General features: G+C 38.6%; 8 protein-coding genes across 10 annotated transcripts; 5 read left to right on the forward strand and 3 right to left on the reverse strand.

Annotated features, from left to right (window-relative positions):
* Positions 1–7321: 7321 nt before the first annotated feature.
* On the forward strand, positions 7322–8388 carry LOC105059680 (uncharacterized). Its single transcript, XM_010943078.4, has 3 exons — positions 7322–7519; positions 7593–7854; positions 7967–8388. The coding sequence occupies exons 1-3, from the start codon at positions 7426–7428 to the stop codon at positions 8193–8195; spliced, it is 585 nt and encodes a 194-aa protein (XP_010941380.1). The 5' UTR covers positions 7322–7425; the 3' UTR covers positions 8196–8388.
* Positions 8389–19597: 11209 nt separating this feature from the next.
* Positions 19598–23803, reverse strand: LOC105059681 (rop guanine nucleotide exchange factor 1). Of its 2 annotated transcripts, none has more exons than XM_010943080.3 (5): positions 23184–23803; positions 22985–23101; positions 22365–22906; positions 20668–21018; positions 19598–20317 (listed from the first exon to the last, which is right to left on the reverse strand). In XM_010943080.3, the coding sequence occupies exons 1-5, from the start codon at positions 23308–23310 to the stop codon at positions 19883–19885; spliced, it is 1572 nt and encodes a 523-aa protein (XP_010941382.1). In that variant the 5' UTR covers positions 23311–23803; the 3' UTR covers positions 19598–19882. The 2 variants fall into 2 exon arrangements, with proteins under 2 accessions (XP_010941382.1, XP_010941381.1); XM_010943079.4 differs by having other exon boundaries at positions 23260–23802.
* Positions 23804–27960: 4157 nt separating this feature from the next.
* LOC105059682 (choline/ethanolaminephosphotransferase 1) lies at positions 27961–45672 on the reverse strand. 2 transcript variants are annotated; one of them, XM_010943084.3, is made up of 19 exons: positions 45553–45672; positions 45044–45180; positions 43353–43362; positions 43209–43259; positions 40359–40436; positions 40025–40100; positions 39911–39933; positions 39722–39822; positions 36815–36909; positions 36587–36655; positions 33048–33117; positions 31309–31372; positions 31196–31236; positions 31015–31099; positions 30180–30242; positions 29131–29189; positions 28942–28994; positions 28265–28337; positions 27961–28181 (listed from the first exon to the last, which is right to left on the reverse strand). In XM_010943084.3, exons 2-19 carry the CDS (start codon positions 45178–45180, stop codon positions 28160–28162), a joined length of 1170 nt encoding a protein of 389 aa, XP_010941386.1. In that variant the 5' UTR covers positions 45553–45672; the 3' UTR covers positions 27961–28159. The 2 variants fall into 2 exon arrangements, with proteins under 2 accessions (XP_010941386.1, XP_073106050.1); XM_073249949.1 differs by lacking the exons at positions 45044–45180; positions 45553–45672 and having other exon boundaries at positions 43353–43373.
* Positions 45673–50825: 5153 nt separating this feature from the next.
* Positions 50826–64673, forward strand: LOC105059683 (protein S-acyltransferase 10). Its single transcript, XM_010943085.4, has 12 exons — positions 50826–51229; positions 51338–51452; positions 54264–54338; positions 54459–54513; positions 54652–54782; positions 55741–55774; positions 57150–57259; positions 61035–61121; positions 61307–61390; positions 63283–63348; positions 63441–63648; positions 64196–64673. Exons 1-11 carry the CDS (start codon positions 51136–51138, stop codon positions 63613–63615), a joined length of 1026 nt encoding a protein of 341 aa, XP_010941387.1. The 5' UTR covers positions 50826–51135; the 3' UTR covers positions 63616–63648; positions 64196–64673.
* An 8610-nt stretch (positions 64674–73283) lies between these two features.
* On the forward strand, positions 73284–76171 carry LOC105059684 (uncharacterized). Its single transcript, XM_010943089.4, has 2 exons — positions 73284–73713; positions 75568–76171. The coding sequence occupies exons 1-2, from the start codon at positions 73583–73585 to the stop codon at positions 75770–75772; spliced, it is 336 nt and encodes a 111-aa protein (XP_010941391.1). The 5' UTR covers positions 73284–73582; the 3' UTR covers positions 75773–76171.
* A 10813-nt stretch (positions 76172–86984) lies between these two features.
* Positions 86985–90715, reverse strand: LOC105059685 (uncharacterized). Its single transcript, XM_010943090.4, has 7 exons — positions 89604–90715; positions 89329–89461; positions 89041–89144; positions 88795–88966; positions 88205–88345; positions 87963–88054; positions 86985–87859 (listed from the first exon to the last, which is right to left on the reverse strand). Exons 1-7 carry the CDS (start codon positions 89687–89689, stop codon positions 87199–87201), a joined length of 1389 nt encoding a protein of 462 aa, XP_010941392.1. The 5' UTR covers positions 89690–90715; the 3' UTR covers positions 86985–87198.
* A 9190-nt stretch (positions 90716–99905) lies between these two features.
* LOC105059686 (NADH dehydrogenase [ubiquinone] 1 beta subcomplex subunit 2) lies at positions 99906–104839 on the forward strand. Its single transcript, XM_010943091.4, has 4 exons — positions 99906–100133; positions 101989–102034; positions 102119–102181; positions 104582–104839. Exons 1-4 carry the CDS (start codon positions 100024–100026, stop codon positions 104591–104593), a joined length of 231 nt encoding a protein of 76 aa, XP_010941393.1. The 5' UTR covers positions 99906–100023; the 3' UTR covers positions 104594–104839.
* Positions 104840–108614: 3775 nt separating this feature from the next.
* LOC105059687 (uncharacterized) lies at positions 108615–109797 on the forward strand. Its single transcript, XM_073250342.1, has one exon. The coding sequence runs from the start codon at positions 108727–108729 to the stop codon at positions 109618–109620; it is 894 nt and encodes a 297-aa protein (XP_073106443.1). The 5' UTR covers positions 108615–108726; the 3' UTR covers positions 109621–109797.
* Positions 109798–125619: the final 15822 nt, after the last annotated feature.

Raw genomic sequence — 125619 nt, forward strand, 5'->3', positions numbered from 1 at the left:
GGAGCCAGCTTCCCTTGATCCAGGGGCTTCGAGACCTCTGCCTTTCTCAGGACTAAGTCACCAGGCCTGAAAAGCTTTGGTCTGACCTTGGCGTTGTAGTACCGGGCTACCCTCTATCGGTAAGAAGCCATGCGAAGTTGAGCCTCGTTTCGCAGTTCGGAGAGGAGGTCTAGGTCGGCCCTCCGACAGTCAGAGTTGTCCGGCTCTTGATACCGCTCGACCCTCGTAGACGGCCGCCTAATCTCGAGTGGGATCATCGCCTCCGTCCCGTAGGCCAAATCGAAAGGTGACTCCCCTGTCGGTACGCGAGGGGTCGTTTGGTAAGCCCACAGAACGAAGCCCAGCTCGTCGACCCAGAGGCCTTTGGCTTCGTTTAGTCGGATTTTGAGCCCGTGTAATATGATCCGGTTGGTCACCTCGACTTCGCCGTTGGACTGTGGGTGCCCGACCGAAGTCAGTCGGTGCGTGATGTGAAACCTTACGCAAAAATTCCTGAAGTCTTGGTTGTCGAATTACCGCCCATTATCGGTGATGATGGTATGCGGCAATCCGAACCTGAAGATGATGGATTTTTGGATAAAGTCCTCCATCTTTCGTTCGGTAATCTGCGCCAGGGGCTCGGCCTCCACCCACTTGGTGAAGTAGTCGATGGCGACAACTATGAACTTTCTTTGATCCGATGCCGGAGGGAAAGGTCCGAGAATGTCGACCCCCCACTGGGCGAAGGGCCATGGAGCGACGATGGGAGCGATTTGGCTGGCCGGTTGGTGCTGCACGTTGGCGTACTTCTGGCAAGGTTCGCACCTCCGGACCAACTCAGCCGCGTCCTTCCTCATGGTGGGCCAGTAGTAACCCTGTCGCAGGACTTTGTAGGCTAGAGACTTGCCCCCCAAGTGATTCCCGCAGATCCCTTCGTGCACTTCTCGGAGAGCATAGTCTGCGTCGGTCGGTCCCAAGCACCTAAGCAAGGGAAGGGAGAACGACCTTTTGTAGAGTCGGCCATCCATGATCACATATTGGGAGGCTGACCATCGGAGCCGCCTGGCCTCCGTGGGATCCTCGGGGCTGATCCCGTCGGTCAAGTACCGAACGATCGGGTCCATCCAGCTTGATTCGGCCGTCAGTTGTAACACCTCGTCGACCTTGTCGATACTAGGTCGCCCGAGATTCTCCATGAAAGTCCGGCCCAGGGTGCCGTTGTCGGACGTCGCGAGCCGGGATAGCACGTCGGCCCGAGCATTTTCCACCCTGGGGATGTGGGAGATCTTGAAGTGTTTGAAGGGCGTCACGAGATCTTTCACCTTTTGGCGATATTTGGCCATGGTCGGATCCCGTGTTTCGAACTCTTCCTTGGTCTGTCCGACGATCAGTTGGGAGTCGGAGAAGACTTGGAGACGGTCTATCCCGAGTTCTAGTGCTAATTTCAACCCCGCAACGAGCGCCTCATACTCGGCTTGATTGTTGGAGGCCTTGAAGTCGAATCGGAGGGCGTGTTCGGTGACCATGCCTTCCGAGCCGGTGAGCAGGAAACCGCCCCGCTCCCCTGAGCGTTGGAAGCCCCATCGATGTGTAGTACCCAGGCCGGGTCGGGGCAACAGTCGGAGGTCCCGACCTTCACCGGGTCGCCCTCCCCCGATTGTATGTTGGTCGTCGGGCATTCCGCGATGAAGTCAGCAAGAACCTAGGCCTTTAGGGCAGGTCTCGGTCGGTACTGGATGTCGAATTCGTCCAGTCTCACAGTCCATTTCGCCAGCCGTCCCGACGTGTCAGGTCGGTGCAAGATAGCCCTCAGGGGCTGGTCGGTGAGGACCACAATGGCATGTGCTTGGAAGTACGGACGGAGTCGCTGTGCCGAAATGACTAGGGCGAAAATCATCTTTTCTGTCCTTGAGTACCGGGTCTCAGCTTCGTGGAGCACCTTGCTGACATAATATACTGGTTGATGAACCCGGTTCTCGTTCTCCCGGACGAGCACAGAGCTAACCGCCTCCGGGGAGGTGGCCAAGTAGAGGTACAGGACCTCCCCGACCTCCGACCTCACAAGGAGTGGCGGGGAGGCGAGGTACTTCTTCAGTTCCTCGAAGGCCTGCCGGCACTCGTCCGGCCAAGAGAACTGCTTGGCCTGCCGCAAGGTTTTGAAGAACGGGAGGCATCTTTCGGCCGACCGAGAGATAAACCGACTGAGGGCGACGATCTTCCCATTCAGCTGCTGGACTTCCTTTTTGGTGTCTGGGTGCCGCATGTCGATGATGGCCTTAATTTTCTCTGGGTTGGCCTCGATTCCTCGTTGCGAGATGAGAAATCCGAGAAATTTCTCCGAAGTTACTCCGAAGGCGCACTTGGTTGGGTTCAGCTTCATCCGGTGTCGTCGTAGAGTGCGGAAAGCCTCTTCGAGATCCTGGACATGATCCTGAATCTGTGCACTCTTCACTAGCATATCGTCGACGTATACTTCCATGTTGCGCCCGATCTGATCTTTGAAGATCTTGTTGACGAGTCGTTGGTAGGTGGCGCCAGCATTTTTCAGCCCGAAGGGCATTACTCGGTAGCAGTAGAGACCCTTGGGAGTCACGAAGGCAGTGTGCTCCTCGTCTTCAGGCGCCATCCGGATCTGATTGTACCCGACGAAGGCGTCCATGAAGCTGAGTAGTCGAAATTCGAACGTCGCATCTACCAGCTGGTCGATCTTCAGAAGTGGAAAGCTGTCCTTCGGGCAGGCCCGATTTAGGTCGGTGTAGTCGATACAAATCCTCCATTTCCCGTTGGCCTTCTTCACCATGACAACGTTCGCGAGCCAGTCGGGATAGGTGGTTTCTCTGATAAAGCCCGCCTCGAGTAGCTTATCCACTTCTTCGTCGATGGCCTTCTATCTTTCTAAGGTAAAAGTCCTTTTCTTTTGTCGCATCGGCCTCATAGTCGGATCGATGTTGAGTCGGTGCATCATTGTCTCTGGGGGGATGCTCGACATATCCGCTGCCGACCAAGCGAATACGTCGGCATTGGTTCTCAGCAGCTCCACCAGCCGCCGTCGGTCTGGGTCGGGTAGTTGAGAACCGACCCATACCTTTCGGTCGGGATCCCCAGCCATTGGGATGGGGACGAGCTGCTCAACCGGCTCACCCCATTCTCCTTCCTCCCGTGGGTCCAGCTTGTTGATCGCCAGGGTGCCCTTCAACTCGTCGCTTTGGGCGGAGATCTGGAAGCATCGTCGGGCGAGCTGTTGATCCCCGCGCATCTCTCCGACCCCATTTTTGGTCGGAAATCGAACCAAGAGGTGGTAGGTCGAGACAATCGCCTTGAACGCGTTTAGTCCGGGTCTTCCAAGTATGGCGTTGTAGGCCGAAGGCACCTGGACGACCGTGAAAGTCAAATGGACCGTGCTTTGCCGCGGTTCGGTGCCGACCGTTACGGGCAGGGTGACCTCCCCTTCTGTCGTGACAACGTCCCCGACAAAGCCTACCAAGGGTGTAGGGACCCTCTTGAGTCAGTCGTTCGATAATCGCATCCGAGAGAAAGTCAAGTAAAACAAAACGTTCGCGGAACTTCCATTATCTACAAAAATTCTTTTTACATCGTAGTTTGCTATTGTTGCCGAGACAACAACAGCGTCGTCGTGGGGGGTTTGGATGCCCCGAACATCTTCCTCCGAGAAGGCAATTACATCGTCCTGGCGTGGCCTCTTCATCGACTCCCCTCCGGCAGACGTCCCCAGGCCCAGCCGTTTGGAAATCATATTGATGACCTCGGCTGTCGGCTGGTTAGTCGTCGCTTCCTCGGTCGGCTGGGGTCGTCGGTCGGCGACTGGCTGAGTCGGCGGGTTCCTTCGAAATTTGCCGAGATACCCCCGACGGATGAGGGCTTCGATCTCGTCCTTAAGCTGGATGCATTGCTCGGTATTATGGCCGTGGCCCCGGTGGAACCGGCAATACCTCCGTCGGTCGAGGCCCTTTGCCTTCAGAGGCGGAGGCCGTCGCAGGTATTCTTCCCCTTCGATTTCCATCAAAATCTACGCACGAGGGGCAGAGAGGGGAGTGTAAGAATCGTACCTGGGGCGTGTCTGTCTCGGGCTCCACCGACGGGGCGACCTCTGGTCCCGTCGTGGAGGCGAGGCCCGATTGTCGGTCGGGGGCCGGTGGGGCGCAGCGGGTTCCCGACCCTTCCTCCGCTTCTCCTTCGGACCTCTGGGTTCGGCCAAGCGTCTGTCAGAAGCTCCTTCATCCACGCGTATGTACTTGTATGCATGTTCCAGCAGCTCGGCATACATCCGGAGGAGGGTCTTGTCCAGGGAGTAAGTAAAACGGGATGCCCTCAACCCCCGTTTCATGGCCGAAATGGCCATGTCCTCGTTGAGGTCTCGGACCTCAAGCGTGGCCGCGTTGAACCACGTCACGAAGTGTCGGAGTGTCTCGTTTTCTCCTTGTTTGAGGGAGAAAAGACTGTCCGACGTTCGCGGCGGCTTCCGGCTGGTGCTGAAGTGAGCCACGAAAGAATGCTCGAGCTGTCCGAAGGAATGGATGCTCCCCAATCGAAGACCGGAGTACCAGGCCCGGGCAGCTTTGCGGAGTGTGGCGTGGAAGCCGATGCAGAAGAGAGCGTCGGTTGCCCCTTGAATTGTCATGAGAGCTTTGTAGCTCTCCAGGTGGTCGATTGGATCGGTGGAGCCGTCGTAGGGCTCCACGTGCGGCATCTTGAACCGACTGGAGATCGGTTCGTCAAGGATGAGTCGGGAGAGAGGTTGGGCGGTTTGAAAATCAACGTCGTTCGAAGACTTCTGCCCGTCTACCTGTAACTGTGCGAGCCGACGGTCGATTTCCTCGAACCTGCGCTCGTAGTCGTCCGCCCGTCGGTGCTGAGAGACCCCAGGGGTGGGGTCTCCAGAAGAATCCGAGAGAGAGGCGGACGGCGTCCGCGGGCGCTTCTCCTTCCTTGCCCGTTCCAGCCAGGAGGGAGAGTCTCGCCGGGATCGATGGGTGTTGCACCGCGGCCGTTCCCCCTCCTCCCGATAGGAGTGCCGTGGTAGGTGCTCCTGCGAGGGTGATGGAGGTCGACGCGGGCGTCGGCGGCTGCTCCTGGAGGGCATCGGACGTGCCGCGGGCTGTTCGGCCGGTGACGGTGGCAGTCGGACCGGCTGTTGCTGAAGGCTTTTGACTGCGTCCGTCAGCACGGTCATCTGCCATACGATCGCCGCGATCTGCGCCTCCGTGGTGACCGCGGGGTGTGGGGAACTGGGTTCCGCCGCGGAAGGTGGCGGAGAGGTCTCTTCCCGACAGGAAAAGCGCCTCGCCGACCCAGTGATCCTCGAGCGCTGAGCCCTTGTCTTTGTCATTGGAACTGCTGCAAGTACCCCTACCTGGCGCGCCAATCTGTTGCTGAAGGCTTTTGACTGCGTCCGTCAGTACGGTCATCTGTCGTACGATCGCCGCGATCTGCGCCTCCGTGGTGACCAACCCAGTTTCCCACACCCCGCGGTCACCACGGAGGCGCAGATCGCGGCGATCGTACGGCAGATGACCGTGCTGACGGACGCAGTCAAAAGCCTTCAGCAACAGATTGGCGCGCCAGGTAGGGGTACTTGCAGCAGTTCCAATGACAAAGACAAGGGCTCAGCGCTCGAGGATCACTAGGTTGGCGAGGCGCTCTTCCCGCCGGGAAGAGACCTCTCCGCCACCTTCCGTGGCGGAACCCAGTTCTCCACACCCCGCGGTCACTACGGAGGCGCAGATCGTGGCGATCGTACGGCAGATGACCGTGCTGACGGACGCAATCAAAAGCCTTCAGCAACATATTGGCGCGCCAGGTAGGGGTACTTGCAGCAGTTCCAATGACAAAGACAAGGGCTCAGCGCTCGAGGATCACTGGGTCGGCGAGGCGCTCTTCCCGCCGGGAAGAGACCTCTCCGCCACCTTCCGCGGCGGAACCCAGTTCCCCACACCCTGCGGTCACCACGGAGGCGCAGATCGCGGCGATCATACGGCAGATGACCGTGCTGACGGACGCAGTCAAAAGCCTTCAGCAACAATATGAATGACCACAAGACAATCCACAACATGCTAAAATATCAAGAAACTATTTCGAAACCTTTAGCCGCATTTCATGCTCTAAAGAAACACTGCATTTTTAATTTGATTACAAGGCAATCCACAACTTGTTATGGTATCAAAATCAACACAAACTCCATCTATAGGGTTGCCAAATAAAATGTGGTTGTGGCAGACAAGAAATTACAAGCACAAGTGGACGTGGGAGCAAGGTCCTGCTCTACGATATAAATCTTGGTGAGCAAATGGACTTTGGTTATGATCTCGCCGTAAACAGCCAATTGCAGGAAGAGACTATTTGATTCCATCTTATTTGCCTCAAAGGTGGCGATGCAAATTAAGGGACCAACACAGATTAAAAATATCAAAGAAAAAAAAAAAACAAAAAGCAAACAATGCAAGTACTAGCACGTTACACGTACTTCAAATGTTAAAAAGCTTGTACCAAAACTACATCAGGAATCCAATAAAAGAATGAAATAAGAAAGACAAAAGATGAACAATTTTATCTTATTTTATTTACCTGGGGAGCTAATAGAGATAGAACTCATAGGATGCCATTTTATTTATCCAATAATTCAGTGCTTGCCGGAGAGGAATCCAAAGTCCATAAACGAGTCAATTCGGATTGTTAGATGTTTATCTTCTCACAAAATCAAACATGGAATTTAGATTTTCATGCAGTTTTTGTGAGTCATGATAAATAATGGGAAGGATGTCGTACGTAGACTCGAAGTTTGAGCTGATCCGTGGGTGTAAAACAAACCCTGCATTGGATTCTAGTTTTGATATTTACAAACGCGTTTGGATTAATTGCATCTTTTGTGCGAGAGCAAGGATTCATATTCTTTTGTCACTTAAATCATTGGACAGCACAGTGGCCACTGTAAGGTCTACACAGGTTGATGAAAGAAAACTTTATAGTACTTTACGATTTATGCAAGATGTAATCTTATTGTTCATGTTGCGAAAAAATATCAATATTTGTTCGAAAGAAATAACTCGGGGATAAAACTGGTCCATCTTTTTTGACACATGTCAACGTTGCGCAGACAATTTAATGTATATAATTATTGAGAATAATATGTATATATCTAATTTTTTTTAAAAAAATATATTTGATTATTTTTTATATATTTTTTTTATTTTTTTGATAAAATATGTCCTATTTTAAATAGCACTTCATCTTTAATGTCACTATAATTAATTTAAAATTTATATTTTAATAAATTTCGATTTTTGAGTCCAAGTCAAAAGTTTATCCACAAGGTGTGCTATTTATTCTGGATCTTGAATCGATGAGATTGACCTCCGGATAGCATGTGGTTCTATACTTAACCGGCCATTTGTTAGACAATTATCGAACTGTAAGCGGTTTTAGTGGCAGATGGAGCAAGAATCGTTAGTCCAAGTTTTCAAAGTCCAAGGAAGAGACAAGCTTGGCCGGAGGCTTCTCCGCATCATCGGCAAGCTTTTCCCAGGTTTTCTCCCTTCCACTCAGCCAAATTATTTCTACCTTCGTCTTTTTAATTCTGTTTTATAAATTTTTTGCAGCCAAGATAACAGAGCAGGCAGTGAAGAAGTATCTGGAGGAGAGGATATTTCCAGAGTTGGGTAGTAAACCGTTCTGTGTCGTCTATTTCCACACCAACGTCCGGCGATCGGAGAACTTCCCAGGTATCTCCACCATCCGGTCTATATACGAGGCTATCCCCGCCGCTATCCGGGATAACCTCGAGGCCGTCTATTTCGTCCACCCGGGCCTTCGCTCCCGACTCTTCCTCGCCGCCTTCGGCCTGCTTCTCTTCAGTTCCGGGTGAGGAATAGAATAAAACCACAGTTCCTTGGGATTTTCTTTTATTCGCTAGAATAGGGAATAAAGTTCTATTTTTTTTCTTTTTTTTAAAAAAAAAAATGGATGATGATAGGTTATATGGGAAGGTGAGGTACGTGAGTCGGGTGGAGTACCTGTGGGAGCGAATGAGGAGGGGGGAGGTGGAGGTGCCAGAATTCGTGCGGGAGCATGATGAAGAGCTGGAGGACCGTCCGCTGATGGATTACGGGCTGGAGAGAGATCGTCTCTGCAGCCGCTCGTATGATGCTCCCGCCATGGACATATCTGCCCGGTCTATGTACTCGCTCCGGCGTATTTCATAGATCCCACCAGGATACCTGTTCTTCTTTTGGGTTGGCATTTTTTTTTTTTGCTTTCTTCTGCTGCAGTCCAAGTACTGCATAACGTTCAATCGTTCATACATTGTGATGTACACAAATAGCTCAATAGTTTCTGGACTGAAAGATTATTTGGACTCTAACTTGAAATAATAATAAACAATAAATAAATAAATGCTGTTTTGGGTCATTCATCCAAGGGTGAGGTTCTGTCCTTGAATCAAGGGTTATCAGTTGTGCTACAATTTTGGTGTAACAAATGTTAATTTGAGCCTGAGCTGGCTAGCATGTTTCCTCTTCAGTTAGAATTCTAAGTTCAAATCCTGGGGTGGCAAGCCCATTATATATATATATATTTTTTAAAAAAATGATTGTTATAATAGTTAAAACAGGTAATCATGTCAAAATTATTTGAGATTAAAACAATAATTATTATAGAAAAAGTAATTAATTCATGCAATGATTTTTTAAAAAAAAATTGTAAAGAAAAAGGGGTGACATTATCCGTTGAATTTATCATCTAATTAATAAGTAAGTAAAAGTTTGTATTTGTTGGAATGAAGATTAAAATTTTTTTAAATAATATCTAATATAAGCTAAGAATATAATAATAAAAATTGTTATTCTCAGTATATAACTATTGTAATAACAAAATAACAGTTTGATAAGGCTCCTATTTAAATTTTCCTTGTTGATATATTTATTTAATGTAGACTCAATTCAGAACTACTAATATAGGTACAAACCCGCCCCTGGCTTGGAAAAAAGTTACCCCATCAGAATTCTTGGGACAATGGAGATTGGGACATGAAATGACTCCCCAACCATAGCGGTATCCAATTGTTGGGCCATTGCACCTCCACTGATATCTTGAAACAATTTCTAGCTATGTTTCCCTGCGCATGTACAGATTATGACCTGTCTAGATAATGATAATTGTCCTGGCGACAGATTTTGTGAAGAGGTTCTATATTGAACTAAGAATTGCAAAATCCAGTTAGATTGGTAGCTGGAAAATGGAATTAAATTAACTCAATTTGAGGCACCAATTGGTTGGGTTGGTATAGTTGGGGGGTGTTGGATATTGGTGACCTCAGTTGGATGTATCCCACCCTCACCTTAATCATTGTGGATTGTTCAAGGATTGAAACTGATCAAACCCTATCCAAGCTATGATTTAGTCCAATCTAAGTGCAAGCAATAACAACAAGGATTGGGCTTTACAAAGCCTTTTGACCGGCCAGTGAGATGACTCATCATCCTAGACTGTCAAATTTCAATAATCCAAACCTCAATTAACATAGTAATAAGTTTATGTAGACTCCAAACTTTAACAAGAATCTTTATGAAAACAAAATATAGGAATTCATATAAAAATTTTAGATTTTATAAAATTCTAGTTCTAGAGTTCATAAAAAAATATTTTTTTATTTTTTATATTTATCTTCAGAAGATGTCTAGATTTTTTTTATTGGACAGTCCCATGGCACTATTATTACAGTACATGGACGCATGGCACTCGTCACCAAAATCCACACAATGTCCAACTCTTTTCATTCTTTTGTGTGAACCAAGATTGGATTATCGCGACTCAAGGCCAGCTGGAGCATGACTAAATGCAATAATCACCTTCTACCCTTAAAAAAAAAAAAAAAAAAAAGACCGCAATTATCACCCACGCATCAAGCAGTGGGAACCGCATACCGGAGGTTGATGGATAGGTTGAGTACTTTTGCTCCTGTTTGCTGCCACCCCGACCAGTGTTTACCACTGCATGTCTCCAAAAGCGTTGGAAGGAGAAAAGTCAAGGGATAAAGAGAAGGAAAAGCCTTCGAATTTTGTGTTCCACTTCCGTCCCAAAGTCAGAGGCATCTTTTTCTTTTTCTTTTTCTTTTTCTTTTTCTTGGGCTTTTTTCTTTGCTCCCTTGGCTTCCTTTTGTGCAGTTCTCTGGTCTTGGTTCATTGTTTGTTATTAAATCTATGACAAGATTGGCATCCCTGGAGTCGGCGACAGAGGCTTAATTAGGTTGGGGATAAACCTTTTCTTGTACGCTTGTGCCAAACTAAGCTTATTCCCGTATCTTTTCTCTGGCCCTCTCAACATTAAGAAACAGAATCTTCTGCGGTTCTAAAAAATATCTTGCATATTTCAAAACATTCATCAAAAAATAAATAATTATATAATATTTATTTAAATTATTTATATATTTTTAAAATTTATTTATTTTTATTTTTTAATATTTAAAGTGCATGTATAAATATATATGGTCATTTATTTTTTGATGATCGTCTTCGAAACATACACAGCATCTATTTTTTTTAAATTTTTATTAAAACAGCTTAAAAAAATAATTTTATAAAATTAAAGATGCATCTCCAATCTAATCATTCCTATTTACTGATTTGCTCTTTTCAAGTAAATTCTTTTCTTTTTGGATAGACCTTCACTAAATTCAAAATCTATCCAGAAACACTTTATCTTACCTTTTTTTTTTTGTATTAAATATACTTAGTAGATACATTCTTCAACCTAGCAATGTGCATGATTAATAGGATCCAAAAATCTGCCCATATTATCTTCATGTTTATCAGTCTTACTAATGTATATGGCTTGACTTCTACTGGTGGATCCAAACTGTATTTTTTGTAGGACATAATGATAGGTTTTCTTTTACTACACCGATCATTGGATCACTTGTTGCATAAATATCAAAATATTTTAAATTATATTTATATATATATATATATATATATATATATATATATATATATATATATATATATATATATCTCAAAATAACTATTGTGTGATCCAACAATTGACATTATGAAAAAAAGATGAATCAATCTTCCATGCAAAATATACAACCTAAACCGTCAATTATTACAAACCTCATTTAAAGTAACTATTTTATATTTATACGGTCTTACCACTTTTTTTTTTTTTTTTTTTTTGGGGGGGGGGCGGGTAGTTGTTGGTAAATAGTCTTAATTAACACTTCTTTAAAGACCAGCACACATCTTAATATGCCACTAATTACTACAGCTGAGATTTTAATGCTGCATCAATTTCTAGTGTGGTGCCACATTGTGGAGCTAAATGGAGAGGCATGAGTTATTCCGTTCTCCTCTCTATTATTGGATGTCCCACCTTCCCGCAAGGAAACAAAATAAATCCGTGCCCAGGCTAAACCTTCTCTCTACATTTCTCTCCTTCTCATGTTCTACTTCGTTTACTTCCTCCATTCTTCCTCTCATGCTCCACATCTATACCCCTCTTTTCCTATTGCACCTTCTGCCTCCTCTCTCTCTCTCTCTCTCTTTCTCTCTCTAGCACTCACGCACGCAAATTTTTGGTAGCAGTGGGAGGCTGTTTAAGCGTTTAAATTTTATGTGAGTCATATGGGTTTGTCAAAGCGCTTCTTACAGAGCTTATTGGCATTCTGTCCACCTCCATCAGGGCCAATGCGGCATGGCCATGGGTGGAGGCAATAGAAATGGAGGTGGGCAACCTGCCAAGGGAGCTCTGTTGGATTCTCTTTGTGAAACCTATGTGATGATTGGATTCTAACGTTCATGTGCTCCCTAAATGCCAAAGAAAGAAGTAAAGGTGAGTACAACTACTGCCCCATTTGATTTTTACTGCAACATCTCTCATTTCTTTGTTTTTCCCGGGCTGCCATCATGCAGTGTCATGATACCTTGCATTGACTACCCATCTGTATGATAATTATCTGTTCTTATGCTTTCTTGAGGAAATTATCTGTTTCTTATGTTGTGTGCCAAACTCACACAGCTATTTTTTTTCTTGAAGACAGCTATTCACATTACTCTTTTTTTTCACCTTTTGTTTTTCTGGGCGAACAAATATTCTAATCATGCACGAGTGAGAGGAATGGACAAAGCCATAAAAGTTCAGGTGCTTTCTGACTCCATTCAATAGTGAGACAACTATTCTTTCTAGCTACTTGCTTTTTCTCTCATCTGCTCCCACTTTTTCTTTCAAATGAAAAAAAAAAGGATATTATGGGATCGATGGGCTTTGATGACCATCCACATTTTTTTAGGAAAGACTGTACAGTTTTTGTCAAATCTCCCTCTTGCTTCCAAACTCTTCTTTCTTTGTTCATTGATGGATGCCTGACTCGGTTGAGGTATTCATGTCACACTCTATAAGGGGTTTCAGAAAGGGTGAGGAAGAGAATTCGGGCTGCTGAAATGGTTGTTTGAGATAGCTCAGAGAGAGATAATTGGTCTCAGAACATTTAAAGAGTGGAAGGTATACGAGAATTATTAATTGCTTGAGCTTACTGGGGATTTTTTTTTTTAAATTAGAATGCAAATAATTCTAAAAACTATAGAAAAAAATATTTAACTTCAAGTCTAGCTGTGCAGCTAAGCATATTTCTCGTAGCGTCGAAGTCCCCACGCGTCTCTCGATGTATGCAAAGAACTGAGTACATGAATCATGCCACAACCTCACATGAATAGAGCAATGGGATCACTTCAATTGGAAAAGTATCTGTGGCTCAATTTTGTAAGCCTTGCACGCCTTTGAATTTTTGCATCTTTCTTAATTTGTTTAAAATCCATTATGCATCATTGTTCCATTGCAGGGCGAAAGCTAAACTGAGCAAACTCACAAAGTGTGGCAGAGTAAGAGCCAGAGATTGGGCTTTGACTTCGTTATTCGTGGTGCTACTGGTGTCCTTGTTGCAGTTCGAGATATTCAAATTTTTAATACAATAGCTCCATTGGCGAGCTTCACACATTTGGATGGAGGATGATTCTATAATAATTGTCCAATAATTTTTTGATCTACCATTTGATAATCATAAGCAACATCCATTATTATAGGTTTGTTGGACAATGTTGAGATCTTTGTCTGCTGTTGTAGAAGTTTTGTATGTATTTTGAAAGATTAATAGTGTTGCTAGCTGATGATTTTTTTCATAGTTGAGCATTCAAAATCAATATTATAAAATTTTATAATTTATTTATTTATTTAATTTTTAAATATTTTATTTTTTAATTTTTGAAATGTATATATTTATGTTATTTTAATATAATGTATTCATTTTAATAAAAAAAATAGAGATTGCATAGAAATCGAGATGGAGCTACTAAAGAGAAGAGCTGCCATTGTTTGTCCTTAAATTATGGTCAAATCGTACGTCAAAGGAGCGTGCATGGTTCGGTCAAAAGCGCGTGGATCCTTTGTGGCCAAAACCTCATCCATCTCGTTTGTGGACACAAAATCCAGAATTTGATGTGAACGGACCAATGTTTGCAAGAGAGTGCAAGGTGATTCTGATTTAACAAATTTCATTTTTGATGTACAATAAATCGCCGAAATAATCCTGTCAGGATTTGTAACGAAGCCAAATCCAACCCATAAAAATAAAGAATATATTTGCTGAGTAGTACACACATATATTTGCAAAGTTTCAATCCAGCATGCAGCGGAGAGAGATGCCAGTGGGAAGAATCAAACTTTCAAGCTGTTCTACCGTACAGTTACATTGGTGTAATTAAATGTGTTAAACATATATCATCCTTAAAATGCTTATAAAATGTTTATTGTCAGCCTTCTTTACGTGATGCATTTATGTATCATTCTAATTTTAAATATACCCATACAAAAGGCAAGAGCAAAAATCTCAACTTTTTAATTACTTTGCTAATAAACCCAATTTAGGGTTCTTTATAATACTTATACTCCTGATCCACAAAACCCATTGGTAATCGGTAGCTTGCTATTTTTATTAATTATTTTATGCCCAAAAAGTCTGCAAATTATCATGTACGTATCACCCTATCAAGTGCGTTACTTCCTTGGCTAGAATGCTACGCTAACATTTAAAAAATTATAGATGCTCCTTGGAATTCTTTTATGGATATCTCCACCTAAGAATGTCCTCTCTGGGTAACTTTTTCTTTTATCGTCTGAACTTATCCTCCAACCGGACCAAGAGACATAACCTGTCTCTTCTGTGGCTGGCCTAAGATCAGTCTGTTGTCAGTGCAAGTTGGTGGGCCACAAGAGAGAAAAGTTCGTGGCCTCAACTTACGGGAGAAATTCTTTGTAGACCGCCTGCGGTGCAGGAAGCGTGGAATGCATCATTTCGTCTAAATGGATAGTGTGTCATTATTTTTTTAATATATATTAAATATTAATAATTATATTTTTTATTTAAAATTTTAAATAATAAAAATATTTTTTTTATGATAGAAAAATTATAATATCCTATATAGATATTATGACATCTTGTATTGAAATTATAATTTTCTATACATTATGTTATAATTTTTTTATAAGATGTCATAAAAAGAGAAAGATATTTTTATTATTAAAAAATTATCTCACTTACGAAAAGAGTGAAGGATATTTTTTCAAATGCATGTTGAAAAGCGATGGCTATGTAGTCCAATTGAAAGAAGCAATGCGCTCTACGTTGGATTTTTTACACCACAGGCGGCGATGTACAAAAATTTTTTTCAATTTACGGAGGCCGATAGGCCGAGCACGTACATCGAATGGGTGAACATTGTTCTATGATACGACTTGGGCTAGATATGGGTCTATTAGGTCAGATCAAATTTGGGCTTCGAGCCAAGTATGGGCTCGAATTGAGGTCGGGATTTAGGTAATATATCTTGTCGAAGCATGATCGAAAGCCTGTAAAAAATTTTTTGGGCCTCAAACATGTTACTTGACCGAATGCCAATCCTAGATATGATAAAAAGAAATTCTTTGTGCACCATGAGTGGTGCAGAATACGTGCACTGTTCGTGATAGTTGGCTCACATATGAGATCGAAATGTGAAATATAAAAATAATTTTTTTTTTATTTTATGTATGAGTCAATCACCATAGATGATGCATAAGATTCTGCACCATTAGCGGTGCATAAAGAATTTCACCTACGATGAAAGATGGTGGATCCAGTCGAGCTTCTAAGCTTACATTTCGAAATAAAATTCTGATGAGGATGTTTTTGATTGCAGAATAAGTGGGGGCCCCTCCAAATGAGAGGACATTTTGGCCAAATACCAAAAAGGGCCTGGAGTAGTTGCTTAAACCATGTGGGCATTAGTGGGTCCGCACGGCATAAGGCTATTGACTGTATTCCACCTTTTTGACTCTATTTCCACCTTTCACGGCATAAGTCTATTGACTCTATTCTACCTTTTTGACTCTATTTCCACCAAAAAGGTGGAATAGATTTATACAGCGCAGCAGACTTGCTTATATTTTTTTAAATTAAAAATGATAAAATCGATTCGATTCGATGGGCATGCATCTTATCTAAATCCAATCAAATTTAAAAAATAAAATTTGATCGAATTTGATTTGGATTCGGATTCGGATAAAATTCAAAAACCGTAGCATGGACATGGATAGAATATGAGTAGCGTTGTTTTTTATCCAAATTCGAATTCGAATTCGATCCAAACCTATGGGTATGGATAATATTCGAATCCATATCCGAATATATATATATATATTTATAATTCTATTTTGATAATCCTGTCTTGGTTGATAATATGCATAAAATTATTTTGGTTATTTATATGTTCTATGTTGAATTGTAATTCTATTTCTATATTTGATTTTTATAAATCTGATCTTATAAATTATGTTCTATATTGAACTGGTAATTTTGTTTTGATTGATAATATGCATAGAACTATTTTGGTTGTTTATTTTTTTTGGATATGGGATAGACATGGGGCGGGTATGGATTAGATATGAAAAAATGAGTTACCCATGGGTATCCTTGAACCCGTTGAGTATGGAGATGGGTATCTATTTTGTTATCTGATCGGGTATCAGGTAAGATTTGGGTATAGAGTGTTAAATTTGGATTTAAAGATGGATAGTACAATATCCGATCCAAATCCTATCCATTGCCATCCCTACTTTAAATTATCCATAGTCAAAAGAAATGAAAGGATAGGTTGGAGGGACCGAATTGAGCAGTTTGGCTCGTTGTTCTTTTGAGCAGCAGACCATCCACAGTCTAAGTTGTATAAAATTCTTACGGTGGATACATGTAGCATATTTTAATTAAATAAATATCTTGATAATATTTTTCTTTTCTTGTAAAACTACCCATCTGACTAGAGCTATCAACTGGCCGGGACCAAGCCCAAAACCTGCAAGTATGTACCCGATAGATCCAGATCTGGTACTCACATCGGACTCATTTACTGAGACTCGGATCCGAACCCGATAAACCATAATGTAAATGGATAGGATCTGAATATTTAATACCTAGATCCGATAGACCCGGGACCTGAATAATATAATATAATAATATTATACATATATTAAAAATATTTTGAGCCATTAGATCAGAGATCCAACAGTCTAAAATTTTCAAAGGGTAAAGAAACCCTAGATGATCGAGAGTCTGAGATCGTGATCCCAATTCCCATATCTCCATTCTTGGATTCTCCCATCCCTCTCTCGGTCTCTCAGTCTCCTCTCTCTGTCTCTCAATCTCCTCGACGGTGCCTCTCTCCTGTCCTCTCCCACTCCGGATGTCCTGCCTCTTCCTCTCCACCGTAAGATCCACTTGCCGATAGTCGGACCCCGACACCAAAACCGTAGACGGAAGAGATTCGCTCTGGGAGGAGATCTTCTCCCTCTCTTTGTCTCTCAGTCTCCCTCTCTCTGTCTCTCAGTCTCCCACTCTCCCTCTCCACCAAGATCCCTCCGTCGAGATCCGATCTCTCCGACAGCACCGAGCCCTCCCTTCTCTCCTGCGCCTGGCTTCTTCTCCCTCTCCGTTGAGATCTGATCTCCTCTCCGCCTCTCCCCCTCTGCTACTGCCTTCCACGACTCCGCCGCTCCGTTCCTCCTCCCTCTGCCTCGCATCGTCTCCACCGCCATTCGGGCTACCTCTCTCTTTCCACCGCTGCCCTCCATCAAGATCCGATCTCTCCGTCGTTGCCCTTCGCCATCCTAGCTTCCTCTCTCTCTCCACCACTTGTCGGATCCCAACACCATGACCGCCTCAGCTGCTGAGATCCGCCGCGCCCATTAGATATTTTTTTGACACTTTGAATATGTGTTTCGGATCTAGGAATCGGGTCCAAATACCCAGGACCTATTAGGATTCAGGTCTGGTACTTCAAGGCCAGACCCATTGGGTATTCGGGTCTGGATCTAATATCAGTAACTAAGATTGGATCCGATTTTGGATATCCAGATTCCAATCCGATCTCGATCCATTGATAGGTTTACATCCGGCCATGTGAGTGAAGTTACATGATTGACGGGAACATGCCATGTTAGTCAAATTTTCCCTGTCGGGGAGATCCCGCTCTACTCAGATCCACCGCGGGGTGTTTACCAACTTGGCTATGATGAGGTGCATCGTTAGTTTCTCTTATTCCCCTTCATCCCATCCTTTCTTGGAAAATCTTAGACATTTGCGAGGTTAAGTGTGGTCTTTCCCAGCTTTCCACCTCTTTGAAAGGAGAAATAATATCCTACACCACCACATGCAATACATAGCGGTGCATCATACCAATCATAGGTGCTCGTTTATATAGCAGTGCATCAAGATAAATCCTTGATGAACGAGCCCTGTAATTACCATACTGCACGGCATGCTACTCGTTCATCTCTCTGCACCCATGTCATCGCACTTGTCGCACAATCTAATGGTGCATATTGCGAAAGAAAAGATGAATCATTCTTTTGCACGAAGGATGCCACCTGATTTCTAGTTGGGGGCCTTGCCCCTATTGCAACCGGCAGGGGGAAATAAAGATAGGAAAACAAAAATGAAAACACACACACACACAAAAAAAAAAAAAAAAAAAAAGAGAGAGGAAGAAAACAGGTGCATGGAATTAAATTCAAAGTAGCTGCAGAAAGAAACGTGATCCGATCATGAGAATTGCAAGTTAATCCTGTTGCGGTTATAGTTCTGGCACACCTCTTGGTTCGCTACAATTAACAAAAGAAAAAAAAAATCAGATAATATGCTAGAAGAACTCCTCCAAGCATCTTTGCATTATTTATTTTTCTAACTGAATTATTCATTTACCTCACCAGTTAATATTTCTTGCTGATAGAAAGAAGAAAGTGAATCCTATCGTACAAGGTGACCTCCAAAAGTCTCTATGAGAGAATAAAATCACACAAGATCTACATCATCACAGATTAAGCAAGCAACCACCTCCGGAGGGACATCTTTACTGTCTTTGGAAAAGGTGAAAAGCTGGGCTGAAGTGATGCACAACTACACTCCTAGAAGGCAACATACACGTCTATTGCAAGGCCAACAGACATGCTGATTGGTTATCTAGAGATAGATTGCCGAAATCTTTTTCTTTATTGTACTTCCCAATCTACTCCACTTTGTCTTGGAATGGAGTTCTGTAATGCAACTATTGAAGGATTTGATTGCAATCTGTCAAGGCACTGGACCAGCACTCATTTTCAATAAAAATCAATTTTGATTGGAAGCTTATCTGATTTGAATTGAGGGATAAGTTGCTGAGAATGGCAAAACTTCTTCCTTGCTCGGTGCCAGAAACCAAATCGTGGTGTGCTTGGAAGGCATCTGAGTTGCTATTAAAGTACTCATAATCAAAGCTAGTTAGAAAGTGATTCTATGATGCTGATTAACCGGATGAACGGAAGCACTGGTCTCTCTAGAAGCCATCATGTTCTCTGTGACATTTTTGACAGGATAATATGCATCTACAACACACACCCATACCTTGAGAGAGGATAACCAACCAGCTGATTGACTGACTAATGTTGGTCACAGCGACGATCTCTGCTTCGAGGGCAATCACTCCCTCCTTTATTACCATTTTTCATTTTGCTGATCTATGTGGCAGTGCATATTCTGGATATTTTTCTTTTGTCATCTATAGATTTGCTGATGAACATTTTTAATGACCAACTGACAATTATCTCTTTAGGATATGTGATCAAAATTTGCAGCAGCTGCTTGATCACCGGTTGGTCACAAAATAAAACTAATTAAAATACGAAATAAATCTCTTCGATTGATGGAGCATTTACAAAATCATTCAAATATGGTGCCATCTACTTTTATAGAGAGATTAGAAAAACAGCAGAGGAATCACCTCACATTTCCTCGAGGAGTGCCGAATAAAAAGAGCAACAGCTTTTTTACCTGCAGATTGAAGAAATCACCGAGTGATATCACCTGTTAAAATCTGCGATTATACAGATCCAATATGCTATCAGTTCACATCATGACTGGGAAAACCGGAACAAATAAAAGCCATTTCCTATGGCTTGATACACCTCTTGGGTACTTGGGCAGACTTTCTGCCACTGTAGGCTCATACAAACATGATTCTCTTGAGAGGTGCTGTTGATGATTATCAAATAAGCTAAAAAGGCGTACCCTTGAACATTAATTAGAGTCTAAATTCAACAACTCTCTTTGAAGCCGACTGTTCAGTTCCAGTAGTAATAGGTACCATGCACATAAACAAGATCCTATATTGGAGAATAAAGAACAAAACTTGAACTATGTTATTTCTATACAGGAATAAACTGACCAACCTGACAAGTACCAGCTTATGCCTCTTCCTCAGTGCTTTCCATTGATGAGTTTTGCACCGATCCAGCTCTTGCTGACCACATTCTACTCGATTTGTTTGTTCACAAATCAGTCCCTTTCAGGGGCATGTCCCGCATCTCTTCTCGCACTCACATTACCAGTATAAGACCACAGCCTCTCCACCTCACCGGATATGAATTTTCCCACTTTCTCATCATGCTGTCCTCGTTGGCCACTCTTACTTAAAGAAGGATGAGCTCTTCCAGGGCTTCCAATCACTGGAGTTGAAGAACAAAATGTGGGTGTGCCAAATGGTGAGGCATAGGGGGTGTTCTGGGTAGAGACAGAGAAAGGGCTAGGCGAGATCCTTTTTTGAATAGGTAGTCCTCCAAGCCCTCGGTTAAATATGGAAACAGATCCTGCAGCTACACATCTCTTTGTTGCATCATCCACAAAAATGAGATCATCAATCCTTGCCATTATGTTGAATGCCAAACTCTCCATGACCCTCGAGTAACTCTCAAGGATTGACTGCCCCACATCCTGCAAAAGGATTTTAAACAAAAAAAAAAAAAAAAGATCATCATGTGCTGTCAGTTAAAATAATATACAGAGTCAAAATTCATGCTATCAACTAAGGCAGAAATGCCAGTTAGAAGGGATCTCCTAGCTAGAATCCATGTATAAGACCCATCCAAAATCAGCTGATTGTTCAGATGGCTCGGAGCAAGTGCACATGGATTGAGCTGAAGATTGAGAAATATGACTTCCGAAACTCCATGGAAATCTTTTTCCCTTTTCAGTTGATCAGTTATTATACCATGCAGTATGGCAAGATTATCTATGTCAAGGACTAAGTTCAAAATACAAATGGGAGGAAATACGAGGACAACCTTATTGTACTGAATCTTGTTCATATCCAGAACAGTCTGCGGGAGACCAGGGTACCGTATTCTCAAGCTCTGCAATAGACATTCAGCCCGTTGTGCCAGAAATTGACTTCTTTCTGTATCACTAACAAGACCCTTGACCTTTGCACCCCATAATGACTTCTTTGCCTTTGATTGATGATTTCCTTTTTGGCCTTTCAACCTCCACACATGCATGGCTGCTTCAATCCTATTTGCTATTTCCAGGGTATGATGCTCCGATGACAGGTCCAGGCAATCCAGGAGACATTCCGATGAAAATTGATCAGCTGTTATGTAGCGGTAGATGATCTCACCCAAACAAGATTTTCCACTCTGCATGAGATGGAAAAGTCTTAATCTTATCAGTAGTAAACCCACTTGAACTGCTTGCCAGATACAACCCACGTTGAAACTTAAAGCTGATTCATAATGTTACGAAAAATACACTTGACTGACATGTTACCGAATTATGAGGTAGCAGAAAAGGTAGGAAAAAAGAAACCACGTGTGTATCATGGATATCACAAACTTGATCATCAAAAACAGGAGTTTTCCTTGGTGTTCATCCCTGTAAAAGTTATAACATTGCTAGTGCACAATTAATTTATACTTATTTATGTAAGCAATGAAGTCAAGGCAAACTCAAAGGATGACAATAATCTAAACTAACATTTCCTTCTTTCCTTGAGTGGCCCATAAATAACAGAAGGATGTTTTCTAAGTCAATGCAGGAGACTCAATACCCTAGATGTCCAACATACTAATATCTGGACCTCACTACGGCGGAATGCACGAATACAGAAACCACATACAAACATGCATTCATGCCTACATAATCTCTTGTCTGCACATGAAGAAAGAAAAGGTCAACAGTGCCCCACCAAACACCCAAAACAAAGAGAGGGGAGGGGGGTTATTACCTTCCTCGAACCCAGTAGGCATATGGCTTTTCCATTGACTATGTTACTAACCAGCTGACTATTCTCACTTTTATATCCTTGGTTCTGAGCTAAAATAACCCCTGGATATGCATCTCTTTGATCATACATTCAGGAGCATGAAGGATAGTGATGCTATAAGGCTTATATGCAAGAGATAATGGGCTCTTGTATTTTCAGATTCTTTGCACAATCGCCAACAACACCTTTGATGACCCATGTCGTTATTGAATATTATCCCTCTTCTGGGTAGCCTTTCCATTCTCTTGCTCCATCATCCTTCTACTTCTTCAGGTCATCTATATATCATGTTTACATTCAAAGGACCACCAATGGAAAATCTATGATGTTCCTAATGCGGCTATAATTTCCATCATCATTTGTCAGCATAACATTCTTGCCCTTCATCCACTCCTAAGACCACTTCTAACCCCTATATGATTGTCATTTACAGAAAAGAACTATAATCAGGCAAATATGTAAATACAAAGTGCACAATTTACCCAGTTAAGATTCAACATATGGATATACACCCATTAACCAATATGAATTGCAGGCATCACCATCACCTGTGCAACTAAGTAGCAGTGAACTAATAAATTTGATCCAAATGTTGCAAACAGGAAACATGCCTGCGAACAGTTCAACAAAATTTAGATATATCCAATTGCTTTAGCCCATATATTTGCAAATTAAGCAGATTTAAAATTGTATTGGAAGTCATACTGTCCCCGTCCATACCTTTGGCAATGTCTCCAAGTAGGCATCAGGGATTTCCATCTCAGAAAGCACCACACTGTTGATCGCCATGGCTGCCTTGAGTATCTGATTCGCACAATCCCTACACTGCTGTAACTTCTTCCTTGCATTCTCAGACAGACCATTTGGTGGGACTCGCGGGCACGGGAGCCACCATTTCTCCTCCTGCCTCAATGATGGCCTCCCGAAGGAAGAAGAAGGGTATGCCCCACTTCCATCCTCATCAGCTTCGGCAACCAGGATCCCCCGATCGACATACCAGAACTCGGTTTCCCGGAACCCATCCAGCATCCCAAGGAGCATAGCATCAAGCTTCTTGAGCGCTGGGAGATTCATGTAGAGATCGCTGCGGGGGCGGGGGACCATCACCTCGAAGGTCCCACCGCCGGGAAATTCTTGGAGAGAAGGGATAAGCTCCACTATGTGATCACTCACGCATAAAAGCCATTCCATCTCCCGGCGCCACATTGCCTTCTTCTGTGCTGCCAGCGGCTCCAGCCTCCATAGCTCCCCAAATACAGTAGCTGTACCAAAAAACAAAAAATCAACAAGAAAATACAAAAAACTAAAAAAAATCCAGAGAAAATAGCAATTTATCTCACCAGAGAGATTTGTGATGGCATTTGAGATCGCGAGCGCCGTGCAAACACCTTTTCCGCCGCCGGACATGTCTTCGCCAAGAAGTAGCTTCGCGAATCGCTCCTTCATCATCTCCACCTCTGTAGTTAGCAACCAATTAATTAACTCCAAAAATAAGAAAAAACAGCTAAAAAGCAGTAGATCTTCTTCTGTATCTCATACTAGAAGCATTTATTTTCGTTGTTTTATGCCCTCCCCTAAAGGAAGAAAGAAAATTAGGGGAAAATAGGCAAGGAACCAGAAAAATCCGTCTCCCGCTTCTCCAGCTTCGCGTCCCAGAACACCACATCTCCCCCAGGCAGCAGCGCCCGGGCCGCCTCCGCCGCGGCGGCAGCCAGGGGCGACGACGCGAACGAGCAGGACGCCCCGGCGGCGGAGGAGGATGCCCCACCGGCACCGCCGCCGACGCCGTACCTCCGCCCGGAGAAATCGCTCGAGCTTTCCGACTCACTCACATCAGCGCTCGGGCTGTAGCTCCCGCACCGGTCGTCCGATGCCCCCTCCGACGACACGCTCCCCATTTCCCAAGCCAAAAACCCCGACCCTCGCAACCCGATCCAGTTCACCGACGGCGCGGAGATCAGCGATCCTCGCCGCTCGTTTCCTCCATGGACGGCCCGGATCGCATCTGGCCAACCAAATGAGGCAATGGAGAAGAGCTAGAGAGAGAAAGTAGTGTTAGCACGAGCGGTGGAAGGCGCGAACCAACAGCTCTGGTCTTTCTGTTTCTCTCTCTAGAATTCTCTATCCCTCCCTCCCTGAGATTCCCTCCCCATCAGACTTGTTTTCTACTGGAAAAGCAAAAGAGAAGCCGCTTGCAGGCGACTTGTTCCTTTTCCGTACACCAACCCGACACGACTCGCTCTTTCTTTAATGTTACATTTCCTCCTTTCTTCTACTGTTTCACCCTTCGTGCTTCGAGGTGGGTCCCAGTGATAGTGTGCTGGATCATCCGACACGTCAGCGAGCATGTCAGGACGTGGGCGTTGGATCTCGGCCGATCGGATCGCGATGCTTCCAGGGCCCCGACGATACGAGCCTGGTCTTACTCGTGAGAAAGTATTCCCTACACTGCGCGCACCACGTGGCCTTGCGCGCAGCCAGTCACACGACTCACACCCGCTCTTTTTTGCAGACCCATTCATAAAGCGCGTATCTCGGTGCTTCATAATAAAAACGAACGCCATTGATTATCTTTATGTACGGCCACGTGGTGATGCAGTGTAGGAAATAGTTTCACATCATTCTGGGTGTGCTTTTGGGTGACCTCGAGTTGAGGAGTACGCTACTGTGATGTGCCTTGGACTCGTTGTGGTGGGTGTAGGACGCGCCCGAGGGACACCCGACAAGCAGGAAGCGGACGAAAGGGACGGTTATGCTCTGTTTTGCCGCAAGAGAATTTACCAGGCCCAATATTCTCACCAAACGGTCCCTTTGGATAGCAGGAATTCGGTGACTTTCACATCAACCGCATCATTTATTTCCTTTTATTTTTTGATGGGTGGGAGGTCAAAGATTAAAAGTTTAAGATTGTACTGGAGATCCAATTCTCAATCACCATGCATCCATCAGTGATTGTATAAACTTGAGACAAGGTGGAAGATGTGCAAGCTAGCCTGGCATTCGAATATAAACTATCATGTAGTAGTAATATCGATATGGCGATTCAAAATTGAACCTTTCAAGTTCACTGCCAAATCAGGGAGAATCTCCTCCCAGAACCTTTGGTGACATTGTTGGGCCGCGTAGTATGATTGCAGCCTTCTCCGTCGGTGCAATTAATATCCTCGGAACAAGTGAACGAAGATGAATGAGTAAAATGACGATTTTGCCCACGATGTGACGCGCAAGGCTAAACCATGTCCGGTGGTGGAGTGGAAGGCAGGGTACATGCTTCAGCGAACCGTAGGACTAGTACATACTTTTGACAAATCGTAGGGATATTTTCGGAAATGAAAATTAGACCCTGATGGAATCATGGCGATGGACATTTTGACGACCGGCTCGATAGATTGATGAGTTCTACACTGTAGTTCCGATATCGTAGACTCCAAGTATACGATAATATTATATACGAATGGGCAGTGGCACGTACTGGATGAGAGGGTTCTTTCTATGAAAAAATTATTAAGCATAATGTTGCTATTATGTTTAAGTAACGGGTAAACCAATCAAAGTGTGATTGCAGGAGGAGAATAGCTGCTAGTTATCACATGAATGATGCATTAAAGTTAAGTATATGACATAATACTTGTGTGGCTCATCCAAGTTTTTTGTTGGACCATATAAATGCTGGGATTTTGTCACCTTGTGTGGTGCCTTTTGTCACCATCCAATGATGATCAGTGATGCATTTCCTTGCAAGTTTTTGTCACCCTGTGGGGTGTCATTTGTCACCATCGAATGGAGATTAGAGGGTTGGATGAGATAAGAAGGGCTACCTACTTGGTGGTGACCTAATCATTAGCTTAATATTGGAATGAGCAGTACTCATTGTTGTTATTATTATAAATAATGCGATATATAATAGTATATAAAGAAATAAGGATAAGATCATCAGCCTTTGATATAACATGTCATTTTGGTTGCATGCTAATTGCTTATAATGCACAGCATCTATCTCCATAAGCCAATGGCTAACCAGCTTGAACGAATCAACGCAATGATTGTTGCAGTTGAAACAACACATGCATTTCTACATAGATAATTTTGTCAACCATAGTAATGTAGCATTTAAAGACAATAAGAAGCCTTTGAACAAATTGATTTGGATACTTATTACACAATCACAGAGAATCCTTGCTCTGACAAGAAGAGTAGGAAGTAGGCCTGGCTAGATTTTTATGATGGAAGTGTCTCAGACAAGAACGGATCGGAATCAACAGTTAAAATCGGTTCAGCAATAAATTTGGCTTAAGTTGAATCTCAGGAAAGGAGAAAAAGTGTTCATCAATGCATTCGCCAAAGCCACATGGGGCATTAGACTCCTTGAATTGGGGCATTTACTCATGGTTTATTAGCAAAAATATATAAGGACTATTGGCATACATAGGCAGAGGTTGATGTGAAAAGAGTGGTAGTTCGCTCATTGATAACAAGTCTGCTTGACCTCAATGACTTGGCCTTATAATGTTAGGATACTCGTGCAGAGTTTGGAAGCATGTCAATTATCTTACATTTATCATTGGCAGACACTGCAGTTTATTGGTTAGCAGTCAAAGCTATAGACTATATATAGGACATCAAAGAATGAAAGAGAATAAAGTAGGTGGTCACCCAAGTTTTCTATAGGAGGGATGGAGAGGAGAAACAGGAAAAGAAGAGGCAGACACCCAAAAATCCGCATGATAACTTTTCATAGAAATGAAACAGGGTAGATAGAGAGAAAAAGTTGTGGTCCTAGCTAGGGTTCTAATTTAGCTTTCACAATGATACATTCTTTAACAATTATTTCTGTTGTCATGGAATAACACACAGTCACCAACTCATCATGCTTCAGCCTGTCTTCACACTAGCTCGTGACTTGAGCAGGTTTAACTTAATTTAAGCCAAATGTTAACCCATTCACATAGCAACTGGGGAATGTTAGAATATCACAAGCAATCCACTTTTTCTAACATTTTCTTTGATCAGAACTTACAAAGTAGAATCAGCATAACATGGTAAAGTCATCTATGTAAACTCCAGACGAGCAATCGTGCAATTATATTATTTGTCCTTGCATCCAGGTCCTAGTAACCAGTCAGGTCCACTAGGGTGGTCCAACTTGTGCTGGAAGCCTTTGAGAGAGACTTCAAAGACTGAAGTGTAGATCCTATGAAAGTTCCAAGGCCACTGACTTAAAGTCCTGGGACTGCGTCTTTTCATGGGGTCGTCTCATATATGTAGTAGCACTCCCGGGTGCTCAACAGCTCCAAAATCAAAGATACTCGATTCGCTTTCCTTTGCTAATCAAACTAGGCATTTTTAGGCCAAAATAGCTTGTTCTCAACACAATAAACAAACAAATTGTCATGCCCATTACGAAAATATACTTCACCAGGAATAATTAGTCTATCAACAATGACGTTGAGTAACTAACGCCATGATCTTTTCCTCCTAATATATCCCTGTGATCTATCAAAGCCATCGAAATAGCCATCATTTTATTGCCAACAAAATCAAGTCCATTACTTATCCAGGCAAGTACATTACGTACACCATTCACAATAAAATACAGTCTCAACTTTAACGCCTCCGCCTCTTTCGACCACCCCCCAACCCCACCCCGACCCGACAAAAAATTAAAAAGAAAAATTCAGGGTACCTTACTTGGACGTCGCCATTATTAAAATCTTAATGCAACCAAACAGTGTTTGAAGTATGGACCACCGGAAAGTGCGGGGGAAAAAAAACAAATTTTATAAATGACAGCAATAGAATCCAAAGAGAATAAAAGAAACATCAGCAAATGGCAGTCTTTTTTAAATCTCCCATATATTTTAATGGAAGAAAATGAATAAGGTCATGAAGTTGTCAAGTTATCATCCATTAATAATTTCATAGAGCTGCAGATAATACTGAATTTACAGAGCCAAGATCTGACTTAAGCAATAGTGTGCTCAGCCAATATCCCTACAATATCATGTTCGTTTGAAGCATGCTACCTCTAGAAGAAACTTGACCCACTTACTATATTGATAAAGCAAGAAAAAAGGTACAAAAAATGTGTTTAATCAGCACAGAAGACCATCAAACTAATGCCATCTTGATCTGCATTGTCTATCTTTTCTCCTTCTCCTCATCTATTTTGCTTCCATGTTACTTGAAATTATATCACTAAACACAAACGTTCATTTTTTTTGTTAAGAATATATACATCCATTTAGTGAACATACAACAGATGGTAATACAGAGCATAGAATTAACTTCCGCACGCCCCTGCAGATAAACCCAGAAGGAAGGCAACAATGTTTTTCTCATTCCATCTAAACTAATGTTAATATTGCTTTAATTTAATATGAAATCCCTGATTAGCAGAAGAAATATTTATCAGGGAAAATCATCTGATAATATCAAAAAATGGAAATATTCCAGGTTGCTTTTCTGGCTTCAGCAAGACATCAAATGTATTGAGCGTGACCTGGACCGATAGCTTTTTAAGCTTCTTTCCGAGTTATCCTGTTAATCATCGGGAAGATCTGTCATAAGATGCCCCTGATTTGAGGAAAAGATTGCATATTGCCATAGGTGATTTTTCAAACCTGAAGCAGTAGATGCCTAGTGCATTCGTGATCTCATGGATGACCGACGTGGCAAAATGCAGGTAGAGTCCCACTGTAGCAAATAGAAAATCTGTGAGGTATACTATAATCTGGAGAAACACAACCAAGACACTCAACTAGCCAAAGGTAAAAAAAAATGGAACTGAGCACAAATTGAGTACCCGACACAAAGCTCAGATAAATGCAAGACACCTAATGCCGAAAGCATGGCAAACATTGAATTATTTTCACCGGAAAAAAACAGAAATAACAGGAAAAGTAGAAGCATCATTTTATGAGTTTGAGATGTCGCCGATAGGGGAAACCTAATATCAAATGAACAGTCTAGCAGTTTTGCATTGATACTGACTGTATTTGATGTTCATATAACAGGAATCAGTCTTCCTGTTTACTAAAAAAGAAAGAACGTTGACAAAACAAGTTGGTGGCTGCCACAGAGCCCCTACCACAGCAAGAGGGAAGCCTAAATTGTATTTTACACTAAAACTTACATTTGACAGCAAAACATTCAAGAAGAGTAAACTAAGAAAGAGATTAAACTCTTATATAATCTGATGTGACATAGCATGAGAATAAAATATAACAATACCTAATATGTCTTTATAATAAGGAAAGCTAAAATAACTGAAACCCAAGAAAAACAGGATATGTTCTACCTGTGAATACACAATAGAGGAGAACAATTAAATGCTCATCGACTAGAGGAGTTCTGCATTAAAGAAAAGGCAAATAAACACAGTTACAAAGCAAAAAAAAAAAAAAAAAAGGAAAAAAGCATAGAGTAGAATCTAACTTTAAAAAAAAATGTGTAAAAGTAAGTTTTTTTGAAAAAAAAAATCACACACCCGTCATTGAGCTTAGCAGTGAGAGCATTTGCGATGGCTAGAGGAAGAAACAACAAAGACTGTTACAAAGAAACATGTCAGAAGACATTCAATACCATCCATTCAATCAGCACATAGAAATTTGTCAAATATTTAATTTGCAAATAATAACACTTACCCTGTGTTTGGTACGGATGATGGGTGGAAGGTGGACAGATTTTTCATCCATCTTCTCATATGTTTGGTGAAATATGGAAGGATTGGTGGAAATGATTCCCTCCTCTGTTTGGTATAGGAGGAATGAGAGGATAGATAATATTTGTATAACATTTTACTAAATTACACTTTGATAAAAATATTATTATTATCAATTTATAACACCTATATATATTAAAAAAGTAAACAATATATAAACTTATAATCTTTATAATCTACAATTATATAAAAAAATTTTATAAATATTTAATTTAATACATGATTTTATAAATTAATTATTAATAAATTAATTACATAAATAACTAATTAATTTATAATTTAGTTTAGATAATTAATTAATATTATACAAATATTTAATTAAAAATAGTAAATATAAATAGAGAAATAAAAGATAATCTAATTATTTAATTATAATTATGAAAATTATATATTAAAATTAAAATAATGACAAATAAAATTTAATAGTATACAATAAATAATATACATAAAAATATATATAAATAATATGAATGCAAAATTGAAGAAGTATTATATTTTTATCAAAAAAAATTAATAGGAGTAATTTTGTCAATACTAAAGTTCATCCATTAATTTTTTTCATCTTTTTTCATCCATCCTCCTTGTAACTTTTAGAACCAAACAGTGGATAAAAGCCATCCATCCTTCCAATCCAATCGATCCACCCTTTCATGACCTCAACCAAACACAGGGTTAAAGTCTAACAACATATGAAAAAATATAAGTAAACAAAAACTAATGGCCCAGATGCATGATCCATATAGCATAAAATTTGGATGAATATATTAAGAGATAAATAAATATCTAGATTCATTAGTTCAAAAAAAAATAGTTACCATGCACATTCCAGTTTTTAAGCCCTTGGGTTCATCACAAAGGTGAGCTAGAATCATTCTTCCCTGTCAATAAGTTCCATGTTAAGTTAGAAACTGAGACCGGATGAGAAAACTAGTTAGCAGAGCAATATTACGGAACAGTGCAAAAGAAACAAGGAAACTGATAGATGCATCTGTATGGCAAGCTGCTTGGGCACAATTAGCAGTTACGAGATCATTTCTCAATATTCACCAGAAAACTCCCATGGATAAAAGTGCAAGTTCGCATGGTTGTCATGGCTTCTGCAGCATCATACATACCATGCCAGTGGCAGTGCCTTACAGAGACACTGCACAGATATGGCATCGGCTGCACTCTAGTGATTGGCATACGCACAGATAGAGTGGACCACAATGCACCGAAAGAGTCGAAATACAACAAGCTGGTTCCTTTATCTATTCCAAGGAACTGCTTAAATCATTGTCATTATAAAGATTACTGACAAGCCAGAGTGAAATGTTTGATGTCACCCTTGAAAGGAATCCAGGATATGGTGATACATATGGAAACTTTCATAAATTATTGGAGTGAAATTATTATTCAACTTTCTAAAAAGAGGGAATTGAAGGAACCAAAATAAAAACAATTATTTCAAGGTAGCCCTCCAAGATGAGGATGCAACAACTCTAAACATGAGTGATGGAGAATATTGCTGATTAAACCAAAACTTAAAAAAAAAAAATGAACCAGAACTAATTTGTAATGATTACTGTATCTAGTGAACTCCGCGTCCAAAACTTAAGCAGTTACAATCAAATATTTGCTAACAAAGATACAAGCAAGTAGCAATCTTACCACAAGAAATCCAAATGCAAAACCCGTTCCAACTATAATCAAATGTGGGTGATCGTGCATAATATCAGAAGGGGACAAATAAGACCTGCAACATGTTCAAAAATTCTCTTAAGAACAAAAACTAGGGAAAAAAATCTAATTTAAAAAATTAAAAAAATTGTAGCAAGCACTATGTTCAAACCAGATAAGAATTCCTGCCATGAGCACGCCGAAAGGAAAAAGCTGCCAGAAAAAGAAAAAGAGCTTATTAAGGAACATGGAAAGGTAAAGGGTAATTATTACACAGAATATTACCATGGCTAATGCCAACAACATGCTTCCTTTTCTTGCTCGGACAACCATACGGACATTGCTAATGCTGCACAAGAGCATATCAGTTACTAAAACATTATAGCCATAATAGCAACTAACATGCCTCATCAGAGTATTGGAGTAGGCTGGTAAACAAAGGTGCATTGCATACCATTCTATTGATGGCTACATCCATTGTCAGCAACAAAACTCAACTTATAAGCAATTTTAAATAGTGTGACCTTCTTCTACCATAAGGTGTGAACCTGACACTAAACCTTGACGCTGTCCACCAAGCTTAGTACTGCCATTAGTGGAACTCCCTAACCGAAACAAGTTAACACTACTCAAAATTATGGGAGGACTAACTTTTGCAACAAAACCAATTAACAGTTAATTGTTACTGAAGTTTCATTTCATAGTTCACATGGAGATTATTCTCCCAAAACGTTTCACTAGAACAACATGGAAATTTCAACCTTCCACATAAACCCGTAACATGCATCACAAATGAAAACATAGCAGAAGTTAAACTTGGAAATTTGAGCGAAAGATTCAACATTAAGTAGTCACATTGATAAACTCAGGAGACGGAAAAGGAATCAACAAATTGATAAACTCAGGAGAAGTAGTCATGAAATTAACAGTTTCGAAATAAAGGAATCAAGACTTGGAAACATAAGCCCAAATGGCTTTCGACTTTCTATCCTGGTCAGGTATACAAAAATATCAGACTTATTTCACTATTCTCATTAGGAAAGGGCTGCATATGGGTCCAGAGAGAGAAAATGCATGAATATTGTTACCGCCTAAAGCTGTCACCATTTGATTGTTCTGACATAAAAATACCGTTGAATAAAGATTCTGGAAGCACTAAAAGTGGCTGTGGAAGAGATTCAGGGTTCTGAAGTAAATAATAACTTCTCTTTTTCTGAGAATAACAGTGGAGGCACGACCAATCATTTCAAAGAAATGATGTAAAAACTATCCAAGTCAAATGTTTGGTCAAAGACCTCTCAAGATTTGAGCCTCAAACCTCTAAACATCGATTTATTTAAAGAAAACTAGACAGACCTCGAGTACACCTAACTATACATGATAAATCTCCTGAAAAAGAGCATTACTAGTAATAATTTGTGAAATTCAGATAACTAAAATTTACCAGGATGAGACCAACTATGGATGCCAGATACCAGAGCCTTCGGTATTCCAAATCATGGGACCTAAAAAGAATTGCCTTTTAATTTTAAGGTTCCCTAAGAGATCAAAAAAAAGAACCAACTGGAGGCTTCTTTTCAGCCCGTAAAAGCCATCTACCACTGGATATTGTACATCATATTCCATTTCTTTCATGTTCTACGTCAAAAGCTGCAACACCAACCAAGCAGCAAGTGATGGCAGGATCCAGATGAAGTTTTACAAAGATTATGTGTCACCAAAAGCTAGAACAAGTGCTAAACTCTTAGGATAGGTTTTCATGTTTGAGATGCAACTGAAAAAGGATAGATGGTATATGGCACAATGACAGGATTATCAGAAAAATAACAGGATAATTTATTTGAAACAAATGGAGATTGAAGCAACGAAATTCAAAGACATACATATTGCTGACCTAAATAGTTAGGATAACCATTGTTGGTTGTGGCAGCATCGGAAAAAAAAAAAAAAAAAACACATAATAACAAGCAGCAAATACATAGATAAACTGAGAACTTAGTTTGCATAACAATAAAGATACTCACTTAGATCCAATAGTTGGTAGTACACCAAAAACAATCATAAGGAATAGCACCGCACCATATAATGGTATTTCTGAAACAATCAACAACAGGCCAAAAATTTTAAGTCACAAATGGATGTTCCATAAATCATGATATATGTAACTTGCATGCAAAGTCAGCAAAGAATTCAAAGAACAGTTACACCTTATAGAAAGCCATGATATCATTAAGGAAAGACAGCTGCTTATAATAAAGAAGAGCCATAATAAGAAGACAATTAATATATTACATTAAAAAATTCATTTTACTTGGCAAAAATGAAGAAGCTCAACAATGGCTTCTTGGGGTAGAAGCATCTTGTTAAAGAACTTTAATGGCCTAATCACTGCTTACATGTAAATAGCATATCAGTCAACATACATTATTTTAAAGAGTCCATATATGGATTCTATATATGCACGCCTTGCTGCTATATCTAACATGTATATTATGGCCCCAAAAGTTGTTGACACTTTGAGGAAAAAAAAAATGGTAAAAACTTCATTGAACTAAACATAAATCTGATCAAACTTTTTTATACAATTCTAACTAGATTCTAGTCTCATTTGATTACTAAATTCAAAATATCATCAGAACTTCTGCAATATCAAATTATTTGATTTGAATATATCCATCTGTGCCCAGATTCATACCTCATGACATTGCATAGGCACTAGCACCCAAGATTCTGTGCGAAAGTGCCTACAATAAAAACTTCTATGGCATGTAAATTTGCTAATATTGACATAAGCAAGGTTTCTACTACCAACCTGTACCACCTGGTACAGTGTGAACTGTGCTAACCTGGTACAATACTAGTACAGTACAAGGGCTTAGTAGAGGGCTGTAATGACACATGGAATAACTACTATGCCAAGAAAAGCATACCGTGTTTCAATATGGGAGCATACATACTGACCTAACCTGTACTAGTGAGTTACTAAGATAGGGTCTAGTACCTTGGATCTAAGATCATAATCAGTGCAGGATCTTGCACTCATAGCTCGGCCAAGCTTTCAAAATGGAATAGTTACCTAACCTCACCATCAATAATTGCTTGTTCCCCCATTAAGATACAAGGTGTCACACCAACTCCTACCTATCTCAACAAATTTGATGTGATATACCTGTGTGATGATGTTTTTCATCACAATATTTATTGACCATGCATCGTCTTCTGGTAGAGGTCCTCTCTTGCAATTGGATCACTGCTATTACAGGTTGGATGTCTAATTGTCCAAGCACTAATGACAGTATCTTCATCTTGTACCTAAACTGGGACAAACTAGTCTACTCGAACACCAATCAGTTTTTTAACAGTAAAAGGCAGTATTGTAAACCACCATAATATACAAAAATGATGAATTTACAAAGGACATCTACAACTTACCATCTTAGGATACGTTACACCTTTGTCTAATACAATCCATTGTTGATTCACTTAATCTTCTAGTCATGAATGATCACAATAGATAAAATTCCAATTCCTGAGTGGTTAAATAGATTCTCTAACAGTCACCTCTTTAAATTGTTGATGCTTCACGAAAAAAAAAAAAAAGAAAATCCTCTCCATCCAATGAATAGTACATTACTTGTCACTAAAAGCTTTTCAAAACATTTTGTGATTCGCATAAAAGTTTCAGGACTTGTCGCACAAAAATCTTTTCTGGGGGTAACTGTAGCACAAAATCCTTGCCATATAGCTTGGCATCTTTATGCCCACATCAAAAGTGATGGATTATTTTGTGAATTAATTTGATGCACTCTTCATTGCACTTTTTATCTAATACCATAAAATGCAGCTATAATAGATAAAAAGATGTGAGCAGAGCAGATGTCTAACTGAATTATAAGTTAGAAAATTGAGAGGATTCAATTAAAAGCAACACTTCCATTTGGTAAGGTATCATCTTCCCACACACAGGCCATAACAATGAATCCTAGAAAACCTCCACTAAAACCATCATATAAGAAAAAATTGCTAAACCATAAACCAAATGTACAATAAAACAAAATAGACAAGGAACTTCACGTAGACATTTCCTAGATAGTTCCAGCCCTAAAAACTTGGCCAGAAAATGTTTAATGTTCATGCAGGCATAGAAATCTTGTACATACTGTGCAATCAGGGATACTCATTGGACAAACTGGGCCCATAATGCACCATATCAGGGCATACCAATCCCTTCTGTCCAGGACAGTCTTCTTTTATATATTTCATTTGTACTGACGCATACCTCCCCCGTATTTAGGATCATACTCTACCAACTAGCCATTGCTATGGTAGCCATCCTCGAGATCTAAATTCTTGTGCTCGTAGCAATTTCAAAGATAAGCATCAGTGGCACCCTCAATAATGTATTATCAGGTTGAACTGGAAGCTAAAATATCATATTAAGGCCAAAAGTAGTCTTCAATATGATCCATCATTATATTTTTTATGGTTAAATTCGTAAAAGTACCAAGGTCTCTCATATAAATCCTGATAAGAACTTCAATCTTAGACCTCCTAACCAACTCACAGATAAAATTCCAAAACACTTTAATCCAGCTGTGTCAACCACATGCACGATTTTGTAAGCATTGTAATTTCATCTTCATTTATCAAGTTTTCTTGTTTTAAGTGTTTATATCGTGCATTATTCCGTCGATCTTTCATATTCAACATGACCACAAGATTCTCACTAGACAACACTACCCAACATTAATGCCTCCCAATGAGGATGATGTTACCTCTGGAGGTAGAGCTTCTACCATTTATCATTTCATTACAAAAGTCTTTAAGAAAAAAAAAACTAGACAAAATTGTCAATTACATACCACAAAAAAAAAAAAGCCTTATAAATTATAATCGTGAGAACAAAGTCGTAGGCAACAAGCATATATTGCATTATGTAAGCATTATTACTAACTTCTCTTGTTTAAATATTGTTTATCCTATGCATTATTTAATCAATGTCCATTCCGGTTATGGCTCATTTCCAGTTTAGAAAGTCATTACTTTTTCTCATGATCTGATAATATTATTGAATACCTTGCAGTATTCTCTTTTTCCCTCCTTTGTTGTGGGGGGTGGGGGTACAATTACCCAGCATTCATGTCTTCGCACATGATTAGAATAGCACTGCTCAGAAGAAACGCATCATTCTTATGACATCTTTCCTTCTCCTTATTTCTGCATATAATACAAATATACTGACAAATAGGAAAGCAGACAGATTGACTGTTGCGGTAAAGTACCATATACAGTTAACAGTTATGAGAATATCATGGAGAAGTACTATAGTAGATGGTAGACAGCACAAACATATTTATAAAAGGAAACTTGAAGCATACAGACGGAGATGGCTGGCAATCAAAAGTTTAAAAGAGACTCGTGCAGCTAAGAAATAATGATGCCCCTCTCACTCCCTTGGATCTAAACATCACACATGACACACAAAGCAATATGACACATTTTACGTTCTCTGAGTACCAAAATATGATTCGAAGTCTATCAAAATTATGTTAGTATATCATACCAGGAACTAATGGCACCCAACTAAAAATGGGGATGGACTTCCTAAAATCTTGTGCCCACCATTCAGCCCCTGAAAGAAGAAAATGAAATCAGAAAAGCTATAATACATGATAAAGACTAAATATTTGCAATAACCATTAAAGAATTGACAAATATCTCAAACTGGAATATAGAGGAATAACATGTCAGTAATTTGCCCAATATTCTAAAGAAAAACTTGGTCACATACCCAAAAAAAATGTCAGGAAATGGCACACGTAAATCAGCATGAGGCCTTCTGTGGGTCCATTTATTATAGGAAGAATAAGCGTATTTGTAAAGAAGCTGGATCAATAACAACAAGAAGTCAATAAATATGCAAATATAACTACTAACAAAGAAAACAGCATAAAATAAAATCAGACAAAATTTAGATAATTTCAATAAGGACAGCAATGACACATAAATACAAGCTACAGAAAATCACAAAGCAGGTGTAACTTGTGGCATTCAAAGAGTTCCATGAATTTAACATCAAACTATGACCAAAAAAACATAAAATGAAGACTCATAGCACCATCGATATTGTCATTGTAAATTTTCCATTCGTGGTTGCTTGAGGCATAGTAGCAAGCCTCCATGGTATTTCAGTTTTGACCCACATGCAGATTTAGAAATGAAGATCATGATCAGAGGCACAGAATTATAAATTATCAATCTATATGTCCCAACATACCTTTTAGCACCCTAGCTTCATCTCCACCACATTTGCCTCTCGTGGCACTAAAAATAAACCTCCAAAACATTGTGAAATATTTAAGAAAAGAATAAAAGAAAGGCTATGGTAGATAAGAGGTAATTTTTACCCATTTTCCTTCCCTTTCTTTGTTTATTGATGTAACTCATCAAGGACCTATTTACCCAACACAAGTCCATTTCCTAGTTTTAAAAAGCTAGAGAATATCTAATGGGTGGAACTCTTGCTATGGTCAAGGTTCATCAATCTTTGGAAATGAGTAGCCTTAAGCCATTTTACACTGATTAAGATGATCCAACAAAGTACATGCCTCTCCACCACTCAAATTCTTTTGCTCAGGAGGCATATAAAGTAGAAATAACCATGATTAATAGCTTATAAGATTATAGGGTGAAAAGCAATGGGTCGAGCTGACCAATCTTTGGCATGAAGAAATTCAATTGGAGCTTATCAGCAACACATGTTGTAGTGGACAGCTCCATGATCAACTAGGGGACTATATCAAGGTTGTTTTGTCTAACTTTATTTGCATGGCCAAGACCAATTATCCTGTGTTAAATAACTTGTCCAGAATAAGATATTCTTGCATTTCATAATGTCTGCAAATCAAGATTATAAAAGTAAACAATTTTCTTATAGTTACAGTTTGCCCCAGTTTGAGATTATTCTGCAACACTTTCATAACCCAGAGGTTCCAATGAGGTGGATGCCTGCTTGTACATCAAAAGGGGAAGGATTAAGAACAAGTGGATGTCGGCATTCTTCTTGGGAGGCCATTCACCTAGTGCTCAGTAAATCCAATGAGTTTTGACTTCCTCAAGATGAGAAATGGCATGTTACCAGTTCACGTTCAATATCCTCTTCTACCTTCTTTCATTGATCAAGAGGCAAGTCAATTATGCTAGTTCACCTTAAGAATCCTATACTACCCTTCTTTTGCTGATCGTGAGATAGACCATTTGTACCATTATCAACCTTCTGAATGAAACACTACTCAATTAAAATTTACATTAGCAAATTGAAAAGCAAAATTTCAAATTTGTATGACCACAAGCTGAAGATGAGCATAAGAAAAAGCTTCTTAAAATCAAAATTGGCAGATCAAACTTATGTAGACATGGAGGCTACATTAACAATAGTGAAACGTTTCAAAATTGATGATGAAAACATCTCAATGTCCACTTGATCCAAGTGTTATATGGACCCTCAAATTCTGACATGCCACATTATGTTTCCATGTCAACTTTGTGCAGATCCAGCAAATGGGTATAGTCTAGTACTGCATCTAGCATATATTCTATTAAGTTCTATCGTGTAATGTATAGCAGCTGGTCTGATTGATTATACATTATGCAAGCATATTGATATAACAAACAAGTAGAGGCATTCTATTACATAAAAATTGACATGTTAGATTCTTCAAGATACTCTGAAACTCAACAACTGTGTCATTTGCAGTCAATATTGCCTGAAGTACATCGAAATTTGAACTTACACCCTTTTTCAGTCTTTCGAGACAAGGCAATAAATTAGGACTCAATACCAATATTTCAGATAGTGTCTCAGGATTATGAAGAATTATGCCATTAGTTTTGAGAACTAACTCACAATAATCAAACAAATATATGGAAGTGTATCAGCTGCAGACAAACCTAGACAAAATTCAACTATCTGAAAAATGCTAGAAATAGCTTTTGAGATCAAAGGAGAAAAAAAAATAGAACACCTCACTTTCCAATAAGGGTGCAACGAGTCCAGCCGCTGGCGAGCTACTCGAGCTCAATTCGAGCCCAAGCTCGACTCGACTCGGTTATTATCGAGCTTGAATAGCTCGAATAATTTTTCGAGTCAAGCTCAAATAGCAAGATACTCGGCTCGAATGCTCACGAGCCTACTCAAATTTTTATATATATTTAATAATATTATTTTTACTTATAATATATATATATATATATATTATTAATAGACTAAGGCTCGATTTCGAGCTCGAACTCAAGCTTGATTATATCTTAGTTGATATTCAAGTCGAGTCGAGTCAATCTCGAGTTTTGCCTATTTTTCATGAAGCGGAGCTCGAGTTGCGGATATTAAAGCTCGATCGATCGATCTCAAGCCAAGTTTCGAATCCGAGTATTTTGAGTCAAGTCGAGTTGAGCTTCCAGCTACTCAACTCGACTTGGCTTGATTGCACCCCTACTTTTCAACAGCATTGAGGCTGACTTTGTAAGTCATCTTGCTACAATTTCAGTCATATACTGAAATAATGACACTCTAGATAAATGACTATGTACAGAAAAGCTGCTTCCCCAAGAAACCATAGATAAAGCTTCATTTACAGTCAGATCCACACAGTAAAAGTTGCACCACAAAAACAAATATGAGAACCTTAAGAGAACTCACTGTTCCCATGTTGCCAGATAAAACGGAATAGCTGCAATTACCCAGAACCAGAAAGTTGTTCTTCCACACATAGCTGTGCTTCCAAAAGCCAAGGACTCAAACTGATTACAGAATGAGAATAAGCTTGTTAAAGAAATTGAAACATAATGAATGCAAAACAACATCAAAGGACGAGAATGTTGGACATACAGCACATGCAAGTGCATCACATCCTGCAATAGCACAGATTTATAAAGATCAATAAATAAATGTCTATAAGACAGATATAACAATTACAAAGGACTTCAGGGCAAGACAAGTTACCATGATCAAAAAGTTCCCCTAAAGGACTCGATGAATTGGTACGCCTTGCTTGTTTACCATCAACAGCATCAAAGGTCTGGTGCATACATGATTGAAGCTTGTAGTATTAGTAAACATGAATTAATTCCTATCATGAGAAAAAAAGTTGAATAATTGTATTCATTTTTGTTTATTAGATAATCATATGATGTTTGTTTATATTAAGTGTACAAATTTCTTTAAAAGGGATATCGCAATTTTTTGATGGATTTTTTGCCTTATCCCCCATGCAGGGGGCAACAATATGATGAAGATAAACATCCTTTTCAAAGATAGTAAATAAACTTGAACAAACCTGATATAAGAAAAGAAGAATTCCATGAGCAAGGTGGACCCATCTTGGGGGGGCTGTGTCTAGATGAGGTGAATAAATCTGAAAAGCCAACACAAACATATGTACATGCAAACAGAAGGGGAAAATGATTGCTGATATGCACGCAAAACTCCAATTGCTTGCAATTGAAACACAGGGAAATTCACCAATGTGACAACGATGCATCTTTAATCAGTGTATTGGCAAGCTTTAAAAAGCATAATCAGTGTGTACAAGCAGAATAAGTCTAAGGTGATACAAAATAACAATATGCCATCAATGATGAATCAACTCTAAAGAAAAATAATTTGAAGCCCCATAATAAATAAACCTCGACTTGCTATTTAAGCCAATTAACCAATACACATGCAGAAGCAAAACTAATCTGCAACATAAATCACAAAAATAACTCTTGCAAGTGCTCAGTTAGAGTCTCTAATTTTCAAATTACATAAGATATACTGCCTCCAGTATCATACATTTGGAAACAGTAATGTTATTCTGTAAATTTCCCATGTTTCTAGTAATAAAGCTCACCACTCAGAATGTTGTGCAATATAGCAATATAATGTAATATTACACTACATATAATTGGAATGGCAACAGTAACATAATACTTATATAATATGCTTGAACGGTATAGCCCTTGGATATTAAGAGGAGAATTGCAATAAAAATCATCAGAAGGTCAAGCGATAAGGATCAAGAAAAGAAGATGAATATGCTAGAGATTTAACATGTTGAGTTGAAGTTGCAACAAAAAAAGTGAAAAGTAGAGTAAGGAGTTACATCTTGGAGAAGTTCCGCAGCAGAGATCTGATGAGGCTTCATTAAAGATAAAATGATGGACTGAGATGAAGCGGGCATGTGCAAAAAGATCTAAAGAGACCTTGATAAGGAGAGGTGCTTGAATCTAGTATAAAGGTCTAAAATAGATGAGGAAAAGAAGACTTAAGCTAACAGAGAGGAAGTTATGATAAAGGATCTAGAAAAGTTCTATTAAATAAGAACTTAAGAATGACTTGGAAATCGCAACTCCTAAGGACCAACAAGTATGAACATAATTAAGTTATCTTAATAGTGTTTTCTCGTGTTCTAGGTTTGTAAATACAGTGTTTTATGTGCTTCTATGATTTTTTTATCAAAAGAAACCAAGAAAATTCAAGGTTCTATAATAACCAATCATTTATATTTTTCTTCAAGTGGTGCTTATTTATCAAAACAAATGTACCCAAAAATAGTCTGCAACAGAAAATAAAATGATTTAAGCTTATGTTCACATATTCTTAAACATGTCATACCGCCCCGTACCGCCCCATACCACCCGCATCATACCGTACCGATCTTGTACCGGTACGCCATACTGAAGCGTACCAACATTATCGTACCGTACCGAACCGCGTACTGACATTAAACAGAATTTTACCAATACGGGGTCCGGTACCGATACGACGAACCTTGCATTGATCAACATATTCCACTCTAGATGTGTGACAATGGCTGCATTATCCCAGCATGGTACACTAATTGGTTACCATTGGCCAAAAATGTATAGCATGCCTTTGCACCCAATACTAGATCATACCATCTATTTCATTGGAATCACAAACATAACCAACATAATGACAAGGGCACCATTTTCTTTTTCCACCATTGTCCTCATAAAAATCTCCATTAATGGCTTCCAAGGTGCATTACTAAAATTTCGATGATACAATGAAACATTAAGATATCTGCCATTACAAGTTGATCAGGTCTCTCCACCAGAAAATTCTAATTTTTTAGATTGTAAAAACAAAAGAGCCTCAAGGAAATCCTAGATATTTAAAGAAAAGATTCCACCATGCAACTCATAAAATCATTTAGCACAACCTTACCGGGATCACTTCCACTGAAGTTGACCTAAGACCTGTAAGTTTGTGATAAGAACTCACCAATAATTACTAATCTCTACTTCATGAAAAACCTAGGTGTTATATGATGAAAATAAGAAACAGGGCTAACCTCAAAAAGATTAGATTAGCAGTCATGACATGCCATATAATTTACAAAAGGAAAATGAAAAAGAAGATCCTCTAATCCCAGAGCCTTAAAGTGCTTGAGAGAGAAAGCCCTTGGAAAATCAGAGGCACAAACAGAAAAAGAAAGATATAAGAGTAAAAGAAACCAGAGATAAAATCCAGTTCAGCTGAAACATCAAGTTTCTCTAGACTAGATTTGTATGTCAAAATCTTGAGTCGTGTGACAACTCATAAAGTTCCCAAATTTGTCAGAGCCAAATCATCACTTATTAGAAACAAACCTCAAAATTCAGACTGTCATGAAAAACTGAATCACAGGCTCATACACACTAAAATGGTCAATAAAATCAATTAATGGTCTCTTTGGGTACATGAAAATCTGTAACAGATGGATCGGTTAATTTTATCGGATCCCTTGAGATTAACAAGATCAAGAATGCCAGGCTCTCTTTAATGCTACAAGTTGAGCTAGAAACTTAAAAATCTTTGATCCAACTCCTTCATATTGCCCATAACTGTACCGAGAATTTCAAATGTAGGCTTTCGCACATCAAGCTAGAATCACTCATAGCATTATGTAGCCTCAACAAAATCAAGAATATGATAATTTTAATACCCAAAATCCATAAAAAAACCCTGGCACTATGGAAAGTTTGTCAAGAAATGGCACCAGTAATGTGAACATTACATATGACATATTTCAAATTTTAAAACATAGTGTGAGGTAAAACGATCAAGTTAGAAACGAAAAACAGATGCATGAAGAATAAATTACGTCAATGGACCTGCAATAGTTAGCGGAAATACTTACATAGCCAAGAAGTGCCGATAACACTAAAAACATGAAACCTGTAAGTGTGATCTGGAAAGCACATTAACAGTGTTACCGCTCCTATAGTAAAATGATGATATGGAAAAATTTGTAATAAAGGAAGCAATGGAAAAAGGTTCTTACCATGTTCGGACTGGAGCATCCCTCCCCAAAAATAAAAAAAGAAAAAATAAAGTAGACTGATGTCAGAGATATCAAATGAAGAAAACTTATAACAATCTATGATTAGAACTTGTAAAATTCATACACAGTTAGTATCATCCTATCTTGAGTGAAGGGATGGCAATGATAACAACATCAGGACTATTGTATACCCAATTAAAAAAAAAAAAATCATCCCAGAATGACTGACATAAATCAGTGTGATATGACCAGAATCATAAAATTCGACTGACATTTATATAAATTTAGTAATTTCACATCAAATTCTTCAGAAGAAAGCTTCTTTGCTGATGCATATCCAAAGATCAAGTCAAAGCAAAAAAGCATAATTGTCTACAGTGTCTATATTACAAACACACATGCTCATCATCTTGCTATTTGTATGATTTCATTTTCATGAGTCTGTACACGGACTTTATTATATGATTATGTACATGAAGAGTCTAGTTGCAGTTGCATGGCCCTTGTAGAAGTTTGTGTTCAGCCTGAATTCTTGATTGGTACAACATCTGCTCCAACACTGGCTGCCCAAAATGCCAAGGTATAGAGAATAAAACTCTCTCTCTCCCGGTTTAACCTCAAACTTTGGAAAATGCATTCTTTGGATTACTTAATTTAGTCCAATCTCCATCATTAGATTGAACTTTCAATGCCTTATCCACAATCATCAGATATGATTGATGAGCCAATAAAGAGGGGGAATAAAAAAGGCAACTCCCACTTCACACTACATAGTGAACTGTAGTTTCTTCAGTTCAAAATATTACTAAAGATTATGCGTGAAAGATTTTCCTTTAAAAGAAAACAAAAGGAGCAATAGTAATTGATCCTTCCATATATATTCAGCCAAACACTGACCTCATGATATAATACAATCTTTCTAATGGACTTTCTCAAGAATGAAATGTTTTCCTAAATGCAAAAGAGCACACTTCATTGTTTTAATAATAGGCAGAAATATAGCAGGAATCAGCATTAAAGAAAAACATATGGAAAAAAACTCCATTCATAAATGCAAATCTTTATACAGAGAAGACAGGTGAAACTATTAAATCTCTTGATAGAAACGCTAAAATTTACTTTGCTAAACTTTCTATTTCTCTAATCAGTATATATTCAACCAAATATCAATATTTAAGAATAAATTCCTTCGATAAGCAGAGAAGAAGTTCAAATGCTTTTTCCAGGTCAAATTTAGGAAAAAAAAAGGTCAATTATTCTCAGAAATTTTGAATAATCTGCACAAATGAAAACCTAAGACCACAAAGTTCATCAAAATCTCTTTACAAAGACGAAGAAAAACTCAAAAGTAAAATCTGATGAATCTTAAGATGACTCTGTGTAGGACGCTCGTGCTCTAAGACTGCCGAATTCTGAGCAAAAAAAAGAACCCTTCTTGTCTGTGCACTCCATTTATATTTATTATTTTAAGCAACCAGCTACATGCAAATTCCAAATTCACAGTCTATTATGATGCGTCATCATATTGTAAAGGCTAATGCTGTAGCAAAGTGCTCTGAACAAGTTATCAAGCATAGAAAAAATCATAAGCATGATGGATAAATTTTCAGAAGAGAAGAACAAGTGTTCTGGTAAACGGATATGACTTAAACATCTATTTTTCAATTAGCAAGGATCAACAGAAAACTCACGGCATCCAAAGAGGAAAGAGAGTCACGCATCGACTCCAAAAGGGCTGCAAGATATATTTCGCAAGCAGTGAGTTGTCCACGCCACTGTATTTGTACTTGTTCAGCGTCGCAACACCATGGTGCCCTATGTATCCCATCTGCAACCCAACGAAACTCGAATTTCTAGTGTGCAATAAACATTTTATATAACAAGACGGTAGGATAGAATTGAAACTCCCAAACAAAGGGAAAAGAAAAAAACAAAAAAAAAAAAAAAACAACGAGGCAGCGATCTCGTTCACCAAGAACAGGAAAAAGCCATTTCCACCAATTTCATTACTTTAAGAAATAAAACCAGTAACAAATCAAAGCTAATGATCAAAAAACTTCGATAACATAACAAAAATCCAAGAAACTCCTGAAACCACTCATGGCATGCACGGAACGGTGAAAAAGTAGGATGATAGATTAAACGTAAAGAGATCGAAGACCACATCGACAGGGGGAAGCGAGGGATCAAGGTCACGAACGGTGGAGTTTGGGGACCGCGCGATCGAGAAAAAGGCCGACAGGAGAGGAAAAGAGACCGGCGATTCAAGGGGCGCTCTCGTCCTCTCTTCTGGCGCCCTAAAAACGAGGGCGAAGAGTGATGGGACGCGAGCGAGGGAGCGAGTAGGAAATAAAAGAACTTGAAAAGGCATGGCCCCCACAGAAACGGACAAATAATGGACTTTGTTTGATATTTTATATATGTTTGTATCTATTTTTACCTTTGTTTGTGAAACAAATAAAGCGTGGTGAAATCAGCGGGGGGGCTTTGCTTGTGCTGCAGCCACCTGGACTTTTTGAGGCCCACGCTTCTCAGAAATCAAGAGCCGTCCCTATATTTTATTATCAAATGATCTGGCAAGCATCAGTCAAAACCCCTCCATGCAATCTTAATTGAGTAAAAAAGTGCCACTGCCACGTAGCAATTTTATATTAAAAAAACTTATATAGGTGACACGTAACTTTCCTTATTAATGCATTCATTCGCAGTTTGATAAATTGCATGGTTGTGGACTTGCAACTTTTTTGCCAGATGGAACACTTGGTTTAAATGGAAAATTAATTTCATAAAATTCTATTAGACAATCAAGTTCATTATCTAAAATAAGAGAGACTTCATTCGACCTCCATAAACAAAAATGAATATTAATTTATACAGATGCATATACACATCAAGCTTAATTAAGCTTGCTTGAGCTACTAATTGGCCGGGTTCGATTAAAATATAACTCCAAGCATGATACTTAATATCAAAATTGGGTGATTAAAATCTTAGAAAATTCACTCACATGACTCCTCTTTTCATCGATGCATGATACATATTAAAGCTATGCTTTTATGTTTAAAGTTACATCTTTTAATATTTTGACTAAAGCTATCAAGTTGGATCTTGCTGGCCACGCTTTACCATCTAAAAAAGCGTTAGCGTGAGACCTACAAGAAGAATATATGCAGATGCCTGAGAATCCTTCCACCTTGTACATCTTTTGAAAGCCTCGACAACCACTTTCTTCGTTCTTTTTGGGCACTAAATTCCATCTTCTCCTACTTCTTATAAAAAAATAAAAAAAACTGGACCATGAAACTTACACAAGCTTCATATTGTTCATTCTAGGGCTGCAACAACCCCAGGCTACGCAAACCCCCCCACCAAAAAAAAAAAAAAAAAGGGGAGGAAGAAGAAGAGGAGGGAAAACAACAATGCTTGCATGACATCAGAATAAGAATATTGGGAAAAAGGTTTTACACCGACCGGAGATCAAATTAGAATTTTATATAATCTAAACTTCATTAGTAAGGGTATTTCGTTTGCTATTTGTGAAACATACAGAAAACAAGCGCAGAGATAGAGTAGAGAGGAGAAGAAAGAAAGTGTTACATCAAGCACAAATATAGGACACACAGATTCGTACAATCACATATAATAGAGGAGAGAAGAAAAACAAACACAAGATTTACATGATTTGATTGAAAAGCTTACGTCCACGGACAAGACACAAGAGAAAAATTTTGTTATGATGAAAAGAGAGATACAATCACTCAGAACTCTCCACACTCTAGCCGCAATTAGATTTTCCAAACTTCTCTCATAAAACTATCGAGATTGACAGAAAGTACAATATTTATATTGATCCGTATCGCGGGGGGCGTTGCCCCCCGCACCCTCAAAGTCCATGCCCTCCGCTACTACCACAGACTTCTCAAAAAATTTTATTCAAGTCGCAACGCGGACTTTTCGAATCAGATCATAATTCGAGCCTATAAAAAGTATCTAAAATTTAAGCCACATTAATAGAAAGAAAGAACAAAAGAAGTGAAATAAAGTACCTATCTTTTTTACCACAATCATCATGTTCAAAACTTTACATTTTGTTTTTTTTTTTTTTTTTCCCCACCCAAGTATGATTTTCTTTGTCGTTCAAGTTTGTCCCGAAATCCATAGTCCATAGATGACAATATATATATATATATATATATATATATATATATATTTTCCCTCACATTTGGCAAGTGGCTCAACAATCAAATGACATGCTGCTGCAGATACGATTCACAACTGTATTTTTCTGCAAAGCTCAAAAGGGATACAAAAAAATTTCAAATGGCCAATAATATATATATCCAGCATCTGATCATCCCCTGTTATCTATTCTATGACATAGAATCTACTGCTCCATTCATATTTTAGAGAGTCAAATTTGATTATCCTTTTTAATCATAAGCGAATGCTTTCCTGTAATTCTTGTACAACTTCAAGTATTGGGTTTACTCCAAGTTAATATCCACCTATAAGAAAGCTCAAGCAACAAAATGTACTTGACTCTGTTTTGGCCCAGGCATTACAGTGGTTGATGAGGCATACATTAAAAGAGGCTATAACGAGATTATAGCCAATAATACATTACCCCATCGCACTGCATTGATCCACTTCAATGAAACTCGGTTGAAATGGTAAGAACATTTTCCCAAAAAAAGTGAGAGCTAGCTTCATATGACAATAAAGGGGACAGAAGAACTGTTCCACAAACGAACACTGCACATCGTTTGGAATATCTTCGGGGATAGCAGCCAAGGTACACAGATATAATGTTTTGATTTAATAGGAAACAAGCAACAACCAGCAAAAGTTATAATAAGATTGGTCGTAGCAACAAGCTCATATATGAATCATAAACGAGAACCATCAGAGAAGTGGATCGAGGTTTTTACAAATCAGACTACAAGGAGGATTCTGCAACCTCAGTGAACTGCACACCATGAACAAGCCCATGTAACACTCACAGACCACCTTTTGAGTCTGTAAACTAGAAGCCGGTGGAAAAGCAAGATGGAAAAATGCATCACGGATATGACGTCGGAACCCCAGAGGATAAACTCTGATAACTACTGCAGGTAAAAGAGACCTCAAACTGCAACATATACACTATTGGTTGTTGCAGGTATAGAATATTATAACATAAAAATATAACCCCATACTTTATAATATACAAATACACAACCGCATCCATGCGAATTGAATGACATACAAGAACAACAAGAATACACAAACATATAAAGGTTCTTGCAAGTTTTCAAAAAATCAACTCGGACTCAGGGATACCAAGATGTTTGAAACAAGAAAGGCCCAGGCAGCACTACATTTTTCAGAAAAAATGGGATAGTTGGAGAGGGTTGGCATTGGATTCATGCAGCTGGACATTACAAAACAAATTATAAAAACTGCAAGGATAAGCATAGCAGCTTCCTTGACGATCCCATCCAAGGACCGACCAGAATATTTTTGGTAACATGCGAAGTTTTCTGGAGATTGTTTTTGTCACTGGTTGGAAATCAGATCTCTGGAGACAGTTTGCTCCCTTTATCCCCGCTTGGCGTTTATGAGAAGCATTACCTGAAAAACAGGGTCTGACCCAAGCCCATGACATCCCCTTGCTGCTGTGTGGTTTCATTCCCCTGCTTTGCCATTGTTTTAGAGTAGCTATCTGTTCCGCACTTGGATTCTTCTTCATGTACTCTCCATCTTTTCTATTCTTCTTGTCCCATTTAGACCTTGTAAATTTACCATTGTAATTACTCCTTGCTCTTTAATAAATTCAGGGTGGCACTTCGCCTCCCTTTATGTCGCAAAAAAAAAAAAAAAAAAAAAAAGAAAAAGAAAGAAAAAAGGAAAAAAAAAAGGACACACACACATAAGAAGTTTTCACGATTATTTCAAGCTCGGTATTAAGACTAGCACAAGATGCGTGTTTGGTTAAAGAATGCGGGAGATCCGAAGGTGGCAGTTAAGGTCTTCCAAACAGCTAAGGAGCAATTCACGCAAGTGTTGGTGCAATTTGAGAACTTACCATATCAATTTTGTCGGGCTCTTTTGGATTCTGCTTCGATAAAATGGTGAAAGCACTATGAGTACATGTAGCGTGGATCACTTAACTAATACTTACTCGATCAGATCCACAGGATTGAGCACGGAAAGTCGCATGACACTGCATATCTTCAGACTTTGTGGAAGTTATTTTGGTATGTGAACATGGGGCTACAGAAATCAACAACTGAGACTTTGGAACTACGAACCAGTGAGCATTGTCATTAAGATAGAACATGGGGGTACAATATGCAGTTACCCGTGGCCATGAATCAACCCTAGTATCCCAGCCAATAAACAAGAGCAAGAGAGAATTTAGGTGGTTCTAGATTGCTCACGTGGGAACAAGAATTAATCAACATATATGAAAAAAAAAAAAAGGTAACTTGCAAAAAGAAAAAAAAGAAGCGGTCCCGGGCGATCGTGATCGCATGAGAACGACCCTATCGCACACACGGGGTCTTGAAAGCGGAATTCTTGCCATTAATTACGCTCTGGAGTTAAGGTCTCGAGTCATCCACTAAACTAAGTCGCTCGTCTCCTTATCATTAAAGAAACGGTCATCAAAATATATGTGGTGCGTAGGCGCGGGGCATTGATAGATTAATTAATAAAATCTTTTCAGCAGTCGATATGGGACTATAAATCTAGCGCTTAACCGGACTTGGGTCGGGCTTCAGCCCTTAAATTGTTTCTTCAAGACCCACTTACGCTGGGCCGGGCCTGAAATCCTAGATTTGCACCCCAGGCTGGACCCAGGAAACAATGAGAACGCCGGTCTGAACCCAGATTGGCTAGATCCAGGAAAGTCCCAAGAGGTTCTCTCTCTCTCTCTCTCTCTCTCTGGGCACATGGAAGATATTTGAATGGGCTTCACCTGATAAACCAGCTAAACGTGACTTCAAAAAAAAAAAACAAAAGAAAAGAAAAGAAAGAAAAAAAGAGACAGAAAAAAGGAAGATAAGCCAGCTAAATGAGGTGGGTTAAATTATTGATCATCATGTACTGGTCAAGTTCTATTCTATTTTTATTGAAACTCAATTTTATTTTTTTTTAAAAAAATTCAAAATCAACTTTTTTTCTGGTACATTATTTCTCATTTTTTCTTTGTTTTAGAAGTGTCTTTGTTCCTCTCGTGTTCACAAATCTTGGGGACTAAATATACCAAGATTGTGTAAACAACCGAGCCGATTCGCTACCTCGAGGCCTCCACGTGTCATATAGATTGTGGACGAGTAGACTCACCTCTCTCTCTCTCTCTCTCTCTCTCTCTCGTGAACACCTATTTTTTTTTCTACCCAAAAAAAAAAAAAAAAAGAAAAAGAGTAGACTCCCGTGTTCGGTTGAGATGGCTCACCGGTCTCCCTCATCAGTCCCACGACGGCCACCGGCTCACCCCATGATCAAGTGACCATCAATCGCCTCAACCATCCGGCGTATCAGCTACATATCTCGCAACAGTACAACATCACACCACCCACTCGAATTCACCATCAGCTGCCCTACCCTTTGAACACTGCGGGCCCCAGACTCGCAACTGGTCTCCGTCATCCAGAACGTGCCCTCTTAGCTCCATTGTTATCCCCGCCGCACAGCCGATCCGCTGATCCCTATAGAAATCCTTTGTCCAAGGATAAATTACGCCTCCCGGTGAACATTCCGCCCGTTCACCCCACATTCCCCCTCCGATGCCTCGATTCCAATGAGGACCGCCGGCTTCGTCGCCCCGGTCCGAGAGGCCTGGGGCCGGCTCTCGGACGGATGCCTCGCTCGCTTCCCCTGCCTCTCCGACGCTGGTAATCCTCTCTCTCAGATTCGATCTTTTTGGGATTCCTTTTCGATTCTTGGTGGGATTTCTGAGCCTTTTTTTTTTTTTTATTGCTTCTCGTTGTTTTGGTTTATAGCGTGGAGGTCCTCGATGTGTTTGAAAGTGGTTGTCGTGCTGCTTCACGTGGGTATCGTGGGGGTTTTGTTTCTTCTGGACACGGATTTGATACGGAGAACCCGAGAGGATCCTTGGTACGCTTCTCCAATCTCCTTTTCTTTTATTCTTTTTCTTTTTCGCTTTTTATGCCGTTCTTTTCTTGCGGATCTTTCTTGAAAAGTTGGTGAATTTATTGGTTTTACTTTTGATTGCTTGGGTTGCGATACCCACGACTAATCTAATCGTTTCCTATGCTTAATACGCAAACTGAAGCACTGGAATAAGCTTCTAGGTTTAGAGGTCAGTATAATTTGAGGCTTAACTGGGGCTTTTGGTAGACTGTTACATTCTAAAGGTAAGCAATTGTCTAGGCAGCCGTTTCCACATGACGATTTTACTATTCTACAAGTTAGGCTTTTCTCGTGATTTGAAATAAGGAAGTTGGCTGGTTTTTGATGCCAAATTGAGGATCCAAACTAAAGAAGACATATTTACAGAAGAAGAAGAAGATAACCGCACATGCTGAAGTGTATTAAGATCATCAAGATGTAACTCTTGGTCATTGTATATATTCACATTGTTGATGGAATCCTTCAAAATCCCCAAGTCTATATTCACATTATGATGCAATGGGAAAAGAAAGAAGGGGCGATTTGGTTGACAAGGATATGCTTTGACGATCAACATGCAAATGGAAGAAAATTGGATTGAAGAATTCTTCGAAAGAAATTCTCTTGAAAGAATTTCACAAAGGCTATCCCTCACAATGTATTGCATGCATGTTTATAGGACATGATACCCTAATCCTAATTCGGGCATTAAACCCATGTAGAATCATACTCGAAATAGGACTTGACGATAAGAAAATATACTAGAATTATTCTATTACAAATATGGAAATGCGACTAAAATTTGATACTGTCTAATGAAAAATTTATAAGAAAATCTATTGATGTTCACTCACGGGATGGAAATAAATCAAAATTTTGCTTAGTGCAGTTTTTGTCGGTGAGGTCATTGGCTCCTCCGATGCATGGCATGGTCTAGTTGGTTATAGTACCTATTGATTGCACCTTGTGTTGCATCACATTATCTACACCATCACTTCAATTGGAAAAAGGATGCCACTATGTATTTTAAGTTGCAATTTTCTGGCAAGTTAAGACTCTTACAAGTTCATGATGTGAATTTTTATATATATATTCCTGAATAATAGAATGTAAAGAATGAAGACAATGAATTTCTAAAGCGTATGCTGAAGAAACACCGGAATTGGTAGCCATCAAGAGGAAGATGATCAAAGAAGTAAATGTTTCCTCACCTTGTATTCAAACCTATATGGCTATACTTGTTTAAAAATCATTTCATATTTTATTTGTATTGTGTATTCTTAACAAGGTTGAGCTGAAAGATCCTGATTTCTTGCTCATACCAAGTGGAACCCTGACAAATGCAAGTGTTACTTCTATATCTAATTCCTTGCAGCACAACTTGAGGTTATGGTCTTAATTGAAGGATTGATAACTCGGCCAGATTGAATGTTCTGTTGGCAGAGTCCAATCAAAGGACATCTTTTTGATTTTCCAATAAAACTATGTTGAAGGTTGAGGGAACAATGGAAGTTTGTTGAATCATAGTATCTGAGCCTTCAATTGTTGATCACTGGCAAAAGAGAAGCAAGCGCAGACCATGAGCAGCATCCATTGGTTGGCAATTGTAATCAATTTCTTGGTCAGCTAAAGAGAGTTAAAGATGGTTGCTATGTACTCAACCGAAGGGCTGCAAAAGCAAATAATGTAACCCTTTCCCTTACTAGAGTGAGTCTAAGCTGATCATATATGTATCTTACTATAAACATGGGACTCTAAATCTAAGGACAATAATAGTACAGTTATGATTTGTTCAGAATTATTCTTTTGAGTTTTACATTTATGAGGAAATTTAAGAAAGTCCCCCTAACGAATTAAACTACATCCTGAATCCTTAGATGGCTGGAATTTGAAATTCATCTCTTCTCAATGTTGACATGATTATGGGGTGGTTTGACTAGGTACACGTGTAAGGATCAAATGCGTTAAATTATTGTTTGTTTGTTTTACTCAAGTTTGTTAGGTTGAGACGTTGAGTGATGGGCATATTGTTCTTCTCTTCATCATTTAGTTTGTTTTATGGGTAGTTAAAGTTTGTGATATTAATAGTTCATATTACTTTTAGTTTTTCTTGAACACAATAATAGAAGAGGCTATGGATACATAAAGTGTTGTAACTTATTGAGTATCTAGTACCTGTATATGCGTGTTTGTATGTATGTATCTTGTACGAGTATTGCTCCTTCAACAAGAATTCTGTTTTTTTATGGGTGTAAGTCCATTAACTGATTGATCTGAGTCTTATCATCTAGATAGTTTCACTCCAATACCTTGCACAAGAGTCAGGTTTGATTTTCTTGAGGGAAAGGTGGGAAGTCTCTAGCTACTCGGTTTTATCTATTATTCTCCACAAAATATCCATTACATGTTCTTTTACTTATATATCTAAAGTACTTTTTCTTTGTTCTGCTACGTCATTTGGGAGCTGAAGGTTATATGGGATTACCTGCTATTAGTTTCTCATTAACACCTCAACTACGAGATTGTTCTCTTTTGAAATAATACTTTTAAATCTTTTTGGCTGGATTGTTATTTGAGCTTGAATTTTTGCAATGATGAATGGAGCACAACATTTCTGTGATGAGCTTAAAAGATAATTACTTGGTGCACATGAATCTGCATTTTTTGTGAACTCTCTATATCCTTTGCTTATGTAATTCTCATATTCCTTCCACTTTTTTTATGTAGTCTATGCTTCCCTTGATTTATCCCTTTGATCTGCTTATCTTTTCATCTCATATCTTCCCTGATCATCAGGTACACTGTGATATACTTGCTGCTATTTTTGGTAACTTTGGTTCAATATTTCTTCACATCCAATTCATCTCCAGGGTACTTTCCCTCATGCTTGATAAAATTTTTCCATCGTTCTTTGAATTCCATACAAAGTCATCTATGGAAACTGAAACATGATCTTTCTTATATGGAATTCACTTCCTTTTTTTTTGTAAGGTATGTCGTTGATGCAAAGAAGGCTTGGGATGAAACACATGCTACCTTTATCAATGTAAGGCCATTTTTCCATTTATTGCAAAGAGGATAACATATGGACCTATTTTAATTTTAAATTTGTTTATCTCATAATAATATAAGGTCCAAGACATGGCTGACTTCAACTAATTTCTGCTATTTTCTATTGATCAAGCGAAGACAATCTGCACCAAGACATGGAAGTTTTGTTTCTTCTACAGATCTTAATCAGTTGGGAAAAATTGATTCTCGAATGAACTGGTTGAAGCTAGTGACAGAGCTGTATCCTCCTGGATCATCCACCAGGTAATCACACATTTGCTGTATAGATTATGTTAAAACTAGAGTTTTAGTTGATAACCAATTTATGGTACATTCCCTCAGTGTTATTAATTAGGCAAATATGTGTGCCACATATATACATTTATATGATTGTCTATGCATATAAGCAGTCATGTGTGCTAGTCACGAGCAAGTGCAATGTGAATTCGAAAGAAAAGAAGTACTGAATATATATTATACACTACTTTAAAATATATTCAACTATTCTAACAATAAGTAACTATTTTTCAATATTTCATTGACCATACGGATGCATTTAAACAACTAAACTGTTATATTATCAATAAACATAACTAGAATATTTCTTTATTCAAGATTTAATTAGCCAATAAATTACATATACAAATGAATTAATACTAAAGGTACTAAAAGCCAGTGCAATGTTAACTACGATTAGTAAGAAATGGGAATAATTTTTTTAAAAAAAATTATATTGTAGAAAAAGAGGGGTTTCTAATTTCATCATTTCTTTTACTTTCAATTGTTATAAAGCTATCATGTAATAAATCCCTGAAAAAATGTCATAATCAACGATGTTATTTCTTCCCTTGCCGCATCAAAGAAATTTAATTGCATAGAAAGAACAACTGGTTTACATTTACTATTAAATGATTGCAGAAATATCACGTTCTACATACATCTTTGAGGAAATAAACTTCATTCATCTAAAAGGCTACTTTATCTTTTTCTGTTATTACTTTGATCTTATCAATCTGCATTAGATGTCAAAAAACTGAATTAAAGACAAGTCATCTGGATCTTTAGATCTTGTTTCCACCTATCCCGTAGTTCCACTCAGACAAGTTACTGATAATTGAATCTAAATAGCACTGAAATTAGAACAAAAGGACAATATGTAATATCAATTCCTTTATATCTTTGTTAGTACCTTTTTTTCATGTATTTGTCTCTATCATTTCAGGAATTGGACTTGCACTTATTGTCATATTATTCAGGTAATATTTACGCCACCAAATTCAAATGTTTAATGCAGATGTTCTTATTCTAACTTTGAAACCACACACATATACTTTTCTTGATGTGCAATTTTATTTTTCTATTTTTTTATTATTAATAGATTCGATTAAGGATCCATGCTTATCACTAGATAATGGATTGCTAATTATGACCAGTTAGATTATTTGTCCATTATTACACCTTGCACAAATAAACATGAAAGTTATGTGTTACACATGTTAGAATTAGATGATTGTTAGATGATGCAATTTTCATGCATCACTGTAGGTGCTTAAGGTAAGCTGACCAAGGAATCACCTGACACCAGTTGCATATGTAAAATCTCAGAATCCAAGCATCATTATATTAGCTATTACTGCCATTCATACTAGTGGCCAGCATTTCACGTAGTGCAAGTGTTGTCTTGAGTTGTATGAAAACTAAGTATGTATCAAGGTATTATGAATATATAGATGACTTGTCTGAAGCTGCATAATTGCGGCACTGGATGACCCCAGGATTCACAGTCTTTTCCCAGCACCGTAAGATGGTAAGTTTTCAGCATTTGTGCTGTCACTGATTGCAACTTTTCAGAATACATTGGATTTTGCTTCTTTCTACAGTAACACACCCAATCTTTGCCAGAGTATGACAAGAAGAAAGCCACATTATTCTTATTGGACAATGTACTCTTGTGGGAAGGCCTAACCTCTATAGCCTTAGTGTGTGCTACCGTGCTAGTGCAGCCATCAATAATTGACATAATTTAGTAAAATATCGCATATAAGATGCCAGAAAATCAGATTATCTTCTATTAAAGCTTTCTCCTTAAATATTTTATAATCAGTCTGAATCATTTCAAGAATTTTTGAGATGATTGCTGCTGGTCTTCTTATGCTATCTTCTAGAATACATATTGAAGCAACTGAGCTCTATAACTAAAACAACCATAATGATAAAATCACTCACAGCCAAGTTTTCTGCCTTAGCTGCTTCTCTGGTAGTCCCAGGAGATTACACTATTTAACTGCCAGTTAGGTGAGAGCTAACCAAAGGGTTTATTCTTTTATCATAACCAGTCTTGGAAAATCTATATAATTTCCCATCTTTCTTTGGTCTATTGTGAGGAACTGTACTTCAAATAATCAAAGAAATGGTCATATATGTAACTGGAGTCTGAGTAACTCTGTGCAATAAGCATACACCAGGGCAAAGGCCTTCCTTCCCCAGAACTGTATAGTGTATGCAAATGATGTTTGAATGTTGCTTTGAGATCTCGAAATATGGCCATTATGCTAGCAATTTAGTTATCGATTTAAATAATATATACAAGATTAAACTTTTAAGGTCTGATTTCTGCAACTCCTATTGCAGCCTCCTCGCACAAAACATTGCCATGATTGTGAGAAATGTGTGCTTCGGTTTGATCATCATTGTGCATGGCTAGGAACATGCATTGGTAAAGGGAATCATTGTCGATTTTGGTGAGTATATATAATAACTGTTGGAAAGCTTTTGCCAAATATATCGTATTATTAATTCATAACCGAAATTATATTAGATTTAGAGAAGTTCTTGTGGAGTAGTGATTGCTTTTTATTTATTATGTACACTATGTGAAAGGTGAGAAATGGGTATAACAAATCTACTGAGCATCTGTCTTCATCTCTTATCTCTTTCCTTTATTGGTTTATTTAAATCATTGTCCCACCCTTGTATTCTTATAATTGTATTGCATTGGTGTCGGGGTGATGATGAAAACCTTTGGACTACACTTGTATTCATATACTGGTTTTAACCTTGTCACATGACTGCAGCATTGCTACTAAAAGTTGACTATTACCATATATTCAATATGGCATACAAATCATGAATGCATTTGCTTGTCTGAGTCTTACCATCCTTTCTTTGCACTTGTTGAATTTGCTGGAACATCCAATGGGAACTTTTGTAATGTCATGTCTGCACTTTCTCTTTCTTTAATGGTATTAAATCTTAAGGTTCTAAAGCTGTTTTAGAAGGAAGAATTATTTTATTTTCTGCAAGAATGATTTGCTGAGCAAGCTTAGAGTAAGGATCTGCTGGAGGAAAAAAAACACTTGTCCTCCATGCCATATCTCCTGTGCCTCTCCATCCACCCTATTAATATGGGTGAAGGAATTCCATAAAAATGTGAAAAAAAAAACCCATCATATTTAGCCTCTTTTTTAAAAAGTACATATAATTATGTGTTTCTTTTTCCGGCCACCATTTACAATACTGCAGTGTTCGCTTCTTTGCATTCATAAAGATTCTAGGATTTATACCAATCCAGTGATGTTTTCTTTCTAAGTCCTATGATGATTAGGTGGACTGCAGCAAATTCATCCTCTACCTCATATCAATAATGAAATATATGTTTGAAATCCTTTCTTGTCTATTGGAAGTCAGCTAATAGAATGATACGTGGTGATTTACAGCACATATGGTTTTGAAATGACAAATATTCATGTATTAATTTTCCAACAAATCATGAAAACTTATCTCCATTTGCTCAGTGTGATTTAGGAAGAAATTGGACATTGATATCCAGATAAAAATCATTGTCAAACCAGTTACACTATGTATTTTTATTCCTTAAAAATATCTCTTTGACACCTATGCTTATCTTTATTTGATATCTAGAATATTTTATATTCTCCAAAGACTGTAAATAGACAAAAATAATTACTATTTAAGCAATTAGCATCAGCTTCAATGCAATGATCACTTAGGTTGTAAAGTCCCCGGTATTGTCATAATTTTTCATATTTCTGCTTCTCATATCTTTTTTTCCTCTAAAACCAGGATGGATGTTTAGGACCTCATCTCCCATGTTTATGTAGGGCTATTTCTAGAAGCATGCAGTGGCATTTAGGACCTTAGACCCCATGTTTATGTAAGGCTATATCTCGCAGCCTGCAGAAAGAGAGGGGGGGGGGGTGGGAGATGGGCATGCTTCACCAATCTCTAGTTTCAGGGGAAAAAAAATCTAAATAACTCTTAAATGAGTTCTTCCTAAATAGCAAATACACTTAGTAAATACACAAGCACCAAAGGTGGTAAAGAGCATGAATGTATTTCACAAAACTTACAAGAAAGTTGGCCAAGCATATGATAGTTTGGTTACTAGTTCTGACTAAAGACAGTTGTAGAGTCAGCTTGGCTTAAAATATTGATGATGATAGAAGCAATAATGATGCATAATTTCCTAGGAAGCATAAATACCGGTACACGGTATAGGTACTTTATGGTACGGATACGCCGATACGGCAAAAATTGAAAAAACCACGATACGAGTATGGCTAGATATTTTATTTTTTATTAATATTTAAATATATATAATATTTCAATATTAATAAAAATATATGAAAAAATTGAATCATATATATAATATTCAAATATTAATAAAATTAAGTTCTCAAATCTCAACTAAATTTTTAAGTATCATCATGAAAAACAAATAAATACTTGTAATTAACGAAAAGAAAGAAACTAGCAGTCTAAATAAGTAGAAGAAATCAAAATAGTAAATCTTAATAATCAAGTAATAATAGTTTCAGCTGCTTCATTCTTTGCATTATCAGCAAAAAGCTTCTTCTCCACATCTAGTTCATCAAGGGATAAACTTGCAATCTAAAAAATGCAGAGATAGGAGTATCAGTGCCGCACCGGAAACGTACTCGTATTGAAAACGTACCCGGTGCTGGAACATGCCTAAAATAGGAGTTCTTCATAGACAATTTCCCAAGATTTTTGATATTGTCTTTGGTTGTTCCAATAAAAATTGTAGTTTGATTTATGATCTGATAAAATATGTTTTAAGAAAAAAGATTTTCTAAAAAAGACAAAACTAAAGTTAAATGATGCAATTGCATCAAAAATTTATCAATCAAATATTGTAAGAACCTAATGGCACAAAGAGGATAAAAAAGATACAGTCATAAATTTTTATAGAATATTAAACATAACTTGATGAAGAAAACATGCTAATATCATTTAAAAATAAAATGTGATGTTAGTCTCCCAATTTTTTAAGCACTTTTACTTCGCCAAATCAGACTTCAGCTTGTCTTTTTCAATTATCTCCAAAGACTTCGATCATCCTATCAGCTATTAGTATGTACTTCTAGCATCCTTGGATTGTTCTTGTTTGGAATAATGTGATTGGTGTGTGGACGTGCTGATTATTAATTGTACTACTTTTGGGGCCTTTTGTTTTAGACATTTTACTTTCCTTTTTTTTCTCATGTTAATCACCTTTCAAGCATAACTAAGTTCTTGCAACCAATAGAATAGATCTAATACCTTCTGTGTTCAAACTAATACTCACAACTGGAACCTTATGAAATATAATGCTCGGCTGCTTTACTTTGATCCAATAAATGAATCAGGACAGCCTAATGTCGCAGATTCGCAGCCCACAAGTTTAAGCTGTTGGAAGGAGGACTAGTCCAAGCTAACAGACCCATGTGGCACCCATTTTATTAGTCAATGTGGGACTATGACAATCTCCCACCTAATCTTATGATGCCCTCGTCATGGTTGGCTCCTCCTCGAGCGGCCGTGGGGTGGGGGGGACACCTGTGGCCTGGGTCATCCTTGACCCTAGTATTCCTTAGTGAAGGGGCCATGTGACTAATAAAGGTTGTAATGCACAATAGGCCTGGCCCTGATATCACTTGTCTTGGGCTTTAAATTTCTTCAGGCACTTATGCGGCACTCAGAAGCTTTGCTTGCCTGTAGCCGCCTCAAAGTCAGCCTGTCACCCTAGACTCTCAAGCTAGAACTTTCCAGAGAGGGAGGAGAGAAGCACATAAGAGAGAGAGAGAGCTTGGAGAATGGAGAGTAGTATTCCACTAGAGAACTCCTACAACTCTCTACTTGGGTGGTTTGGTCAGTGAGGCCTCTCCCCTTTTTATGGCCACTACTGGCTATAATGAATGGTTAGGGTATGTACAAGTGTCACAATTTCAAGGGTTAGGTTTCCTCTAGCTTTTTCAACAAGAGCGTGGAAAAGATCTTACCTTCCTTCCAAAGCAGTAAGCTTCTAGAAAATTCTGCAAGATCAATCTCATTGGGCTCCTTTCAAGAATCGGTGCGTCCAATGTTGCATGGAAGGCTCAAGCAGTGACACTAGATTGAAAACTGGCTCATATATACCATTATCTCCTTCTTTCTTTATATTTTTCTTTCTTATTTGTTCACCTAATTATGTTTCTTATAAAATTTATAACACAGGTGGTACATCTTTGAAGAAACAATTCTGTGTATTTGGACTGGGATATTCTACATCTCCTTTTTGAGGTCAAGTGCTGTAAAAGAATGGTATTCTCTCTTATGCATTGAGTTTGTTCTCCAAATTGCATAATGTTAAATCATGCTATTGTTATAAAATTGTAAACTCTTCACTTAGTTTTTGATATAACATGTACCATAGCATAAATTGTAACAATTTGTTGCTGTTTGTTATCAATTGAGTTACTGAGATTCAGTATCTGCATGCATATCAGGTGGAAGGAATTTATCATGATAATCTTGTTTGCTGTATTGACCTTTTGCTTCATCTTTCTGTTTCTGCTGCTGCTTTTCCATAGGTAAGTTTTGTCAATTTGGTGATATGATATTTACATTTTGTTAGAAATTACTGGTATTAAGATTGTACTTATATTTTCCTTCAGTTTAGATAGCATTTGCGCACTCTTTTCAGCTTAAACCAGAAATTGATTCAAAGGACATCCTGTTTGTTCTGGTGCAGGGATTTTTCAATTGACTTTTAACAGATAACCAAACCGAGTTGTTAAGACTTAGATATTCGGTACTTGATAATACAAGGAGACTGATCTCAGTTGCTTCTAGTACTTCCTATGTTGCCATGCTGCAATAGTATCTTGTCAACCATAAAGACATTTAAACAATTCCAAAGTAGCCAATACTGCTAAACTGTTTCAATGATTTATGCATTATTATCTATTGTTAATTGATGTTTAAGATTATATGGTGGTGATGTTTAAGACTATATGGGTGGTGAACTGGTGAGTTTTTTTTTTTTGATCATCATGATTTCCTCTGCTGGCATAAAATACCAAGACTAATTTCTGGTTAGTTTCTGGAATTGTACTTCTATTGTTCTTCTGTTAGTGAAAATATCTAAAATTACTGAACAAGGTAATGACACAGTCAGCTAATTAGTTTTCTCGGCTGCAGTGGGAAAAGATTTACTGTCTTATACTCCAAGCATGTAGTAGGTGCTATTAGCCAGTAATGGAAATTTTTGATGCCCTTATTGGCCTGATTATTTGGGCAGACATCTGATGATGATGGATAGATATACTTCACAGTTCACATCAAGGTTCTCTGTCTTGGTACCGGATCATGTACTTGTACCATCCTATTATAGTATTAGTATGCTCGGTATAGTGGCCAGCTTGGCGTATCGAGTGTCGATACGTATCGCCTTCCGTTCCACATATGGGTTCGATACTGTACAGGATTGTTATTTTGCATATATACCGACTGATATGGCAAACTTCACATGGTTTTTGTCTTTTGTATGGCCTGTATGGCCCTTTTAAATTCAAATTTTCAACTGTTATGTGCCTGCTGTATGGACCCATCTACGTGATGTAAAGGTGAAAGTTTTTCGATGACACCGGAGATAAAGTAACCTGTAAAAATAATACTGAATCTTCAATATAATGTTCAATTGATAAATTCTGAGAAAATCCTATTTGAATAATCAGAACTCCAGAGTGAACTATGGTTATTTTTTGTTCAATGCATTCCAGTAATATTTACATTTCAATGACCTGTTAACTGTGTATGCAAAACTTATTTAAAAAGATAGATTTCTCATCAAGTTTTGTCCAATTCAAAGCAGCTCAAACAAGTTTACTCGTTTCCAGATGGGTCCAAATAGATTGGTACCTATGATGTCCGTCCTGTCCAATTAACCTGCTTCTTTGCACAAGACAAATGTGTAAAATATTTTTACTTATTAATTTACTATTGTTTTGTGGAATTGAACCACTTGAATCAGAAACATAGGGTGGGATTGCTTTCTTAGAGAGATTGGACCTGTTGTACTAACAAGTTGCTAAAAATTTGTAGTTTCCATCTCTATACCATATTAGGATATGCAGAATGATGTAATGTATAATGGTATACTTTCAAACTGAAAATGATGAACTCCCCAGCTGTTTATATGGTTGAATGTAGCTATTATGTGGTGGCACTCATTTACTTGTGATATGTCTGCAACACTTTGGCTAATAATGTCATTTTTGAAGAACTTTTTTTTTTTGGCTGTATTGGATTTTTTTTAAGCTTCTGTAAAATATGAGGGCTAGGTCTGAATTGTTAGCGTTGCTTCACATACCTCTGCTATTTGGCTCACTGGAGTTGGTTATAATTGTCGTACATGTTGTGCTGCCAATATAGTGGGCCAAACTTTCATGTTAATGGACTCTATTTTGATTTTCTTCTGTAGCTATCTGGCTTTGACAAATCAAACTACCTTTGAACTTACGAGAAGGCGACGGATACCATATTTTAGGTATGAATAACAGGAATTTCTTATATTGGTACAAATGTCATGATCTCTCATTTCTGGAATTATGCAACTCATTTGATTCTTGTGATGCCCAGGGGAATTCCTAGAGGTGTTCGTCCATTTAGCAAGGGCATTTGCAGAAATTTATATATGTTTTGCTGTTCGTGTGATAGCATGTATAGTTTGGAAGCGGTTCCACCAAGAGAAGAATTGGAAGCCAGAACGAGACCATACACATGCCTCGACATCATTTCCTGTCGATGTTGCTGATACATCGATTGACACAACATTTTCTTTGTGAGGGTCAGTAGTAGTTGAATTTTAATAATTTCTAATCTGAAGAATAACTTTTCATACGATATATGGCCCGAATTTGCATGGTGAGATTATTTTTTCCCTGAATCCTTTCACATCAGCTACATCATTCTTCTCATTTTTCTCAAAAGATTGCTGGTCCCAAGAGTGTAAACTAAGCAATGGCCCAGAAGCAGGGCTGATTTGATAGGTGGACTTCTATCAGTTTCTAAGCTCAAGATGCTTATTTTTCTCTCCCCCTCCCCTAATCATAGGACTGAGAGCAGAAGGATGGGAAACAACATCAATCAGAAGGTTCATTTTAGGCCCTGATGATCATATATAGGAATAAATATATTTATTCGGTCTCTGATTTTTGTGACATTCTACCTGTGCACCTTCCATATAGAACATAGGATCAAATCCATCATGGCTAGATTTTGTGAGAATTTTGAGACCTTCAGTGTGATACACTTTTTAGACTTTCTTTTTTCTGTTAAAACTGCATTTCTTTCTCAAAGTGTCCTCACAGTCGTGCAAAATTTATTTGGTGCAGGCTTCCAGTGTTGCAAAGGAGAAACACAATGTGCCTTGGACATCTTTTAGCAACAGAAGGAATTGTTTGAATCTCTGAGCCCTTAAAAGGGGTTAACTTAAACCCTGCTATGCCAAGCTAATCATCAACCCTTCTGCCCGGGGAAATCGATAGCCAATCTCATTATCCAAGGTTAAATTACAAAGCTTGTAATATACTTAATGCAGCATTGGAGGTAACTTTTGTCAGCCATGGAATGCGTATGTTGCAAACTTTGTACCCTCTCCCAAAACCAAGAAGTGTACAACTTAATCACACTATCATCTTGGGGGAAGGGAACAGAAGTCAGATTGTTGCATTTTACTCGTAGATAGGGATTCATGTACAAAAGCTGAGTGCTGCTGCTTTTTTCACGACTTTTTTTTGTTCAGAAATCTTAATTCATGTTATATGAAGGGTGATTTTGGTTGTTTAGTCCAGTGATGCTAGGACTAGCTAATCATTATGTGCTGCTTTTGCCTGTATTCTGTATTTGGTTGGCTGACAGGTGTTGGTGGAAGCTGAGTAGCATGTGCCCCCTTCTCATTAAGTTGCCAAATCCCTCCATGCTAGATTTGCCAAAGAAAAGAGTCTTCTAAGCCTCAAGCCCAACAACCGATGTAGCCTGTGGCAAACTCCATTGTCTTCAATCTTAAATGGCATATGGATGTATTCATCTTTAACAACAACCAATATATATCGGATATTTAAAATATTGCATCATTGGTACATTCCTTCTGTGTGGATACGTCACCCTAGATTATCTTGACAATAAAGATTATCTCTCAGAAAATAATCTGGATTGTTTTAAGGAGAGGTGGCTATTCAGATTATCATTTGTTTAGTAATATTATAAAAAAATTTAGAATAAAATTTTCTTTAAAAAAAAAAATCATACAAAATCTATCCCTTCACCTCCCTTCTCCAACGACTCTTATCCTTCCTTTATTATATATAATAATATGATATAATATATTATAATATAATATATTATTATTATATTATTATTATATTTTTATAGTAATTATATTGTATTATAATAATATAATATATGATAATATATTATAATATATATTATATGAATCCTATTATATATAACAATCAATTATATTATATTTTATTATATTGTTATATTATATTATATTACATCATTATTATATTATTATATCATTACAATATTATATTATTATATATTATTTGATTATAATTATAATATATTATAATAATATATATTATATTAATATCTTATATTAAAATAATATAGTATATAATATAATATTATTATATATAATAATAGTGTATTATATTATATTATAATAATTTATTATTATATAATCATATATTATTATATATTATATTAATATATCGTAGTATATATTATATAAATATTATTCTATATAACAATATATTGATTATATTGTTACATTATTATATTATAATATATTGTAATATATTAATATATGAATATTACAATATATTATAATAATATCTTTTATTAATATAACATAATATATAATATAATATTATTATATATAATAATATAGTATAATATATTATATTAATATATTATATTTATTATATAAATATCATTAATATTATATTATTGTATATTATTATATTATTATATATTATAATAATATATATTATATTATATTAATATCTTATATTAATATAATATAGCATATGATATAATATTATTATATATAATAATATAGTATATTATATTATATTATAAAAATGTATTATTATATTATCATATAATATTATATATTGATATATATTGTAATGTATATTATATAAATATTATTCTATATAATAATATATTAACTATATTGTTATACTATTATATTATAATATATTGTAATATATTAATATGTTAATAATATAATATATTATAAGAATATCTTTTATTAATATAACATAATATATAATATAATAATATTATATATAATAATATAGTATAATATATTATATTATTAAAATGAAATAGTATATTATATTATATTATATTATAATAGTTTATTATAATATCGTAATGTAATATTATAATATACTATATTAAAATATATTATATTATAATAATTATATAAATATCATTATATATAATAATATAATATAATATATTATTATTATTATAAGATTAAGGATGTATTTTAGAAATTTGATTTCATATTATCGATAATCTGATTGTCATACCAAATATGTCAGTCAAGATTTCTAATTTTACTGAAACATTACCTACATATACCAAACATAGTAATCAATATTTATGATAATTTAATGATAGTAATTTATCTCGAAGGCAATTCAGATTATCTTTCTAGATTATCTGGCGACGCACCAAATGCAATCTTAGGGTGTTAGTGTTCCCTAACTTTGTACTTGGTATTATTATATTATTTCTTATGGGATGCTAGCCCACTTACATAGGCAGACAGTATTCCATCAACATCATGTCTATAAATAACAGGCAGTGTTTGAAGAACCTGAACTGACTGTTAAAGTAAAATAATCAAGTTCCATTTGCCGGGTGGGTCTTCTGATATCTGTAACTTGGTATGTGACCTAATAATGATTTACATGCATAAGCATAGATATTTTTACATAAAATTCATATATGATAACATATGTACTGTACTTATATTTGGTGAAATATAGAACGATGAAAAGAAGGAGAATAGATGAAAATCTATTCATCCGCTCATATATTTGGTAAAACATAAAAGGATAGGTGGAAATGATTTCCTCTTCTATTTGGTATAGAAAGAATGAGAGGAAAGATGAATGATATTTGTATAATATTTTTGCTAAACTATTTTTTGATAAAAATATTATTATTAATTTATAAAACTTATTTATACTAAAAATATAAATAATATATAAATTTATAATTTTATAATCTATAATTATATAAATATTTAATTTAATATATAATTTAATAAATTAATTATTACTAAATAAATTATATAATTAATTAATTAATAATTTAGTTTGAATAGTTAATTAATATTATATAAATAGTTAACTAAAAATAATAAATATAAATAAAGAAATAGAAGATAATCTAGTTATTTAATTATAATTATAAAAATTATATATTAAAATTAAAATCATGACTAATAAAATTTAATAGTATATGATTAATAATATATATAAAAATATATACAAATAATATGAATGAAAAGGTGAAGAAGTTTATAGTTTTATCAAAAAAAATAATGAGAGATAATTTTGTCTATGCAAAAGTTCATCCTTCAATGCTCCATCTATCCTTCATCCTTCTAATTTGAGAAGATGCAAATTGATGGGTTAGAGTGGATAGGCAATTTTTTTTTTATCTATTTTTTCTATAACTTTTGAAATCAAACAATGAATGGAGATTGTTGCAGCCAACTCTCCGTCACCTGTCATCGAAAACGAATACCTATAAGACAACGTCCGCACTGATCGGATTTGTATTCGACAGAGACTCTCCGATACTTAAATTAGAGAGGAAAGTTGGTGAATAGTAGATGTCAATATTCAGAGTAGTAGAGTTTTGACCAGAAGTGACTTACCAGCCTCATTTTTTTTACCTCCTTTTATAGACGAGGTTCTTGTAACCATCGGACGTGGTCCCGTATTTTATGGTGATAAATCATCGAGCCATAATCACGTAGTGGGTCATTAATTTTCTAATTATGGTGCCGTGATGTACGATTGGTAACCGTTCGTGATGGTTGTGACATGTTGAGCAGATTGGCCGACCATATGTCGATAGAACTGACCATATGTCTGTAGAATCCATGAGCGACCGTCGGCTAATAGTTCTGTTATATGGACGGTCTAATTTATCTGCTGTCGATCGGTAAAAGTTGAATCATTAGTGGGTCAGCCGACAATAGGTCGGTGCGGTTCGCTCAGTTGGTTAATGAAGAATCAGAACCTCATATTCAATCGATGTAGAGTCAGAGTTGTATGTCCGATCGGTCAACTATTGTTGAGTCGGAGTCGGTAGTCGGTTGTATTGAGTCAGGGGCCGATTGACTTACCCCAACAGTTGCCCCTCATTCTCAAGTCTAAGGTAAGTCGACATGTATATTGCCTCGTAGTTTGTTATGTTGGATGAAGGAAGTTATTTTTTGTCACATCGAATCTCGATTTTGATGCCATTTTTTTCGAAATATGGATGATCGGCTATTTTATCGTGTTGGTAGGTACAGCCATCTATCACACTGATCGGACGATTCGGTATCAGTTGTCAGTGTTAGGTATTATTTCGAAAAATCAATTTGGTATCTGACGGTATGATTCTGATAAGTAGATTTGTTCCACATGTTCGAAAGTTATTGGGTCGGAATTGTTCACGCAGATAGAGGTGATGTGGCTCAATCTGGGGCAGGTGCGTTGAATCGTCCGATCAATAATCGGTCCAGATGTTGCCATGTGTCATCATCTGGTAGATCTTCGATTTGACCGCCTTCATCTCGGTCATTGAGGGATCTTATATATGGGGTCACTCTCAGCCAAATTTTCACTTTTCACTGCTTTTGCTGCTGGGACTCGCCGGATTGTTGCCCCAATGCTCGCTCCCAACCTTCAGGTCCAGTTCAATTTTTTTTTTGAGTTCTTTCTTCTAGGATTCATTTTCTTGATGGCTAGGACTTTTTCTTCTCAGGATGGTCGACCGGAGAGTCCGATGGACGAATTCCAGTCAGGTTTGAAGGTGGAGGCTTCTTTACTTTCGGAGTCAAATGTCGAGCGACGATATTCGTTAGCATACTGTCAAGAAAAAGGGAGCATCCGAAAATAAACTTTTTCGGCCGAAGAAGAATTGTGCAGCTGCTTCATCTGCGCCATTGGCATCGGTTCCCAAGCCAAGGATGCTAATGATGGTGGACGAAAATCTGAAGCCCCTCTCTATCCCTGTATGAGTGGGTCGGGCTGTTGATGTGGTTGGCTAGATAAGGAGGTCGAAAAATCGTATCCAGATTTTGACTTGAGCAGCATCGTTCCTTCAAGGTCGGAAGATGGGGCTACTGAAGAAAAAATTGAGCCGACTCAAGGTGGATCACCGGTTGTGCCTGAAGTTGTTTCAGTCATTGATTTTACACCAAAACAAAGGGATAGGGATGGCGACGAACTTTGATCGGTGTAATTTTATTTTTTTCTTCTATAATCAGATTTGTAATCGGACTCTGATCCAATTTTGTAGTCTCCTTTCCTAGGAATGAAAGAGAATTTTATCCAAGTATAAACTGTATGTTCTCATTGTCGTAGAATTATAGTCGAATAATTGAATATCAATCAATGAATCAGACATTTGGTAGTAGTTGTAAGATCATCCATTAGTCATAGCATTGATGTATTTGATTGAAATTAGGATAATGATGGTAAATCGAATATCTCATACCCGATGCTTGGTCGGATTTGTATGTTTGATTATTTGATAATCGATGGCAAGCTGAATATCCTTCGACTGGCCGTAGCCAACTCGATATAATTTCAATCCGATCTTGATCGTATTGGCATAACATTCCACTTAGTTAAGACTAAGTCAGCATAATAATCGTTCAACTTGAGTTGGCTTTTACAGTGGAAAGCTGAGAGATAGTCAGTAGTCGATATCCTGACCTTTGCAGTGAAAGTCGAAATATATTCTGCACCGAAATGAAGTCGATTTTTTGACTTTTACAGTGAAAGCCTACATACTTAATGTCGATTTAAAATCACAATCGAAATGTCAATTTTTGTAAAAGGACCGAAATATAGTCGACACTGAAGTAGTTGATTCTCTGACTTTTACAATGAAAGCCAAAGCATAATTGGAGTCGATTTTTACAGTGAAAGACCGAAGTATGTCCTGTACCGAGACAGTCAATAGTTTGGCTGTTACAGTGAAAGCCGAAATATAGTCGATGTCGAGATAAAGTCGGTTGTCTGGCTTTTACAGTGAAAGCCGTGATATGGTCTGTACGTCAGTTTTTACATTGAAAATTAGGATATAGTCGATTGATCGTCCGTCTGTCAGTTCTTTACAACTCTATAGTTGATTGAAAATTGTGATTCTAGAATTCAATATTTCATTGACGGACGTGGGCGATACTATATATTGAGTTCGCCAATCTGACCAATGGTGTCGAAGCTTTTTGAGTTGATCAGTCGATAGTCACATTCGAGAGAAAGCAGAGTAGAATAGAATATCCGCTATGCTTTTATTGCTGATTGTCGGAACAATGATAGCCTCATCATGAGTTTGAATTCTTCGAGCATCTTCTTCTGAAAAAATTATTATATTGTTGAGTCATCATCGTTTCATCAGTTCTTCTTCGGAAGTTGCCCCCCGGTTCGGTCATCCGGAGATCATGTTGATCACCCCTGCAGTCGACTGATTATTTATAGCTTTCTCAGTCGACTGAAGTCATCGATTGGCAGGAGGTTGAGTTGGTAGATTTGTCCGATATTTTTTGAGGTAGCCTCATCGAATCAAGACTTCTATCTCGTCCCTGAGCTGGATGCATTATTCGATATCATGATCACGATGGAATCGACAGTACTTTTTTCGATCGCGGCTCCTCGACGGTGCTCTCATCGGTGGGGGGTGTCTAAGTATTCTGCTCTTTCGATCTCCATGAGGATCTACACATGGAGAGCAAAGAGGAGTGTAGGAGTCATACCGTCGTAATTCGGCCTCGGACTCCATCATCGAGGCGAAGCTCGTTCATTGGTAGGTGGCCGACTTAATTCAGTCGGAGCTTCTTCTTTCTTCTGTTTCTTCTTCTTATGACTTTTGCCTTCTGTCTAGCGTCGGTCAGAAGCTCCTTCGTCTGCACGTATATATTTGTATGCATGCTCCAGAAGTTCGGCATAAGTCCGAGGGAGAGACTTGTCTAAAGAATATGTGAATTGAGATCTCCTCAGACCTCTTTTCATAGCCGATATGGCCATGTTTTCATTGAGATCATTGACCTCAATGTGGTCGTATTAAAGCGAACCATGAAATCTCGAAGTGTTTCAGTCTCTCCTTGTTTAATCGAGAAGAGACTATCAAAAGTTTGCGACAGCCTTTGGCTGGTGCTGAAGTGAGCCACGAAAAAATGTTCTAACTGTCTGAAGAAATATATGCTTTCCGATTGAAGCTCGGAGTACCAGGCTCGAGCAGCTTTTTGAAGGGTTGCCAAGAAGCCGATGTATAAGAGGACGTCGGTTGCCTCTTGAATTGTCATGAGAGCTTTGTAACTCTCAAAGTGGTCGATCGGATCGGTAGATCTGTCGTATGGCTTCACCTGAGGCATCTTGAACCAAGATGAAATCGGTTGGTCCATGATGTGCCGAGAAAGCGGCTGGACGGTGTGAAAGTCGTAGTCGTTAAAGAACTTCTGACCTTCCACTTGAAGCTGAGCAAGTTGATGATTGATCTCTTAAAATTTACATTCATAATTATCAAGTCACTGTTGGAAAACTCTATGGGTAGAACCTCCCGATGAGTTAGAGGGGGAAGCAGACGGTGTTCGCGATCACTTTTCTTTCTTGCTTGATCCAACTGAGAAAGAGAGGGACGCCGTGAATGGTGGGTGGCGCATCGAGAGTACCGTGAGTGCCACTGCTCGTCCCGATGAGAGAGCCGAGATGGCCGCTCTGGTGAAGGAGATTGTGATCACCGTGGATGACAGCGGCTGTGCTTGGATGGCACCGACTGCGCCATCGGTTGCTCCACCGGTGGCTGTGGTGGCTGGATCTGCTGCTGCTGGAGGCTTCGGACCACCTCCGTAAGAACAGTCATCTGCTGCACGAGTGCAGCGATCTGGACATCCGTGGTGACCATAGGACATGAGAAACTAGGCTCTACTACTGGAGGAGGGAGAGGAACTTCTTCTTGATGGAAAGAGTGCTTCACCGATCCAATTGCAGTCGAATGTTGGGCTCTGATTTTCATCATGGTGAATATTATTTCTCTCTCCTTCCTGGTACACCAATTTGTTGCAGCCAACTCTCCATCGTCTGTCGTCGGGAACGAATACTTGCAAGACAATGTCCGCACTTACCAGATTTGTGTTCGACGGAGACCCTCCAATTTTAAGTTAGAGAGAAAAGTTAGTGAACAGTAGATGTCAATATTTAGAGTAGTAGAGTTCTGGCCAGAAGTGGCTTACCAGTCATGTTTTTCTTTCCTCTTTTTATAGACGAGGTTCTTGTAATCGTCGGACGTAGTCCCGTATTTTATAGCGCTAAATCATCGGGCCATAATTACGTAGTGGGTCATTAATTTTTCAATTATGGCGCCGTGATGTGTGGCCGGTAACCGTTCGTGATGGTTATGACATGTTGAGCAGATTGACCGATCATATTTCGGTAGAACCGACCATATGTCTGTAGAATCCATGAGTGACCGTCGGTTAGTAGTTCTGTTATGTCGATGGTCTAATTCGTCTACTGTCAATCGGTAAAAGTTGAATCATTAGTTGGTCAGCCAGTAATAGGTCAGTGCGGTTCGCTCAATTGATCGATGAAGAATCGGAATCGCATATTCAGCCGATGCAGAGTCGGAGTTGTATGTCCGATCGATCGACTGTTGTTGAGTCGAAGTCGGTAGTCGGTTGTATTGAGTCAGAGGCCGATTGACTTACTCCAACAGTGATCATCCATCTTTTCAATTCCATCTATCCATCCTCTCATGATTCCAACTAAATATATGATTAACATTCATTATAATTATCTTCTACTGCTACTGGACTTGGATAGAAAATAGTTGAATTTAAAAGGGGAATGGACATAATTGCTGGCTCTTTTTAGGTGTTGACCACATAGAATCATGAAAGGATGACATTACAAATATCAACATTCTTGTTTGTCAATTAATATCAAGACAAGTTTGAGATTGTTTTATGCCAAAATACAAGACAATTATGAAGAATATTGGTTAGAATTGCTTTCAAAATCTCTGGCAGGATTATTGAATGCTTTTCTAGACAAAAGAGAAGCTGCATGATGATTTATCGTAGTGGGCTTGGGCCGGGGATGCATACGTCGACGGAACGGAAGGAGTCGGTCAAAGTGCGGTCGGCAAGGCTAAGCGAGGGACGACCGGTTGGGTCAGCTCCCTCCGTCTTGACAAAATTCTCCCATCACTGCTCAGCGGCCGCCCACAGCTCCCCTCAACCAATTTGGCGGGCCCCGTAGAGGAAGGAGAAAAGAAAGAAAAAGAAAAACAGAAAGAAGAGATGGGAAGTTGAGATCCATCATTAAATCGAGAATTAGAATTTTGGCGGTATCTTTCTCCAATTTGTTTGATGGTTCTTCTCGCCCGCGGTTGTTCGATCGTCAGCAGGAATAAGAAGATCTCCTCCATCCGGAAGTCGAGGGGAGAGAGATCGCTTCGAGATCGGGAAGATGATAACGCGCTCGAATCTCGTGGATCATCTGCGGGAGTACCAGATTCGTTCCACGTATGACTGGGCCACCGTCTCCTTCCTTTCCTCCTCCTCCTCCTCCTCCTCCTCATCGTCCAATGCCTCTTCAAGGTACTTCTGCTTTCTAGGGTTTGATCTCCTCTCTATCTCTCTGTCGCTATGTGATTTAGGGAATGAATTTGGATGCCGTCAGACGACAGTGAAATAATTTTGATTTCGCAAGTGATGTTGTTATTTTCGTCCATATTAAATGGCATCCTGTCGATTTATAGGCCTTTTGCTTTCTTGCTGTTGGAAGATATTTATTGGTAAGATCAATAAAACAGTTGATATGGAATGATCTTCTAGGAGATGTTTGAGGCAACAGATCTCCTTCTGGGTACAAAACGCGTGGAGCTTTATATTTTTTTCTTAAAAAAAGTTTTGTAGGTTGGTCAATTGATAATACATTATACTAATGTTTGGGATTGTCGTGATGTAGTTGTGCCTGGATTAAATTGTTACGTAATAATTGGGATTGTGAGAGTTAATCAACTTTTTGCTTCAAAGGGTGGAATGTGATCTCCTTGCCTCCGGCCATCCTCGTTGCTTGTTATTACTCTCTTTTCCATGCTTTTTGCTTGCCCATTGGTTTCTTACTAGGTTCTATGAATCTTTGGGGTTGAGTTATGTATGTTGATGAGTTTACTGGTGCTGTGATCATGGACTTAACTAGCACAAATTATGCTTTAAGGCATCTGTGTAAAATTTGATCTTATAGGAAGAAACAGGGTATATCTTGAATCTTTTTTAAAAAATATTAAGTCCTATTTATTTGCCATAACCAACAGAGGGAAGGTTCAGTCTTGCAGCTTGACCAAGATGCTATATTGCTAGACATGCAAAGGGTGTTGGGAAACAAGTGAATGTGCTTCATAGGCACAGACGATAGATCATGATCCACATAATCTTTTTGCAAGATGAGGTCGGTGGACCTACATGATTTCATGGATGGCCTCATGCTAGTTGCCATCTGTACACTTATTCTTTAACATGTGTTATGATAGGAATCCATAATTTCTTCATGAGGAACATAGAAATATTTCTTAGCTTCTAGTTGTCAGTTTTCTCTGATGCAAAGTATAACTTCTTAAAGTTGCTACTACTGCCTAGTTATTGTCTTGTCCTGCATAAGGTTAAATAGCATAATTGTGGTTGCCTCTAGTGGATTGCCTTTGACAGCATGTATGGAGTACTTAGGAAGCGGTCTATAGTAATTTATTTATTTGGTATATGGACTCAAAGACATTTTTTTAGAAATAATAATATATGTTTGGTTATTGTAAGGTCTAACTACAACACAAAGGGATTCTCCATCATCTGCCCAATAAATCACTGTCTCATACATAAGTATGAATGAATTTAGATGGGCAACAGTTATTGTATTTGATGTATAGACATGTTGATAAGCTTTTGCTCTAATGCTTCCTAACATACTTGCAATGGTGGATGGTAAATTAATATAGGTAGTCTGAACTTGAACTTTTGATGGTTGGACATTTGGAAGCTCTAATCCACCTAGTGATGGGGAATTATGATGGATTTGATGACTTTATGGTGGCAATTGTAGGACATCATTTGAGTTATTTAACTGCTATTCTGCCTTTTTTTCAAAAAAAAATAGTCTTGGTAAAACTTCCACTAGAAATAAAGAGCTTTGACATGATTTTGCAAAATTTGTATTACCATGTCGATAGTGTCGATTATCTTTAAAAGCTTGCACTCTTTCGCCAACATATAACTTGTTCTCCTGCTTTGTACCGCCATAAAATACCGCATTTTTGTCAAGATCAATGTGATGTCAGCTAGTATTCAAATATTTTACTGATTGATGCTTTTCCACTTTTTTGTCTGAGCAAATTGATTAATCCAGTGAATGTGGCAATGATATCAGAATGTTTTACTGATTACTCTTTTCCTTTGCAGGGTGGATGCGATATTTGTGATATGGGAGCTGTTGATGTTTTCTTTTCTTGTTTTCTCTGGAGTTGCTTTGTATTTCAGGTATATGAGGGTTGCTTTTTCCTTCATATGTGTTACAACTCTTATTCTTGTTTGCATGAAAATAACAAAGCAAGTGAGACAAAACAGGAAAAGTAAACGAAGAATGCTGCTGCCATTGTCAATGTAAAAGTATAGGCAACCAGTCTTTTGAAAGTGTCTATCTATCTGTTCAAAATATTGTTTTCTAGTGCTGCGGCCAAAAATTTTGATGGGCATGTAATTCCATTCAAGAGTTAGTTAAAATTCTCGGTGTATGTTTTTGAAGAGGATAATGACATATATCACAAGAGAAGTATTATCAAGCCCCTTACATGATAATGTGAGATAGGGTATAATTTTTAATGCTACTTTTTGCTTTCAAGGCTGTATTCAAACTCTGTACTGTTGTGCATTTGGCTGTATCAAGTAAGCAAAAGTCTTTGCTTTTATTATTGTATCCTTGTTCATATGCGGGATGAGGAGTTCTAAATTGATGATTAATTTAGTTCTTTGGTGGAAGCCAACTATGGATCTTTTATTCTTCCCAGCAGATGTGCAAACAGTTAAGTCAAACTATATTCTGTTCGTGGGTTAATTCTACATGTACTAAAACCAAACAATTGCAGAGGTGTTCCTTTCCTGTAATCCGCTATGGCGGCTTCACCATGTTTCTTAAATTTGGATGATTGGTGCACCTGTGTTCTTTCCTTTGGTATCTTTGGATCCATTGGAATGACTTGAACCATGATTTGCTGTATCTTGGAGATTTACTTGAGCAAAGTCAAATGATAGTTTACTGATAATCTGTCCATTACCTTGCTTTCTACAGGCATGCTGCTTTATCAGTTAATTTGCCCATACTGGTAAAATGATGCTTGTAGAATCATTTATAAAATTCAGATCATCTAGTCAAGGGTACCCTAACTTTGGATGACTGATGTGTTTTATTTTATTGCTTTGGCATAATGAGATCTGTTAGAACAGCATGAACCATGATTTGCTGCTGTATGTTTTGGATGATCTTCTTAAGCAAAGTAGAATTCTAGTTTATTGATAATTTGTTTATTACAATGCTTTTGACATGCATGCTGCACTGTTGGCTGATTTATCCATGCTGGTGAAATGATATTTGCCGAATCACTAGAAATCTTTAGCTATACTCAAGTGAGTTCAGCACTAGAGCATGACCATCTCTGTTTACCTCGGACCATTTCTTGTCTACCTTTTGTTTTTTTGGTGCATATAGCTCTAACAACATTTTTTTTTCTTTTTTAAATTTGTTGTAATCATCAACAAATATTTTAGCAGTTGATGAGCAAAGCTTGCAGTATCACGGGAAACCCTTCTAGACAGCTAAATTGAATTTTAACTATAATGGCATTTAGCCCCCAACTTGGAGGGAATAATGAAGCAAACTAGGTCTCTCCTATTTTGTCTTCTCTAGCTAAATTCTTCACTAAAGGAGCCAAAGCAACCTCGTGGAGCTCCTAAATTGTCAATCTCACATGAGCGTATAAAATCTAATATGCAGCTGGGAGTTGATTCTAGTATTTCCTACAACCCTGGGTGATTCAGATATTAATTTAAACAGTTAATGATGATGTAGCCTTAGACCCAAAAGCTCGTATATCATAATTAAACTGAACAAATGTGCCAAACTGATGATGATATAAGATTATGTGATAAATAGCAGCATTTACTTCTCTTAGTGAATGCCGGTTCTTATCCTTTATTCGTAAGGAATGTTTAGAGATGGAGTGAAAGGCCGCACTCAAGGCAAAAAGAGCTCGAAGACTTTCCTCTTTTATTAGGATGTAGATCAAGATCGAAGGTAAGAAGCTCCGGCTCAAGTTCGGTAATGATATTTTAGCCTGTAATGGGTGGGGAAGAGAATGAGAAATGAAGATAGAAATTCTTCTTGCCGAAAGAGATCACTCTATGAGTTGACACCACTAACACAGGCCCTTGTTATTACTACTTGACCAATTCGCTTCTCTCACATTCCACGATTTCCATGGTGGGGTCTCCATGGCGACCCAAAGTCTACAAATCAGTGGATAGACAGGGCTTCACAGCCAACGGAGTAGCTGTGGGAGATATTGTATAATTGGTTGGTTTTCTGCCTCTTGGCCCCCATCCCTGTATGTTAATATCTCAATATGGGTTCACAATCAATAACATCGTCGTTGAGGCTAACGATAAGTCAAAGAATATCATGCATTGATGACTATCATAGGAAAGATAGGTTCATCAAAATAAAAAAAATTTAATAAAATAACTATTAAAAAGAAAAAAATTCAAATGACCATATTAATAAATTTTTAGCTTCCGAATATCCAGCCGATCTATTAATTTCTTATAATAAATTTATTTTTCTTTGACAAAAAGCCGTGAGCCTTTAATGAATTAATCAAATGTTTGACCCCACGTATATATGAGATAATAAAACTAAAAGAAGAATAAAATGTACAAAAATAATAATATACATAAAATATAACTAATATGAAAATATAATAAAAATTAAAAAATTGAAAAATTTCAGCAGCTATATGGAATAAAATATCTAGGGATTTCTAGCATGTTCTTTTTGGAATTTTTTTCCATTAACATCTGTGTATATGATCACTGTTTCCATTGATTTGATACAAATTATGCAGGAGTAATGATTGGGACATGTACAATCAATTGTCATAAAAATGTGAGCTTGGAGGGACTGTGGAGAGGGTACACTGTAGGCAACGCTGGTTCCTGTACTCACACGCAAGTGATCTCTAGGTTTGCACTCCTTGGCGTTGGCCCTATGCTGTGACTCCAATTTTCAGCAGCTCAGGTGCACCGCCTGCCTATTCCTCCCACCACCCCGCATGTAAATACAGTTTTTTTTTTTTTTGAAAAGAAAATGAGCAAAGCTCATCAATATTTATTGAGATCATGAATTGTAATGAAGCCAGGCCTGGAACTCAGATCATCATTATCCAATCTTTAGTGACTTTAATCAGTTGATACCGTCTTAGTCAGATGGTAGAGATGGATGAGAAGGGTTTCATTCTTATCCCAAATAAGTAGATCAAGAATTTTGGTTTCCTTCTTCTCTTGTTTAATGGAGAGCGATGGATGGACGTCAAATCACAAGGAAAGAGAGAGACAGAGGACCTTGCATTGCAGATTGTAGGTAAAAATTTCAATATTCGCTATAAGGATTCTACTATATTGTAGTTGTTGCGGACATCAGAACCATCAAAAATCGACAACATGATTTAAATTTGATTTGGATCGAAGAAGCTTCATTAGATTGATTCTACTTCAGTTATTTATTTTCAGTCAATAAATTTTTAATGCATTTAATTTTGGGTCCATGGACCATACTTGGATCTGTCCACATCACCTTTGGAGCCACCACTCTCCACATGCCAAGAGAAGAAATATGCATGCCAGCGTGTGCCATGCTCATGTCAAGTTGTGTCAAGCATCAAGCACCCACATGAAGTTCTATTTCTTTTCTAGAATTCTTTAAGAGTTCTTGGCTACTTATTTTGTTGAGGGCTGATTTCTTTCCCATGGTAGATTATTTTATCACATATAATGCTTTACTTTTTTGTGGAGGGCTGATTTCTTCCTTGTAAAAGGTAAGAGATTCCTAAAAAAACAGGATCCTTAGAGTCCTATATAAATCCTTGTATCCTTCATGAAGAGAATAATTAATAATTTTACAAACTCCACAAATACTTGTATTAATCACTCCAAGAGAGAGAGGGTGTGAGACCCAAAATTGTCCCACAAGGGGAGGGTGTGAGGCCCACTTTCTATTCTACTCCTTCTACTTAAGATCCGGTGTTCCTACAACTCTAATTCGACTCCACCATTTATCCACGCAAGCCTATTCTGCTAAGAGAAAATCTATCTCCTCTAGAATTTTCATCTATCGTACTGAGAGGGAGTGATTTCTTATTCTACAGATCATATGCTGTCAAGGACCTTCGTTCCTTAACAGTTGATCTTTGATTTTTTTTTAATCCGATGTTGGTAAAGACCTAGTTCTTTATCGATGGATCTGTTTGGTTAAAAGATTAAGAGTCCTAATCAGAGTAGTTTCTTAACTACCATGATTCGGATTCTTATTATCTTCTTGGATTTTTTTCACGAGTTTAATATTTTATTTTCTCTCATTCCATTCATAATTCTTTTTGCATTTACTCGTGAGCATGTTTAATTTCTGCTATCTGTTTATGAAATTCTCTATTGCTAGTTGTTTACTGATCTCTCGAATGGCATTCGTCTGTATCATTTAGATTGATCTCGCTTTAGTCTCGTATCAATCAATCACGCCTCTTGAGCAGAGTACAGGCAACTATACTGTCTGTCCTGAGAATAATAAGCCTCTGGCCGGACGTGATTTATTGTTGATGAACAGAAGAGAGCTTGATCATTAGGATTGATTTTCTTTGTCTCTCTCCTTTAGGATTGTCCCGCATCAATTTGGTATTAGAGCCGGTTGATTAGGGTTTTAATTTAAATTCAGCAATTTAAATTTCCGCAAGTTAAATTTTCGTACTCTAAATTTCATATTCAAGCATTTTAATTTTTATTACACCTTATTTTTACATTCTAGAATTGTATGACCACTAGATCAGGTACTTGGTACCAACATCCTACTTTTTCACCCAACACCAATATGGATCCCAATATAGCAGCCATCATTAATGCTCTGACCGAAAAATTTGATGACATGAAAAATTTTATGAAAGCCATGGATAAGAGAATAGTGGTATTAGAAGAAGCTAGGCAGAAACAACCTAAATCTGAGTCTCTCCGACTATCTATAGGACAAAGAGGTAGGAATCTAGAACTTGATCGACCTATAGGGGCATGCCCACACCATAACCAGTTCGATCAAGATGAGCATATTCTTAGGAATGTGAAGGTCGAAGCCCCAAGTTTTGATGGTTGTCTAGATCCGAGAGAGTACCTAGATTGAGAATCAAGTATGGACCACTATTTTGGATGGTACGAAATGTCTGAAGCAAGGAGAGTTAGGTTTGCTAGGATGAAATTGGTTAGGCAAGTTCAATTTTATTGAAAAAATGTGGAGCATCTTCTCAATCAGAGAAGACAAGATCCGATAGAAACCTGGGATAAGATGAAAGAAAAACTCAGAGAGAAGTACCTCCCCACCTCTTATCAACAAAGATTTTTAGATCAATGGCAGAGGCTTACTCAAGGGAATAGATCAGTCACCGAGTATATCATGAGATTTGATGAATACCTTATGAGATGTGGAGTAGCCGAAGATAGGATTGTTATCTTATCTAGATTTAGAGCTGGATTACGAGAGGATATTCAGCGTGAGCTCTTTCTGCGAGAGGTAACCACGTTGGAACAAGCTTATCAACTTACCTTAGACTTTGAGAGATTTTCTAGATATTCGACTCCCCGTCGTCCTGAACCCAGTCGAGTAACCTCTTCTGGATCGAGACCTAATATTAATCAAACTCCTAGTAACGGACCTCCACTTACAAATCCTATTGAGAGAAAAGAAGATAAAGGAAAAGGAGCTATAGGAGAGTTATCAAAAGAAAGTAGTTCTCGATCCCATTGCTTCAAGTACCATAGTTACGGTCATTTTGCTGCACAATGCCCCAACCGATTATTATTCATAGAAGAATTAGAAGGAGAAACTCTAGAAAATATTGAGGAGGAAGTTTATGAAGCTGATCCAGATTTAGCCGAGCAATTTGAGAGTACTGAGGACATCCTAGGTTATGCCGCACCCGAGTCAGACCTTAGGCTTGGAGTCGTTAGGTATGTCCTAGCACAAACTAAGAAAAGTGAAGACTGGCGTAGGACCTCTATTTTCCATACCTTCATAAAATTTGATGATAAAATTTGTAAGGTGATCATTGATAGCGGTAGCTGTATCAACGCCATCTCCACGGACACGGTTAAGCGATTAGGGTTAACTCCTGTGGATCATCCCAATCCATACCGTGTGTCTTGGATTGATTCCTCTTCTATTCCCATCAAATTTAGATGCCGTGTGCCCATCCAGCTTCATTCCTACCAAGATCATGTGTGGTGCGATATCTTACCCATGGAAGTCGGAAGTATCATATTAGGTTGGCCTTGGCTATTCGACAATGATGTTACGATTTATGACCGAACCAGCTCCTGTAGCTTTACTCATCATGGTAAGAAGATCACGATTAATCCTTCCCCACCTAAGGCTACTAATAGAAAGATAAGCGATGGACCAAAAGAAAATCTCAAGAAAAAAAAGCCTCCATCTGATAGGTGCTAAAGAATTAGAGACGACCATGAGTGAAGGATCACCAGTTTGGATGCTTGCTGCTAGAGAAGTTCGTGAGGATTCTAAGATGGATTATCCTAAGGAAGTAGCTAGCCTTCTTAGTGAGTTTCATGATGTCTTTCCTGAGGATCTTTCAGATTACTTATCGCCTATGAGAAACATTCAATATGCTATTGATTTAGTTCCTGGATCTACCCTACCCAACTTGCCCCACTATAGGTTGAACCCTAATGAGCATGCCGAGCTACAAAGACAAGTTGGAGAGCTGATAAAAAAAAGATTTGTGAGGGAGAGTTTGAGTCCTTGCGCGGTTCCTGCACTACTGACTCTAAAGAAGGATGGTACATGAAGGATGTGCATAGATAGCCATGCCATTAACAAGATCATCATTAAGTACCGCTTCCCCATCCCTAGGTTAGATGACATATTAGATATGATGGCTTGATCCACTATCTTTTCTAAGATTGATCTTAAGAGTGGTTACCATCAAGTAAGGATTAGATCGGGAGATGAGTGAAAAACTGCTTTCAAGACAAAAAATGATTTATATGAGTGGATGGTGATGCCATTTGGATTATCTAATGCCCCTAGTACCTTCATAAGGTTGATGACCCAAGTACTATGATCATTTATAGGAGTATTTGTAGTCATATATTTTGATAATATTTTGATCTATAGTCGAACTAGAGAAGCCATCTAGATCATCTCCAAAGAGTGTGTCAAGTTCTTAAAACAAAAAGCTTGTATGCTAATCCTAAGAAGTGCGCTTTTATGACAGACCATATCATCTTTTTAAGTTTTGTTGTTATCCCTAATGGTGTATCTACTGATCCTGAAAAGATTAGAGTAATAGTTGAGTGGCCGGTGCTCAAGAGTGTGCATGACGTGCGGAGTTTTCATGGATTAGTAATCTTTTATCGTAGGTTCATAAAAGGATTTAGTACCATGTCGCTCCCGTCACTGACTGCATTAGAAAGAAAAAAATTGAATAGACTAGGGCAGCCAATAGAGCCTTTCTAGACATTAAGGATAAGATGACCCATTCCCCAATCTTACGTCTTCCTGATTTTTCTAAGGTTTTTGAAGTAGCGTGCGATGCGTCAGGAGTTGGGATTGGTGGTGTCCTTAGTCAAGAAGGTCATCCGGTAGCATACTTTAGCGAGAAACTTAACGATTCTAAACTCAAGTATTCTACCTACGATAAAAAATTTTATGCGGTAATTCAAGCTTTAAGATATTGGAGGCATTATCTACTACTGCAAGAATTTATGTTGTACTCTAACCATAAGACCTTTAGATTCCTAAATTCTCAAAAGAAATTGAATCATAGACACGGTAGGTGGGTCGAGTTTTTGCAAGCCTATACTTTTGTTTTGAAACACCGTGCAGGTGTAGAGAATCGTGCTGCTGATGTCTTGAATCGTCGTCATACTTTGCTGTCCATCGTTAGTATAGAAGTTATTGGTTTTGATAAGGTTAAAGAAAATTATGAGGAGTATCCAGATTTTGGTGACATACTTATCGCTTTACGAAAGGGGCCATCTAGAGAATGTAGTGAATATATCCTTCAGGATGGTTACCTATTTAGAGAAACTAGGCTGTGTATCCTCCGTATATCTTTAAGAGATTTTTTAGTTTGGGAATTACATGCTGGAGGATTAGCTGGACACTTTGGTAGGAATAAAACTATAGAGTTGGTAGAAGCCCAGTTCTTTTGGCCAAGCTTGAAAAGAGATGTCCGAATTGTTGCCCAATGTAGAACATGTGCCGTAGCCAAGCAGAGAAAATAAAACACCGGCCTATATACATCCTTACCTATACCAGACTGTCCTTGACAGGATGTTAGTATGGATTTTATTTTGGGATTACCTAGGACAGCTAGGAAGCATGATTCTATTTTAGTGGTTGTAGATAGATTTTCAAAAATGGCCCATTTCTTGCCCTGTTGCCAAACATCTGATGCGTCGAAAGTTGCAAGGATATACTTTGATGAGATTGTTAGACTACATGAATTGCCTAAAATCATTGTTTCTGATAGGGATATTAGATTTATGAGCTACTTTTGAAAAATCCTATGGCACCTTTTAGGCACAAAACTAAAGTTTTCTTCTGCCTATCATCCGCAAACAGACGGTCAGACCGAGTGGTTAATAGGAGTTTTGAAAATTTTTTGCGTTGCTTGATTGGGGAACATATGGGTAACTGGGATCTTTTGCTGCTCCGAGCCGAATTTGCATATAATAGCTCTGTTAATAGGACCATTGGCATGAGTCCTTTTGAGGTAATTCATAGATATCAACCTAGAAAACCAATAGATCTCATCCCACTACCCATGCATGTTAGGATTTTCGAATCTGCAGAGTCATTTGCACAGCATGTCAAGAGTCTGCATAAAGAGATCAGTAAAAAAATTAGTATGAGCAATAAAGTTTATAAACAGAATGTAGATTCTCATCGAAGTGTCCAAGAGTTTGCAGAAGGAGACTATGTGATGGTTCGATTGAGGCCTGAACGGTTGTCATCCGGAACCGTGAAGAAGTTACATGCCCGAGGAGCAGGTCCATTTAAGATCATAAAGAAATCGGATCAAATGCGTATGTTGTGGACCTACCTTCTGATTTTGGGATTAGCTCTACTTTTAACATTACAGATCTTGTCGCCTATAAAGAACCAACTCGAATACCTAGTGAGCCATTTGAGCCTGAACCAACCTTTGAGAGCGAGCCTGTCCCTGAGTGTCCACCAGCCAAAATGTCAGCAAAACATGATCAGATTGAGAGAATTTTGGATGAACAGATCCTCTCCATCCGGAATCAAGGCTATCAGCAGTATTTGGTCATATGGCGAGGTCGATCGAAGTCTGAAGATACCTGAATTACTCGAGAAGAGCTGCAATGCATTGATCCCGATCTACTTGAGCGTCATCAGAGCGAAATCGACCCACACTCAACATGGTCGGATTTCTCTCACCTCGGGAGAATTGGTGCAGACACCAGAGCCATCAAAAATTGGTAACATAATTTAAATTCGATTTGGATCGAAGAAGCCTCATTAGATTGATTCTACTTCAGTTATTTATTTTCAGTTAATATATTTTTAATGCATTTAGCTTTGGGTCCATAGGACCATACTTGGATTTGTCCACGTCACCTTTGGAGCCACCACTCTCCACATGCCAAGAGAAGAAATATGCATGCCAGCGTGTGCCGTGCTAATGCCAAGTTGTGTCAAGCATCAAGCATCCACATGGAGTTCCATTTCTTCCCTAGAATTCTTTAAGAGTTCTTGGCTACTTATTTATTTTGTTGAGGGCTGATTTCTTTCCCATGGTAGATTATTTTATCACATATAATGCTTTGCTTTTTTGTGGAGAACTGATTTCTTCCTTGTAAAAGGTAAGAGATTCCTAAAGAAACAGGACCCTTAGAGTCCTATATAAATCTTTGTATCTTTCATGATAAGGACAATGAATAATTTTACAAACTCCACAAATACTTATGTTAATCGCTCCCAAAGGGAAAGGGTGTGAGACCCAAAATCACCCCACAAGGGGAGGGTGTGAGGCCCACTTTCTATCTTACTATTTCTACTTAAGATCCAGTGTTCCTGCGACTCTGATTCGACTCCACCATCTACCCACGCAAGCCTATTCTGCCAAGAGAAGATCTGTTTCCTCCAGAATTTTCATCTATCGTGCTGAGAGGGAGTGATTTCTTATTCTACAGATCATATGCTGTCAAGGACCTTCGTTCCTTAACAGTTGATCTTTGATTTTTTTTTAATCCGATATTGGTAAAGATCTAGTTCTTTATCGATGGATCTGTTTAGTTAAAAGATTTAGAGCCCTAATCAGAGTAGTTTCTTAACTACCACGATCCGGATTCTTATCATCTTCTTGGATTTTTCTCACGGGTTTAATGTTTTATTTTCTCTCGTTTCATTTATATTTCTTTTTATATTTACTCGTGAGCATGTTTAATTTCTGCTATCTGTTTATGAAATTCTCTATTGTTAGTTGTTTACTGATCTCTCGAATGACATTCGTCTGTATCATTTAGATTGATCTCGCTTTAGTCTCATATCAATCAATCACGCCTCCTGAGCAGAGTATAGGCAACTATACTGTCGGTCCTGAGAATAATGAGTTTCTGACCGGACGTGATTAGTTGTTGATGAACAGAAGAGAGCTTGATCATTAGGATTGATTTTCTTTTTTTCTCTTCTTTAAGATTGTCCCGCATCAGTAGTTCTCTGTTAGTGTTTAGCGAAGGTTCTACACTACACTGTAGAGAAGCACAAGGTGACCAAATATTACGAGTACGATTAATGCCAAGCCCATCAACACTCTTATCCGTGTGTTTATTCATGTGCGGAATTTTTGAAAATCACGTCCAATCATGTGCCACCATGTCAGCATGGAAAGAAAAATGCGCACGTAAAACTATGCCATGTCAGGGCATTTGCAAGAAACCTTCTGACAGCATCAAGAATTTAGGGTCAACTTATGGAAGATTTTAGATTCCAAGAGTCCATGGTGGAACATAGTCTGAGGTTTGTCTCAGCTTTCCAATATCCACTAGTATAGTCATGGGTGAAAGTGTGGAACTAGGATGACAGAGGCGAGAGTGGTCTTAGGCACCAGCAGGGTGCAGAGGGGTTCCGGCAGGGTGGGGCAGAAGAAGGGAAAAAATAAAAGGGATGAATTTGAGAAGGACATGATTCTAGATTTAGTTACAACAAAGATGGAGTGTAGTAACCTATATCACTGGTTATCTGGTCCTTCATCTAAAGCTATCCAATTTTAAACGGAGGGCTAGAATTATTTACCTGTATGGAAACAAAAATGCACTGTAGCAAAAATCCACTACCATACCTAAATCTTTTTGTATAGCTTGGGGATTCATGTTGTCATTTGAGCTAAGGTCATGTTCAGATACATTCTGTGTATTTTGTTTTCCCTCTTTTTGTTTCATATAATTGCTGCTCGATCATTCCAAGCAGTGAAATTAGTAGGCATCACAGAAGACCAACAAAAACCATGAAGGACACCATGAGATTCAGTTTAAACCTTCTTAAAACTTGCAAACAACCAATGAATTCATGTATGCTCCTGACCAAAACTTACACAGCATAATATGCAACCCAAGATACAAATGGTACTACTACCATGTACTTTTAATCAAATGTACTCAAGAACTGTATATTGAGTGCTTTAAAACTTTTAAATGTGTATACATGTAATGCAACTTTAGATACTTCACCTAAATCATTCACAACCTGCGCAGCTTCAGTGCTTCAAAGTGAGCAGCAAGTTCTTCATAGTCGGGCAACTTTGGATGAACACCAGAAACAGGGTTGACCGTGCATGGTTTTGATTTATCATCAGCAAGTGATTTTTCTTTAGAGTGGTCGCTATACAGAGGCAATGGAGGAGGAGGTCGATTAGGAGGGCGACTTTCTGTTGATGTTTCCATTTCTACTTCTTCATCAATATCTGATTCTAATCCATCTGAGTTGTCAAACTTTATATCTGAATTCAGGGCCCACACAATGCAACTATTCCTTCGAAGAATCTCTTTACCATCCATATGGTCGGTATCCATGCCTTTATCATTGATATAGTTTGACAAGTTGAAGCTTTGTGAATTGAACATTCTTCCGGTGGCCTTGAGCTCATTGGCAGAAGAACTATTTGTTATGGAGGATTGAGTGGAAGAATCTAAGGATTGTTTTTCCAGTCCATCTGCCCTGTTGAATTTGTTGAGACTGTAAGCTGTGGTGTCAAAAGTAGCTGCTGTTTGATCAAATGGATGTGAGTTCTGTTTGGCAAGGAATGCTGCAGCTTGTGCAGCAGAAACTGCTGTCTTTGCTGATTCTGCAGCAGCTTGAGCAGCTGAAGCTGCATCCTTGAACTGCATGGTAGAATCTTCCCTGTAATTGTTAGATTTTATTCCAGAAACAACAGGAAATTTTGTAAGTGGTGAAATTCTTGAGAACCAGTCAGTTTGCAAAATCACGAAGAAAAGAAGGAAACCTGAAAGCATGTTTATTTGGTTGCACATCTTTTGATGGAAGAGTAGGCTTCACAGGGATGCTGGAGGCACAAACAAATGAGCGTGACCCTTCCTGTAAAATTTGTCATAAGAGATTGCTGTTTTACTCGCAAGTTAAATACAAAATCCATTAATTTGCATGTTCATGCACATGCACACACATTCACCCAAAGTACACATGCACACACAGAGAGAGAGAGAGAGAGAGATCTTTGCAGCATACTAGAAGTTCTTCCGGAGGCTTGAGAAGCTCTGTCTCAGATTCTGTTGCATCCCATTTGATCTCATATTCCTTTGCTATTTCCCTCATAACCTTCAGCTTTACTTCACCAGCAGGTTTTCTAACTGACAGTTTCTCGATCAGCTTCAGAAAAGAACTTAATTAAGCATGATGTAAATTGTAAATGTAGATGAAAGCAAAAAAAAGGAAAAATTGCAAAAAAAAGGTTAGTGAAAAATGTTAAAAATGTTGCAATACATATAGGACGTCACACTCAAAAAAGAACTAGCTAAGTCAGGGAAAAAGCAGTGGATGTTCATGGCTCTGATAGTATTTAAAAAATAAAAGCCTCTATTAATCAAGGAAGCAACATGAGCGCTGGATAGTGTTCCATCTATTAGTGAGAACATCTCTCCTCCATTGTAAATCATGTTGTAAACTAATAAATAGTAATTAGAAGCAGCATTTGGTGAACTCTCAAAATTCAAGCATTTTGTAGTATTCTGCTATAAAAAGAAAAAGGCAGAAGCCTATGGGAGAATGCAACAATCTCATAGCACATCGGTTGTTGGAAGAACCAGTAAAATAATTACCATACGATTTACACCAGAGTTAGGACGCAGATCGGTTGCAGCAGATACAAAACCCTTTCCATACTTCTTTTCAAAGATATCACGAATTCGGCAAAGTTCAGGGATTTCTGAGCACCTTGGAGCAGCATATATCAAACTAGAAATACTTTCTTTTAAATCTGCAGGACAATGCCTGATGAACAAAAGACTAAAATCAGAATTGATTTCCATAAATTTTGAAAAGCAATGAACAAAAAGTAAACAAACCTCTGTTTTGCAATGATCGAAAGGCGAACCACAATCAGCTCACAGAAAAGTTCAATGATCTCATTGGCAGCCATGACATTTTGTTCTCTAATCACATGTTCGACCTACAAAATTGATTAACTTCAAATGACTACATCAATCTAAATGAGTAATAGTTTGTACCATTTTGTAGCTTTTTTAATCCATTTGTAATAACAGAGCAAAATTGCCAACCCTGTATCCTAATCAAGAAACGGGTAAGGAAAGAACATGAAGAGCAGAATCACAGGAAGGGAAAGGAAAAGAAACCCGGATCCTGGCGGTGTCCTCCTGGTGGGACTCGAGAAGCATGGCGATGTCGCGCCTCATCTGCCTCACTTGCACCTCCCTCTTGTTCCGCAGCAGCTTTATCCTCGCCGTCGCCAGCCTCGCCTCCGTCTTGCTGCCATTATATATATATATTTTCCTTCTATCTTTAGAATTAACTTTATCTCCATAGAAAACCAAAATCAAACAAAAAGTATAGAAAACGAAAACCGAAGCAGAAGAGCTGGTGAGAAGAAGAAGCAGAGATGGTGGTGTACCATTTGGAGGAGTTGAATCCATGGCGGAATATGGAGGTGCCCGCACCCATTAGCTTCTGGAGGGGAGATTTGCTCTCGGGAGGCATCGCAGAGGCGAAGAGAGAGGAGGAGGAGGAGGAGGAGAAGACGAGAAGGTGGGGTTGTGGATGGTAGGGACGAGCGAGTTGCAACGGTAACTAAAGATTTTCTCATGCTTGGAGGAGGGGAAAAAAAAATTTTTCTCATGCGTACCTGGGGCCCACTGGAATGAGTCGGATCGGGTCACTCGCGGTTCGTAAAATCTGGAGACTCATACGGCGTGCAGGCGCTTTGGATGGTGGGTGTCTGGGTGAAGTAGAAAAGGAAGTAGAACGGGTGAGCCACCGGGAGAGTAATCCGAACCATCTAATTCCAAGACATGTTTCCACGACCCGATCTGTACTCTTCAGCAGAATTGGGGCCCACATACATCTCTGTGGGAAGATGACCGTTTGGATGGGCCCACCATGGCGAGAGGCTGGTGGGTGCTTTACGAGTCGCGCCAGAGTTCAGCTTTCGACCGAACAGGTTGTGGGCGTGCTAACAGCTGCGTCTGCTGGCCGAAGGAACAGGGCCGGTTGATCTCCAAGAAGGGCGGTGCTCCACGGCCACAACTCGCGGTGGCAAACGAGCCTCATCTCCGACTGTGGGGGGTGAAGGACGGAGCGTGGAAAAGGGCTCTCCAAGGTCCGACTGTGGGGGGAGAAGGATGGAGCGTGGAAAAGGGCTCTCCAAGGTCGGCGCCAACCAGAGATATATAACATCTGAGAAGCACTTCTCCGCCGGTTTCAATTCGCATATTATTTATATACTTCAAATATTTCTGTGAGTGTTATCGCAAATGTGGAAGAGTAGGATACCATACGAGTACGGGAACAAGGGCTTTTTCAATAAGAACCGAAGAGACCATTTAGAAACCCCACTATTTGATGACAAAATCTATCCATAGGGTGGCCAGACTAACATTGTTGCCATCAAGGTAGCCAAGGTATATTCATCGAAACAAAAATTAGGAATGACTGAAGCTGGATAACGGAGTGAATTCTTACACTGAGGTCATCGTCGTAGCCGGGGGAATGCAGGTTGATTCTTCAAAATGGCACCACCCTCGTTGGAGTCCCATCCAGTGAAGAATTATCGGTGAGAATAGTTCTATCGTATCTACGCTCTCGTGCCTCCAATCCAAGATCGCGAACCAAAAATCATGACAACTATCACATATTCATAAAATTTTTTTCTCATAAATATGCAAGACATCTTATCACGATATCAATATATTCACAACAGAATAATTAGTCAATAATTTAAATTTAAAATTATAACGGTCTAAATTTCTTTTTTAATATCTCAATAAATTCTACAATATTTCATAAGTCTTATATTAAATTCTGTAAGACTTTCAACCTAAAATAAAAATATAGAAACTTTGCTTCTAATCTTTCTTCCATTCATATCTTGCATCATCTTAAATTCTTGACATCTGTAAAAATAATAAAAATAAGAGGTAATGAGCTAAACAGCCCAGTAAACAATGATCATTTTTTATAGATTTTATCAGACAGAATAGTAAATAATTATTTATAAAAAATAATGCATATAGAATTCATCAATTTGAAATCAATTTCAATTATGCAATATAATTCATGCTGAATTCATTTTTTTTTCAAAAATTTAAGTTTCTTTTGAGATTTCAATTTCTTTCTTTCTTAAGTTCTTTTTATCAACCATAAGTTATGATCACATTTTTCCTATGGCAGAGTCATAATACCACGTATCTTCTTGTGGTGAGCTGCGAATCATCTGACAGCAAAGTCCTTCAGAATCGCTGGTCTCGTTGGCAGTTTGTCACTGGTCTCTCTGACGACATATCGCTGATCTCGCTGGCGACATAATCCTCAGGACAAATCAATTGCCAACATATATGCTCCTATTGACGGGATTCTTTACATAGTCAGGTTGCCAATTTATATTACTCTTATATTAAAATTCTTCATAAATCATGTTTCATATTCTAATTTCGATAAAAAAATATATAATCATGTAGTATCGAAATCAATCAATATAATGCATCATAAAATCAATATGTTCAATCATGCCTCATCATAACATTTCGAATAAGATATTTTTCATAACAAAATATCATTCATCCAATCTATGCATCGTTTCATAAATTTTGTCAGAAAAATATATTATAATTTATCGATAAATCTAAAAAAAATGAAACATTACTTACTTCGAATGGATTTCAAAAATCCACATAATTCTATAAATTTTCTTTCAAAAATTTTATTCGTAGATCATATCGCGATATCCCATGATTAAACATCCACAATTCTATAGAGAAACAATTTCAATAATTAGAAAGAACCGGAATAATTAAGAAAAATAAAATTGATGGATACCCGTATCCTATCATCCGATTGATCCGATCATCTAATTTTATCTGGCCAAAATTTAATTAGGATATAAACAATCCAAAGTTTGACTATCGGATTAAATCAGATTCGAAGTGATAAGATCAAAGTTTCTTCATTGAGTTCATGATCAAGTGGAGAGAGAAAATCAGAGGAGAGAGGATTCATGAGATACAATCCAAATTAATCAGATGCCACAGTCTAACATCTTGATTGATGTGATCAAAATAATCTAATCAAGTTATGGTTAAATTAGGATCATGGATAATCAAACTGAAAAATATCGGATCTGATCAAGGTGGATGGCGGTATACCGTCCGGCGATCACAGATCAAAATTCATTATTAGGATCAATTTCAATTCATCATCATTCTTCTCAAAATTCTAAAAATCTTAGGAGAGAGAAATAATCTAGAGAGAGAAATAACCTAAACAGAGAAAGTAGAGAGAGAAAGTGGAGAGAGACTAGAGAGAGATTATAGAGAGAAGAAAAGAGGGAGAGAGAGTCTATTTATTATTTTTTTTATTTTTTTCTTCTATTTTTTTTCTTTTTCTTTTCTTTTTCTTTTTCTTTTTCTTTTCCTTCCTTCTTCTTCCTGTGGCCTCCTTTGGGCGAAACAGGAGACCGTGTGATCCCCTTCTTTGGTCGGCCGATCAGCGATGCGACTGGCACGACGGTGGTCGACAACAGAAGGACGACGATGGGATGGTTTGAAAGAAGTGAATTCAACAGTCGACGGTGACCACCGACATCGAAAAATTAAAGGAACAACAAAAAAAACAGAGATTTCTTTCGTAATAAAATCCAGCGACTCCAGTCGCCGGCGATCGTGCACATGGGCATGAGAAGAAAAGGGGAGAAAAGAGGGAGAGAAATCAGGGTTTACCTCGAGCTTCGACGATGTCTCCGACGAGAAATCAAGGAGAGCACAGTGACAGACTTCTGCGAGAATTTTCTGACGATCCCTGCCATTTTGCCTCGAGATTCTCAAGTGGAGGAAGGGAGAAGGGGTCTCCCCCTTAAATAGAGTTGGAGGGGAGGAGTTTGACTCCTCCCCGACAAGATTTTTCAACTCTGTTTAGGAGTCGGTCGAGAGAAGAAGACTCTCATAGGGAATCTTCCTCAATTTTTTTTGTTGGGCTTTTGTGGGCTGGGTAATTAGGCCGGATTATAACATTCTTCTCCTCTAAAAAAAATTTTATCCTCAAAATTTTTCTTACTTAAGTCTTCATAATTTTTTACTTGAGATTTATGGAAAAAATCTCACCCATAAATATTTTAATATTCTAATTCTTGATACAAATCTATTTTTGAATCATTTCATAAGAAAAAAGTCAATACATCGAGTGTTGATCTGAAACAGAACCATTCATTTTCTTATTATCAAAATCAACATCTCAAAAATTTTTAATATTTTAAGATTTCAAAATTATGATCTCATTTTTTATAAAATAATATTCAATACCTCATGACTAGATCAAAATCAAACCTATCTCTCGTAAATAGATGAAGATTAATATCTTAATTCTTGAATAAGAATTTTATTTTTTTTTCAAAATACTAACCGTCTTTAATTAATCAACCCATCATAAGATAGAAAAACATACTTCTATGAATCACATGATGATATCCAAATCAGTCAAAATTCAAAAATATTTTCTCTTATTCATGCTTTTAAAGATTGAAAATTTATCTTTTTAATCTCATCCTCAAATTTTTGATATTTTAATTTTTTTATGCAAATTCATCATTAAATCATTTCATAAAGAAAAGATCAATATCACTAATATTGATTAGAATCAATACCACTATTTCTGATTATCGAAATTAATCTCTCAATTCTAGATAAAGATATCAAATTTCTCATCAAAAATCTTTAACTGCTCATGATTTAATCAATTTATCATAAAATTATAAATAAATTTTACTACATTCTTCATAGATAAACTTTTGAGTATAAAAATCTAAGATCAAAATCATTATTCGATAAACAATCTCAAATTTTTTCTAATAAATAGAGTATTATTCAATTCTAAAATAAAAAAAATTATCTCTAAAAATTTTAAATCTAAAATAAAAAATCAAGGATCCACTCATCTTAGAATTAGGATGCTAAATACTTTTGTAGCATAGTAAGTAGAAGCACTATTTTTAAAAATCACATTAAGGATATCCAAAATTTTTTAAAATTTTAAAATATTATTCTTTTTAATATCAATAAATTTTTTGTATCAAATCATATCATCTATCATAATTTTTTAACTCAAAGAGTCAATATTCCTGACTTACTTTAAATAATCCAGATCTCCATGCTTTCGCTGCGCACTCTGTTCTAACAATAAAAATTTCTTAGGTTCACCAAAATTTTTTTATCAAATTATTTTTTTATCTTATTAATAGAAAAGATCTAAAATTTTAAATTTTAATTGAAGCCAAAGATTAACTTTTGATTCTCATTCATACTTTTACTAATGTACAATAATCTTGATTAATCCTTGAGTTCAATATCACATTTAAAACTATCAAATCTTAATTCTCATATTAACTCAATCAAAATCCTATAAGTGAAATCAATAAAAAAAATCCTTCGATACTTCATCAGGTTAGGATATAATCAGAACATGTACGAATTTCAAATCATTATCTTTTCTTAAGTTTCTATCATCAAAATCTTTAATATTTATCAAGTATCCTTTCATAACAATAATACAAGTCTCAAAAAATCAATTCTCTACTTAATAGATTCAATCAAAGACCTTATTAACAAAAGTAAAAGAACTCCATATCAATTCCTAAATCCAAAATTTTTAAATTATAAATTCACATGGGTCCCATAATTTTAAATAAATATAAATTAGATATTTTATCTTAATCTAAAGATATCAATTTTTTATTAATAATTTCAACAACAATATCAGAAAATTTTTTAATCAACTTAGATACGAAATCTTTAAATTAAAATTTCATACACATCATGTAGTCTCCAAGAGATACAAATAAGATCTATTATTTAGATCAAAGATTCCAGCATAATGAATATCCTACAATCTCATAATCTATTTTATCAATAAGAAATAGATTTCTTAGCAATATCTCCAAATATGCATTCATCTTAATATGCCACTTTATATATGATCTACGTACCAAATTCAATTTCGATAAATATTCCAATCAAGCATCATAAAAGACTTTCTTAGTCCATCCTGGAATAATATTTTATCATCAAATCTTTATCTTGCCAATAATAGTCAACTTCTCAACTAGAAGTAATATCATAGTATTATTCTCTCATCAAATTTGAGCTTACGATTCACTTAAATAATTAATGATCAAATTAATAACCATAATGCACAATAAAATTTTATGTCAATCCTTTTGTAATTACTTTCGATCAAAATCTAACTAATCATATCATGATCTATAGATCATCCATCATATTTCAAACTCTATATGTCATAATCTCTTGTGATCCTTTCATATATAATCTCAATGTTTAATCAAAAATTATAAAGATTTCTTCCACTACAATCATCAAAGATCTACACCATAATGTCTCTAGTGTCTATCCATTGACACTCATTCTATACACATCTTAGTTCATCTACTAATGCTTTGATAGTACTTTAATTGTCATGCCTCCGATCCGAAATCGTGAGCCAAAGATCATGGCAACTGCCACATACTCATAAGAAACTCTTTCCATAAGCATGTAAGGCATCTTATCACGATATCAATGCTTCACAGCGAAACAATTAGTCAATAATTTAAATCCAAAATTATAACAATCCAAATTTCTTCTTTAATATCTCAATAAATTCTATAATATTCTATAAGCCATACATTAAATTCTGTAAGACTTCCAGCCTAAAATAAAAGTATAGAAATTCTGCTTCTAATCATTCTTCTATTCATATCTTGCATCATCTTAAATTCTTGATATCTGTAAAAATAATAAAAATAAAAGGTAACAAGCTAAACAGTCCAGTAAACAATGATCACTTTTCATAGATTTCATCAGGCAGAATAGTAAATAATCATTTATAAAAAATAATGCATATAGAGTTCATTAAGTTGAAATCAATTTTAATTATGCAATATAATTCATGCTGAATTCATTTTTTTTCAAAAATTTAAATTTTTTTTGAGATTTCAATTTCTTTCTTTCTTAAATTTTTTTTATCAACCATGAGCTATGACTATATTTTTTCTGTGGCAGAATCATAATACCGCATATCTTCTTACGATGAGCTGTGAATCATCTGATAGCAAAGTCCTTCAGAACTGCTGGTCTTGCTGACGGTTTGTCGCTGGTCTCTCTAACGACATGTCGCTGGTCTCGCTGGTGACATAAACCCTCAAGATAAATCAATTGCCAACGTATATGCCCCCATTGGCAGGATCATTTACATAGTCAGGTTACCAATTCATATTGTTCTTATATCAGAATTCTTCATAAATCATATTTCATATTCTAATTTTGATAAGAAAATATATAATCATATAGTATCGAAATCAATCAATATAATGCATCATAAGATCAATATGTTCAATCATGCTTTATCATAATATTTCGAATAAGATATTTTTCATAACAAAATATCATTCATCCAATCCATGCATCGTTTCACAAATTATATCAGAAAAATATATTATAATTTATCGATAAATCTAGAAAAAGTGAAACATTACTTACCTCGATCGTATTTCAATAATCCACATAATTCTATAATTTTTTTTTAAAAATTTTATTCGTAGATCATATTACGATATCCCATGATCAAATATCTGCAATCCTATACAGGATCAATTTCAATAATTAGAAAGGATCGGAACAATTAAGAAAAATAGAATTGATGGACACCCGTATCCTATCATCCAGATTGGTCCGGTCGTCTAGTTTCATCTTGTCAAAATCTAATTAGAACATAAACGAACCAAAGTTTGATTATCGGATCAAATCAGATTTGAAGTGATAAGACCGAAGTTTCTTCATTGGGTTCATGATCAAGTGGAGAGAGAATATCTGAGGAGAGAGGATTCATGAGATACAATCCAAATTAATCAGGTGCCACAGTCCAACATCTCGATTGGTGTGATCAAAATAATTTAATCAAGTCATGGTTAAATTAGGATCATGGATAATCAAATTGAAAAATATCGGATCTGATCAAGGTGGATGGCGGTATACCTCCGACGATCATAGGTCAAAATTCATTATTAGGATCAATTTTAATTCATCATTATTCTTCTCAAAATTCTAGAAATCTTAGGAGAGAGAAATAACTTAGAGAAAGAAATAATTTAGAGAGAGAAAGTAGAGAGAGAAAGTGAAAAGAGATAAGAGAGATTAGAGAGAGAAGAAAAGAGGGAGAGAGAGTCTATTTATTATTTTTTTATTTTTTTTCTATTTTTTTTCTTTTTCTTTTTCTTTTCCTTCCTTCTTCTTCCCGTGGCCTCCTTTGGGTGAAATAAGGGACCGTGTGGTCCCCTCCTTTGGTCAGCCGATCAGTGATGCGACCAGCACGACAATGGCTGACGGTAGAAGGACGACGATGGGGCGGCTTCAAAGAAGTGAATCCAGCGGTCGGCAGTGACCACCAGCGTCGAAAAATCAAAGGAACAACAAAAAAAATAGGGATTTCTTCCGCAACAAAATTCGATGGCTCCGATCGTCGGCGATCGTGCACACGGGCATGGAAAGTTTCATGAATGGTTTGTTGAGCCGTGTCGTCACATCTAAGGTTGGTTCTGTCGAAGGATCTATGGTACAACACAAGAAAAGAGAAGAAAAGAGGGAGAGAAATCGAGGCTTATCTCGAGCTCCGATGAGAAATCAAGGCGAGCACGATGACAGGCTTTTGCGAAGATTTTTCGACGATTCCCGCCATTTTGCCTCGAAATTCTCGAGTGGAGGAAGGGAGAAAGGGTCTCCCCCTTAAATAGAGTTGGAGGAGAAGAGTTTGACTCCTCCCCAGCAAGATTTTCCAACTCCGTTTAGGAGCCGGTTAGGAGAAGAAGACTCTCTACGGGAGTCTTCTTCAATTTTTTTTTTGTTGGGCTTTTGTAGACTAGGTAATTGGGCCAGGTTATAACATACACTATCTAATAAAAAATTATCATAATATTCATTATCGAAAAAAGGGCACTGCTATCCAAGCTTTATTAAAAACTATGAAGGAAAAAAAAATTATTTTGACCATTATTTTATTGAAAATTATTAATGACTTTTGTTGATTTTAATGAAAAAAAATTATTTTTTTTAGATTGATATGGCAACTTTTTATTGGATGGTGCAGGATACTTATGGTATCACTTGTTAGATGAAGATTAGACTTCCTTATTGGACAAGATGGGCAACATTCGAACCGGGCTCAGTTGGGGGGACTGGAACCATTTTTAGGCCCAAGCCCAACCTGACTTGGCCTTCGAGCCTCCTTCCCAAACTTGAGCCCACTCCATGCTTGGCTTTCAGCTTCCGGACCGGACCGAGAAAATGAGGAGGAGGGGAGGAGGCTGGGGCTTGCGAGGTGAAGATGATCCAAGGAAGCGGGAGGATAGGACAATGAGGAGGTGGCAAGGAGGAGGTAAAGAGGTAGCAAGGTAGTTAAAAGGAGGAGAAGGTGGAGAGGTGGCAAGCCGACAAAGAGGCGACTGGAGCTTGGGAGGTGAGGATAAGGCGACTCGTGAGGAGGAAGCGGGAGGATGGGTGGATGCGAAGAGGCAGCCAGGGCTTGGGTTTGTGAGGAGGAAGTTGGAGGATGGGACGATGCAACTAAGCGGCAATGGCAAAGAGGAGGAAGCCAGAGGATGGAAACGTCGGGAAGAAAGAGAGCATGCAGGGAATAGGATCCAAAGCTTGGAAGAGCTGGGAAATTTCGAAGCGGAAGGGAGATTTAACGATTTGAGGAATGGGATATGAGTTCGGGCCGGATCAAGATAAATCTAAGCCCGACCCATTTAAAACCTCAGACTTAGTTTTAGGCCCGGTGCAATTTCTTCAGGCTGAAAATAATGTCCCAAGCCCGATTAATTTGGGCCGAGCTCAGGTGGGCTGCCCACTATATGACCAAGTCTAATGAAGATGGAGCAAGTCCGAATAATGGCACCAACTTCATATTGATTGTTAATTTGTTATATAATAGTTAGAGTGTTTGTTATTTATTCCATACATTGTGGTTTGAAAAATTTTATTGAACAAATAATTGTTATAAGTGACTGAAACTATTTTTTTTTGAAAAAAAGTAAAAAATAATGTATTATGATAGAAACTCTCTTCCTTAATATTGGTGCCATTAACAACATTCCTCCTGAGTTGTGATTTTTTTAATAATTTTTCAAATGCAATAACAAATAATAATCATTACATATTAAGTAAAAAATTTTAACAATAGCTCGGCACAACACTATTGACACCATTAATATCTACTTTCACATAAGGCGGAGAGTTTTGAATAAATTAAATTTCTTTACACACACTCAATATATATATATATATATATATGGCATTTGCTTGAATTGTATTACCCCTTCCCGATCCAAAACATAAAAAAATAATTTATGTATATCTATTGAATGCATGAATTTGCTCCTTAGACTGAGGAGCAAAGTCATGAGAAGTATAAAATATATATCGTTCTGAAAAGAAATAAATCCGACCTTATTTTTGGAAATTAATAAGTAGATTTGTTATGCAAAAAATCCTTACTTTTTTTATTATAATGGCTAATAAATTTCGCTTATAACAATCGATATCCCTCAACACCCCCAACCCCAAAAAAAACACACCGAATAATTAAGTCTTGATTCTAGCTCGTTGGCTCTAAATCGAACGTACCACAAGCTTCAATCAGAAGAAAAAAAAAAAAAAAAAGGGTACGACAAGCTATGCTGAAAAAAATTCCCGTGTCCCGGAAACCATTCCGTCGCCGCTCCCCTGCAGATAACCAAGTAACAAATAGAGGACAGATCGAGAGCGAGAGGAAGAGGGATGGGCGGCGGCGGGGGACATGAAGGAGGCACGACGTACAGGGGTTACACCATCCACCACCCCAAGCGCTGGCATGTCCTCACCGGCAAGGGTTTGTGCGCCATCATGTGGTAAGCGACTTCCACCCCCCACCCTAATTCCTCTCCCCTCCAATTCTCTGTCCATGTCGCTTTTATCTCATGCATCTATTAATAATTCGTATCATTACAAGCAAACTTTATTTGACGTTTGCTGGAATTTTGTTGTTAATATTATTCCAGTTGAAATGGATCTCATCGAAATCTGCGCACTAAGAAACGGAGTGGATGTTTTGATCTGCTGTCTTCTTTTTGCTAGTTCTTTTCGTCTCCGAGGGACTGAAATGATTCGTTACCTTTTAATGGGGCTAATCCGAAACTGTATTCCTTATTTGTGGCTTGATGTCATCCTTTGGTGCACAACTCCCCTTGTTTGGTTTATCGACTTGTTTAGAAAAAAAAACTCTCTTTTTCGTGGGATCTGGATACACACATATCATTCTTTTTATTCTTTTTTTTTTTTTTTTGTGGACTCCGCTGTTAAAGCTTATGTTGATTCCGAATGAGATAGCATGGGCATGTACAACGAATGTCTGAGAGGGCTTAGGAGTGGTGACTTAATCTATTTGTTGAATGATGTAGAAGGAGATGGGAAAGAACTACGGTAGTGTGGATGAAAATGGTGAAAAAACATGTTCAAAAGCTTGAAATAGCATTAGAGGTATCACTAACGATAGGAATGCTTGGTGAACTAGGCTTTATGTTCCATCTATTCGAAGCCTTTATCTTATGTAGATCACTTGTTTTGGTGCACTATAACCTTTTTGCTTCTAATGTTGTAACTATTTCTAGCTTAACATGCATATTTCCTTGAAAATTTTTGGCAGCCCATGTTGTGATTTAACATTTAGACATAAACTCATAAGACCTTACTTATATGAATAGTGGTTACTATTAAGAGCCCATTATCATATGATTGAAACATCAAAGATGAATATTTTGATGTGAATGTGAAGTACCAGTAGTGATAGAGTTAGAATTTTTCATATGTTTTGAGAAGACTACAGACTACCATGGCAAGGAGGAGGTCCCTAGCCTAAGGTTGAAGGGTCAAAAAGGAGGTTATAGAACCAAACAAGATGTGGACGGTAGCATTAAGAAATGTTTTGAAGGGGTTTCTAATTTCAAGGCTTTTCAGAGAATAAAATTTCAATTGAGCAGTTCGAAACATGTCCTATGTCTAAGTGTTCTCAATATGATGTTTCAATATGATCGCTAAATGACCCATGCATGATAACAATATTTTTACTCCCTTTCAACTAGATGATCCTCCACTTTGTCTCCAGTGCATTCCACATTATAGGCCACCTACTGTACTCTTCTATTTTTGGATGTATGGTAGAAGACCCCTTTGCTATTTGACCCACTCTATTGGCTGTTACACTTGAACACAGATTGACATTTTGACACATTTGGTCTGGAGTAATACATGCAACATTCTTGTGATCACTTTTTAGTACTATGCTGTATTATGTTTTATTCTGTTGATTTAGTCTATCATGTAAATATTAGAGCCTTTTTTCTTTTTTCATGTTGTATTTTAAATACTATAGTTTGGTAATCCGATATGCATACATGTTTTGAGCAAATTTCTGTAACAGAGTATAGAATATCCTTCTTATTTAAACTTGCATATGTGTACTCAAGCTTGATAAAGTTCTATAGCTCTTCATGCCATTGTATCACTGTGATTGTGTTTTGATATGGAAGAAGTTCAAAAATTTCATGGCAATATTCTACTCCTAATGGAGGTGTCTTTATAGTTTAGGCCATGATATGATTGTGTAGTAGTTACAACATTATTTTTTTTATTACTTATATTATACATTAAAAACTTTTATATATATCGATGATGATAACTCCAATGCTGCTTGTTTTGTTTTTGCAGGTTTTGGATTTTATACAGGGCCAAGCAAGATGGTCCTGTAGTTTTGGTAAGATTCTTTTCTCGGTAATTACACTCTTGCCTTTTAATTGTTATCAAATACTAAAGGTTATGTCCCATGCAATCTTCACAGGGTTGGCGTCATCCTTGGGCGGGGCATGAAGACCACTCTCATGGGCATGACCATGGGCATGAGGTATTTCATTGCAACTGATGCTATGAGAGCTTGTGATGCTTCTAAAGTGCTATAGGGTTTTGAACCATAAGTTATCAAATATGTTAGGCCAATTACTAAAGATGAAAACTAGCAATTTTGCATTTGAAGTATCCATTACCAGAAGTATATGAAGCATTGCAACATAAGGACTGGACTCATATTAGTGAATTGTAAACTTATTACTTTTCAGATTAATAAAGGAGAAGAAATTGACATAGAAAGTATGGATTCTTTTCATCTGGCTGAAGTTGAAAAAACATGGAATGTGTAAAGTTTTATTTGACATAAATTGGGAAGAGTTTGGTAATATTTATATTTTATTGGAGAGATATATCATATGCACTGGTACTGGCTGGGATTGTAAAAGCATTGTCATTAGGTATTTTGTATACTTATACATGTATGCAGTTATAATGTTGAGCATGTAAAAATAACACTAGTGCTAGCTCTATATTTTCAAGGGACTTTTCCATGTCTACTTAACTAACATCCATGCTAGTCAATTTTCAAAGTAGTGACCTTATCTACTTAGTGGGAAATTGGTTGGTTAATAAAATCCCATAATACATTATGAAAGTCCTATAACACCAGTACCAGCTTCATATTTTCCAGGGCCTTTTCCATTTCTACTTTGTTCACATGCATGCTAGGCATTTTTAAAGTAATGATCTCATCTACTTAAAGGGGAGTTGCTTGGGTAATAAATTCCTGTTATGCAGTTGTCAAAGTCCAAAATGAACATTTGTCATGGAATATTAAAAACTTTGACATGGCAACACTATAGTATTTTGAGTGGAATTCTATGTGGATGTACTCATTCATATTCTACCTGCAGGGTTAGATGCTATAAGCTAAACAAAATAAATAAGACTCATGAAGTAAAGCTATACCTAGTTTCATCAAAAAAAAGGTATATCTAGTCATTTGAGAAAGGTACAAATGCCAAGAGGCACCAAAAGATGATCCTTTCATGGTTAGGGCGATATGAAGCTAGGAATATCATATTATGCATAAAAGCTCCAAAGTCTCCTGTTGTATAACAAGGTCAAGAAACACAAAGTTCGAATTATCCAAGCCACTACCTGGAGATTCTGCTAGTAGATTGAGGCGGTTGATGCATCTTGGTATCATGGGACAGCTTATGTTAGTTGATTTTCTTTCTTTCTTTCTTTCTTTTCTTTTTTTTTTTTTTGAGACAAATTACTTGAGTTGATTTCCAGTCTTCATCTATTTAAAGAGCAGCTAGCTATACAGTTCTTCCAGATCCTAGATGCTTCATGATTTAGGGAATCTGACATTGAATGTTGCCTGCCAAACATCCAACTTTCCTTTTTTTATTTTTTTAGTTAGAAATAGGTTCTCTATACTTTTATACAAATGAAAGGTTGCAATAAGCAGTCCCATAGAGCAATCAAGTGCTTTAAATGTCTCTACAAAGAATTGTATACTTGCAAAACATGAAGACTAGAGTTTACTTAGGTGAGCATTCTGATTTTGGTATGCATATGGAATACCCAGCTGCTTAAACCCTGGTACGTTAAAAACAGTGCTTGTAGGATTCTTCATAGAGACCTAAATTTCTTGATAAGATCCAAAAACAAGCAGATGACCCATTTGAAGACATTTCTGCTGGTCGGTAACATAAAGGAGAACTATCAACATGATGAAAATTAGTGATTAAAGGAAAAAGTGGGATTGGCAGTGGAAAATCTTTTGGTTACTCATATGCATTTGATTGTTTTGACATCAGAGAAGAATTAGCAAACATGTTAAAAGGGAAAGACTGCTTTCCGAGGTTTTGTGGTTCTCAAGATCAGTTACTATGTTAATGTTGTATAACGCACTTTATCGATAATTTTAATTTAGATGATCAGCTGTATCACTAGACAATGTTCTTTTTTCATTTCATTTCTTTTCTTTTTTTTTAGAGAAGGTTATGTGCATCTTGATTGGGTTTTTGAATAAAATTTCAACTTGTGAATGGACTACATGTATGCATGCATGTATAGCACCTAACAGTAATTAAATGGTCTGCATGCTCTAGACACTTGTACGGAGTGGCAGATAGAATTTAGTAATACAGTTATCATTAATTATGGCATATATAGAGCAGTGACGGTAAGTAACAAGCTCAGATGATCCTGGTGAAAGCTCTTTATCATTAGTTATGCTTAGGAAACCTAAACAAAAAAAAGAAAAAAAAAAAAGAAAATCTATGTTCCACATCATCTTGTTCTGGTAATGTAATGTGTATAGGCAGTTTTATTGTTGGATATGACCAATTCTCAGTATCCCATCTAGCTTGTTTCTGTTTTCTGATCTCCTTATCCCCTACTTTCTTGTGATACCATTCTCTAATATCTACCCTTTTTTCTTCAGGCATCTCATTAAAAATCCCAAAGGTGGCTGCTGAGAAAGGTCCCCAGCTGTTGCCTGTGTGACTGCTATGCTAGTGAATAAGGTTGGTTTGGACATGAAACTGTTCATCTCGATTTGTTATTGCATAAAATTGCGGATTGGAAATCCAAGCCTGTTTATATTGTTGGATTTAGCCCGTCTGAACTCCTCTTCATATGAAATGGATTATCATGTTTCCTGTGAAAACCCCATATTTAATACCATTTCTATTTCTGAAAATGTGCTAGCAACTTGAAGTCAACTTTGGTGATGTTCAAGTTCTAAATTCTTGTTAGTTAACCTGTTATTGTCGTTCTGCGATCAGCACACAAGGGTGAGGTTCTGATCCAGTTTAACTCGTTCCAAATTCAGTTTGTTGCATCATATGATCACTCTTAGGCTAAAACATTTTGTAGTCTGAGTGGCTTCTCTTTAACCTGTTCTATGGTGTCTTAATTGTTGCCTGATTTTGTTGTTTAACAACCAGATTCAATCTTAGACAGCTTTATGTAATTGCTATCAAACTTGGGGTTGGATTTTATGATAAGTAGAAATATTGAAGGTACTTTGGAGGTAATAGATTTTCCAGGATTTAATACATCTTGGTTTCGGTTTTCCATGATGCACGATTTCAAGTGATTCGATTACAAGAAGTTATCACAATCCCATGATCTAGCTTCAAGACAAGCGGGCATGATGATCACGAGTAAACGAATGTTTTGGGGACTTTGAGCCGCGGTACAGGCGATCAGATCGTGAAGCGACTGTGGGCCGTGGTACAGGCGATCAGAACGTGAAGCAACTTTGTATTAAGCGGACTAAGTCCAGGATTTGTTGGAAAGAGGTTTTAAGATTGCGATCTCTTGGTTGACTGAGGAAAGCAATTGCGATCTCTTGGTTGATTGAGGAAAAGGAAGCACAGGGCCATATAATGGCCCGTGTGGTGCACAAAGAGAATTTTGCCTCTTGAGGAATTTTTTGTGCACCATGGGTAGTGTTCACCGTCTCATCACGTGTAGGATCGAAATGTGATGTGTGAAAAAATTTTTTATTTTATTTTGTCGGCTCCATATGGCAATCACACATCTTATTAATACAAAAAAACTTATCTGGTCCATTTACTGCTGTCCGACTTAATTTTCGGGACTTTTGATGAGTAAGGAACATATCAACAGAAAAACCAAAAAAGAAAATAGTGTGTGCATAACTAAACATGATATGTTTGAGTTTTTAATTGTCTCAACGCCTCAAAATCCCCTCCATTGGATGGTGACCCAAGATGGAGCAAATAGAACGATGGAGAAGTAGAGAAGAGAAGAGGGCGCGATAGGATTCAGTGTAGGGACTGCACCTACTGCATATATTTACGGGGCAAAATCTTATTCTTTATATAAGATAAAAACACACCCGGAATCTCATCGAAACTCGTTTTCCATTTAATTTGGACTGGTGTCAATGTTAACCCGCTCACATAGAATCCAACTTGGTCTCTTCTTGTGATAATCCATAAAATAAGCTGAAAGCCTTAGCTCCCTTCAGGAGGCAATCCAAATTTTTGCCGATTCCTAAAAACAAAGAAATGCTGTTGAGACCCACGGCTGGGTCCAGTCTGCATTTGCGGAACTGGGCTGAACCAGTGCCCAAACTAAGCTCCTTGAAATTAAAAATCCAAGCTCCGCAAGCAATAATTGCCTCCATTCTAAAAACAAAAGAATAATGATGCTATGCTATCTCACTCACCAAGGAAAACCATATTTTGAGACCTATAAGTATTGCCCAGTTCGCATTCCCAAGATTAAAAAAAACCCGACCGTGTCCAAACCCACAGCCTCCGCTCCCAATAATGGATCCACTATCTGGTCGGTTACCATCACTTTCGGGTCTGGATTCTCGTCTATCCTGCTCCCTCCCCCCACCCTCGAGCACAGAAACACATGGCGGTCTGATGGGGCCCAACGGTATTTCGAAAGTCCCTACGTGGATTCCAAAACAATCTACACGTGATTTCTTCAGAAAAAACAACCCACACTAGGTGTAGGGAGGGAGAAGGCATTTGGAATCTCCTTAGCCCACACGTGGATTCCGAAACAATCTACACATGGTTTCTTCAAAAACACAACACACACAACGGGCAGTGAGGAGACATTCGGAATCTCGTTAGCCCACACGTGGATTCCGAAACAATTGCCACATGGTTTCTTCAGAAACACAACCTACGCAAGGGGTAGGGAGGAGACATTTGGAATCTCCGAATGAGTAGAGAAACGAGTCCAGATCACTCGATTTCATAAGCCCTTGATATGTTTATATTGGCTCAACAACAGACCCCAGCTGTCATGTCCGGTTGTCTAGCAAACAACTCCATATTTGAATTCATCCCAGAGATTTTATTGGATCTTGCTTAGCTATCAGCTAGCACATCGACAGCAGAGAACCTCTGCCTCTAGAAGTATATAGTATAGTCGCACTTAAATGAAAAGGTGGCATGGATGCGTTACGTGGTCACATCTAAGAGGGACAGCTACTATGGTCCTCCTTTACGCGTAATCACCGTCACCAGAGTCCAGCTCTGTTTTGCTGTGAATCTTTTGAGTTACCTACAGCTTGTGATACCAAACAAGGTGTTGAGACAATTTATTGGCATTGTCTTCTTGTTTCTCCTCTAAAGTCAATCCCTTCCCAATGGTTTCGGCTCAATTGTACGTTTGCTCAGCCCAGGATGAGACCGCCGCGAAGCATGCTGGCAAATTCAATACAAAAAGGCTCTTGTGCGCGTCCAACCCAACCATCCTTATCCTTTCTTGATCTTGACGCTTCATCTCTTTTTAGTTCCGCTGGCTATCCTATAATTAAGATTGTTGTTTAGGCCATCTTTGCATATAAATAATTCTCTATACTACCCTTAATTAGCTTACACACATCCAACCAATTATTTCGTCTATGTCATGGATTAATCATGAATTATTCATGAATGATGCTAACAAGCTTAGAACCTGGGACCATTGCTTTGATTCAATGCCCATCGACAAAGTTAGGAAGGAGCTGAGCTGGTGATGAGCAACAAATTACGCTCAATAATTGGGCTTGCTAGAACTCATTATTAATAAATGAGCCAAAATATGAAAAGAGTATTCATTTGTTTAGTTGTTTTAAGTCATTGAAAATCAAGCCCCAGTAATTTGGATTCAAGTTGCAGCAACATCACGATTTATTATCTCAGTCAATTGCACTGCTCTTTACCCATCTTTTTAAAAAAATTGAGTCGATCTAAAGATTGCATTAATTTAGGGTCTATTTGCCATTTTGTGTTTTTATTTCTCTATAAATTAATAAAATATCATGTGAAGATTGATGTAGAAGGAAGCATTCACACCAACTTTTACTATTCATTATTTTTATTTATTTTAAGGGAATAAATCTTTTCTTCTTAATTTTTTTTTTTTTACACAAGATTTTTGGAAAAAAAAAAGAAAAGGTTTCGTTGCCCAATCTATCACATTTTTCTTCCTACTTTTTTGAAAACAAAAGTAGTAAATAAAAGCAACATGATTGAAGTTTAGATTATCTAGAACCGACGCATTCAAATACTCTCATATGACAAGGCCAGACCAGGTCTCACCTTGCTGGGCGGGACCCGGACCAGACCGGGGTTGGGACCGAGACCCGTTCCGGCGCCACAGAGACCTGTTCAGTCCCACGTGTTAAGTCGACGTGGTGTAACCCTTCCGGAAGGGGCACGTGCACGGTGGATAACGCGCAATCTGGAATTCGTGACATACAAGGCTTAAAGTGGCGTGTTATCCACCGTGGGATTTGGCGGTTCGACCTGGGCGTGGTCCCGCCAATAATTTCTCCTCCCACCCCAGCCCCATCTCCCCCACATGGCTTTATTCGCGGATCGAGCCTCCTTTCCCGCGTCACCCCCGCTCGTGCGCGCTCCGTCTACGCTGCCCCCAATTTTTTAAACCCACATCAAACCCATCGCCCACGCTTCCCTCGTCCATTTATAAACCCCGTCCTCCTCCCCTGTTGTCCCATCCCCGAACCAACCACAAGTAGCAACAAAAAGAAGAAGAAGAAAAGAGAGCAGGAGAGCACAGCTTACCTAATTGTAGAAAGAAAAAGAAATGGTCGCCGGTTTCCGCCGTTCGTTGTCCCTCCCGATGCCAAATCCCAGCAGCCCCGCCCGCAAAGGCCGGGCGCTGCCGGAGAAGGCCTACCACGTCCGATCCATCAGTCTCCCGTGCCGCTCCCACCCGGCCGTCGCCTCGCTCGAAGACGAGATCCGCGCCCTCCGGGCCTGGCAGACCTGCCCGGAGCCGGAGTCCGGCTCCCCGGCCTGGATCTGCGCCGGCCTCGCCCGGATCGACCTCCTCCACGCCTCCCTTGACGACCTACTCCAGCTTCCCCAGGCCCAGGACCCCCTCCGCCACTGCTCCTCCGCCCTCTGGACCGATCGCCTCCTGGACGACTTCCTCCGCTTCGCCGACGCCTACGGCTCCTTCAGATCCGTCCTCATCTCCCTCAAACAAACCCAGTCCGAGCTCCAGACCGCCATCCGGCGGCGCGACGAGGTCCAGGTCGCGTCCTCCATCCGGTCCCAGAAAAGAATCGAGAAAGATCTGGCCAAGCTCGCGGTATCCATTCGAGAAGCATCCAGATCGCCCGCGCCGGCGCTGGCGGCGGATGCGGAGATGGCGGGGTTTATGAGGGAGGTGACGGCGGCGACGGCAATGGCTTCGGCGGCGATTTTCTCGGGGATCGGGGCGGTTTCCTCCGCCGCTTCGGCGGTGGCGGCATCTACGTCGAGGGCGTCTTCTTGGGCGGTGGGGCCGCTGAGGAAGCTATCGATGTCGCGGTCGTCTTCGTTGAAGAGGACGGATTGGGAGGATGGGACGTTGGAGAGGTCGGAGGCGTTGGAGGAGTGCATCGAATCGTTGGAGAGCAAGAGCGAGAGGGTGTTTAGGAGTCTGGTTAACACCAGAGTCTCGCTTCTTAACATCCTTACTCCCTCCTTGTAGAATGGAACAGAAAAAACGAACAGGAAATCTATACCGTATAATGTTACGAAAAAAAGAAAGAATAGCGTGAAGCTGGAGATGGTGGGGTTTGTTACGTTTGTACAGAAGTTTTCTTCTGTTTTTGAGCTCAAGCATACTTTATATGAACACTTTTCAAAGAAATATTTTCCTCTCCTATGTGACCATACATGTTTGAATTCGTTTTGAGTATATGAAAATTTGTGTTTATTTTGTATAATTAGCGGGTTTGTACCCCTTTTTTTTTTTTTTTTTTTTTTTCTGCATTGCTGAAATTAAAAGAAGACATGAATGGATATCCTGAATTTTTTATTTTTATTTCCCTCCTTGGAATAATTGTTTCAGTTTGAGCAGAATTACTATCTTCCTGCCAAAAAGAGCCTTGGTAGGAATGATGCTTCAGGATATGAACCAAAACATATTGGAATACATATAATGGGTTTTATGTAAATAAGATTTGAGTTCTGGTTCGAATCTTTGGCAGAGAAGTGGATGAGGTCCTCTCACCCAGACCTAAACAAAGCATTTCCCTTGGCAATTGCGTGCATCATTTTGGTGTTTAAAATGCAAAGCCAGTGTTCTCCTTAGGAGATGACTTACACCATTTGGAAGAGGCAGGCAACACGCTTGCTTTGGCCGAGTTGCACATATATGGACTTCATATTGGCTAGTATCATAGAACTAATTTTCGTCTAAAATTTTTGCAAGAATTCAAATCTTGTGCGGCACTAGACCCACGTCTAGTTCAGTCTCTTAGCACTCCCCTCCCACAAGGAACATGATATCAAGACACATAAGGGAAATATCAAAGATTTCCTTTATTCCAATTCCTACCATACACTAGATAATAGAGATCCGCCCACAGTCTCTCAGAATATCCCATGCTTACCCACTCCTGTCTCTACAAGCCAGCAAGTATGGTATACATAGGCGGTGGACAATTTTTCCCAACCATTAGGAACCAACTCAGAACCATCCCCATCTGTTTGGAGGGCAACTGTTCCAAGGAGTTGGGAGTCAACTGCTCTCAACTCCCCTAAACTGCTGCTGGACAGCAACTGACCAAGGCAACCGTCGGGCCAACTCAGAATCCCGTCCAACTGCATGCCAAGGCCCAGGCTGCATGCGCCCAAGGCCAGGCTCGGGTGTCACCCTGCGCACCCTTGCGAACTCATGCGCGCACGCGTCCGGTCGTGCGCGCCCATGCGCGGGCTGATGTCACACGCTCTGCTGTGTCGTTGCCTCGCGCGTCCTGCTGCCGCGTGCACCCTGTGCCGCACGCATCCGGCACTGTGCGCATCCCTCTGTGCATCCTACTGCCGTGTGCGCCCAATACTTGCTGCGCACACCCTGCTGCTCGGCGTGCTCTAACATGGCGCTAGTGCACTGCCATGCGCACCCCAGTGCGTGCCTGTCCGTGGTACCGCGCGCTGCTGCATCTTGGCACCCGTCTGCTGGTGCCAATGCTTGGCCTGGCCATACGGGCACCAGGCCATACCTTTTCCTTGCAGAGCTCCGCCAAGCCTCTGCCCACTTGGGATTGGCACGGTAAAGGCATCAACCCGTGCCATCCCAGAAAGTCAGCTGATAGGATCGTGACAAACCTCCGCCACCCGAAGATCCTGACGTCCTCGGAGGGAGGTGTGACAAGTAAGTTTGGATCGCCTCTCCAAACTGCCACAATGAAGTCTCCTTCTCCCAATTAGCCTCGTTCTCTGGTTCCCCTTTCCATTGGACCAAATATTTGAACTTTCTATTTTTCTTGCTGTGTCCCAAGGTCCGGTGGTCAAGAACTTTCTCCACCTTCTTGTCAAATTGTTGCCTTATTGTTGGTGGGGCTCGTTGCACCTAAATCTTTGAAGGATCTGCATCTTCATGAAAGGGCCTTAGATAACTCACATGAAAGATTGGATGTACCTTTAACCTTTTCGACAGATGCAATCAATAGGCGACATTTCCCATCTTTTTCACCACTTCAAAGGGTCCATCATACCTTGGAATAAGACCTCGATGTACCTTCTTACTGTTGATCTTTTTTCAGATTTGAGGAGTTAGTTTCAGCAGAACTTTATCCCCTACATTAAATTCCAAAGGCCTGCGCCCTTTGTCTGCATATTTCTTCATCCTCCTCGCTGTCTTATGGAGACTGTCCTGTGCCTCTTCCAGCATTTTCTACTGATTTCGGACAAATCGATAGGTTGCCGGGCAGATTCTCCCAGATTTTTGCAGGGCAACTTCTTGAGGGGTAAGAAGTTGGCGTCCAGTCGCCAACTCAAAAGGACTGAATCCTGTTGCAGAAGATCGATGAAGATTATAGCAAAATTGAGCAGTGTCTAACAGCTTCAACCAATTCCTTTGGCTGGCTGTCACATAGTGTCTGAGATACTCCTCCAACAGTGCATTTATCCTCTTCGTCTGACCATCAGTTTGAGAATGATTTGCTGTGGAGAACTTGAGTTCAGAACCCATCAATTGAAAGAGATAGGTCCAAAACCTTCCTGTGAACCGAGCATCTCTATCACTGATGATATCTGAAGGCAACCCGAAATGTTTCACCATATTTCGATAGAACAAGTCCGTAGCAGTCTCCGCTGGACATGCTTCCGGTACTGGGACAAAAATAGCATACTTGGAGAAACAGTCAACAACCACCATGATAGAAGTCATACCTTCCATCTTCGAAAAGCCACTGATGAAGTCCATGGATACCGAAACCCCTGGCTTTTCTACAATTGGCAAAGGTTGTAGGAGACCCGCCTCCTTGCGCCTCTCCACTTTGTCTTGTTGGCACACCAAGCAAGACCTGACATAAGCCTCGATGTCCTCTTCCATCTTCGCCCATACAAACGTACGAGATAAGAGAGCCATCATGCGCTCTCTTCCTGGGTGTCCCGTCCATTGGGAATCATGGGACTCCCTCATGAGTTGTCTCCTCAGTCCCCCGTCATCAGGGACATATAGTCTATTGCTTTTGCCCACCAATAGACCATCTTCAACTCAATATCTTCGGATCACACCATCCCGAACCTGTTGAAGCAACTTTTGGTAGCCTTTATCCGACTGAGCCACCACCCGAATCTTGTCGGTGAAGTCTGCTTTCACAGAAGAAATGGCAGCAGCCATTTCTACAATGCCTTTCCTACTCAAGGCATCAGCAACCTGGTTATGCCTCCCAGGTTTATGCTCCCATTCCAAGTCATATTCAGCCAAGAATTTCTGCCACCGAGCCTGTCTAGGAGACAGCTTTTTCTGCATCAAGAAAAATGTGTTAGCTACATTATCAGTTTTCACCATAAATTTGGTACCCAACAGGTAGACCCACCATGTCCTCAAGCAATACACCACAGCCAGCATCTCTTTCTCATGGGCAGAATATCGCTGCTCTGCCTCCTTGAGTTTTCAGCTTTCAAAGGCAACCGGATGTCCCTCTTGCATCAGCACATCTCTAACAGCTTTATCGGAGGCATCGGTATGCACTTCGAAAGGCTTCACAAAATCAGGCAACCTAAGCACTGGTTCCGACGAAACAGCCACCTTCAATTCCTTGAAGGCCTCTTGGCACCTTTCGGTCCAATCCCATGGCTGATCCTTCCTCAACAGATCTATCAATGGGGTAGCCTTCCTTGAATATCCAGCCACAAATTTGCGATAATAGTTTGCCAAACCAAGAAAACTTCTCAACTCGACAACTTTGGTAGGTGCTGCCCAATCCAGAATGGCCTGCACCTTCTTCCGATCTATTTTCACCGTGCCATTGCCCACCACATGTCCGAGAAAATTGATTTCTTTGCAGCAGAATTTACACTTTTCCTTCTTGACATATAGCTTGTGTTCCCTTAGCCGATGGAATACCAACTTTAGGTGCTTTTGATGTTCTTCCAAAGAACCACTATATATGACTATATCATCCAGATAAATAACCACAAACTGATCGATATAATCATAAAAGACATCATTCATTAAGTTGCAGAAAGTTGCAGGTGCATTTGTCAAACCAAACGGCATGACAAGGAACTCATAGGATCCATACCTCGTAACCATAGTGGTTTTAGGTTCATCCCCCTCAGCAATCCTCACTTGCCAATAACCTGATCGTAGATCCAACTTGGTGAAGTATGCAGCCTTGGATAAACGATCAAATAAATCTGATATCAGGGGCACCAGGTACTTGTTCTTAATGGTGACTTTATTCAGGCCTCTGTAGTCCACACAGAGCCTAAGAGAACCATCTTTCTTTTTCTGGAACAACACAGGGGCACCGAAAGGGACTTTAGATGGTTGTACCTTTCTCGCATCTAGCAGTTCACCCAACTGCTTCTTTAATTCAGCCAACTCCTTAGGTGACATTTTGTAGGGAGCTTTGGTAGGAGGTCTTGTGCCGGGCACAAGATCAATCTTATGGTCCACAGCACGTCGAGGCGGCAGCCCTTTTGGCAACTCTGAAGGCATCATATCACCGAATTCCTGTAAAAGTTCAGCCACCTCCTTTGGCACCGTCGCTGTCTCATCAGGGCCCATATCAATGAGAGCAGCAAGGTAAGTTACTTGGCCCCGCTTCCATCCACGGGCCAATTGCATGGCAGAGACCATCTCCACCTTTGGTTCGCGAACAGCAGTATCTGAAAGCATGCTGCACCCTGTAACAAAACAAGGTCTCCTCTCATCATGGATCATCAGTCCATTCAAGTGTGGCAATATCGCCACTTTGGCAGCGATAAAAAAGTCATTACCAAGGATCAAGTTGTAGTCGTCCAGCGGAACCACCATCAGGTTCATGCGACCATCCCATCCGCCAATGGTCACTTGGACGTCAAAGGCCATGCCCCTCACGACCTGGACTTGGAAATTGACTGCCTTGATACGGCTCGAGTGTTTCGCCACACTCAAGCCTAGAGTGGGTACTATCCTTTCAGCCATAAAACTATGAGTGGCACCACTGTCCACTATGGCTGAAAGCTGATGTCCATTGACTTCCATCCGCACGAACATCAGTTTGAGGCGTTCCTTGGCTTTCTTCGCCTGAATTGCACCAAGTAATTGCAGTGGTGCAACTTGGTGTGTAGCCTCTCAATCAGAATCATCACAGGCATCTTTGGCAATAATGGCACTTATCTTGTTCTTGTTGGGACAATTGCGAGCAAGATGAGGACCATTGCAGATGAAGCAACCAGGATGAGGATTGGCATGATCCCTCCTTTGGTGGGAACCCTCCACCTTAGCCTTCCCTTTATCAGTATCTTTGATCCGCTTCTCACCAACATCCTTTGGCCTCTTCCTGTGATCCTTCTCAGCAAACTTAGGTTTGTTTGTGGAAAACCCATTGTTGGGTTTACTGATTCGCAAATCCACCAAGGCATCAGCGGCAGCCAATGCGGTGGGCAAGTCCTTGATGCCTTGCCGTCGCAACTCCAATTGCGCCCAAGGTTGGAGACCAGACAAGAAATTAAATAACCTGTCTGCCTCGGACATATCCCTTATGTCCAACATAAGAGAGCTGTACTCTTTCACATACTCTCTTACCGAACCGGTCTGTCTCAACTTCTTTAGGGAGTCCCTTGCAACCCATGCTGTATTGCAAGGGAGGAATTGCTCCTTCAATTCCTGTTTCAACACCTCCCAAGTAGCAATCTGTGGCCTGGCAACATCTTCCATTTTGGTTCTCCACCAGAGTTTGGCATCCCCCACCAAGTACATACTGGTGATAGAGACTTTCTCCTCTTCAGGAGCATGCGCAGCCTTGAAGTATTGCTCCATGTCCCACAAAAAATTCTCCAGATCTTTGGCACTCCGCATGCCATTGAAAGGCTTTGGATCAGGGACTTTCATCTTGACGGATGCATCTCCCCGCGAAGGGTTTTGCAGCACCATCTTGAGGAGTCTGACATCAAATTGCATCTCCTCCAATTGTTGCTGCGCCATTGCCAAGGCTTCCTGCAGCGAAACCAATGTGGCCAGCGAGTGCTCCACTTGCGACCACAAAGGTTCAGCGGCTTCCATTTGAGGCACACCGAGCATTGCTTCCAACTGGGACAATCTTTCACGGATAGCTTCCATGTTACCACTCGTTCGCATGAGCACCACCCCCACGCTTAATGTTTTGGCTCTCAAATGGCCAAAATCCCTTCGCTAGAGCAAACCTGCTCTGATACCAACTGTCACATGGCTGATTCTCGTTCAGAATTTTTGCAAGAATTCAAGCATTGTGCGGCATTAGACCCACATCTAGTTCAGCCTCTCAGCACTCCCCTCCCACAAGGGACATGATATCAAAGTACATAAGGAAAATATCAAAGATTTCCTTTATTCCAATTCCCACCATACACTGGATAATAGAGACCTGTCCACAGTCTCTCAGAATATCCCACGCTTACCCACTCGTGCCTCTACAAGCCAGCAAGCATGGTATACATAGGCGGTGGACAACTTCCCCCAACCGCTAGGAACCAACTTAGAACCGTCCCCATCTGTTTGGAGGGCAACTGTTCCAAGGAGTTGGGAGTCAACTGCTGTCAACTCCCCCAAACTGCTGCTGGACAGCAACTGACCAAGGCAACCGAAGGCAACCGTCGGGCCAACTCAGAATCCCGTCCAACTGCATGCCAAGGCCCAGGCTGCATGTGCCCAAGGCCAGGCTCGGGAGCCACCCTGCGCACCCTTGCGAACTCATGCGCGCACGCGTCCGGCCGTGCGCGCCCATGCACAGGCTAATGCCACACGCTCTGCTGTGCCGTTGCCTCGCGCGTCCTGCTGCCGCGCGCGCCCTGTGTCGTACGCATCCGGCACTGTGCGCATCCCTCTGCGCATCCTACTGCCGCGTGCACCCAGTACTTGCCGCACACACCCTACTGCGCGGCGCGCTCTAACATGACGCCAGTGCATTGCCATGCGCACCCTAGCGCGTGCCCATCCATGGTGCCGCACGCTACTGCATCTTGGTATCCGTCTGCTGGTACCAATGCTTGGCCTGGCCATACGGGCATCAGGCCATACCTTTTTCTTGCAGAACTCCGTCAAGCCTCTGCCCACTTGGGATTGGCACGGTAAAGGCATCAACCCGTGCCATCCCAGAAAGTCAGCTAATGGGACCGTGATAGCTAGCTCCAATACGGTGGGATCGATTTTTTATATAAAATATAATAAAGAAATATTTTCAGCAGACCTATTTATGGCCCTTAATTCATGATTCCATGTATTATATAACGTCTGGATTCCTTCCATGTGTTCAAAACATTACTTCTTGTTCCACATCCACCTTTCAATATTTTGGGTGTTATAAATTAATGTCACGCATGCTCCCACGACTTAGACTTCCTATCCCAACCAACCAGTCCCCAATATAGTAAGAAACTTCTTAGACGACCCTCAATTTAGAAATGATCAGACCAAAAAAAAATCCAACTCCACAAATCCCTGAACAGTCGGAAGTTTTTATTCAAAGAGTCGTGGCGAAGCAGGATAAACATCAGAAATAGTCTTATCTGATTTATTGGAGATCGCACAATGTGCTGCTTTAGATAAAAGATTTTTTGGTTTAATGAAAAGGCCGACCAGTCTAGAAATGATGAAGGTTCTCCCAATGTGATGATCGTTAACGCATGCAAGGCCTCACCACTATAGATAAACTCTCCTTTTCTTGCTAATTGTTCACTATTGCATTAAATCTAGCTATCAATAGCAGTACATTTTTCGGTACATACAGGTGAATAGACCCCTCCACCCGACTAATAGCCATTTCAGATGAGTATGACACTGATATCTTTTACCACTAGAGTCATTAGTATGATGTTAATATTCTTCCTGTCCATTTATTTAACTCAAATCCATGACATGTTTCCAGAAAACATTTCCTACTCCAGTGCTAATACAGCAGGTTCTCTTTCCTACCTTCCAGGAACCAACGACAATTATGCTCTATATTACCACTGTTCCTTCTTATCAATATTTCAGCTATCTTTTATACAAGCAAGTTGGTTTTAATTTTCATTTAGGAAAGCACATGGTTCTTTCGTACTTTGCATTAGCCATCTTAGTGCAAAGGCTGTAATTTTGGCTTTATTAAGTGATCTAAACATGCAACTAATCGAACTAAGACAGAGTGTTCGGTGGCCATCTCACATGGCCAACTGCAAGCAAACTTTATATATTAAGGTTTCAGCTCCCCGGTCTTCGATTGGCAATGGCTGAAGCCACGGTGTCTCTGCGCAATTTGTGGATAAACAAATATAATTGCCCAAATGTATCGGACTATAATCTTGATATCCAAGTTTGTAGGAAGTTTTGTAGTTCTCCGTTTTTCACCAAGAGCTAACGATTTTATTGGAGAATCTAAAAGCTTTGTGAGATGATCAGAGAACACTAAAATCCAATTAATGGTCCAAGGATAGATCTCGTTGGCTCAAGAAACTATTTGGCATAGCAGCATTAACTGCTTCCTCCTGTTTGCAATGTGCTGTTCCATTGCTGATTCCGTTACAGTAAGGCAACTTTAAGGAAAGGCTTCTGGTAGGCCAAACCACCGCACAAAGTGACCCACCTCTGGCCCAATTCACAAGTTATAGGCCTGGTCCAAGTGTAGCCCGGAGTTAATGTCAGGGTCCAGGTCCAAACCTACTCCTTTTTTTTTTTTGGATACAGGAACCCACTCATCTTTAAGTGAAATACTTAAACAAAATATGAGTATGTTACAGTCGGAAATCATACTTTTTATGTGATAGCTTTTGTCATCAAATTACAGGACAAATAAAATCATAAATAGCTTTTAGGGAGCTAATCCAGAATTCCAATAAAAGCAAGATCCTCTGGGCTTCCAAAAGAAAAGCCCCAAAACTTAGAACTTGGGATCGGTTGGAAAAAATAAGAGACTTGAAGAAGTCAATTAAAAAACTTGTTGGACCTACTAACTCAAATGCATAAATAAGATCATTCATACTAGATTCATCACTAATCATCATTCATATTTACCTACATTATCTAATTGTAACAAGCTATACATAAAAGTGTCAATTATTTCTGTCCAGGAGCAATCTGGATTCTTGAATCCATTGAAATTAAGAAATACTAGCCACCTAAATTATAATAGAAGCATCCTATTTAAATCAGATCCACTTCAAACTAAAATTCTATTTGATCCATTAAATAGACCATCTTTATTCTAATATTCATTTTACGAAAGTGATCAAAGATAGTGTAATTTCTTAGTATAGACATTCTGCATCTTCTGAATCTAAAACATTATATAGATGTCAAACTGTAGTCACATAATACAACTGTAGGATAAAGTTTCTGTTAATGGATATGAAACTGCTTCCAAAAATATTTCTTGGGGCAGAGAGCCTTTTGTGAAGGACTGGATATAAACAAGTAGGCATCCTTGCAAGCATAAGTCCAATTCCTTGTCCAACCACTGCGGATTGCAAAACGCAGCCCATCTCTTTGGTGGTAGAGTTATGGAATCTGGAACCAGGCTTAGGGACTAATTGGTTGCCCATAGGATTTTAAACTAGATAAACATAAAACATCATTCTCTATAAAACAGATATTGTAGTAAATAGAAGGGGATCTGCTCCTCATAAAATTCATCTCAGCCTCGGCCAAACTGCTATTAGGTTTGGTTCAATTTGTGTCAAGATCAAATGGCATCAACACTGGATTTTCACCTTACCCAGCCCGGTCCAATTTGACAAGTTCTAGAGTTGGCAACAGGTTAGATATGGATCTGATTGACCAAAACCCATACCTGCCATACAATTAAAAGCCCTATAGCATATCTACCCGTAGCTATCTCCGGTAGGACAGATAAAGTGCCATACAATTAAAAGCCCTAAAGCATATCTATCCGTAGCTATCTCCGGTAGGACAGATAAAGTAGGTTGAATTGGATCGGATCGAGTTGGATAAATTAACTATACAAATATTCTAAAATAATTATAATTTTGAAAAAAAAATTTAGATTAAAATTATATTAGATCGAATTTGAGACAGAGCATATCATTATCCATATCCAACCTAAATCTGCTTCGGGCATTTGATCTAAAATCCATATCTATCTCGAAGTTTTAATGGGTCAAATAAAATCTATCCTTTTTCGGATTGAGTTAGACCGGGTATCTAGTGGGTCTGCTACAATTATCACTCCTACTACTTGTTAGAATAGGTTCAAGTCACCTATAATCAGCATCCAATCCATCCAATCCTCCGTGGTACGCTGCCCTAGAATGGATTCAACTTGAACTGGCCCACCAAAACTATTACTTTGGGCAGGCCCTATTGAAGCCTAGCTTGAGGCACATCCCTGAAGGCTAATCCCTGGAGGCCCTATGAGTAAATGAGCACAATCCTCACAATATCCCGGAGATTCTCCCCCAAATTGCCATCGTCATTTCGTCCTGAGTGCCTTCTTCGGACTCCATGAAAGATTTGCCACTGGCCAAATTGGTCCTGAAATTTTTGACTCAGATCCTCCCCCCGTGAGACCATCCTTTCCAACTGGCACCACACAACCTTGGTTTCCTCCACTTTATGGCTATTTTGTCATGGAGAAGCAAAAGGCTACAGTGAGATAGCAAGCACATGGGCCACTTATTAATGCGACTCTCTATAGCTGTGGAAAACCCGTGAGCTTATGTACAATTGTACCATGCTCCGTTTTTTTAGTTGGTGAAAGAATCTTGGAGTACATGGACCAGCAGTCATCAAACCAATCACAAGATAATCCGAGTCAAGATGACATGGTCGATTGTACAAAGAGTATGATGGTCAGGTGTGGATGCTTCAGGGCTCCCTCGTTGGCATATCCAAGTCCGGATACTTGGCTTCAATTTGATCCATCATCTGTAGAGCTAGGGCCCTTGGAGGTTTGTGTATTTGATATGTTCTCCAAAGCAAGTAGCCAACTTGTATTTGCATGTAAATTACTGCTTTTTATAATGTTGATTTATGTCAAATGGTCAGGATGGAAATGACTTCTTTTGTTTGTTTGTTTATTTGTTTTTTTATTGGGAATGGGGATAGACCTATTTGTGGTTATCTATGCCTAGATTTGTGTGATACATCATCCAAGACAGGCTAGACACAGCATTATCATGTATTTTTAATCATTCATGCTGTTGAAGATTCCTCTGTCAAATAATAAAACTATGCATTTTATTTATTTTTTAATATCTCCCTAGCTTTTATATGCTCAACACCTTAATCTATTTCTAATGAGTGTCAAGTAGTTTATTAGACCAGCCTATTGACTCTCATAAATTATCACTAATTATCATCACTTTTCAATCGAATCTAATATATATATATAGAAAATTTATAAATTATTGAGATCATTCACATAAGCAATTATTTTTTATCTATAAATGTCACCCAGAGACAAATTAATACTCTATAGACTACGTTTCCAAACTCTTCTACCAAATAATTTTTAATACTTTATAAAAATATTAAATATCAATATTATATTATTAAAATATGAAGTTCATTTATATGTACAATTGAGAATATCAACCAATACTAACATTTCACGTTTCCAAACTCTTCTTCCAAACAATTTTTAATACTTAATAAAAAGTATTAAATGCCAACATTATATTATTAAAACATAAAGTCTATTCATTTGTACAGTTGAGAATATCAATTAACATTAACATTCCAGATAGATGATATCTTTTGATTTATAAATAATAAATAATTTTTTTATAAAAAAATTTGTTCTAAAATCCACGTATAATGTGCAGGTTTAAAACTAGTATTATTAAATAATCAGCCCCAAAATTTTAAATTGATAGAAAAATAATCTATACATATGGACACACACACACGCACATGTTCAACATAGGGTCAAAATTCAAACATAAACCTTTTATAGCTCTTTATACTGGGGTACATACAACAAAGATGCTTGGATCCTCTAAGGTTAGTAATTTTACAGCCCTTAATTGCCACCACATCACCCTCTTGGCTATTTGGCATTCAAAACTGATGCGTTGTATTTGGAATGCAACATGAAGTACTATGTTTTATAACCATCTATTGTTAAAATTGGATGATATGGTGGCGATCAATAGTTATACAGCTATCTATGGTGCAAAATACGTGCCACAAAGGCTGACACCAAAAATCCTCCCATACCATCATGCAGCCCCACAAGCTCCAAGTCCTCCAGGTATTTTGAGCCTGCTACACACATTAGTAAGAGCCTAGGAACTTTACTACAATAGTCGACAAAAGGAAAAAAAAAAAAAAATGCTAATAGAACTGGTGCTATAAGACTTCAAAAATCCACCTAACCTTCATCACCATCGAACTATTTCATAGGTGGAAATCCATAAAGTCTTGGCTTTCCATCATCTTCTACCTTTACTTCTCTGAGAAACTGATGCTTTTCCAAGAAAAGAGCACTCCACGGCTGTCTGTTTGTCTTGCATGAAGTGCTTTCGGTGGCAGATCAGCCAGAAGGTATCTACAAACAGAGGTGGCACAGGAGCATCGCTGCCAAGGCGACAGAAACTTTTCAAGATCAATTGATGGTGGTTGCCACGTTCTCCTTCAGAGACAGTGCACCGACTCCACCAAACCTTTAGAGTTTCAGGACGGTAGCTTCGTTGTCCCTCAAAAGATTGAACTCACCAGCAATGTGCATGCCTAAAGCGACATTAAAAACCTCTAGAACTCGTACTGCAACAAGTCAAACATTCAATTACCTCGTCTAGAGGAATACTGCACCTAGGTGCTCAAATAGCTGGCAAATTATATCTGGGACTGCATGCACCAATATGACTGTGCACTATATCAATCAGGTTGTCTCATTTCCATGGGCCAATCATCGAAATGGGCGCATGATGAATCGATCTACAGAAATAAGACAGTTTAATTAGTGTGGTGTACCACCTGATGGTGCACAATATAATTTCTCCAAGTAGTTAGGTCTTTTTTTAGCTGCATGAGATTGAAAATCACGAGTATGTCCTTCCTTTGGTGTAAGGCCTACAATAAGCATGCTTCCTTGTATCAATATGTATCACTTGGCTGGTATCCCTCACCAGTATATTAGCATGTGTATGCAACTCTAGTACTCAAGTAGGTTTCTATTCACCAAAGCAATGTGAGTTAATAGAAAGAAAGCATTAGGGATGGCAATGGATTGGATATAAATCAGATCGGCTGATATCCATACCCGCTCCATAAGTAAAAATTTCATATCCATATCCACCCTATATTTGTTTTAGATTGGATTGGATCGGATTAAGTAGAGATGTGGATCGGATCGGATTGGATATATAAAAAAAGTTGATCAGATCAGATACATATAAATAATATAAAATTACTATAATTTTGAAAAGAGAATATATATTAAGATTATATCGAATCGGGTTCGGATCAAGACATACTGTTATCTGTATCCGATCCAAATTTACTTTGAATAATTTTTCTAGAATTCATATCTGCCTCGAATCTTAATCGGATTGAATAGAATCTATTTCATTCGAATTGGATCAAGTCAAATATCTGATGGCTTAGCTAAAATTGCCACCCCTAGGAAGCATAGCTCATTATACTCATAAGCAAGAATAGAAAGTGAAAATAGTACAAATATTTGCTAGTTTTAATTTCTTTAAGAATATAGTATTAATGTTAATCAATCAATGTTTTAATTAATCAACATTTTAAATGGAATCCAGAATAAGCGGATGCAAATAAGGTGGCAGTACCTGACTACTATTGTAAATGCAATCAATTGAATAGAAAGATAAATCAATGGGCTACGTGAATCTTCATTGGATTTGGCTGCTTTTATAGGAATATTTGAAACTCTCTACTGACCTAGCTTACAGTCCTTGTGTGGATCCAACAAGATCAAAGAATCAACAGGCTCGGTGGCAAGCATTACTCCATTATCACTTGAGATTTAGGAAGACTTCCTACAATTAGAGTTTCTACATTGATAATATCTTTATTATACTCAAAAAGTGCCCGAAATGTAATGAAATAATGGAAACATTCGGAATATCTTGTTTGAATGTCTCTTTAGTGCCGACCATTTCGGATGCCTGACTTCATTGGACCATCCATATGTTCAATAGATTAGGGAATCTTTATCAATTGGCTAGATGATGGTGGTCTTGGTGAAGAACACTTCAGCATTCTACGGATGTCCACCATCGTGTGCTTTTTTTAGATGGATGCCAAATGGTAGATACCCACCTTGTTTCAATTAGGTTGCCTACTCATTCGAGTTAGTAAGATCACTCGGCATTGGATACCAAGATACATGTTCAAATCTATCATCATGCTAACATCAAAGACACCACCTAAGCTCAAATTCGATTCTTTGAAATCTTGACCCTTGCAAATATAAAAATAAAGTCCCACCAACTAAAGTGAGACTACCATTTGGAATTGATGCTGGGGCACTTTGAGAGGATGTTTCTACAACGTTAAGCCCCGATGAAAGATGGTAATTAAGTTAGATTGGATATAAAATAGATTAAAAATTTATTAATTCAAATTTAATTTTTTTATTAAATAAATCAAAAATTTAGATTCGCATCTAATTATTTTATTAAAAAATAATAAATAATTTAATCTAACTTATAATAAAGTGAATCAAGATAAGCAGAACAAATGGTTAGGTACTGCCACCCTAGCTTTCGTATTTGCTGAGCTATTGGCGGACAAAAGAGCCTTCAAGAAAATAACTCTACCTTACATCACACATGGGGTTAAGTGGTGTCACCCCGGCATTAATCATGTGAGCGAAGGTCCCCTCCAATGGACGTATCTGCTTGTCCGGAGCAAACCGTAGTAAATACCCACACGACAAGACAGAGCTGAGCTGTGCAACCTTCTGCCACGTAGCAAAGCATTGCATGCCACGTGTAATGGCTGTAATTCCCATGCAACTAGAAACAAACGTAGCAATAAAATGCTGCATCAATCATCGTGCCCGATGTTAGCCCATGTGAAGCATCCGGAATGGAGAAGGAAGATGTTAAGGATGAACACCAATGGACGTACCACATGCTGTGTGGTCTCCTGCACACCTTGTGGGCTCCTATCACCATGAGAAGCAGCTAAGATTTAGAGCCTGAAGTCCTTTGAGGCCTTTATTAACCTTTTGCTCTTTAATTTTTATTCCTATTGCTCTTTGTGTTTATCATCAACTCCACTCTCTCTATAATGGAGGTGCTGTTGTTGTAGTGCAAGCAACACGACAAAGTCCACCCACTCGAGGTCACAAGAAGCACCAAATATGTGGGGTGCTGCTGCTGTTCTTCTCCAAGTATGACATGGAGGTTATTGGGTGAGAATACACAGCTTAAGAAATGAGGGATTTTTTTCTAAAGAAAATGAGGCACTGTGGGTGAAGTATGTATGAAGCAATTGGAAAGGTGTAGGTTGTGTGGTCCCTTTAGAACAAACAATGATGTGGATTTTGATGTGATGCCACCACTTCAAAAGGATCTCTCGGAGTTACCCATCAGATTTCACAGTCATAAAAATATGGTACATGTCAAGCAAAAATGTGGGATTCAGTGTCATCTGACAGTCACTTAATGTGGCCGTACTGAGGGTTCCTGTTGGTAAATTGGTCGTATTTGATGAAAAGAAGAGAGCGAGAGAGAGAGAGAGAGGTGGAGAGAATGTGTGGGCGCCGGGAGGAAGAAAGGAGGCAGATCCAAGATATTTTTTTCCATGACTACCCTCCTGTGGCAGATACAAGTCATCCGGAGCTAGCCCGGTGCATCCTTTGCACTTCACATGTCCCATGTTTTACTCAAAATGATGTAATATATATATATATAGCTAGTTAAATTAGAATCAAATTAATTAAATTAAAATTTGATCCGATCAAATCAAAATTTTATAATAAACATCTTATATCAATGATCCAAATTATTGAATATGATCTTCTAATTCAAAATTATTTGTATGTAAAAAATTATATGATTTAAAGATCCATAATTTATACATCAATTAGATAAAAAT

The sequence above is a fragment of the Elaeis guineensis genome, chromosome 16, assembly GCF_000442705.2.
Source record: "Elaeis guineensis isolate ETL-2024a chromosome 16, EG11, whole genome shotgun sequence".
Taxonomy (NCBI): Eukaryota; Viridiplantae; Streptophyta; class Magnoliopsida; order Arecales; family Arecaceae; genus Elaeis; species Elaeis guineensis.

Coding starts and splice junctions, on each gene's coding strand:
- LOC105059683 (XM_010943085.4), top strand. CDS start 51,136: ATGAGGACCGCCGGCTTCGTCGCCCCGGTCCGAGAGGCCTGGGGCCGG. Junction 55,775..57,149: donor CTTATTGTCATATTATTCAG/GTAATATTTACG, acceptor CTCCTATTGCAG/CCTCCTCGCACAAAACATTG. Junction 61,391..63,282: donor CTGCTGCTGCTTTTCCATAG/GTAAGTTTTGTC, acceptor TTTCTTCTGTAG/CTATCTGGCTTTGACAAATC.
- LOC105059686 (XM_010943091.4), top strand. CDS start 100,024: ATGGGCGGCGGCGGGGGACATGAAGGAGGCACGACGTACAGGGGTTAC. Junction 100,134..101,988: donor GGTTTGTGCGCCATCATGTG/GTAAGCGACTTC, acceptor TTGTTTTTGCAG/GTTTTGGATTTTATACAGGG. Junction 102,035..102,118: donor AAGATGGTCCTGTAGTTTTG/GTAAGATTCTTT, acceptor CAATCTTCACAG/GGTTGGCGTCATCCTTGGGC.
- LOC105059687 (XM_073250342.1), top strand. CDS start 108,727: ATGGTCGCCGGTTTCCGCCGTTCGTTGTCCCTCCCGATGCCAAATCCC.
- LOC105059685 (XM_010943090.4), bottom strand. CDS start 89,689: ATGCCTCCCGAGAGCAAATCTCCCCTCCAGAAGCTAATGGGTGCGGGC. Junction 89,462..89,603: donor GGATTCAACTCCTCCAAATG/GTACACCACCAT, acceptor ATATAATGGCAG/CAAGACGGAGGCGAGGCTGG. Junction 88,346..88,794: donor ACTCTGGTGTAAATCGTATG/GTAATTATTTTA, acceptor TCTTTTCTGAAG/CTGATCGAGAAACTGTCAGT.
- LOC105059681 (XM_010943079.4), bottom strand. CDS start 23,542: ATGGGGAGCGTGTCGTCGGAGGGGGCATCGGACGACCGGTGCGGGAGC. Junction 21,019..22,364: donor ACTTGGAGACATTGCCAAAG/GTATGGACGGGG, acceptor CATCTCATGCAG/AGTGGAAAATCTTGTTTGGG. Junction 20,318..20,667: donor ACAAGATTCAGTACAATAAG/GTTGTCCTCGTA, acceptor ATCCTTTTGCAG/GATGTGGGGCAGTCAATCCT.
- LOC105059684 (XM_010943089.4), top strand. CDS start 73,583: ATGATAACGCGCTCGAATCTCGTGGATCATCTGCGGGAGTACCAGATT. Junction 73,714..75,567: donor TCGTCCAATGCCTCTTCAAG/GTACTTCTGCTT, acceptor TTTCCTTTGCAG/GGTGGATGCGATATTTGTGA.
- LOC105059680 (XM_010943078.4), top strand. CDS start 7,426: ATGGAGCAAGAATCGTTAGTCCAAGTTTTCAAAGTCCAAGGAAGAGAC. Junction 7,520..7,592: donor CATCGGCAAGCTTTTCCCAG/GTTTTCTCCCTT, acceptor AATTTTTTGCAG/CCAAGATAACAGAGCAGGCA. Junction 7,855..7,966: donor CTGCTTCTCTTCAGTTCCGG/GTGAGGAATAGA, acceptor GGATGATGATAG/GTTATATGGGAAGGTGAGGT.
- LOC105059682 (XM_010943084.3), bottom strand. CDS start 45,180: ATGGGATACATAGGGCACCATGGTGTTGCGACGCTGAACAAGTACAAA. Junction 31,237..31,308: donor TGTTGTTGGCATTAGCCATG/GTAATATTCTGT, acceptor TTTTTCTGGCAG/CTTTTTCCTTTCGGCGTGCT. Junction 28,995..29,130: donor ACTGCTAAGCTCAATGACGG/GTGTGTGATTTT, acceptor TCTTTAATGCAG/AACTCCTCTAGTCGATGAGC.